The sequence below is a fragment of the Nothobranchius furzeri genome, chromosome 18 (genome assembly GCF_043380555.1).
Source record: "Nothobranchius furzeri strain GRZ-AD chromosome 18, NfurGRZ-RIMD1, whole genome shotgun sequence".
Lineage (NCBI taxonomy): Eukaryota > Metazoa > Chordata > Actinopteri > Cyprinodontiformes > Nothobranchiidae > Nothobranchius > Nothobranchius furzeri.
This window is the reverse complement of record NC_091758.1, coordinates 46,658,165-46,802,343: the sequence shown is the minus strand read 5'-3', so window position 1 is coordinate 46,802,343 and position 144,179 is coordinate 46,658,165. Positions and strand designations below refer to the sequence as shown.

Below are 144,179 nucleotides of genomic sequence, written 5' to 3'. Positions count from 1 at the left end.
ACATCTTTGACTGTTCATTCTGGGACACCGAGTTTGTTTAGGATAAATCCTTCCCATTAAATCAGCGTAGTTGGATTATGGGTTTAAGATTGTCAGATTGATCTACAGTTTTAATGGCGGGTAGTTTGGCTGTTTTTTTAAAAAAAACGGAGCAGAACTTTACTGGATTTTAAAAGCAGACTTATTGATAGATGATGTTTTGGATATGAACTATAATATGTGATTGACGATAGGAGGTTTCAAATTACTGGGGCATTTAGTTTATACATCATTGCTTTGTTGTTATCACAATTACAGCTGATCCTTTTGTGCTAGCCTTATTATGGTTAGGATTCAATGTTTTTGGGGCTCTTTGAACACGTGGATGTTTTGGATACAATATTTAATTTTAAAGTTAATTCTTACCTGGTTTTTATTAGTAAAGGTTATTGATTTTGGTTTTTCATCCTCTTAATACGGTTACAGGAGGTTTTTTATTAGTCTTTAAGTTCAGCTTTTTGCTTTGCTGACTGGGACTCTAATAAAAAAAAAAAAAAAAAAAAAAAAAAAAAAAAAAAAAAAACGTTAGAATACTGAATGTAATGATGAAAGGCTATTTCCAACAATAAAGGTTTTTAGTTCTAATTACTGGTTTTCATGGAGGGTCAGCAGTGACGTCATGAGTGTATTTAACAATAGTTTTTGGAAATGATTAAGGGAAGAAGTTGATGGCTAAAAGTATGCAATTTCTGGTTTTCATACAGCACCAGCAGAGTGTGATTTGATTTAACAACAGCTTGTTGGAATCAATAAGAAATGAAGTGGATGGCTAACACTGTTTAATTTCTGATTTTCATAAAGCCCCAATGGTGAAGGTATGAGTTGATTTAACAACAGCTTGTTGGTAATGAATGAGAAAAGAAGTTGATGGCTAATATTGTCCTATCTCTAATTGCAAATATAATACGAGAAATTGATTCTTAAGTGCACAAAGAAGGCCAGACATACATGGCTTCATAACTACATGGTGACATAACCAACTTGTGACTGATGCTCTCAGGAGCTGGCCATAAATCCCTTTTGGATGTTTTTCAAAATTTAGTCTGACACACGGCGAGAATGATCACCTCGTCGGGCCACCTTGGAGGAGGATCGTATAGTGTTTAAAAGGCCGAAACGATCTGTTGATCCCAAGGCACACTACTGATGATGTGTCAAGATTTGGAATAAATGAGATTGATCCAAATTTACACTTCCTTATACACTCATTTTAAAATCCAAACCTAAATTCTGCAATAACTTATTATGATTCATCTCCCTTCCTTTGCCTTTATAGAGAGAGTGATCTTTTGTGTTATTTAAGGTTGACATAAATTACAGGATTATGATGTTGGTCTGGGATTTCTTCAATTTTGCTGGATTATTTTTTTATTTTTTTAGTTCTAAAGATGTCTTCTTGGTTATTACAATTACAGGATTTTCTGGGTTTGCCTAACTAACGCCGCTCATAGAAGGAAATACAGACATGGTTTTAGGATGGAGTTGCAAATACTGTTTTAAACTATAGAGATCTGTTAATGCCACCTATTTATCTGATTTTTAGCCCCTGACCCTGACCTTTCGCTCTAACCCTAACCAAGGCCCTGGGCCGTTCAGGACAAGGTGATACATAATGTTTTAAACTATAGAGGTCTGTCAATGCCACCTATTTATCTTATTTTTAGCCTTGGACCCTGATCTTTCTAACCAAACCTAGAATCTAACCCCCACCCTACACCCCACCCTAACCTTAAGGTTGGTGGGTTTAAATCATTAGTCTTTAGCCGTATGCTACTAGTCTCCTACTCATTTTACACCTAGAATCTAACCCTCACCCTTCGCCCCACCCTAACCTTAAGGTTGGTGGGTTTAAATCATTAGTCCTTAGCTGTATGCTACTAGTCTCCTACTCATTGTACATCTAGAATCTAACCCTCACCCTTCACCCCACCCTAACCTTAAGGATGGTGGGTTTAAATCATTAGTTTTTAGCTGTATGCTACTAGTCTCCTACCCATTGTGACCTTGGAATTTAACCCTCACCCTTCACCCCACCCTAACCTTTAGGTTGGTGGTTTTAAATCATTAGTCTTTAGCTGTATGCTACTAGTCTCCTACCCATTGTGACCTTGGAATCTAACCCTCACCCTTCACCCCACCCTAACCTTAAGGTTGGTGGGTTTAAATCACTAGTTTTTAGCTAAGAAGTTTAAAACTAGGGAGGTTAGTTTGTGCCATCTACCCACTTTACTTTTTACCTATAAACTCTACATTCCAGCGTTGTCTGCCTGCTCATCTCTTTTCCTCTCCCATTCCTTCTCCTATACTTAGGAGTGGGAATTGGGGGAGACAGGTTAAGCCTAGACCGGCTCGGGTGTGGTTGAGCGTCAGACGACGACGCCGCATCTGTTACCTGTTCCTTTTCAAGTTCTTTTCTATCCCTGTTAAACCCCTAACTCTGAAGTGTAGTTCCAATCCTAACCAATCTTACTTTCTAGATGCTAACCATGAGGTGTAGCGCTAATCTTAATTTTACTCTAGACCCCTTGTGGCCAATTAGTACGGATTTAGGAAGAAGGTTTAAAACTAGGGAAGTTAGTTTGTGCCATCTACCCATTTTACTTTTCACCTATAAACTCTACACTCCGGCGTGATCTACCTGCTCATCTCTTTTTCCTCTCCCATTCCTTCTCCTATACTTAGAAGAGGGAATTGGGGGAGACAGGTTAAGCCTAGACCGGCTCGGGTGTGGTTGAGCGTCATACGACGACGCCACATCTGTTACCTGTTCTTCATCAAATTCTTCTCTATCTTTATTTCTTTCTTTTTTCTTCCTTTTGTCTGTATTATCTATTCTGTCTTTCTCGTTTTTTCTTTATTCTATCTTTTCAATCTTTTTCTATTCTGTTTTTCTATTCTACATTGAGACGAACCAACATTGGAGGGGAGTTTCTGAGTGACACGCGCCGGCCCGTGCATTGCCAGTGACTCTCTACTCCAAACTGTTTTGGTCAAGGTACTGATTCAGGGGGATGTCACTGAGATACATCTACTCCATCTACTCCACCTAACCCTAACCCTAACCCATCTACTCCACCTAACCCTAACCCTAACCCAAACCCTAACCCTAACCCTAACCCTAACCCTAACCCTAACTTAATCCTAACCCTAAACATAAACCCAAACCCTACCATCTAGGACAACAAACAAGCGCCTTATCATAACTCTGACCCTAAAGGATATTAACCCTACCCTATGCCTGAAGGGCACACAGGAACACCTGACTTGGCTCATTGACTTTTAAGGAGGATGAACCAACGCCAGTTAGGAACTCCTCAGGGGCATACGATAGCCCAAACATGGTGTCATGAAAAGATGAACAAAGCAGACCAACACTGGAACACGATCCTGTACGATACTACAACAGAAATGGAGAAATAGAATGGCCAATAAGACCGATTTGGGTTGCAACTCTTGAAACAAGTTGGTAGTCAATAAGGAGACAAGAGCTGCGGATGACGTGCGTCGGCCAGTGCATTGCCTTTGGCTCCCTAGTTCAACTGCTGAGTCGTCGGATGAGGCAGGGGGAGTCGACGAGATAAATAATTTACACCTACCAATTCAGGGGGAACTCACTGAGATTTATCTACTCCATCTACTCCACCTAACTCCAGTCACCCACCTCCCATTCGTTTCAATGGGGCACCTTCAATGGTGGATTTCTCCGGCTAGGAAGGTCGTAGAGACTGGGGGTTTTCACCGTTGGATCCGGCGTGGTCTAGGCAGTGCACAGGTTTTGTCCCCTTGTTTCTGTGACGATCGGTTGATGAGATAAAGAAGGACGAATGTCCCACACTCGACCTTCTATATCTCCGGAACCAAAGGTCATAGAGACTCGGGGTTTTCACCGTTGGATCCGGCGAGGTCTAGGCAGGGCACAGGTTTTGTCCTCTCGTTTCTGTGACGATCGGTTGATGAGATAAAGTAGGACCAAGTTTGCCAAACTTTGACCTCTTATATCTCCAGAAGGGAAGGTCGTAGAGACTCCAAACCACCTTCCGCCTGCCCTAATTCGACCCTTCTGAATCCGGCGGTGGTCTCCCCGAGATTCTACAACCTTCCGTTCCGGAGATACAGAAAATACACTGTAAAAACAACATTATCTCACCTCAGGTGGGGCGTAGAACAACGGGGTTTCCACCGTTGGAAAGCCAGGCATCGACTTTGGGGGGGTAGGTGCCATCAGTTTTTTCCTACGACCTTCCTATCAAGAGATAAAGTCACTTGAAATTTTGTATTTTTAATAAAATTACATTAAACTACATTTAAATGCAATTAAAGGGACAAAAACTGCCCTACAACGCTCAGTCTGTCTCTGACAGACCTCGGGAGCACACCCCCTTGTCCGGCTCCACGCAGAGGATCGTCACAAGGTAACGGACTCTTACACTTACACTATCACCTACCCTATCACTTACTCTTACCCTAACACATACACATACACTTTAACTTACGCTGACCCACTTATGCTGACCCTAACAATGGGTTGGGAAAAGCGGTCACTCAAAGTAGGTACCATTAGACTCCAAATGGTCTGAAACGTGCTCATTTGAGGTTTCTGTGGGAAGAAATTGGCTTCTGACACAGAAATTTTTCGGTCACCCGCCTAACATTCGTTTCAATGAGACTACTTCAACGGCGGATATCCCCGGAAGGGAAGGTCGTAGAGACTCGCAACCAAGCTCCGTCTGCCATAATTCGACACTTCTGAATCCAACGGTGGTCTCCGCGAGTTTCTACGACCTTCTGTTCCGGAGATACAGGCAACCGGAAGTCAAAAAGTGGGCGTATCTCCGGACCGGAAGGTCGTAGAGCCAAACGGATGGCACCAATCGAAAGCCAGACCCGTTGGTAGGGGGGGTAGAACTTGGTTTCAAGTCTCTAACACCTTCCTATCCGGAGTTATCGGCCTTCAAAGTTTCATTTTGGGGGTACCGACGGTCGTCAAAACCCCATATCCTAACCCTAACCCTAACCCTAACCCTAACCCTAACCCTAACCCTAACCCTAACCCTTACTAAACCTAAGGATAAAGGGCATACAAGATTCTTTTAAAACCTGGATAGGGAATAGAATTGAGTTTTAATTCCTCAAAACTGCCTATATATAGTTGTTTACTGGTTTTTTTTGCCATGTCATCCACCTGGAGTCTCAGCAGGGGGGAGGACTGCGGGCACCCTCTTAGCCTGGTCTGTTATGCAGATGTGAAGGTTCTGTGAATAGGTTGAGCAGACTTTGAGATGTATTTTATTCTTTGGTCATGTAAAGCCTTTGTGAAGTTAAGGAGTGTTTTTGGGAAATATTTTGTTATTTGGGTAGCCGGGACGTCTCCGCCTTACTTATGTCTCCCTATAAAGCTTGGAGCGCAGTCAGATGGTTAGCTGAGGGATAACGAACAGCTTGGGTGCTGCTCATAGGAGAAATCGCTGGACGCATCAGCAGATGACCGCAGCTTGTCGCTCAGAAGGATTTTTACTTGACGCCCTAATACGGTAAATATTGAGTAGCTTGCTAAAGACTGACGACGCATTATTCTGTCACCCTATCACAGGACATTTAGTTGTTTTTTTAAAAAAAACCACAGGTTAAACTGTTGGGAGCGTGAATATTGAGCTGACATCCGATCGCAGCAAAGCCAACTGGAGGCCATAACGTAGACTGGTTTACAGGTATGAAGCTATTTTTTGGCTTTCTTTGACGGTTTCTGATGTTTAGTTTATCCTGATGAAAGAGGAATGTTTAATTTCTGTCCTTCAGCGGGTATGGCACGCGTAATGCGCTTGGATTAGAACCGGGGTCTGCTGCGTGTTTCTGACATGGTTCTGGATGAATTTAAACATCTTTGACTGTTCATTCTGGGACACCGAGTTTGTTTAGGATAAATCCTTCCCATTAAATCAGCGTAGTTGGATTATGGGTTTAAGATTGTCAGATTGATCTACAGTTTTAATGGCGGGTAGTTTGGCTGTTTTTTTAAAAAAAACGGAGCAGAACTTTACTGGATTTTAAAAGCAGACTTATTGATAGATGATGTTTTGGATATGAACTATAATATGTGATTGACGATAGGAGGTTTCAAATTACTGGGGCATTTAGTTTATACATCATTGCTTTGTTGTTATCACAATTACAGCTGATCCTTTTGTGCTAGCCTTATTATGGTTAGGATTCAATGTTTTTGGGGCTCTTTGAACACGTGGATGTTTTGGATACAATATTTAATTTTAAAGTTAATTCTTACCTGGTTTTTATTAGTAAAGGTTATTGATTTTGGTTTTTCATCCTCTTAATACGGTTACAGGAGGTTTTTTATTAGTCTTTAAGTTCAGCTTTTTGCTTTGCTGACTGGGACTCTAATAAAAAAAAAAAAAAAAAAAAAAAAAAAAAAAAAAAAAAAAAAAAAAAAAAAAAAACGTTAGAATACTGAATGTAATGATGAAAGGCTATTTCCAACAATAAAGGTTTTTAGTTCTAATTACTGGTTTTCATGGAGGGTCAGCAGTGACGTCATGAGTGTATTTAACAATAGTTTTTGGAAATGATTAAGGGAAGAAGTTGATGGCTAAAAGTATGCAATTTCTGGTTTTCATACAGCACCAGCAGAGTGTGATTTGATTTAACAACAGCTTGTTGGAATCAATAAGAAATGAAGTGGATGGCTAACACTGTTTAATTTCTGATTTTCATAAAGCCCCAATGGTGAAGGTATGAGTTGATTTAACAACAGCTTGTTGGTAATGAATGAGAAAAGAAGTTGATGGCTAATATTGTCCTATCTCTAATTGCAAATATAATACGAGAAATTGATTCTTAAGTGCACAAAGAAGGCCAGACATACATGGCTTCATAACTACATGGTGACATAACCAACTTGTGACTGATGCTCTCAGGAGCTGGCCATAAATCCCTTTTGGATGTTTTTCAAAATTTAGTCTGACACACGGCGAGAATGATCACCTCGTCGGGCCACCTTGGAGGAGGATCGTATAGTGTTTAAAAGGCCGAAACGATCTGTTGATCCCAAGGCACACTACTGATGATGTGTCAAGATTTGGAATAAATGAGATTGATCCAAATTTACACTTCCTTATACACTCATTTTAAAATCCAAACCTAAATTCTGCAATAACTTATTATGATTCATCTCCCTTCCTTTGCCTTTATAGAGAGAGTGATCTTTTGTGTTATTTAAGGTTGACATAAATTACAGGATTATGATGTTGGTCTGGGATTTCTTCAATTTTGCTGGATTATTTTTTTATTTTTTTAGTTCTAAAGATGTCTTCTTGGTTATTACAATTACAGGATTTTCTGGGTTTGCCTAACTAACGCCGCTCATAGAAGGAAATACAGACATGGTTTTAGGATGGAGTTGCAAATACTGTTTTAAACTATAGAGATCTGTTAATGCCACCTATTTATCTGATTTTTAGCCCCTGACCCTGACCTTTCGCTCTAACCCTAACCAAGGCCCTGGGCCGTTCAGGACAAGGTGATACATAATGTTTTAAACTATAGAGGTCTGTCAATGCCACCTATTTATCTTATTTTTAGCCTTGGACCCTGATCTTTCGCTCTAACCCTAACCAAACCTAGAATCTAACCCCCACCCTACACCCCACCCTAACCTTAAGGTTGGTGGGTTTAAATCATTAGTCTTTAGCCGTATGCTACTAGTCTCCTACTCATTTTACACCTAGAATCTAACCCTCACCCTTCGCCCCACCCTAACCTTAAGGTTGGTGGGTTTAAATCATTAGTCCTTAGCTGTATGCTACTAGTCTCCTACTCATTGTACATCTAGAATCTAACCCTCACCCTTCACCCCACCCTAACCTTAAGGATGGTGGGTTTAAATCATTAGTTTTTAGCTGTATGCTACTAGTCTCCTACCCATTGTGACCTTGGAATTTAACCCTCACCCTTCACCCCACCCTAACCTTTAGGTTGGTGGTTTTAAATCATTAGTCTTTAGCTGTATGCTACTAGTCTCCTACCCATTGTGACCTTGGAATCTAACCCTCACCCTTCACCCCACCCTAACCTTAAGGTTGGTGGGTTTAAATCACTAGTTTTTAGCTAAGAAGTTTAAAACTAGGGAGGTTAGTTTGTGCCATCTACCCACTTTACTTTTTACCTATAAACTCTACATTCCAGCGTTGTCTGCCTGCTCATCTCTTTTCCTCTCCCATTCCTTCTCCTATACTTAGGAGTGGGAATTGGGGGAGACAGGTTAAGCCTAGACCGGCTCGGGTGTGGTTGAGCGTCAGACGACGACGCCGCATCTGTTACCTGTTCCTTTTCAAGTTCTTTTCTATCCCTGTTAAACCCCTAACTCTGAAGTGTAGTTCCAATCCTAACCAATCTTACTTTCTAGATGCTAACCATGAGGTGTAGCGCTAATCTTAATTTTACTCTAGACCCCTTGTGGCCAATTAGTACGGATTTAGGAAGAAGGTTTAAAACTAGGGAAGTTAGTTTGTGCCATCTACCCATTTTACTTTTCACCTATAAACTCTACACTCCGGCGTGATCTACCTGCTCATCTCTTTTTCCTCTCCCATTCCTTCTCCTATACTTAGAAGAGGGAATTGGGGGAGACAGGTTAAGCCTAGACCGGCTCGGGTGTGGTTGAGCGTCATACGACGACGCCACATCTGTTACCTGTTCTTCATCAAATTCTTCTCTATCTTTATTTCTTTCTTTTTTCTTCCTTTTGTCTGTATTATCTATTCTGTCTTTCTCGTTTTTTCTTTATTCTATCTTTTCAATCTTTTTCTATTCTGTTTTTCTATTCTACATTGAGACGAACCAACATTGGAGGGGAGTTTCTGAGTGACACGCGCCGGCCCGTGCATTGCCAGTGACTCTCTACTCCAAACTGTTTTGGTCAAGGTACTGATTCAGGGGGATGTCACTGAGATACATCTACTCCATCTACTCCACCTAACCCTAACCCTAACCCATCTACTCCACCTAACCCTAACCCTAACCCAAACCCTAACCCTAACCCTAACCCTAACCCTAACCCTAACTTAATCCTAACCCTAAACATAAACCCAAACCCTACCATCTAGGACAACAAACAAGCGCCTTATCATAACTCTGACCCTAAAGGATATTAACCCTACCCTATGCCTGAAGGGCACACAGGAACACCTGACTTGGCTCATTGACTTTTAAGGAGGATGAACCAACGCCAGTTAGGAACTCCTCAGGGGCATACGATAGCCCAAACATGGTGTCATGAAAAGATGAACAAAGCAGACCAACACTGGAACACGATCCTGTACGATACTACAACAGAAATGGAGAAATAGAATGGCCAATAAGACCGATTTGGGTTGCAACTCTTGAAACAAGTTGGTAGTCAATAAGGAGACAAGAGCTGCGGATGACGTGCGTCGGCCAGTGCATTGCCTTTGGCTCCCTAGTTCAACTGCTGAGTCGTCGGATGAGGCAGGGGGAGTCGACGAGATAAATAATTTACACCTACCAATTCAGGGGGAACTCACTGAGATTTATCTACTCCATCTACTCCACCTAACTCCAGTCACCCACCTCCCATTCGTTTCAATGGGGCACCTTCAATGGTGGATTTCTCCGGCTAGGAAGGTCGTAGAGACTGGGGGTTTTCACCGTTGGATCCGGCGTGGTCTAGGCAGTGCACAGGTTTTGTCCCCTTGTTTCTGTGACGATCGGTTGATGAGATAAAGAAGGACGAATGTCCCACACTCGACCTTCTATATCTCCGGAACCAAAGGTCATAGAGACTCGGGGTTTTCACCGTTGGATCCGGCGAGGTCTAGGCAGGGCACAGGTTTTGTCCTCTCGTTTCTGTGACGATCGGTTGATGAGATAAAGTAGGACCAAGTTTGCCAAACTTTGACCTCTTATATCTCCAGAAGGGAAGGTCGTAGAGACTCCAAACCACCTTCCGCCTGCCCTAATTCGACCCTTCTGAATCCGGCGGTGGTCTCCCCGAGATTCTACAACCTTCCGTTCCGGAGATACAGAAAATACACTGTAAAAACAACATTATCTCACCTCAGGTGGGGCGTAGAACAACGGGGTTTCCACCGTTGGAAAGCCAGGCATCGACTTTGGGGGGGTAGGTGCCATCAGTTTTTTCCTACGACCTTCCTATCAAGAGATAAAGTCACTTGAAATTTTGTATTTTTAATAAAATTACATTAAACTACATTTAAATGCAATTAAAGGGACAAAAACTGCCCTACAACGCTCAGTCTGTCTCTGACAGACCTCGGGAGCACACCCCCTTGTCCGGCTCCACGCAGAGGATCGTCACAAGGTAACGGACTCTTACACTTACACTATCACCTACCCTATCACTTACTCTTACCCTAACACATACACATACACTTTAACTTACGCTGACCCACTTATGCTGACCCTAACAATGGGTTGGGAAAAGCGGTCACTCAAAGTAGGTACCATTAGACTCCAAATGGTCTGAAACGTGCTCATTTGAGGTTTCTGTGGGAAGAAATTGGCTTCTGACACAGAAATTTTTCGGTCACCCGCCTAACATTCGTTTCAATGAGACTACTTCAACGGCGGATATCCCCGGAAGGGAAGGTCGTAGAGACTCGCAACCAAGCTCCGTCTGCCATAATTCGACACTTCTGAATCCAACGGTGGTCTCCGCGAGTTTCTACGACCTTCTGTTCCGGAGATACAGGCAACCGGAAGTCAAAAAGTGGGCGTATCTCCGGACCGGAAGGTCGTAGAGCCAAACGGATGGCACCAATCGAAAGCCAGACCCGTTGGTAGGGGGGGTAGAACTTGGTTTCAAGTCTCTAACACCTTCCTATCCGGAGTTATCGGCCTTCAAAGTTTCATTTTGGGGGTACCGACGGTCGTCAAAACCCCATATCCTAACCCTAACCCTAACCCTAACCCTAACCCTAACCCTAACCCTAACCCTAACCCATCTACTCCATCTACTCCACCTAACCCTAACCCTAACTTAATCCTAACCCTAAACATAAACCCAAACCCTACCATCTAGGACAACAAACAAGCGCCTTATCATAACTCTGACCCTAAAGGATATTAACCCTACCCTATGCCTGAAGGGCACACAGGAACACCTGACTTGGCTCATTGACTTTTAAGGAGGATGAACCAACGCCAGTTAGGAACTCCTCAGGGGCATACGATAGCCCAAACATGGTGTCATGAAAAGATGAACAAAGCAGACCAACACTGGAACACGATCCTGTACGATACTACAACAGAAATGGAGAAATAGAATGGCCAATAAGACCGATTTGGGTTGCAACTCTTGAAACAAGTTGGTAGTCAATAAGGAGACAAGAGCTGCGGATGACGTGCGTCGGCCAGTGCATTGCCTTTGGCTCCCTAGTTCAACTGCTGAGTCGTCGGATGAGGCAGGGGGAGTCGACGAGATAAATAATTTACACCTACCAATTCAGGGGGAACTCACTGAGATTTATCTACTCCATCTACTCCACCTAACTCCAGTCACCCACCTCCCATTCGTTTCAATGGGGCACCTTCAATGGTGGATTTCTCCGGCTAGGAAGGTCGTAGAGACTGGGGGTTTTCACCGTTGGATCCGGCGTGGTCTAGGCAGTGCACAGGTTTTGTTCCCTTGTTTCTGTGACGATCGGTTGATGAGATAAAGAAGGACGAATGTCCCACACTCGACCTTCTATATCTCCGGAACCAAAGGTCATAGAGACTCGGGGTTTTCACCGTTGGATCCGGCGAGGTCTAGGCAGGGCACAGGTTTTGTCCTCTTGTTTCTGTGACGATCGGTTGATGAGATAAAGTAGGACCAAGTTTGCCAAACTTTGACCTCTTATATCTCCAGAAGGGAAGGTCGTAGAGACTCCAAACCACCTTCCGCCTGCCCTAATTCGACCCTTCTGAATCCGGCGGTGGTCTCCCCGAGATTCTACAACCTTCCGTTCCGGAGATACAGAAAATACACTGTAAAAACAACATTATCTCACCTCAGGTGGGGCGTAGAACAACGGGGTTTCCACCGTTGGAAAGCCAGGCATCGACTTTGGGGGGGTAGGTGCCATCAGTTTTTTCCTACGACCTTCCTATCAAGAGATAAAGTCACTTGAAATTTTGTATTTTTAATAAAATTACATTAAACTACATTTAAATGCAATTAAAGGGACAAAAACTGCCCTACAACGCTCAGTCTGTCTCTGACAGACCTCGGGAGCACACCCCCTTGTCCGGCTCCACGCAGAGGATCGTCACAAGGTAACGGACTCTTACACTTACACTATCACCTACCCTATCACTTACTCTTACCCTAACACATACACATACACTTTAACTTACGCTGACCCACTTATGCTGACCCTAACAATGGGTTGGGAAAAGCGGTCACTCAAAGTAGGTACCATTAGACTCCAAATGGTCTGAAACGTGCTCATTTGAGGTTTCTGTGGGAAGAAATTGGCTTCTGACACAGAAATTTTTCGGTCACCCGCCTAACATTCGTTTCAATGAGACTACTTCAACGGCGGATATCCCCGGAAGGGAAGGTCGTAGAGACTCGCAACCAAGCTCCGTCTGCCATAATTCGACACTTCTGAATCCAACGGTGGTCTCCGCGAGTTTCTACGACCTTCTGTTCCGGAGATACAGGCAACCGGAAGTCAAAAAGTGGGCGTATCTCCGGACCGGAAGGTCGTAGAGCCAAACGGATGGCACCAATCGAAAGCCAGACCCGTTGGTAGGGGGGGTAGAACTTGGTTTCAAGTCTCTAACACCTTCCTATCCGGAGTTATCGGCCTTCAAAGTTTCATTTTGGGGGTACCGACGGTCGTCAAAACCCCATATCCTAACCCTAACCCTAACCCTAACCCTAACCCTAACCCATAACCCTAACCCTAACCCTAACCCTAACCCTAACCCTAACCCGAACTCGAACCCGAACCCCTAATCCTGAAGTTAGTTACAATCTTAACCAATCTTACTTTCTAGAAGCTAACCCTGAGTTGTAGCGCTAATCTTAATCTAGACCCCTTGTGGCCAATTAGTATTCATTTAGGAAGAATGTTTAACATTATGGAGGTTAGTTCGTGCCATCTACCCACTTTACTTTTCACCTATAAACTCTACATTCCAGCATTGTCTGTCTGCTCATCTCTTCTCCTCTCCCATTCCTTCTCCTATATTTAGGAGCGGGAATCGGGCGAGACAGGTTAAGCCTAGACCGGCTCGGGTGTAGAGGAGCGTCATACGACGACGCCACATCTGTTACCTGTTCTTCATCAAATTCTTTTCCATCCCTGTTTCTTTCTTCTTTTTCTTCCTTTTTTCTGTATTCTCTATTCTGTCTTTCTCGGTTTTTCTCTTTTCTATCTTTTCTATCCTTTTCTATTCTTTTTCTATTCTGTTTTTCTATTCCGCATTGATACGAACCAACAATGGAGGGGAGTTTCTGAGTGACATGCGTCGGCCCGTGCATTGCCAGTGACTCTCTACTCCAAACTGTTTCGGTCAAGGTACCGATTCAGGGGGATGTCACTGAGATACATCTACTCCATCTACTCCACCTAACCCTAACCCTAACCCTAACCCTAACCCTAACCCTTAGTTCGTGCCATCTACCCACTTTACTTTTCACCTATAAACTCTACATTCCAGCATTGTCTGCCTGCTCATCTCTTCTCCTCTCCCATTCCTTCTCCTATATTTAGGAGCGGGAATCGGGCGAGACAGGTTAAGCCTAGACCGGCTCGGGTGTGGAGGAGCGTCATACGACGACGCCACATCTGTTACCTGTTTTTCATCAAATTCTTTTCCATCCCTGTTTCTTTCGTCTTTTTCTTCCTTTTTTCTGTATTCTCTATTCTGTCTTTCTCGTTTGTTCTTTATTCTATCTTTTCAATCTTTTCCTATTCTGTTTTTCTATTCTACATTGAGACAAACCAACATTGGAGGGGAGTTTCTGAGTGACACGCGCCGGCCCGTGCATTGCCAGTGACTCTCTACTCCAAACTGTTTTGGTCAAGGTACTGATTCAGGGGGATGTCACTGAGATACATCTACTCCATCTACTCCACCTAACCCTAACCCTAACCCAAACCCTAACCCTAACCCTAACCCTAACCCTAACCCTAACTTAATCCTAACCCTAAACATAAACCCAAACCCTACCATCTAGGACAACAAACAAGCGCCTTATCATAACTCTGACCCTAAAGGATATTAACCCTACCCTATGCCTGAAGGGCACACAGGAACACCTGACTTGGCTCATTGACTTTTAAGGAGGATGAACCAACGCCAGTTAGGAACTCCTCAGGGGCATACGATAGCCCAAACATGGTGTCATGAAAAGATGAACAAAGCAGACCAACACTGGAACACGATCCTGTACGATACTACAACAGAAATGGAGAAATAGAATGGCCAATAAGACCGATTTGGGTTGCAACTCTTGAAACAAGTTGGTAGTCAATAAGGAGACAAGAGCTGCGGATGACGTGCGTCGGCCAGTGCATTGCCTTTGGCTCCCTAGTTCAACTGCTGAGTCGTCGGATGAGGCAGGGGGAGTCGACGAGATAAATAATTTACACCTACCAATTCAGGGGGAACTCACTGAGATTTATCTACTCCATCTACTCCACCTAACTCCAGTCACCCACCTCCCATTCGTTTCAATGGGGCACCTTCAATGGTGGATTTCTCCGGCTAGGAAGGTCGTAGAGACTGGGGGTTTTCACCGTTGGATCCGGCGTGGTCTAGGCAGTGCACAGGTTTTGTCCCCTTGTTTCTGTGACGATCGGTTGATGAGATAAAGAAGGACGAATGTCCCACACTCGACCTTCTATATCTCCGGAACCAAAGGTCATAGAGACTCGGGGTTTTCACCGTTGGATCCGGCGAGGTCTAGGCAGGGCACAGGTTTTGTCCTCTTGTTTCTGTGACGATCGGTTGATGAGATAAAGTAGGACCAAGTTTGCCAAACTTTGACCTCTTATATCTCCAGAAGGGAAGGTCGTAGAGACTCCAAACCACCTTCCGCCTGCCCTAATTCGACCCTTCTGAATCCGGCGGTGGTCTCCCCGAGATTCTACAACCTTCCGTTCCGGAGATACAGAAAATACACTGTAAAAACAACATTATCTCACCTCAGGTGGGGCGTAGAACAACGGGGTTTCCACCGTTGGAAAGCCAGGCATCGACTTTGGGGGGGTAGGTGCCATCAGTTTTTTCCTACGACCTTCCTATCAAGAGATAAAGTCACTTGAAATTTTGTATTTTTAATAAAATTACATTAAACTACATTTAAATGCAATTAAAGGGACAAAAACTGCCCTACAACGCTCAGTCTGTCTCTGACAGACCTCGGGAGCACACCCCCTTGTCCGGCTCCACGCAGAGGATCGTCACAAGGTAACGGACTCTTACACTTACACTATCACCTACCCTATCACTTACTCTTACCCTAACACATACACATACACTTTAACTTACGCTGACCCACTTATGCTGACCCTAACAATGGGTTGGGAAAAGCGGTCACTCAAAGTAGGTACCATTAGACTCCAAATGGTCTGAAACGTGCTCATTTGAGGTTTCTGTGGGAAGAAATTGGCTTCTGACACAGAAATTTTTCGGTCACCCGCCTAACATTCGTTTCAATGAGACTACTTCAACGGCGGATATCCCCGGAAGGGAAGGTCGTAGAGACTCGCAACCAAGCTCCGTCTGCCATAATTCGACACTTCTGAATCCAACGGTGGTCTCCGCGAGTTTCTACGACCTTCTGTTCCGGAGATACAGGCAACCGGAAGTCAAAAAGTGGGCGTATCTCCGGACCGGAAGGTCGTAGAGCCAAACGGATGGCACCAATCGAAAGCCAGACCCGTTGGTAGGGGGGGTAGAACTTGGTTTCAAGTCTCTAACACCTTCCTATCCGGAGTTATCGGCCTTCAAAGTTTCATTTTGGGGGTACCGACGGTCGTCAAAACCCCATATCCTAACCCTAACCCTAACCCTAACCCTAACCCTAACCCAAACCCTAACCCTAACCCTAACCCTAACCCTAACCCATCTACTCCACCTAACCCTAACCCAAACCCAAACCCTAACCCTAACCCTAACCCTAACCCTAACCCTAACTTAATCCTAACCCTAAACATAAACCCAAACCCTACCATCTAGGACAACAAACAAGCGCCTTATCATAACTCTGACCCTAAAGGATATTAACCCTACCCTATGCCTGAAGGGCACACAGGAACACCTGACTTGGCTCATTGACTTTTAAGGAGGATGAACCAACGCCAGTTAGGAACTCCTCAGGGGCATACGATAGCCCAAACATGGTGTCATGAAAAGATGAACAAAGCAGACCAACACTGGAACACGATCCTGTACGATACTACAACAGAAATGGAGAAATAGAATGGCCAATAAGACCGATTTGGGTTGCAACTCTTGAAACAAGTTGGTAGTCAATAAGGAGACAAGAGCTGCGGATGACGTGCGTCGGCCAGTGCATTGCCTTTGGCTCCCTAGTTCAACTGCTGAGTCGTCGGATGAGGCAGGGGGAGTCGACGAGATAAATAATTTACACCTACCAATTCAGGGGGAACTCACTGAGATTTATCTACTCCATCTACTCCACCTAACTCCAGTCACCCACCTCCCATTCGTTTCAATGGGGCACCTTCAATGGTGGATTTCTCCGGCTAGGAAGGTCGTAGAGACTGGGGGTTTTCACCGTTGGATCCGGCGTGGTCTAGGCAGTGCACAGGTTTTGTCCCCTTGTTTCTGTGACGATCGGTTGATGAGATAAAGAAGGACGAATGTCCCACACTCGACCTTCTATATCTCCGGAACCAAAGGTCATAGAGACTCGGGGTTTTCACCGTTGGATCCGGCGAGGTCTAGGCAGGGCACAGGTTTTGTCCTCTTGTTTCTGTGACGATCGGTTGATGAGATAAAGTAGGACCAAGTTTGCCAAACTTTGACCTCTTATATCTCCAGAAGGGAAGGTCGTAGAGACTCCAAACCACCTTCCGCCTGCCCTAATTCGACCCTTCTGAATCCGGCGGTGGTCTCCCCGAGATTCTACAACCTTCCGTTCCGGAGATACAGAAAATACACTGTAAAAACAACATTATCTCACCTCAGGTGGGGCGTAGAACAACGGGGTTTCCACCGTTGGAAAGCCAGGCATCGACTTTGGGGGGGTAGGTGCCATCAGTTTTTTCCTACGACCTTCCTATCAAGAGATAAAGTCACTTGAAATTTTGTATTTTTAATAAAATTACATTAAACTACATTTAAATGCAATTAAAGGGACAAAAACTGCCCTACAACGCTCAGTCTGTCTCTGACAGACCTCGGGAGCACACCCCCTTGTCCGGCTCCACGCAGAGGATCGTCACAAGGTAACGGACTCTTACACTTACACTATCACCTACCCTATCACTTACTCTTACCCTAACACATACACATACACTTTAACTTACGCTGACCCACTTATGCTGACCCTAACAATGGGTTGGGAAAAGCGGTCACTCAAAGTAGGTACCATTAGACTCCAAATGGTCTGAAACGTGCTCATTTGAGGTTTCTGTGGGAAGAAATTGGCTTCTGACACAGAAATTTTTCGGTCACCCGCCTAACATTCGTTTCAATGAGACTACTTCAACGGCGGATATCCCCGGAAGGGAAGGTCGTAGAGACTCGCAACCAAGCTCCGTCTGCCATAATTCGACACTTCTGAATCCAACGGTGGTCTCCGCGAGTTTCTACGACCTTCTGTTCCGGAGATACAGGCAACCGGAAGTCAAAAAGTGGGCGTATCTCCGGACCGGAAGGTCGTAGAGCCAAACGGATGGCACCAATCGAAAGCCAGACCCGTTGGTAGGGGGGGTAGAACTTGGTTTCAAGTCTCTAACACCTTCCTATCCGGAGTTATCGGCCTTCAAAGTTTCATTTTGGGGGTACCGACGGTCGTCAAAACCCCATACCCTAACCCTAACCCTAACCCTAACCCTAACCCTAACCCTAACCCTAACCCTAACCCGAACCCGAACCCCTAATCCTGAAGTTAGTTACAATCTTAACCAATCTTACTTTCTAGAAGCTAACCCTGAGTTGTAGCGCTAATCTTAATCTAGACCCCTTGTGGCCAATTAGTATTCATTTAGGAAGAATGTTTAACATTATGGAGGTTAGTTCGTGCCATCTACCCACTTTACTTTTCACCTATAAACTCTACATTCCAGCATTGTCTGTCTGCTCATCTCTTCTCCTCTCCCATTCCTTCTCCTATATTTAGGAGCGGGAATCGGGCGAGACAGGTTAAGCCTAGACCGGCTCGGGTGTAGAGGAGCGTCATACGACGACGCCACATCTGTTACCTGTTCTTCATCAAATTCTTTTCCATCCCTGTTTCTTTCTTCTTTTTCTTCCTTTTTTCTGTATTCTCTATTCTGTCTTTCTCGGTTTTTCTCTTTTCTATCTTTTCTATCCTTTTCTATTCTTTTTCTATTCTGTTTTTCTATTCCGCATTGATACGAACCAACAATGGAGGGGAGTTTCTGAGTGACATGCGTCGGCCCGTGCATTGCCAGTGACTCTCTACTCCAAACTGTTTCGGTCAAGGTACCGATTCAGGGGGATGTCACTGAGATACATCTACTCCATCTACTCCACCTAACCCTAACCCTAACCCTAACCCTAACCCTAACCCTTAGTTCGTGCCATCTACCCACTTTACTTTTCACCTATAAACTCTACATTCCAGCATTGTCTGCCTGCTCATCTCTTCTCCTCTCCCATTCCTTCTCCTATATTTAGGAGCGGGAATCGGGCGAGACAGGTTAAGCCTAGACCGGCTCGGGTGTGGAGGAGCGTCATACGACGACGCCACATCTGTTACCTGTTTTTCATCAAATTCTTTTCCATCCCTGTTTCTTTCGTCTTTTTCTTCCTTTTTTCTGTATTCTCTATTCTGTCTTTCTCATTTGTTCTTTATTCTATCTTTTCAATCTTTTCCTATTCTGTTTTTCTATTCTACATTGAGACAAACCAACATTGGAGGGGAGTTTCTGAGTGACACGCGCCGGCCCGTGCATTGCCAGTGACTCTCTACTCCAAACTGTTTTGGTCAAGGTACTGATTCAGGGGGATGTCACTGAGATACATCTACTCCATCTACTCCACCTAACCCTAACCCTAACCCAAACCCTAACCCTAACCCTAACCCTAACCCTAACCCTAACTTAATCCTAACCCTAAACATAAACCCAAACCCTACCATCTAGGACAACAAACAAGCGCCTTATCATAACTCTGACCCTAAAGGATATTAACCCTACCCTATGCCTGAAGGGCACACAGGAACACCTGACTTGGCTCATTGACTTTTAAGGAGGATGAACCAACGCCAGTTAGGAACTCCTCAGGGGCATACGATAGCCCAAACATGGTGTCATGAAAAGATGAACAAAGCAGACCAACACTGGAACACGATCCTGTACGATACTACAACAGAAATGGAGAAATAGAATGGCCAATAAGACCGATTTGGGTTGCAACTCTTGAAACAAGTTGGTAGTCAATAAGGAGACAAGAGCTGCGGATGACGTGCGTCGGCCAGTGCATTGCCTTTGGCTCCCTAGTTCAACTGCTGAGTCGTCGGATGAGGCAGGGGGAGTCGACGAGATAAATAATTTACACCTACCAATTCAGGGGGAACTCACTGAGATTTATCTACTCCATCTACTCCACCTAACTCCAGTCACCCACCTCCCATTCGTTTCAATGGGGCACCTTCAATGGTGGATTTCTCCGGCTAGGAAGGTCGTAGAGACTGGGGGTTTTCACCGTTGGATCCGGCGTGGTCTAGGCAGTGCACAGGTTTTGTCCCCTTGTTTCTGTGACGATCGGTTGATGAGATAAAGAAGGACGAATGTCCCACACTCGACCTTCTATATCTCCGGAACCAAAGGTCATAGAGACTCGGGGTTTTCACCGTTGGATCCGGCGAGGTCTAGGCAGGGCACAGGTTTTGTCCTCTTGTTTCTGTGACGATCGGTTGATGAGATAAAGTAGGACCAAGTTTGCCAAACTTTGACCTCTTATATCTCCAGAAGGGAAGGTCGTAGAGACTCCAAACCACCTTCCGCCTGCCCTAATTCGACCCTTCTGAATCCGGCGGTGGTCTCCCCGAGATTCTACAACCTTCCGTTCCGGAGATACAGAAAATACACTGTAAAAACAACATTATCTCACCTCAGGTGGGGCGTAGAACAACGGGGTTTCCACCGTTGGAAAGCCAGGCATCGACTTTGGGGGGGTAGGTGCCATCAGTTTTTTCCTACGACCTTCCTATCAAGAGATAAAGTCACTTGAAATTTTGTATTTTTAATAAAATTACATTAAACTACATTTAAATGCAATTAAAGGGACAAAAACTGCCCTACAACGCTCAGTCTGTCTCTGACAGACCTCGGGAGCACACCCCCTTGTCCGGCTCCACGCAGAGGATCGTCACAAGGTAACGGACTCTTACACTTACACTATCACCTACCCTATCACTTACTCTTACCCTAACACATACACATACACTTTAACTTACGCTGACCCACTTATGCTGACCCTAACAATGGGTTGGGAAAAGCGGTCACTCAAAGTAGGTACCATTAGACTCCAAATGGTCTGAAACGTGCTCATTTGAGGTTTCTGTGGGAAGAAATTGGCTTCTGACACAGAAATTTTTCGGTCACCCGCCTAACATTCGTTTCAATGAGACTACTTCAACGGCGGATATCCCCGGAAGGGAAGGTCGTAGAGACTCGCAACCAAGCTCCGTCTGCCATAATTCGACACTTCTGAATCCAACGGTGGTCTCCGCGAGTTTCTACGACCTTCTGTTCCGGAGATACAGGCAACCGGAAGTCAAAAAGTGGGCGTATCTCCGGACCGGAAGGTCGTAGAGCCAAACGGATGGCACCAATCGAAAGCCAGACCCGTTGGTAGGGGGGGTAGAACTTGGTTTCAAGTCTCTAACACCTTCCTATCCGGAGTTATCGGCCTTCAAAGTTTCATTTTGGGGGTACCGACGGTCGTCAAAACCCCATATCCTAACCCTAACCCTAACCCTAACCCTAACCCTAACCCTAACCCAAACCCTAACCCTAACCCTAACCCTAACCCCCCCCCCCACTGGGGTGTCTTCATCAGATTGACAATAAAGGAGCTGCATGGATTTGGAACTGTAGATGATTTCAAGCCTTAAACGAGGATTAAGCCTTATTTCTGTTGGTTCATATTAAAATTTACAAATGGGAATGGAGTTTGATGTTGAATACTTTAAATTCGTTATTACTTTACGGTTTCGTAGGCCTCAAAGATACCCACTTGGTATTATTATTGTCATTTAATGACACTTTGTTTATCCCAAGTCAGGTGGTAAAATACACGCTGCTTTTCCAGTTTTTACTAAACCTAAGGATAAAGGGCATACAAGATTCTTTTAAAACCTGGATAGGGAATAGAATTGAGTTTTAATTCCTCAAAACTGCCTATATATAGTTGTTTACTGGTTTTTTTTGCCATGTCATCCACCTGGAGTCTCAGCAGGGGGGAGGACTGCGGGCACCCTCTTAGCCTGGTCTGTTATGCAGATGTGAAGGTTCTGTGAATAGGTTGAGCAGACTTTGAGATGTATTTTATTCTTTGGTCATGTAAAGCCTTTGTGAAGTTAAGGAGTGTTTTTGGGAAATATTTTGTTATTTGGGTAGCCGGGACGTCTCCGCCTTACTTATGTCTCCCTATAAAGCTTGGAGCGCAGTCAGATGGTTAGCTGAGGGATAACGAACAGCTTGGGTGCTGCTCATAGGAGAAATCGCTGGACGCATCAGCAGATGACCGCAGCTTGTCGCTCAGAAGGATTTTTACTTGACGCCCTAATACGGTAAATATTGAGTAGCTTGCTAAAGACTGACGACGCATTATTCTGTCACCCTATCACAGGACATTTAGTTGTTTTTTTAAAAAAAACCACAGGTTAAACTGTTGGGAGCGTGAATATTGAGCTGACATCCGATCGCAGCAAAGCCAACTGGAGGCCATAACGTAGACTGGTTTACAGGTATGAAGCTATTTTTTGGCTTTCTTTGACGGTTTCTGATGTTTAGTTTATCCTGATGAAAGAGGAATGTTTAATTTCTGTCCTTCAGCGGGTATGGCACGCGTAATGCGCTTGGATTAGAACCGGGGTCTGCTGCGTGTTTCTGACATGGTTCTGGATGAATTTAAACATCTTTGACTGTTCATTCTGGGACACCGAGTTTGTTTAGGATAAATCCTTCCCATTAAATCAGCGTAGTTGGATTATGGGTTTAAGATTGTCAGATTGATCTACAGTTTTAATGGCGGGTAGTTTGGCTGTTTTTTTAAAAAAAACGGAGCAGAACTTTACTGGATTTTAAAAGCAGACTTATTGATAGATGATGTTTTGGATATGAACTATAATATGTGATTGACGATAGGAGGTTTCAAATTACTGGGGCATTTAGTTTATACATCATTGCTTTGTTGTTATCACAATTACAGCTGATCCTTTTGTGCTAGCCTTATTATGGTTAGGATTCAATGTTTTTGGGGCTCTTTGAACACGTGGATGTTTTGGATACAATATTTAATTTTAAAGTTAATTCTTACCTGGTTTTTATTAGTAAAGGTTATTGATTTTGGTTTTTCATCCTCTTAATACGGTTACAGGAGGTTTTTTATTAGTCTTTAAGTTCAGCTTTTTGCTTTGCTGACTGGGACTCTAATAAAAAAAAAAAAAAAAAAAAAAAAAAAAAAAAAAAAAAAACGTTAGAATACTGAATGTAATGATGAAAGGCTATTTCCAACAATAAAGGTTTTTAGTTCTAATTACTGGTTTTCATGGAGGGTCAGCAGTGACGTCATGAGTGTATTTAACAATAGTTTTTGGAAATGATTAAGGGAAGAAGTTGATGGCTAAAAGTATGCAATTTCTGGTTTTCATACAGCACCAGCAGAGTGTGATTTGATTTAACAACAGCTTGTTGGAATCAATAAGAAATGAAGTGGATGGCTAACACTGTTTAATTTCTGATTTTCATAAAGCCCCAATGGTGAAGGTATGAGTTGATTTAACAACAGCTTGTTGGTAATGAATGAGAAAAGAAGTTGATGGCTAATATTGTCCTATCTCTAATTGCAAATATAATACGAGAAATTGATTCTTAAGTGCACAAAGAAGGCCAGACATACATGGCTTCATAACTACATGGTGACATAACCAACTTGTGACTGATGCTCTCAGGAGCTGGCCATAAATCCCTTTTGGATGTTTTTCAAAATTTAGTCTGACACACGGCGAGAATGATCACCTCGTCGGGCCACCTTGGAGGAGGATCGTATAGTGTTTAAAAGGCCGAAACGATCTGTTGATCCCAAGGCACACTACTGATGATGTGTCAAGATTTGGAATAAATGAGATTGATCCAAATTTACACTTCCTTATACACTCATTTTAAAATCCAAACCTAAATTCTGCAATAACTTATTATGATTCATCTCCCTTCCTTTGCCTTTATAGAGAGAGTGATCTTTTGTGTTATTTAAGGTTGACATAAATTACAGGATTATGATGTTGGTCTGGGATTTCTTCAATTTTGCTGGATTATTTTTTTATTTTTTTAGTTCTAAAGATGTCTTCTTGGTTATTACAATTACAGGATTTTCTGGGTTTGCCTAACTAACGCCGCTCATAGAAGGAAATACAGACATGGTTTTAGGATGGAGTTGCAAATACTGTTTTAAACTATAGAGATCTGTTAATGCCACCTATTTATCTGATTTTTAGCCCCTGACCCTGACCTTTCGCTCTAACCCTAACCAAGGCCCTGGGCCGTTCAGGACAAGGTGATACATAATGTTTTAAACTATAGAGGTCTGTCAATGCCACCTATTTATCTTATTTTTAGCCTTGGACCCTGATCTTTCGCTCTAACCCTAACCAAACCTAGAATCTAACCCCCACCCTACACCCCACCCTAACCTTAAGGTTGGTGGGTTTAAATCATTAGTCTTTAGCCGTATGCTACTAGTCTCCTACTCATTTTACACCTAGAATCTAACCCTCACCCTTCGCCCCACCCTAACCTTAAGGTTGGTGGGTTTAAATCATTAGTCCTTAGCTGTATGCTACTAGTCTCCTACTCATTGTACATCTAGAATCTAACCCTCACCCTTCACCCCACCCTAACCTTAAGGATGGTGGGTTTAAATCATTAGTTTTTAGCTGTATGCTACTAGTCTCCTACCCATTGTGACCTTGGAATTTAACCCTCACCCTTCACCCCACCCTAACCTTTAGGTTGGTGGTTTTAAATCATTAGTCTTTAGCTGTATGCTACTAGTCTCCTACCCATTGTGACCTTGGAATCTAACCCTCACCCTTCACCCCACCCTAACCTTAAGGTTGGTGGGTTTAAATCACTAGTTTTTAGCTAAGAAGTTTAAAACTAGGGAGGTTAGTTTGTGCCATCTACCCACTTTACTTTTTACCTATAAACTCTACATTCCAGCGTTGTCTGCCTGCTCATCTCTTTTCCTCTCCCATTCCTTCTCCTATACTTAGGAGTGGGAATTGGGGGAGACAGGTTAAGCCTAGACCGGCTCGGGTGTGGTTGAGCGTCAGACGACGACGCCGCATCTGTTACCTGTTCCTTTTCAAGTTCTTTTCTATCCCTGTTAAACCCCTAACTCTGAAGTGTAGTTCCAATCCTAACCAATCTTACTTTCTAGATGCTAACCATGAGGTGTAGCGCTAATCTTAATTTTACTCTAGACCCCTTGTGGCCAATTAGTACGGATTTAGGAAGAAGGTTTAAAACTAGGGAAGTTAGTTTGTGCCATCTACCCATTTTACTTTTCACCTATAAACTCTACACTCCGGCGTGATCTACCTGCTCATCTCTTTTTCCTCTCCCATTCCTTCTCCTATACTTAGAAGAGGGAATTGGGGGAGACAGGTTAAGCCTAGACCGGCTCGGGTGTGGTTGAGCGTCATACGACGACGCCACATCTGTTACCTGTTCTTCATCAAATTCTTCTCTATCTTTATTTCTTTCTTTTTTCTTCCTTTTGTCTGTATTATCTATTCTGTCTTTCTCGTTTTTTCTTTATTCTATCTTTTCAATCTTTTTCTATTCTGTTTTTCTATTCTACATTGAGACGAACCAACATTGGAGGGGAGTTTCTGAGTGACACGCGCCGGCCCGTGCATTGCCAGTGACTCTCTACTCCAAACTGTTTTGGTCAAGGTACTGATTCAGGGGGATGTCACTGAGATACATCTACTCCATCTACTCCACCTAACCCTAACCCTAACCCATCTACTCCACCTAACCCTAACCCTAACCCAAACCCTAACCCTAACCCTAACCCTAACCCTAACCCTAACTTAATCCTAACCCTAAACATAAACCCAAACCCTACCATCTAGGACAACAAACAAGCGCCTTATCATAACTCTGACCCTAAAGGATATTAACCCTACCCTATGCCTGAAGGGCACACAGGAACACCTGACTTGGCTCATTGACTTTTAAGGAGGATGAACCAACGCCAGTTAGGAACTCCTCAGGGGCATACGATAGCCCAAACATGGTGTCATGAAAAGATGAACAAAGCAGACCAACACTGGAACACGATCCTGTACGATACTACAACAGAAATGGAGAAATAGAATGGCCAATAAGACCGATTTGGGTTGCAACTCTTGAAACAAGTTGGTAGTCAATAAGGAGACAAGAGCTGCGGATGACGTGCGTCGGCCAGTGCATTGCCTTTGGCTCCCTAGTTCAACTGCTGAGTCGTCGGATGAGGCAGGGGGAGTCGACGAGATAAATAATTTACACCTACCAATTCAGGGGGAACTCACTGAGATTTATCTACTCCATCTACTCCACCTAACTCCAGTCACCCACCTCCCATTCGTTTCAATGGGGCACCTTCAATGGTGGATTTCTCCGGCTAGGAAGGTCGTAGAGACTGGGGGTTTTCACCGTTGGATCCGGCGTGGTCTAGGCAGTGCACAGGTTTTGTCCCCTTGTTTCTGTGACGATCGGTTGATGAGATAAAGAAGGACGAATGTCCCACACTCGACCTTCTATATCTCCGGAACCAAAGGTCATAGAGACTCGGGGTTTTCACCGTTGGATCCGGCGAGGTCTAGGCAGGGCACAGGTTTTGTCCTCTCGTTTCTGTGACGATCGGTTGATGAGATAAAGTAGGACCAAGTTTGCCAAACTTTGACCTCTTATATCTCCAGAAGGGAAGGTCGTAGAGACTCCAAACCACCTTCCGCCTGCCCTAATTCGACCCTTCTGAATCCGGCGGTGGTCTCCCCGAGATTCTACAACCTTCCGTTCCGGAGATACAGAAAATACACTGTAAAAACAACATTATCTCACCTCAGGTGGGGCGTAGAACAACGGGGTTTCCACCGTTGGAAAGCCAGGCATCGACTTTGGGGGGGTAGGTGCCATCAGTTTTTTCCTACGACCTTCCTATCAAGAGATAAAGTCACTTGAAATTTTGTATTTTTAATAAAATTACATTAAACTACATTTAAATGCAATTAAAGGGACAAAAACTGCCCTACAACGCTCAGTCTGTCTCTGACAGACCTCGGGAGCACACCCCCTTGTCCGGCTCCACGCAGAGGATCGTCACAAGGTAACGGACTCTTACACTTACACTATCACCTACCCTATCACTTACTCTTACCCTAACACATACACATACACTTTAACTTACGCTGACCCACTTATGCTGACCCTAACAATGGGTTGGGAAAAGCGGTCACTCAAAGTAGGTACCATTAGACTCCAAATGGTCTGAAACGTGCTCATTTGAGGTTTCTGTGGGAAGAAATTGGCTTCTGACACAGAAATTTTTCGGTCACCCGCCTAACATTCGTTTCAATGAGACTACTTCAACGGCGGATATCCCCGGAAGGGAAGGTCGTAGAGACTCGCAACCAAGCTCCGTCTGCCATAATTCGACACTTCTGAATCCAACGGTGGTCTCCGCGAGTTTCTACGACCTTCTGTTCCGGAGATACAGGCAACCGGAAGTCAAAAAGTGGGCGTATCTCCGGACCGGAAGGTCGTAGAGCCAAACGGATGGCACCAATCGAAAGCCAGACCCGTTGGTAGGGGGGGTAGAACTTGGTTTCAAGTCTCTAACACCTTCCTATCCGGAGTTATCGGCCTTCAAAGTTTCATTTTGGGGGTACCGACGGTCGTCAAAACCCCATATCCTAACCCTAACCCTAACCCTAACCCTAACCCTAACCCTAACCCTAACCCTTAAATTACATTTAAATGCATTTAAAGGGACACAAACTGCCCTAGGACGCTCAGTCTGTCTCTGACAGACCTCGGGAGCACACCCCCTTGTCCGGCTCCACGCAGAGGACCGTCACAAGGTAACGGACTCTTACACTTACACTATAACCTACCCTATCACTTACTCTTACCCTAAGACATACAAATACACTTTCACTTATCACTTACTCTTACCCTAACACTCACACATACAATTGCACTATCACTTACCCTATCACTTACACTTACCCTAAGTATGGGTTGGGAAAAGTGGTCACTCAAAGTAGGTACCATTGGACTCCAAATGGTCTGAAACGTGCTCATGTGAGGTTTCTGGGGGAAGGATTTGGCCTTTGACACTTAGAAATTTTTCAGTCACCCGCCTCCCATTCGTTTCAATGGGGCGACTTCAACCAATCATATCTCCGGCTAGGAAGGTCGTAGAGACTTGTGGGTGGTACCGTTGGATTCGGCGTGGCCACAAATGGGGGGGTAGCCGCGGTCCCTAAGCTACGCCCACTTCCCCCTAGCGGTGAGAGACGTTTGATTGTTTTTACCCATGATGCATTGCGGGCAAAATTTGGGAAACTTTACCACAGCCTCCAGCCGGGCCCCCTGAAGCCCTGTGAAGTGGAATGGTGTCTCTAGCTGGTCCTCAAAAAGTTTGCCCAGCGAAAACAAAGTGGTACTTACCCCTTATACCTAACCCTAACCCTAACCCTAACCCTAACCCTACCCTAACCCTAACCCTAACCCTAACCCTAACCCTAACCCTAACCTAACCCTCACCCTTCACCCCGCCCTTACCTTAAGGATGGTGGGTTTAAGTCATTAGCCTGTAGCTGTATGCTACTAGTCTCCTACTCATTGTAAACCTAGAATCTAACCCTCACCCTTCACCCCGCCCTTACCTTAAGGATGGTGGGTTTAAATCATTAGCCTGTAGCTGTATGCTACTAGTCTCCTACTCATTGTACACCTAGAATCTAACCCTCACCCTTCACCCCACTCTTACCTTAAGGATGGTGGGTTTAAATCATTAGTCTTTGGCTGTATGCTACTAGTCTCCTACTCATTGTAAATCTAGAACCTAACCCTCACCCTTCACCCCGCCCTTACCTTAAGGATGGTGGGTTTAAATCATTGGTCTTTAGCTGTATGCTACTAGTCTCCTACTCATAGTAAACCTAGAATCTAACCTTCACTCTTCACCCCGCCCTTACCTTAAGGATGGTGGGTTTAAATCATTAGTCTTTAGCTGTATGCTACTAGTCTCCTACTCATTGTAAACCTAGAATCTAACCCTCACCCTTCACCCCACCCTTACCTTAAGGATGGTGGGTTTAAATCATTAGTCTTTAGCTGTATGCTACTAGTCTCCTACTCATTGTAAACCTAGAATCTAACCCTCACCCTTCACCCCGCCCTTACCTTAAGGATTTTTTCTGTATTCTCTATTCTGTTCTTATCTCTTGGCCTTTCCCCTTCCCTCTCTACTACACTTTGGACTTGAACTTGGGAGGACCATGGTCAGCCGATGCTGGCTCGGATGTGGGTGACATTACACCATGACACCAGATCGGGTACCTGTTCCGTACCGGTTTTTGTTCCAACCTAGTTTTTTTCTTTATTCTTCTTTATTTATTCTAATTTTTGCTACTTCTTAGTGTTCCTTTATTGGATCCTTTTATTTTTTCCCTACTCTACTGTTTTACTTTTTATTGATACGAACCAACGGTTGGGGAGGGGTTCCAGAGTGACATGCGACGGCCCGTGCATTGCCAGTGACTCCCTATTCAAACTGTTTTGGTTAATTTACCAATTCAGGGGGAACTCACTGAGATTTATCTACTCCATCTACTCCACCTAACCCTAACCCTAACCCTAACCCTAACCCTAACCCTTTTGAAATTTTAATAAAATTACATTAAATTACATTTAAATGCATTTAAAGGGACACAAACTGCCCTAGAACGCTCAGTCTGTCTCTGACAGACCTCGGGAGCACACCCCCTTGTCCGGCTCCACGCAGAGGATCGTCTAAAGGTAACGGACGCTTACACTTACACTATCACCTACCCTATCACTTACTCTTACCATAACACATACAGACCTAGGGGGCACATCCCCTTGTCCGTCTACACTCAGAGGATCACAGGGCAACGGACTCTTACACTTACACTATCACCTACCCTATCACTTACTCTTACCTTAACACTCACACATACAATTTCACTATCACTTACCCTCTCACTTACTTATCCTAAGTATGGGTTGGGAAAACTGGTCACTCAAAGTAGGTACCATTGGACTCCAAATGGTCTGAAACGTGCTCATGTGAGGTTTCTGGGGGAAGGATTTGGCCCCTGACACTTAGAAATTTTTCAGTCACCCGCCTCCCATTCGTTTCAATGGGACAACTTCAACGGCGGATATCTCCGGAACGGAAGGTCGTAGAGACTCGCAACCAAGCTCCGTCTGCCATAATTCGACCCTTCTGAATCCAACGGTGGTCTCCGCGAGTTTCTACGACCTTCCGTTCCGGAGATACAGGCAACCGGAAGTCAAAAAGTGGGCGTATCTCCGGACCGGAAGGTCGTAGAGCCAAACGGATGGCACCAATCGAAAGCCAGACCCGTTAGACGGGGGGGTAGGACTTGGTTTCAAGTCTCTAGCACCTTCCTATCCAAAGTTATTCGCGTTTGAAAAAGTGTCTGACGATCGTCAAAACCCCATATCCTAACCCTAACCCTAACCCTAACCCTAACCCTAACCCTAACCCTAACCCTAAACCCTAACCCTAACCCTAACCCTAACCACAATCATAACCCTAAAACTTAAATCATAACCCTAAAACTTAAATCCTAACCTTAAAACTTAGCCCTAACCCTAAAACTTAGTCCTAACCCTAAAACTTAGTCCTAACCCTAAAACTTAGCCCTAACCCTAAAACTTAGTCCTAACCCTAAAACTTAGCCCTAACCCTAAAACTTAGCCCTAACCCTAAAACTTAGCCCTAACCCTAAAACTTAGCCCTAACCCTAAAACTTAGCCCTAACCCTAGAACTTAGCCCTAACCCTAGAACTTAGCCCTAACCCTAGAACTTAATCCTAACCCTAAACATAAACCCAAACCCTACCATCTGGGACAACAAACAAGCGCCTTATCATAACTCTGACCCTAAAGGATATTAACCCTATCCTATGCCTGAAGGGCACACAGGAACACCTGACTTGGCTCATTGACTTTTAAGGAGGATGAACCAACGCCAGTTAGGAACTCCTCAGGGGCATACGATAGCCCAAACATGGTGTCATGAAAAGATGAACAAAGCAGACCAACACTGGAACACGATCCTGTACGATACTACAACAGAAATGGAGAAATAGAATGGCCAATAAGACCGATTTGGGTTGCAACTCTTGAAACAAGTTGGTAGTCAATAAGGAGACAAGAGCTGCGGATGACGTGCGTCGGCCAGTGCATTGCCTTTGGCTCCCTAGTTCAACTGCTGAGTCGTCGGATGAGGCAGGGGGAGTCGACGAGATAAATAATTTACACCTAACCTAGCCAGTGCCTTCGGAAGAACGGGCTCTCTTCAACTCCAGAATATTGACTTACCAAAGTACCCCAACCCTGACACTACAAGATCAAAAGACAAACGGGAGTTACAACCCTCAGAGGGACCCACTCTGGGTCACCTGGTGATAAGACGGTTCAAATTCCAACTCTTCCCCTTTCTTTCTTCCCTCCCCTGGTGGAGGGAGTAAAGGGGGACAGAGTGTACAGCCCGATCCGGCGGGAGAGAGTTCTAGTCCGAAAAAGACTCCTCTCTCTGACTCTGTCTCCCCTATTCTGACTTTGCTTCTCTGACACATTTTTCTCTCTCTCTCTCTCTCCCTCTCTTCTCTTTTCTATTTACTCTGAAATTCTTTACAATAGACCATAGCACAAACCGATGACCCGGAGCAAAAAAGTATTTAACATAGTGTTATTACAATGTTATTACAGGATTAGTAAAAACCAATAATTTGGCACCCTACTGGATGTGGAAGATGTCACTTTGGACTAATATAGCAATAATACAATACTAGTACTATGTTATTACAGACTAATAATGGGATGGCGATATACAACCCAAGTATCAGCCTGGACCAGGTCACAAATCCCTAACAAGATAAGTTGAACCTTTCGAATTTTAAACAAAGAAAGGGACGCTTTTAAACAGAGAACACTACCGACCAATCAGGACCTAGCAAACCCTCAGGGTGAAACAAAGACTGGACCAAACAAACCCAGGTGTGACCCTAGACCAGGACCCCAAAGATGACACTTTGTACTAATTTGGCAATAATGCAATACTATTACTATGTTATTACACACTAATAATGGGATGGCGATATACAACCCAAGAGTAAGCCTGGACCAGGCCACAAATCCCTAACAAGATAAGTTGAACAATTTTAAACAAAGAAAGCGACGTTTTTAAACAGAGAATACGATCGACCAATCAGGACGTAGCAAACCCTCAGGGTGAAATAAAGACTGGACCAAACAAACCCAGGTATGACCCTGAACCAGGGCCCCAAATTGTAACATAACAGCCATAATGGTTTTCGTTTTAGACAAGGTACGCTCTCGACCAATCAGGAAGGAGCAATTCCTAAGGGGAGGTGTAAACACCAGACCCTCTTGGTGGAAAGTGACCCAGGCATGACCTTGAGCCAGATCCCCAAATCCTAGCAAGATAGCTAGAACGGTTCTCGTTTTAGACACAGGACAGTCTTGACCAATCAGGAAGGAGCAATCCCTAAGTGGGAGTGACCTACCTCACCCTCATGGTGCAATGAGAGCTGGTTGCCTGAAATTGGACCGATAAGGGACCAATAACTCACATCAGTTGAGTTTTAATTTGCATTGAGTTTCTGGGGACCTTAACCTACAGAAAGCACCCTCTCACTCAAGGTGCCACAACATTGCAAACCCCCATGATGCAATGGGGCTCCGTAAAACAAGGAAGTAAACTTTTAAGCTCAAATTTCACTCTGAAGGAAGAAAGAAACCCCAACATAATATATACCGTTGGATTCGTCTAATTCTCAAGATTCATATAAACCAACAACGAACTTGATAGGACATACCAGTAAAAAGTTATAGGCGATAAAGTAAACTTACCCCGAAGCATTATGGGAATTTTTCATGTTTTGACTTTAATTAGCAATTATAAACCTGTTAATGATAATAAATACTTACATATTATATATTGTTGGACTTGTCTAAACCTAGGGATTTTATTTATATAATCAAAATTATGTAAAACAAAAAAAAATTTTTTCTACTATACTGACAAACAGGAGGATTAAATTGACACCGTGACTGAATCGACCATGACGATACATGACCCCCTGGTCAAATGCACGGCGAAAATTCAGCCTGAGTCCAGGACAATTAATGGTGAACATAAAACTTTACCTATTGATTGTAGTGGATGGATGGCTCAGACAAGACTTTGGGGTTTTGCGTTGTATGGAACACAAAGCTTGTCACGCTTGCCCTGGGGCTGTGCGTTGTATGGAGCACAGGGTCAAGTCCAGCTCTCCTGGGGTTTTGCGTTGTATGGAACACAGGAGTAGTTGCTGGGAGCGGCGAGATCTGGCTTCGGTCGGACTCTTGCTGGCCCCTCGCTGGTCTCGGAGTGGTGGGAGGCCCCCTGGAGGAGGTGGAATTGCGGTGGATCTCCACTGCTTTTCCCTCCCTTCTCTGGGGTGGTCCCCGTTGCTTCTGGGATTTTTGCGCTGGGGACAGCGGGGTCTGTCTGGTGTCGGCTAACTGCTAGCCCCTCGTTCCCTCGGAGCACGAGGAACCACAAAACCCCAGGGGAACCCGGAACTGCGGCATAACCTGCTGTGGTGTCTGGGCGCACCCAGGGTTGTTCCTTAAGCCTCTGAGGAGTGACCTGACTTGCGATGGCTTCTAACTTAAACCGTTTTCTGTCTGCCCTAGGTAGCTTGACTAGAGTCCTGATGCAGGAGAATCCACAGGTACGAGGGTGACCATATCTTCAGCCTTGCCTGGGCAGGTCGGGGTAACCTTACGGTGTCAACAACCGACCTGTTTACCGAAGGGTTCTGGGTGGGGTGTAAGTATGCGGCCCCCCTTGAGTTCCGCCTCTAGGAACAATGCACACAGGGTGTGGCAGTCCAGGGCATCAGGACCTGAAACGTTGCCCAGTCTTCTATGAGGGATAGCCTCTCCACTGCACAGCACATTCTGCACAACACACGTTGAATCTGATCCAACCCTCAAACATTGCTAACAGGGCTCTGAACGAGTATTTGATGGGCCTTTGGGGCTAACTGACCTCATTGACCCTGACATGAATACTTTGGGCACGGGGAGCCGTAACGACCTAGGAGCCTGGGAGGCAGCGGTTCACCGCGGCTGGCCCTGTTCCTGGGGGGGCTCCTCAATCCCCACTGCTGGATGCACGGTTAGCACCAATTGGGCTCCTTCAAATTGACACCACCCTTAAAACTACACATCCCCTAGCCCAACTTAGGGGCTAGGTCGTGGATGCAACGGGACCTAGGACGTCTTAATTCCTTCCGAACGCCTACTTTTAGTCTCCATCCGTACGGATGCAGTTCCTTTATCCTTATGGAGTACAATACTTAATGAAAACGACACTGAATTACCTATTCGTTTTTATAAATAGAAGTAATTAATGTTTGCTTTGAACCAATTTGGATGAGGATTGAAGTTTATATTCCAGAGTTTACTACCCTTTAAATATAACTTACTGAAGGTCTGCGGATAAAAATAGATAAAATGTAAAATGAATGAATGAATGGATGAATGGTTAATTAAAATAATATAGGCTCTTACAAATTTATATCTTCATTTTAAAAGAACTTTTATTTACGCAACAGTGAACTTTGAACTTAATTTAACAACAATGCCCTAAAGCAATCAAATAAATAAATAAATTATACAAATTAACAAATAAATAAATGAAAGGAGGTAGTAAATAAATACATAAGAAACGAATATTACCCTCAGCACTGACACAAAATCCATATTCGGACGTTTACCAAAAACCTGATTGGGCTAGATGACACACACCGGGTCTTGATCAAACCTGGATGGGCCTCCCTTGGGTGAAGGTGTATAGTGATAATGGCCGAAACACCTCATGATCCCAAGGTCCACTACTGATGATGTGTCAAATTCTCCAAATATACTTAACCCAAATTTACCCCACCCCTCATACTTACTCTAAACATAACCATAGACCAGAATAGCTCTAAGCCTAAAATTAACTCTAATCTTACCATAACTAACCCTACCCACTAACCCTAAACACAATCATAACCCTAAAACTTAAATCCTAACCTTAAAACTTAGCCCTAACCCTAAAACTTAGTCCTAACCCTAAAACTTAGTCCTAACCCTAAAACTTAGTCCTAACCCTAAAACTTAGTCCTAACCCTAAAACTTAGCCCTAACCCTAAAACTTAGCCCTAACCCTAAAACTTAGCCCTAACCCTAAAACTTAGCCCTAACCCTAAAACTTAGCCCTAACCCTAAAACTTAGCCCTAACCCTAAAACTTAGCCCTAACCCTAAAACTTAGCCCTAACCCTAGAACTTAGCCCTAACCCTAGAACTTAGCCCTAACCCTAGAACTTAATCCTAACCCTAAACATAAACCCAAACCCTACCATCTGGGACAACAAACAAGCGCCTTATCATAACTCTGACCCTAAAGGATATTAACCCTATCCTATGCCTGAAGGGCACACAGGAACACCTGACTTGGCTCATTGACTTTTAAGGAGGATGAACCAACGCCAGTTAGGAACTCCTCAGGGGCATACGATAGCCCAAACATGGTGTCATGAAAAGATGAACAAAGCAGACCAACACTGGAACACGATCCTGTACGATACTACAACAGAAATGGAGAAATAGAATGGCCAATAAGACCGATTTGGGTTGCAACTCTTGAAACAAGTTGGTAGTCAATAAGGAGACAAGAGCTGCGGATGACGTGCGTCGGCCAGTGCATTGCCTTTGGCTCCCTAGTTCAACTGCTGAGTCGTCGGATGAGGCAGGGGGAGTCGACGAGATAAATAATTTACACCTAACCCTAATATAGAAAATTGCTGTTTCCACTGGGTCATTCCACTTTAGATCAACAGTATACTACCCCACAGTGATAAAATGTCAATATGAAATCATTCTGATGGTGCTTTCCAAAATAAAGGCCTTTCTAATCTGCCCATATACGACCAAACTTTCAGTGATTCAAAATGCTCTAAAATGGAAACTTTCTGTTTCCACTGGGTCATTCCACATTAGATCAACAGTATACGACCCCACAGTGATACCATGTAAATATGACATCATTCTGATGGTGCTTTCCAAAATAAAGGCCTTTTTAAATTGCCCATTTACGAAAAAACTTTCAGTGATTTCAAAAAGCTCTAAAATGGAAAATTGCTGTTTCCACTGGGTCATTCCACTTTAGATCTACAGTATGAAACCCCTCAGTGATACCATATCCATATCAAGTCATTCTGATGGTGCTTTCCAAAATAAAGCCCTTTTTAAATTGTCCATATACGACCAAACTTTCAGTGATTTCAAAATGCTCTAAAATGGAAAATTTCTGTTTCCACTGGGTCATTCCATTTTAGATCAACAGTATACAACCCCACAGTTATTCCATATCAATATATAGTCATTCTGATGGTGCTTTGCAAAATAAAGGCCTTTTTAAATGATCCACAATTGACCTACCTTTAACAATTTCAAATGTCGTATATTGGCAATTTAAAAAGGCCTTTATTTTTGAAAGCACCATCAGAATGACTTGACATTGATGTGGTATCACAACAGGGTTGTATACTGTTGATCTAAAGTGGAATGACCCAGTGGAAACAGCAATTTCCAATTTTAGAGCATTTAGCATTTTTTAATTTAATTTCTAAATTTTTTTCAATTGCCCATGTACGACAAAACTTTCAGTGATTTCAAAATGGTCTAAAATGGAAAATTGCTGTTTCCACTGGGTCATTCCACTTTAGATCAACAGTATACAACCCCACAGTCATACCATGTCAATATGAAATTATTCTGATGGTGCTTTCTAAAATAAAGGCATTTTTAAATAACCCATATACGACTGAACTTTCAGTGATTTCAAAATGCTCTAAAATAGAAAATTGCTGTTTCCACTGGGTCATTCCACTTTACATCAACAGTATACAACCCCACAGTGATACCATATCAATATATAGTCATTCTGATGGTGATTTGCAAAATAAAGGCCTTTTTAAATGGTCCACAATTGACCTACCTTTAACGATTTCACATGTCGTATATTGGCAATTTAAAAAGGCCTTTATTTTTGAAAGCACCATCAGAATGACTTGAAATTGATGTGGTATCACTGCAGGGTTGTATACTGTTGATCTAAAGTGGAATGACCCAGTGGAAACAGCAATTTCCAATTTTAGAGCATTTTGAATTTTTATATTTAATTATTAAATTTTTTTGAATTGCCCATGTAAGACCAAACTTTCAGTGATTTCAAAATGCTCTAATATAGAAAATTGCTGTTTCCACTGGGTCATTCCACTTTAGATCAACAGTATACAACCCCTCAGTGATACCATATCCATATCAAGTCATTCTGATGGTGCTTTCCAAAATAAAGAACTTTTTAAATTGCCCATATACGACCAAACTTTCAGTGATTTCAAATTGCTCTAAAATGGAAACTTGCTGTTTCCACTGGGTCATTCCACTTTAGATCAACAGTATACAACCCCTCAATGATACCATATCCATATCAAGTCATTCTGATGTTGCTTTCCAAAATAAAGAACTTTTTAAATTGCCCATATACGACCAAACTTTCAGTGATTCAAAATGCTCTAAAATGGAAACTTGCTGTTTCCACTGGGTCATTCCACATTTGATCAACAGTATACAACCCCACAGTGATACCATGTCAATATGAAATCATTCTGATGGAGTTTTCCAAAATAAAGGCCTTTTTAAATTGCCCATTTACGACAAAACTTTCAGTGATTTCAAAAAGCTCTAAAATGGAAAATTGCTGTTTCCACTGGGTCATTCCACTTTAGATCTACAGTATGAAACCCCTCAGTGATACCATATCCATATCAAGTCATTCTGATGGTGCTTTCCAAAATAAAGCCCTTTTTAAATTGCCCATATACGACCAAACTTTCAGTGATTTCAAAATGCTCTAAAATGGAAAATTTCTGTTTCCACTGGGTCATTCTGTTTTAGATCAACAGTATACAACCCCACAGTGATCCCATATCAATATATAGTCATTCTGATGGTGCTTTGCAAAATAAAGGCCTTTTTAAATGATCCACAATTGACCTACCTTTAACAATTTCAAATGTCGTATATTGGCAATTTAAAAAGGCCTTTATTTTTGAAAGCACCATCAGAATGACTTGACATTGATGTGGTATCACAACAGGGTTGTATACTGTTGATCTAAAGTGGAATGACCCAGTGGAAACAGCAATTTCCAATTTTAGAGCATTTAGCATTTTTTAATTTAATTTCTAAATTTTTTTCAATTGCCCATGTACGACAAAACTTTCAGTGATTTCAAAATGGTCTAAAATGGAAAATTGCTGTTTCCACTGGGTCATTCCACTTTAGATCAACAGTATACAACCCCACAGTCATACCATGTCAATATAAAATTATTCTGATGGTGCTTTCCAAAATAAAGGCCTTTTTAAATAATCCATATACGACTGAACTTTCAGTGATTTCAAAATGCTCTAAAATAGAAAATTGCTGTTTCCACTGGGTCATTCCACTTTACATCAACAGTATACAACCCCACAGTGATACCATATCAATATATAGTCATTCTGATGGTGATTTGCAAAATAAAGGCCTTTTTAAATGGTCCACAATTGACCTACCTTTAACGATTTCACATGTCGTATATTGGCAATTTAAAAAGGCCTTTATTTTTGAAAGCACCATCAGAATGACTTGAAATTGATGTGGTATCACTGCAGGGTTGTATACTGTTGATCTAAAGTGGAATGACCCAGTGGAAACAGCAATTTCCAATTTTAGAGCATTTTGAATTTTTTTATTTAATTATTAAATTTTTTTGAATTGCCCATGTAAGACCAAAATTTCAGTGATTTCAAAATGCTCTAATATAGAAAATTGCTGTTTCCACTGGGTCATTCCACTTTAGATCAACAGTATACAACCCCTCAAGGATACCATATCCATATCAAGTCATTCTGATGGTGCTTTCCAAAATAAAGAACTTTTTAAATTGCCCATATACGACCAAACTTTCAGTGATTTCAAATTGCTCTAAAATGGAAACTTGCTGTTTCCACTGGGTCATTCCACTTTAGATCAACAGTATACAACCCCTCAGTGATACCATATCCATATCAAGTCATTCTGATGGTGCTTTCCAAAATAAAGAACTTTTTAAATTGCCCATATACGACCAAACTTTCAGTGATTCAAAATACTCTAAAATGGAAACTTGCTGTTTCCACTGGGTCATTCCACATTAGATTAACAGTATACAACCCCACAGTGATACCATGTCAATATGAAATCATTCTGATGGTGCTTTCCAAAATAAAGGCCTTTTTAAATTGCCCATTTACGACAAAACTTTCAGTGATTTCAAAAAGCTCTAAAATGGAAAATTGCTGTTTCCACTGGGTCATTCCACTTTAGATCTACAGTATGCCACCCCTCAGTGATACCCTATCCATATCAAGTCATTCTGATGGTGCTTTTCAAAATAAAGCCCTTTTTAAATTGCCCATATACGACCAAACTTTCAGTGATTTCATAATGCTCTAAAATGGAAAATTGCTGTTTCCTACTGGGTCAATCCGCTTTAGATCAACAGCATACAACCCCACAGTGATCCCATATCAATATATAGTCATTCTGATGGTGCTTTGCAAAATAAAGACCTTTTTAAATGGACCACAATTGACCTACCTTTAACAATTTCAAATGTTGTATATTGGCAATTTAAAAAAGCCTTTATTTTTGAAAGCACCATCAGAATGACTTGAAATTGATGTGGTATCACTGCAGGGTTGTATACTGTTGATCTAAAGTGGAATGACCCAGTGGAAACATCAATTTTAGAGCATTTTGAATTTTTTAATTTAATTTTTAAATTTTTTTGAATTGCCCATGTACGACCAAACTTTCAGTGATTTCAAAATGCTCTAATATAGAAAATTGCTGTTTCCACTGGGTCATTCCACTTTAGATCAACAGTATACAACCCCACAGTGATACCATGTCAATATGAAATCCTTCTGATGGTGCTTTCCAAAATAAAGGACTTTTTAAATTGCCCATGTACGACCAAACTTTCAGTGATTTCAAAATGTTCTAAAATGGAAAATTGCTGTTTCCAATGGGTCATTCCGCTTTAGATCAACAGTATACAACCGCACAGTGATACCATATCAATATATAGTCATTCTGATGGTGCTTTGCAAAACAAAGGCCTTTTTAAATGGTCCACAATTGACCAACCTTTAACGATTTCAAATGTCGTATACTGGCAATTTAAAAATGCCTTTATTTTTGAAAGCACCATCAGAATGACTTGAAATTGATGTGGTATCACTGCAGGGTTGTATACTGTTGATCTAAAGTGGAATGACCCAGTGGAAGCAGCAATTTCCAATTATAGAGCATTTTGAATTTTTTTATTTAATTTTTAAATTTTTTTGAATTGCCCATGTACGACCAAACTTTCAGTGATTTCAAAATGCTCTAATATAGAAAATTGCTGTTTCCACTGGGTCAATCCACTTAAGATCAACAGTATACAACCCCACAGTGATACCATGTCAATATGAAATCATTCTGATGGTGCTTTCCAAAAAAAAAAACCTTTTTAAATTGCCCATATATGACCAAACTTTCAGTGATATCAAAATGCTCTAAAATGGAAAATTTCTGTTTCCACTGGGTCATTCCACTTTAGATCAACAGTATAAAACCCCTCAGTGATACCATATCCATATCAAGTCATTCTGATGGTGCTTTCCAAAATAAAGAACTTTTTAAATTGCCCATATATGACCAAACTTTCAGTGATTTCAAAATGCTCTAAAATGGAATCTTGCTGTTTCCACTGGGTCATTCCACTTTAGATCAACAGTATACAACACCACAGTGATACCCTGTCAATATGAAATCATTCTGATGGTGCTTTCCAAAATAAAGGCCTTTTTAAATTGCCCATTTACAAAACAACTTTCAGTTATTTCAAAAAGCTCTAAAATGGAAAATTGCTGTTTCCACTGGGTCATTCCGCTTTAGATCAACAGTATACAACCCCACAGTGATCCCAAATCAATATATAGTCATTCTGATGGTGCTTTTCAAAATAAAGGCCTTTTTAAATGGTCCACAATTGACCTACGTTTAACAATTTCAAATGTCGTATATTGGCAATTTAAAAAGGCCTTTATTTTTGAAAGCACCATCAGAATGACTTGAAATTGATGTAGTACACTGCAGGGTTGTATACTGTTGATCTAAAGTGGAATGACCCAGAGGAAACAGCAATTTCAAATTTTAGAGCATTTTGAATTTTTTATTTAATTTTTAAATTTTTTTAAATGCCCATGTACGACCAAACTTTCAGTGATTTCAAAATGCTCTAATATAGAAAATTGCTGTTTCCACTGGGTCATTCCACTTTAGATCAACAGTATACAACCCCACAGTGATACCATGTCAATATGAAATCATTCTGATGGTGCTTTCCAAAATAAAGGCCTTTTTAAATTGCCCATATACGACCAAACTTTCAGTGATTTCAAAATGCTCTAAAATGGAAAATTGCTGTTTCCACTGGGTCATTCCACTTTAGATCAACAGTATACAACCCCACAGTGATACCATGTCAATATGAAATCATTCTGATGGTGCTTTCCAAAATAAAGGCCTTTTTAAATTGCCCATATACGACCAAACTTTCAGTGATTTCAAAATGCTCTAAAATGGAAAATTGCTGTTTCTACTGGGACATTCCGCTTTAGATCAACAGTACACAACCCCACAGTGATCCCATATCAATATATAATCATTCTGATGGTGCTTTGCAAAATAAAGGCCTTTTTAAAAGGTCCACAATTGACCAACTTTTAACGATTTCAAATGTCGTATATTGGCAATTTAAAAAGGCCTTTATTTTTGAAAGCACCATCAGAATGACCTGAAATTGATGTGGTATCACTGCAGGGTTGTATACTGTTGATCTAAAGTGGAATGACCCAGTGGAAACAGCAATTTCCAATTTTAGAGCATTTTGAATTTTTTTATTTAATTTTTAATTTTTTTTAAATTGCCCATGTACGACCAAACTTTCAGTGGTTTCAAAATGCTCTAATATAGAAAATTGCTGTTTCCACTGGGTCATTCCACTTTAGATCAACAGTATACAACCCCACAGTGACAACATGTCAATATGAAATCATTCTGATGGTGCTTTCCAAAATAAAGGCCTTTTTAAATTGCCCATATACGATCAAACTTTCAGTGATTTCAAAATGCTCTAAAATGGAAAATTGCTGTTTCCACTGGGTCATTCCACTTTAGATCAACAGTATACAACCCCTCAGTGATACCATATCCATATCAAGTCATTCTGATGGTGCTTTCCAAAATAAAGAACTTTTTAAATTGCCCATATACGACCAAACTTTCAGTGATTTCAAATTGCTCTAAAATGGAAACTTGCTGTTTCCACTGGGTCATTCCACTTTAGATCAACAGTATACAACCCCTCAGTGATACCATATCCATATCAAGTCAATCTGATGATGCTTTCCAAAATAAAGAACTTTTTAAATTTCCCATATACTACCAAACTTTCAGTGATTCAAAATGCTCTAAAATGGAAACTTGCTGTTTCCACTGGGTCATTCCACATTAGATCAACAGTATACAACCCCACAGTTATACCATGTCAATATGAAATCATTCTGATGGTGCTTTCCAAAATAAAGGCCTTTTTAAATTGCCCATTTACGACAAAACTATCAGTGATTTCAAAAAGCTCTAAAATGGAAAATTGCTGTTTCCACTGGGTCATTCCACTTTAGATCTACAGTATGCAACCCCTCAGTGATACCCTATCCATATCAAGTCATTCTGATGGTGCTTTTCAAAATAAAGGCCTTTTTAAATGATCCACGATTGACCTACCTTTAACAATTTCAAATGTTGTATATTGGCAATTTAAAAAGGCCTTTATTTTTGAAAGCACCATCAGAATGACTTTACATTGATGTGGTATCACTGCAGGGTTGTATACTGTTGATCGAAAGTGGAATGACCCAGTGGAAACAGCAATTTCCAATTTTAGAGCATTTAGAATTTTTTTATTTAATTTTTAAATTTTTTTCAATTGCCCATTTAAGACCAAACTTTCAGTGATTTCAAAATGGTCTAAAATGGAAAATTGCTGTTTCCACTGGGTCATTCCACTTTAGATCAACAGTATACAACCCCACAGTCATACCATGTCAATATGAAATTATTCTGATGGTGCTTTCCAAAATAAAGGCCTTTTTAAATTGCCCATAAACGACCGAACTTTCAGTGATTTCAAAATGCTCTAAAATAGAAAATTGCTGTTTCCACTGGGTCATTCCACTTTAGATCAACAGTATTCAACCCCACAGTGATACCATATCAATATATAGTCATTCTGATGGTGATTTGCAAAATAAAGGTCTTTTTAAATGGTCCACAATTGACCTACCTTTAACAATTTCAAATGTCGTATATTGGCAATGTGAAAAGGCCTTTATTTTTGAAAGCACCATCAGAATGACTTGAAATTGATGTGGTATCAATGCAGGGTTGTATACTGTTGATCTAAAGTGGAATGACCCAGTGGAAACAGCAATTTCCAATTTTACAGCATTTTGAATTTTTTTATTTAATTTTTAAATTTTTTTGAATTGCCCATGTACGACCAAACTTTCAGTGATTTCAAAATGCACTAATATAGAAAATTGCTGTTTCCACTGGGTCATTCCACTTTAGATCAACAGTATACAACCCCACAGTGATACCATGTCAATATGAAATCATTCTGATGGTGCTTTCCAAAATAAAGGCCTTTCTAAATTGCCCATATACGACCAAACTTTCAGTGATTTCAAAATGCTCTAAAATGGAAAATTGCTGTTTCCACTGGGTCATTCCACTTTAGATCAACAGTATACAACCCCTCAGTGATACCTTATCCATATCAAGTCATTCTGATGGTGCTTTCCAAAATAAAGAACTTTTTAAATTGCCCATATACAACCAAACTTTCAATGATTTCAAAATGCTCTAAAATGGAAACCTGCTGTTTCCACTGGGTTATTCCACATTAGATCAACAGTATACAACCCCACAGTGATACCATGTCAATATGAAATCATTCTGATGGTGCTTTCCAAAATAAAGGCTTTTTTAAATTGCCCATTTACGACAAAACTTTCAGTGATTTCAAAAAGCTCTAAAATGGAAAATTGCTGTTTCCACTGTGTCATTCCACTTTAGATCTACAGTATAAAACCCCTCAGTGATACCCTATCTATATCAAGTCATTCTGATGGTGCTTTCCAAAATAAAGAACTTTTTAAATTGCCCATATACGACCAAACTTTCAGTGATTTCAAAATGCTCTAAAATGGAAACTTGCTGTTTCCACTGGGTCATTCCACTTTAGATCAACAGTATACAACCCCACAGTGATACCATGTCAATATGAAATCTTTCTGATGGTGCTTTCCAAAATAAAGGCCTTTTTAAATTGCCCATATACGACCAAACTTTCAGTGATTTCAAAATGCTTTAAAATGGAACATTGCTGTTTCCAATGGGTCATTTCACCTTAGATCAACAGTATACAAACCCACAGTGATACCATATCAATATCAAGTCATTCTGATGGTGCTTTCAAAAATAAAGGCCTTTTTAAATTGCCCATTTTCGACCAAACTTTCAGTGATTTCAAAAAGCTCTAAAATGGAAATTTGCTGTTTGCACTGGGTCATTCCACTTTAGATCAACAGTATGCAACCCCTCAGTGATACCATGTCCATATCAAGTCATTCTGATGGTGCTTTCCAAAATAAAGGCCTTTTTAAATTGCCCATATTCGACCAAACTTTCAGTGATTTCAAAATGCTCAAAAACGGAAAATTGCTGTTTCCACTGGGTCATTCCACTTTAGATCAACAGTATGCAACCCCTCAGTTATACCCTATCCATATCAAGTCAATCTGATGGTGCTTTCCAAAATAAAAGCCTTTTTAAATTGTCCACAATTGACCTACCTTTAACGATTTCAAATGTCGTATATTGGCAATTTAAAAAGGCCTTTATTTTAGAAAGCACCATCAGAATGACTTGAAATTGATGCGGTATCACTGCAGGGTTGTATACTGTTGATCTAAAGTGGAATGACCCAGTGGAAACAGTAATTTCCAATTTTAGAGCATTTCAAATTTTTTTATTTAATTTTTACAATTTTTTGAATTGCCCATGTACAACCAACATTTCAGTCATTTCAAAATGCTCTAAAATGGAACATTGCTGTCTCCAATGGGTCATTTAACTTTAGATCAACAGTATACAACCCCACAGTGAAACCATGTCAATATATAGTCATTCTGATGGTGCTTTCCAAAATAAATGCCTTTTTAAATTGCCCATATACGACCAAACTTTCAGTGGTTTCAAAATGCTCTAAAATGGAACATTGCTGTTTCCAATATGTCATTTCACTATAGATCAACAGTATACAACCCCACAGTGATACCATATCAATATGAAATCGTTCTGATGGTGCTTTCCAAAATAAAGGCCTTTTTAAATTGCCCATTTTTGACCAAACTTTCAGTGATTTCAAAAAGCTCTAAAATGGAAAATTGCTGTTTCCACTGGGTCATTCCACTTTAGATCAACAGTATGCAACCCCTCAGTTATACCCTATCCATATCAAGTCAATCTGATGGTGCTTTCCATAATAAAAGCCTTTTTAAATTGCCCATATACGACATTTGAAATTGCTAAAGGTAGGTCAATTGTGGACCATTTAAAAAGGCCTTCATTTGGGAAAGCACCATCAGAATGACTTGATATTGATAAGGTATCACGGTGGGGTTGTATATGGTTGATCTAAAGTGGAAGGACCCAGTGGAAACAGCAATTTTCCATTTTAGAGGATTTTGAAATTTTTAATTTAATTTTTAGATTCTTTTGAATTGCCCATATACAACCAAACTTTCAGTGATTTCAAAATGCTCTAAAATGGAAAATTGCTGTTTCCACTGGGTCATTCCACTTTAGATCAACAGTATACAACCCCTCAGTGATACCATATCCATATCAAGTCATTCTGATGGTGCTTTCCAAAATAAAGAACTTTTTAAATTGCCCATATACAACCAAACTTTCAGTGATTTCAAAATGCTCTAAAATGGAAACCTGCTGTTTCCACTGGGTTATTCCACATTAGATCAACAGTATACAACCCCACAGTGATACCATGTCAATATGAAATCATTCTGATGGTGCTTTCCAAAATAAAGGCCTTTTTAAATTGCCCATTTACGACAAAACTTTCAGTGATTTCAAAAAGCTCTAAAATGGAAAATTGCTGTTTCCACTGTGTCGTTCCACTTTAGATCTACAGTATAAAACCCCTCAGTGATACCCTATCTATATCAAGTCATTCTGATGGTGCTTTTCAAAATAAAGCCCTTTTTAAATTGACCATATACGACCAAACTTTCAGTGATTTCAAAATGCTCTAAAATGGAAAATTGCTGTTTCCACTGGGTCATTCCGCTTTAGATCAACAGTATCCAACCCCACAGTGATCCCATATCAATATATAGTCATTCTGATAGTGCTTTGCAAAATAAAGGCCTTTTTAAATGGTCCACAATTGACCTACCTTTAACAATTTCAAATGTCGTATATTGGCAATTTAAAAAGGCCTTTATTTTTGAAAGCACCATCAGAATGACTTGAAATTGATGTGGTATCAATGCAGGGTTGTATACTGTTGATCTGAAGTGGAATGACCCAGTGGAAACAGCAATTTCCAATTTTAGAGCATTTTGAATTTTTTTATTTAATTTTTAAATTTTTTTGAATTGCCCATGTACGACCAAACTTTCAGTGATTTCAAAATGCACTAATATAGAAAATTGCTGTTTCCATTGGGTCATTCCACTTTAGATCAACAGTATACAACCCCACAGTGATACCATGTCAATATGAAATCATTCTGATGGTGCTTTCCAAAATAAAGGCCTTTCTAAATTGCCCATATACGACCAAACTTTCAGTGATTTCAAAATGCTCTAAAATGGAAAATTGCTGTTTCCACTGGGTCATTCCACTTTAGATCAACAGTATACAACCCCTCAGTGATACCATATCCATATCAAGTCATTCTGATGGTGCTTTCCAAAATAAAGAACTTTTTAAATTGCCCATATACGACCAAACTTTCAGTGATTTCAAAATGCTCTAAAATGGAAACTTGCTGTTTCCACTGGGTCATTCCACTTTAGATCAACAGTATACAACCCCACAGTGATACCATGTCAATATGAAATCTTTCTGATGGTGCTTTCCAAAATAAAGGCCTTTTTAAATTGCCCATATACGACCAAACTTTCAGTGATTTCAAAATGCTCTAAAATGGAAACTTGCTGTTTCCACTGGGTCATTCCACTTTAGATCAACAGTATGTAACCCCTCAGTTATACCATATCCATATCAAGTCATTCTGATGGTGCTTTCCAAAATAAAGAACTTTTTAAATTGCCCATATACAACCAAACTTTCAGTGATTTCAAAATGCTCTAAAATGGAAACCTGCTGTTTCCACTGGGTTATTCCACATTAGATCAACAGTATACAACCCCACAGTGATACCATGTCAATATGAAATCATTCTGATGGTGCTTTCCAAAATAAAGGCCTTTTTAAATTGCCCATTTACGACAAAACTTTCAGTGATTTCAAAAAGCTCTAAAATGGAAAATTGCTGTTTCCACTGTGTCGTTCCACTTTAGATCTACAGTATAAAACCCCTCAGTGATACCCTATCTATATCAAGTCATTCTGATGGTGCTTTTCAAAATAAAGCCCTTTTTAAATTGACCATATACGACCAAACTTTCAGTGATTTCAAAATGCTCTAAAATGGAAAATTGCTGTTTCCACTGGGTCATTCCGCTTTAGATCAACAGTATCCAACCCCACAGTGATCCCATATCAATATATAGTCATTCTGATAGTGCTTTGCAAAATAAAGGCCTTTTTAAATGGTCCACAATTGACCTACCTTTAACAATTTCAAATGTCGTATATTGGCAATTTAAAAAGGCCTTTATTTTTGAAAGCACCATCAGAATGACTTGAAATTGATGTGGTATCAATGCAGGGTTGTATACTGTTGATCTAAAGTGGAATGACCCAGTGGAAACAGCAATTTCCAATTTTAGAGCATTTTGATTTTTTTTATTTAATTTTTAAATTTTTTTGAATTGCCCATGTACGACCAAACTTTCAGTGATTTCAAAATGCACTAATATAGAAAATTGCTGTTTCCATTGGGTCATTCCACTTTAGATCAACAGTATACAACCCCACAGTGATACCATGTCAATATGAAATCATTCTGATGGTGCTTTCCAAAATAAAGGCCTTTCTAAATTGCCCATATACGACCAAACTTTCAGTGATTTCAAAATGCTCTAAAATGGAAAATTGCTGTTTCCACTGGGTCATTCCACTTTAGATCAACAGTATACAACCCCTCAGTGATACCATATCCATATCAAGTCATTCTGATGGTGCTTTCCAAAATAAAGAACTTTTTAAATTGCCCATATACGACCAAACTTTCAGTGATTTCAAAATGCTCTAAAATTGAAACTTGCTGTTTCCACTGGGTCATTCCACTTTAGATCAACAGTATACAACCCCACAGTGATACCATGTCAATATGAAATCTTTCTGATGGTGCTTTCCAAAATAAAGGCCTTTTTAAATTGCCCATATACGACCAAACTTTCAGTGATTTCAAAATGCTCTAAAATGGAAACTTGCCGTTTCCACTGGGTCATTCCACTTTAGATCAACAGTATGTAACCCCTCAGTTATACCCTATCCATATCAAGTCAATCTGATGGTGCTTTCCATAATAAAAGCCTTTTTAAATTGCCCATATACGACATTTGAAATTGCTAAAGGTAGGTCAATTGTGGACCATTTAAAAAGGCCTTCATTTGGGAAAGCACCATCAGAATGACTTGATATTGATAAGGTATCACGGTGGGGTTGTATATGGTTGATCTAAAGTGGAAGGACCCAGTGGAAACAGCAATTTTCCATTTTAGAGCATTTTGAAATTTTTAATTTAATTTTTAGATTCTTTTGAATTGCCCATATACAACCAAACTTTCAGTGATTTCAAAATGCTCTAAAATGAAAACTTGCTGTTTCCACTGGGTCATTCCACTTTAGATCAACAGTATCCAACCCCAAATTGATACTATATCAATATCAAGTCATTCTGATGGTGCTTTCCAAAATAAAGGCCTTTTTAAATTGCCCATATTCAGCCAAACTTTCAGTGATTTCAAAATGCTCAAAAACGGAAAATTGCTGTTTCCACTGGGTCATTCCACTTTAGATCAACAGTATCCAACCCCACAGTGATACTATATCAATATCAAGTCATTCTGATGGTGCTTTCCAAAATAAAGGCCTTTTTAAATTGCCCATATTCAGCCAAACTTTCAGTGATTTCAAAATGCTCAAAAACGGAAAATTGCTGTTTCCACTGGGTCATTCCACTTTAGATCAACAGTATACAACCCCTCAGTGATACCATGTCAATATGAAATCATTCTGATGGTGCTTTCAAAAATAAAGGCCTTTTTAATTTGCCCATATACAACCAAACTTTCAGTGATTTCAAAATGCTCTAAAATGGAACATTGCTGTTTCCAATGGGTCATTTCACTTTAGATCAACAGTATAACACCCCTCAGTGATACCATATCCATATCAAGTCATTCTTATGGTGCTTTCCGAAATAAAGGCCTTTTTAAATTGCCCATATACGACCGAAATTTCAGTGATTTCAAAATGCTCTAAAATGGAAACTTGCTGTTTCCACTGGGTCATTCCACTTTAGATCAACAGTATAAAACCCGACTGTGATAACATGTCAATATGAAATCATTCTGATGGTGCTTTCCAAAATGAAGGCCTTTTTAAATTGCCCATTCACAACCAAACTTTCAGTGATTTCAAGAAGCTCTAAAATGGAAAATTGCTGTTTCCACTTGGTCATTCCACTTTAGATCAAAAGTATACAACCTCACAGTGATACCATGTCAATATATAGTCATTATGATGGTGGTTTTCAAAATAAAGGTATTTTTAAATTGCCCATATACGACCGAACTTTCAGTGATTTGAAAATGCTCTAAAATGGAAACTTGCTGTTTCCACTGGGTCATTCCACTTTAGATCAACAGTGTACAACCCCACTGTGATAACATGTCAATATGAAATCATTCTGATGGTGCTTTCCAAAATGAAGGCCTTTTTAAATTGCCCATTTACGACCAAACTTTCAGTGATTTCAAAAAGCTCTAAAATGGAACATTGCTGTTTCCACTGGGTCATTCCACTTTAGATCAACAGTATTCAACCCCACAGTGATACCATATCAATATATAGTCATTCTGATGGTGCTTTGCAAAATAAAGGCCTTTTTAAATGGTCCACAATTGACCTACCTTTAACGATTTCAAATGTAGTATATTGGCAATTTAAAAGGCCTTTATTTTTGAAAGCACCATCAGAATGACTTGAAATTGATGTGGTATCACTGCAGGGTTGTATACTGTTAATCTAAAGTGGAATGACCCAGTGGAAACAGCAATTTCCAATTTTTGAGCATTTCGAATTTTTTTATTTAGTTTTTAAATTTTTTGAATTGCCCATGTATGACCAAACTTTCAGTGATTTCAAAATGCTCTAAAATGGAACATTGCTGTTTACAATGGGTCATTTCACTTTAGATCAACAGTATACAACCCCACAGTGATACCATATCAATATCAAGTCATTCTGATGGTGCTTTCCAATTTAAAGGCCTTTTTAAATTGCCCATATACGACCAAACTTTCAGTGATTTCAACATGCTCTAAAATGGATATTTGCACTTTCCACAGGGTAATTCCACTTTAGATCAACAGTATACAACCCCACAGTGATACCCTATCAATTTCAAGTCATTCTGATGTTGCTTTCCAAAATAAAGGCCTTTTTAAATTGCCCATATACGACCAAACTTTCAGTGATTTCAAAATGCTTTTAAATGGCACCCAGAATTATGTTGCACGAAGCACAATTTCACATCATTCTGGGTCCATTTGTGTGAAAACAAGGTCCAGTCAGGCTGAAACGTTACAGGAAGGTAGAATCTATTGAGTTGTAAGTGATCTGAACGTTTCATGATGATAGCACATTCCTTAGGGGGGTCAAATCATGTCCCAAAAGTCACCAGGCCTGGTGTCAAAGACACGTGTCAAGTTACACCTTTGGAGGCTTATAATCTTTTCTCTTAATGGCCTAGAGAGTCCAGGTTTTTTTTAAATACTCTGCTTCATAGCCCCTATCACCAGCAAAAGGAAAGGATTCATTAGCACTTATGGTCTTTAAATGGCACCCAGAATAATGTTGCACAAAGCACAATTTCACATCATTCTCGGTCCATTTGTGTGAAAACAAGGTCCAATCAGGCTGAAACGTTACAGGAAGGTAGAATCTATTGAGTTGTAAGTGATCTGAACGTTTCATGATGATAGCACATTCCTAAGGGGGTCAAAACATGGTGTCACTTTAAAGAAGTAGTCCAGTTACACCTTTGTTGGCTTATAACTTTTCAGGAGTGTTTAGTGCACATATGCGCTGACAGCGAGCTCCACTGAGCAGTGTCCAGCTCAGATGTTCAGATGGGAATCTTTTCTTGAGCGATTTAGCTACATCTGCGATGTGCGTAGAATAAAATGTCAGTTCATCTGCATTCGTCGGGGTATTTCTTTCTCTGTCAAAATAAACGGCCAAATACGGGAACTATCCGGTCAACACAAGCCCTGCTTTTAACTGTTCTGTTTTCTTGTGAAAATAGATCAAATTAAACTTGATTAACACCAGAGCCAGGCGCACCGCGCCATTATCTCCGTCACTGTAAATGAGGGAAAAACAAATTGATCAGATCCTTTTCTGACCTTCCCCACCTACAAAGTTTAATTACAACAATCAAACGTGACAGAGCCTGGATTTGTTTTCTAAACAGTATAAACATGTTTTAAAAAGAAACATATGACAAAAGTGGCACCTGCTCAGTAAAACCACCAACAGGGTGAAAAATATCAAAATATTGTAGGCAGAGACGGGCTACAACTTCTGGATCCACTTTATATAAATCGTTTTATTGATTATATTTTTATGAAAGATAACTTTGACGTACAAGAGCGACCGGTACTGGCTGCTGTCACCTGTTGTAAGCAGCTCTCTGCTGTCTGAGGGTAGGCCCCGCCCACAACGCCGCGGCTGCTGTGGCTCCCAGTGTTTTCTTTACTGTGGGAAATGGGTAATAATGGCTCTTTGATGGGAACAGGTTGCCGACCCCTGGTTTAAGTGTTTCAATTTTTTTTTATGAATTCGATTAAAAATAAAGGCGCCCGGCCCGTGTCCGAGGTAATTACACAGTCATTGGCCCGAAGCCCGGCCCGAGGGCCGTCGGGCCGGGCTTCGGGCCGACCCGAGGGCCTAGGGCTTCAGTGCAGGGCTCTACTAGAGACACTATCACCACCTCTAACCTTAACCCTATACTATGCTGGACCCGGTAAACACATAAGAAAGACGATCCGTTAAATTGCAGATAAAACAAAACGGTCTCTAACTTGAAACATAGCCAGGACTACAAAACATTACGATCTCCCTTTCACTCTCCCATTCCCTCTCATATACTCGGGAGGAGGTGTTGGGGGAGCCAGGTTAAGCCTAATCCGGCTCAGTTGTGGTTAAACATAATAACACGGTGCCACCTCTGCTACCTGGTCTCTACACTCCCTTTTTGCTCTCTCTCGTTCTCCTTGGATTAAATTTTTTTTTCAATTCAAGTTTATTTATATAGCGCCAAATTACGACAAGAGTCGTCTCAAGGCACTTCACATAATAAACATTCCAATTCAGGACAGTTCATTAGGCCAATCAGAAATAATTTTTCCTATATAAGGAACCCAGCAAATTGGATCTGCTCTCCTCCTCTTTTACTCTCAATTGAAATAAAACCAACAAATGGAAAGGAGTTCTTGAGTGACATGCGGCAGCCCGTGCACTGCCAGTGACTCCCTAATTAAACTGTTTCAGTCATTGGATTGACTCAGTGGGATTTCATTGAGTTATATCTACTGAACCTAACCCTTCCTGGAAAAGAAACCTATTAATGAGTAACCCCAAATACAATTAGTTATCCCATATTCACCGCAAATGTTGGATTATAGATTTGTCAGATTTGTCAAAAATAATTTTCAGACTCTTGTTCACAGTACACAAATGCTCACAGATTATGAAGTGTCTGCGGCCTACAGGAGAAACAAAAATCTCTGAGACTACTTGATTCAAGCTAAGCTCAAATTTACTACTGTAGCCAAATTCAGAGGCCTCGGGGATTTTGTAAAACACAAACAGCCACAATGTTTCTTCTGACACCATCTACCTGTCATTATGTAAAGGGAATACTCGCACCTCAAACTGCGTCTATCGGATATCATGTACAACCTGTTGCAGAGTGTATGTTGGGGAAACTAAAAATACACTCCTGGTCAGATTCACTCAGCACAGATACAACATCCTGAGAAAGGAGAAGACCAGCACACATTTGGTTCAACACTTTATTACACATGGGTGGAAGTCTGTTCATGCCAGGGTGCTTGAGTCAAACCCTGACTGGACCACACAGTAACGGAGGAGAACTGAGAAGCTGTGGGTTGCTAAGTTGGACACTGTGCATCCCAGAGGCTTAAATGAGAGCCTCTATATACTATAACAACAACAAAACATGAAAATATCCGTAAATGACCAATGTGGATCACAACCCTTGAAACAGTGTGGTAGTCAAAGAGGACAAAGGAGCTGCTGATGGTGTGTGTGATCAAGATAATCAATCCACACCTAACCCTTTCTCAAACAATAACTACCTCTGGACAAAGTACATTGAATGATTCAATGTTTTAAAAAAAGATTAAATCAATGTTTCTTCCAAGGGAGGAATCTTATGGTGACAACCCACTCATAAACCACAAACTTCCAACAAAGAGAGTTATATGGATGGCAAACCAGGGATGAATCAGAAAACTCTACTACAAACAGAAACGGCAAGCAGTGGGAAACAAAATCATGAAATTCAACTCCACAATCTGCAAAACAGAGTAACATAGAGACAATTCTCACAGAAAGCTGCGCCTATACAAAAACAAAGTATTTGAACAGCTTAACGCCCTTGAGGAGTCTAATCAGTTACAAGTAGCACCTCGATTCATGTTTCAGTCTACTTTCTATAAACTTCTTTGATGTCTTTGAAGTATTCAGTCCAATCGGGCACAGCTGGGATAGCACAAAGGGATCTTCAGTGAAGGAGCTTGAGTAGGATCTCATTGCTGCACCCATGGTAACCAGTATACACTGTGGAGGCTGCCGTCTTCTTTCCAAGTATGAGGGTCACATTGTGGTGCTGATGCAGCTCCCATGTAAACAGCAGTAGGTGTATGACCGAGAGAACAAATCAGCAGAAAAGACCACATAAAACACAGGACCACCAGCTGCATCTCACAGGGGTCATGACATGCCTTTTTGTATTTTCATGATGACTTAATGCGTGTTATTTGGGATTTTTTCTTTGGAGGCCGAGATAGTTTTGATACCCCTATAACTTTTAGTTTGATTGTGGCCTCAGATATTCCAGCCATGTTTCGTGCCTGGCAGCGATATTCTCCCGCATCCTTGAACGATAAGCCATTCAAACTGATTATTGACCAACGAACTCCAACTCGAGGAGATTCTTGCAGAACTGAAACAAAGGTGGACAGTTTTAGTCATGGGCACCCAAAATCACGTTTTTAATTTACTCTAAATAGCCAATTTTTGGTAAATGGTTCTGCAGTGATAAGCTACGACTTAAAATAAACTGCAAAAAATAATGTTGAATCAAGATGAGCGACTCAGACCCATAGACACCAATACAAAATGCTCGCTAGTTTGTGTAGGGCTACATCCCATAATGCATTGTAATGTTATGTCATGGTCTTTTTTTCTGCAGCAGAATATGACATTGCATATGTTAAAAAAGGCATGGGACTGAACTGTAATGATTCCAATATTCACAGACTATGACAAGTCAGTGTTTAGGACAGATGTGTAACAACTTGAAGCATAGTTTCCAGTATACAATTTGGGTCCTGATGTATAAAGAGAAAAAAATCCTTGTGAATTTCAAGCGAGCCACCAGGAACCCCATGATCCCCAGTAGTACCAACACTACTCTGCTTAGATAAGACCAAGGTGTAATGTTTCCTCAGCTTCAAATATTCTAAAGTGTACATTATCCCCTCCTTTATTGTTCCTCAACCCTGGTCCTCAGGGCCCACTGTCCTACATGTTTTCCATGTTTCCCTTTCAAACATCAGTGTTCCCCTGCTGCCACACACCTAAGTAAATGAGTGATTAACTGGCATCTGCAGCAATTGATGTCCTCCTGAGGAGGCAATGCAGATATGTAAATCAAGTGCGCTTAACCAGAGACAGAAAACATGTAGGACAGTGGGTCGACCAGGGATGGAGAACACTGCCCTGCTTGACTATGACAGCTTCTTTCAACACCTAAATACAGAGGCCAGCAGCTCAAGGAGTAAAAGCCAAACCATCCTCTTCCAATCACCAGCTCATTTAATGGCACCACAAGGCATTACCTGACTGACTAAAGGAGATGTCTGAAACATCTCCCGTAGAAGCATTCTATCCTGCTTCTGGTTTACTCCGTTACACAGCCACTGAACTCCTCTGGCTTTGTTGGAATCTGCCAGCGTTCAACCCTCTGGTCTCTATTTACATTTATCTGGATACCTCTTCCTCCACGCTGATGCTATGTTCACCGAGGATCCCGCAGAACCTTTTTCTTCGACACATCCAAAACCATAAAATACTTCTGGTCCTCTACCCGCAATAACTACTGTAAATCTCACTGGACCATCGATCCTAGAGTGTTAGCCTGCCCGGCTAGGTCGGCTAGTGCAGCTGTCAAACCTGATAACTCCACCGTCAACTTTGGACTTCTCAACATCTGCTCACTTACACACAAGGGGGATCTCATCAAAGATTGTATCACTGACTCTAAGTTTGACTTTTTAATTCTGAATGAAACATGGCAGCAGCCAAACGATTCATCTAAACTACATGATGCTGCTCCTCCCGGCTATGTTTATAATAATAATAATGCATTGAACTTATATAGCACTTTTCTAGACACCCAAAGACGCTTTCACACACGCTCACATTCACACACTGCTAGTGATGGTAAGCTACTTGTAGCCACAGCCTCCCTGGGGAGGTCTGACAGAGGCGAGGCTGCCATTTGGCGCCGTCGGCCCCTCTGACCACCACTAACACAGGCAAGTTGGGTGAAGTGTCTTGCCCAAGAACACAACAGCAGGATAGCCCTGGCGGGAGCTGGAATCGAACCCATGACCCTCCGATCATGAGGCAACCCGCTCTACCACCTGAGCTATTGCTGCCCCATGGCAACAGCCGAGGCGGAGGTCTAGCAACAATTCATCGCGAGAAGTGGCGAATTCTGCCTGACCCCCCCCCCCCCCCCCCCCCCCCAAGCTAAACAGTGACTTTATAAATGAGTTATCCTCATTATTCACCCAGATCTCTACTTTATCACAGAATGTTATTCTCTTGGGGGACTTCAATATACAGCTGATGAACCCCCTCTAACAGACCATTTTCTCTTGTCATTTAATGTCCCCCTCTGCCTATCTGCATTTCATACACCACGTCTCATTTCTTTTCTGAACCTTAAATCTATTGACATCATAGGCGTCATTTTAACCAGGGACGCCAGGGACATGTCCCCGGCAAAATTCGTGATTGGCAGCTGTGTCCCCCCCACTTTCAAAAAAGCCTGCTGATGAGGATTTTTGTTTTACCAGCTCAGATCTTATACCAGGGGTCGGCAACCTGTTCCCATCAAAGAGCCATTATTACCCATTTCCCACGGTAAAGAAAACACCGCAGTAGCCGCAGCGTTGTGGGCGGGGCCTACCCTCAGACAGCAGAGCGCTGCTCACAACCAGGTGACAGCAGCCGAGGGAATCGCACCCGTGGGGGATTTTTGCTCACCTCCACACCAGTCTGGTTTCTTTACGTCGCACTCACTCTGTTTGCCTCATCTCCTTCTTCACCTCCCAGCCGATGTCAGGTTTCCAGGAGAGCAGGAGAGGGAGGGACGGAAGAGCTCGACTGAATTCATAATTTTACATCTTGACATTAGCTGTACAAAGTCTGAGTTTGATAAAGTGAAGAACAACAATTTGCAGAGGTTTATAACTGGCGCGGCGCCAGGTTTTCATTTTTGGGTGGGCCACGGTAATTTTGGACGGACCTTAATAAGCAGTGACTTAAGTGAAGCAGGCAGGTCGCGCTAGAAAATTTAGTTTAAAAAGACGTCATAAATGTTTTCCCCTGTCATTTTTATTTCTAAAATATGAAGTAAAAACTCACAATTTAATTTTCATTCATTTGTCATTAATATTTAGTCTACAACCGTGCATTAAGTGGACCATCTTCCAGTAAACGCAAAGCATCCAGCCCATCTCTCCAAATGCGTAAAATGTGCATCAGCCGCTAGTTAGGCGCGCCGCGCGCACCATCAGCTGATCAGGCCAGACAAGAGCAGAGCAACTAGAGAAAGAATAGAGGATGATCGTGTCTGGATGTGGATGGAGATTACATTTTACAGCAGCCTGATCATCATTTAAATACGTAAACCATCACCTGTCTTCTAGTCCACGCTATCAGCATTATTTTAATTGGTGTGTGTGTGTGTGTGTGTGTGTGTGTGTGTGTGTGTGTGTGTGTGTGTGTGTGTGTGTGTGTGTGTGTGTGTGTTTTCCACTTCAAACACTGGTCTAACCAACCAGACCAGCGTGTCCAGTAACACATTAATGTTACAATTAAACTTGATTAACCCCAGAGCCGTGCGCACTGCACTGTACTGACTGTAAATGAGGGGAAATGATTTAATCGGATCCTTTTCTCTTCAACATGGTTTAATATAAAGTTTCATTCAGTACAAACTTTAGTTACACCAATCTAACGAGACAGAGCCTGGATTTGTATTCTGAACAGTTTAAACATGTTTAAAACGGAGACATGCGTGACGCGTCTAAAATTCGCACCTGCTCCGCTATTACGGAAATTAAACTAACAAGATGAATAACATGAAATTATTTTAGGCACAGACAACATCCCCCACACTTTTGAAAAGCTTGCAACGCGCCTGATCGCTCATGTACATCTTAATTATCTTTCATTAGACGATAATCAATAAAACGATTTATATAAAATGGATCCAGAAGTTGTAGCCCGTCTCTGCCTTCAATTTTTGGTATTTTTCACCCTGTTGATGGTTTTACTGAGCAGGTACCACTTTTGTCATACGTTTCTTTTTAAAACATGTTTAGACTGTTCAGAATACAAATCCAGGCTCTGTCACGTTTGATTGTTCTAATTAAACTTTGTAGGTGGGGAAGGTCAGAAAGCAGCTCAGAAGCGCCGATATGATTACGCACAAGCGTGACGCGTCAACCCGGTCTCACAGTAAGACCGGGTTGGACCTGTTCAGGTTTACGCAGACAATCTTTACATTTAGAATTGGCATACAGATGTAAAATTAATGCAGTAAAATATAAAGCTTTTTATTTAAATATCCATTCATTATTTCACAAGCACAGAGAGCCGCATCAGATGGATGGAAGAGCCGCATGCGGTTCCAGAGCCGCCGACCCCTGTGCTAGCCTACTTTATTGTCCCCAGCAATTTTTAAACCCCACTCAAGTGTATGGTTATTGTCCCCAGCAATTCTGACAACAAACTGACGCCCTTGATTGACATGGATACTTTCTGCACCAATTCTGATGACATAAAAATCCCAGATTACCTCTCCAGTCCTGATGAACTTGTTTTCTATTACAACAGTGCTCTGAATGACATCTTTAACTCTGTTGCTCCTCTTAAAACCTGGTTGAATTCCTTCTCAACAAGTCCACCCTGGTACACTGCTGAAATGCGTTCACTAAAATCCAAAGGTCACAAACTTGAATTTGTCTACAAAGAACTGGCCTGAGTGGATACAAAGAGATGTATCTGACCCATTTACGGAACTACAAAACTTCAATAGCCTCTGCCAAATCTCTGGAGGGATGTTTTTGTTTTTGTATAGCCGGTTGGTGTGTTGAGGAAAACTCCTGTTTGTTTAAATTTTGTTTAAGTTTTAGACATTTATATGTACATGTATAACTGTTTTTTTGTACAGACATTCACACATAAATTCTTATGTTTATATTTTTTCTGACATTTTTTGTAAAATCTGCAACCTTAACCCTCTGGAGGCAGGCGTTGCAGATTTGCAAAGTTATAACCTACCTACCTGGTTACTCCACATACGTAATTCATGAGCATGTTTAACTCAGTAGTACCCCTGAAGGACTTAGTTGTTTGTCCTTTCATCAAAACTTATTTTGAGCCTGAGAGGGTTAATATCAGAAACAAATTTCTTAATCCCTGCTGCATTTTAAGCAATAGAACATGACTGACCTGAACCCTACAGCACATTTTAATTTATTTTATTTTGAATGTAAGTGCATCAAAAAAATCAAACAGAAAATGTTAATCACATGTTTCTTAAAAAGTTTCATAATAGAATAAAAAAACAACTTACAACTCTCCAAAACCTGAGGTAGTCGTTCAGAGTTCTGCAGGATTTCTTGTTGACAACAATCTGTACAGAAAGATTACTTAACTGCATGATTTACTTTAGGATGAGTACCTGACAGTGACTTACTATCATAAGCTGAAGTTTTAATCCAGGTAAGGGTTGGTGTTGGGTACCCACTAGCATCACAGCGGAGGATCACATTGCTGCCCAGAGGAGAGATGACCCTGGTGGCTGTAGGCTGAACCGAAGGCCTCATACATCGAGGAAATTCAGCCTGCATCAGCAGCATCCCTGACTGACCCATAGATCTACTGCACATTATCAGCTGATCCATCAGAACAACTGGACTCCCCAGGGACATGGACAGTGATGCCACCATAGAGATCTGGCAGTCACACAACCAGGGATTGTCATGAAGACCTGTGAAGGACACAAAGGAAATGTATTCAGTCAGGGGTTGATCAAGCTCACAAACCAACAATTTTAATATAGTATTCACATTTTGGCCATTCCCACCTCCATGTGATGTGTACATACAGAAACAATGCACAGTTCCCGTAAACAAACTGTGAACAAGTTAAAGTAGTAGTAGATTTGTTTAATCAATACATTTGCAGTGGTGTCTAGTACGAATGAATGCCTTGTAAATCATTATACCAGAATACCATTCCTCAGACCTAAAATTTGCCCACATCACAGGTGATGTTTCAGATGGCAGGTTTTAAAGTCTTATTTCTGATATGTGTACATCTTGCCCCAGACTGAATAAAAGCAATGCGACTATACCATGGACTTACAATTTGGATATTTTTTCTCCACAAATAATTTAAGCCTTAAGGATCTACTGCTGTGTGGTAACGTTGGTAATGATAATGGTTAGCCTAAACTAGCCGAGATGTCCATTGCTGATTCCTGGACACTAAAACAACAGCCTTTCAAATCGTGAGTTAATATAGATGATTCACAGAATGCATATTCAAAGTGTGATGTAGATCTGTAAGGATTTTCAAATCCTAGATTTTCAGTCTTTTTTTTTACCATAAGAAGTTAATGCAGGAGAAAGATTTAGAAAACAATTTTCATGTTCAGCCTGCATGAAAAATACAGTGACTGATTATAATCAAACATTGAAAAATGTTTTTCTGTCAACTCCACCTTTAATAAACAAGACACGCACATTTTTTAATCATTTTATTTCTCTTTCTTTTGTTCTTGTGAAGTACCTCGTGATTTTTATGTTGAGAGGTGCTATATAAAAAAATTGTGTCTTCTTTTTAAGTCAAAGTATAATTTTATTCATCTATTTTTGTAAAGAGCATAATTTAACAAAACAAAAACACAACTTTATTTTTTATGCTTTCAAAGGTTTTTACAGTTGCAAGCCCTTCAACACCAAACGCATGTCAGTGGATATCCTTCCCTATCAATCCACTTTTTTTCTTTACTATCATCATCATCGTCATGTTTTATAAAGTGCCTTCCTCTGAGTCAACCGAGTTCAGAGTTTCCAATCACAGAAGGAAATGGCAGGCTTAAAGCATTGAAGCAGGTCCTCCCCCAACAGGAAAGGAAAAGCTTCGATGTCAGACACCAATACTGGATGCTCACGGACATGTCACCCACTGAGATGCTAAGGAACACCACATTCGACAAGGTCATTTGGCCTGGAGAGTAAGGACAGATGTCCACAGTGCAGGGCGTGAGCTTTAAGACACGACCCCATCCAGCCGCAGCCAAGTGGACATGCTCCCAAAGAGAATGGGACATGATGGTGTCAAGCGCCCCCTCCAGGGTCACCAGAATGTGAGGTTTCTCATTAGGACCCTCACGGACGATATCGCAGAGAAACCTTAGTGGAAGGCTGACCGGTGAGCTAGGATCACCAGATCTGGTGGCAGGTGGTTTGGATGCTAGAGGACCAGCGCTAATGAAAGCGACCACACCAGACCTCGCCGAGGCCACAGTTGTCACCGGACGCGCCATTGTGGCAGATTTTGCCTCTGCAGGACTTGCTGCTGCAACTAAGTCACGTGCTGGTTCACGAGGTGGAGGAGGGTGTGAACCCTTCTCTGCCAAAGAGATGGACAGAACCGTCTCACATGTTCTTTCCTCTAAAAAAACACGATGTCTGTCACGACCAAGTCGTGGTGACTTAGGGCTCTCCTCACCAGCCGGTGGGGGGCTCCTAGCTTTGGCAAAACTCTGAGACCTGTTAGTAGGAAAGCCTTGTGGCTTGGAATTGTTATAGGACTTCTGGGCCTGTGATTTAGCACCAGGTCTGAAGTGTTGAGCTGAGCGGTTATTACCTTTTCGAGTTCCTGATGTAGTCCCTTCGAGACGCAGCGTGGAGGGAGCTGCCCCCCACCGCCAGGACCGAAGAGGTGTCAGTACTCTTACTTGCTTCTTTGAACCGCCTGAAGCTATTCCCCGCCATTTTCCTGAGATTTTCTATGGAGGTGACTTCAAGGTCTACCGCACCCATATAGGGGCTGTACTGAGCATGGAAATTATCAAGGAAAAGCTCTTTAAAACCTTTTTCTTCTTCCATCCCCTTCTTAAATTCTGTACCAAAGTACGCATCAAAAAGTCAGAGGTAGAAAGCTTGTGGGTCTTCAGAACGACCTTGTTTGACAGACAAAGCTAACTTTAAACCAGCTTCTTTAGCACTGTAAGTATATTCTCTGTGATTTGCAGCCTCCAGCAGGGTGTAATCATTCACAATCGCATCCTGCTGGTGGTCAATGAATGAAACCACGCCATCGGAGGTCAATCTTATGAGGAAGATCTTGTCCTGGAAAGTTACACCAGGAAATCTTTGAAAATGATGGTGAAGATCACCGAGGTACGCTGGGTATCAATTCCCTGGGTGAGGATCGAATTTCTTGATGCTTTGTGACATCCTATAGATGTCAGCCGGGGTTACAGGTGGGTATGGTTGAGCCGGCTGGGAAGATGGCACAAACAACGCAGTCAGCACCGGCAGGTGCAGCAGGTGGGGGCAGTGGGGCTGGAGGCACAGGTGGATGTGGTTGAGTCGGCTGGGGAGCTGGCACAACCACATGAGCAGCACCGGCAGCTGGAGACACAGGTGGATGTGCAGCAGCAGCAGGTGCAGCAGGAAGAAGTGATGTAGTCACTCTCCTCTCTCTAGTGAAAGCAGAAATCTGCTTTCTCAATTTAGCCATTTCTGTATCCCAGGCTTGTGCCTGTTACTTAGCTATAAGGAGAACAACCCTTAGCTCATTTACCTCAGTCTTTAAATCAGCAACTTGCACTTCTGCTCTGTTTTTCTTATCCAACAATGCTGCATTCTCCTCATTTGATTTAGTCAGCTCTTTCCAGCAAGACTCCTCATCAGAAGTGGAACCGCTGGCTCCACCCCTTTGTATCTGCTCAGAAAGTGTGCTCATAGCGTCTTGTGTACTCACAAGGTCATTTTCAATAATAAAAGTCAAAAATACGGCTAAAAACGGCTAGAAAAAATGCCGGAGCTTGTTCTGTAGGAAATAGCGAGTAGAGACGCAGGCAAACGCTGCGTCGGACGGTTGGTAGCACCGCGGATTGTAATTCCGCGGCATTATCAAGCCTTTGCTAATTTTAGCAAGCCACTTAGCTTGCTACGATAGCAAGGCCTTGAGCCCTGGGTCCAGGTGTTTTAGGTTTTAAATTCACTCCAAAAATCAACCTCTTCGGAGGGATCATCAACGTGGATGTTAAAGTCACCAACAATCACCAGTCTGGACAGCTTCACAGTGGAGGATAGAAAGTCACTAAACTCCTGAAGGAAAGAACTGTTTGGACCAGGTGGACAATAGACCACAGCACAGTAGAACGGGTTCTTACGCCCGACTTTAATCAGCTGCAGTTCAAAGGAAGCAAAGTGACCAGGGGTTGTAGAGCTACATGGAAGATGGTCTCTGTAAACAACAGCTAGGCCTCCACCACGACCAGAACCCCGGGGCTGGCTAAGAAAAGAATAACCACTCGGGGAGAGTTCAATCAGAGCAGAATAATCAGATGTTTGCTGCCAAACTTCAGTCAGAAACATAAAATCCAGGTTTTTAGACAGAATTAGATCATTGAGCAGGAAGGTCTTATTGTTAACAGAGCGGGAATTTAATAGAGCCATGCTGAGTGAGGTGGAGGAATCAGAAACTACAGATACAGCTGGAGTTAGTGGACGTAAATTAGCAGGGTTAGATCCACGGTGTTTATAAAAACCACTTATAATGGGGAATAATAAATAATGTGATTAACAGAGATAATACAAATGCAAGACTCCCAAACTACTTTGTAAAGGACAATAAAGACATTTATGAAGTTAAAGAAATTTCTAATGAATTCAATGATTTTTTTTTATAAATGTAGGAAGAGTCTGGTGGAAAGCAAACCAATAATTCACGATAGAATGAATACAATACCTAGAAATGTCAATAGTATTCTCCTTGACAAAGTAGATCAACAAGAAATAAGAAACTTTGTAAAAAACTGGGGAAGCAAAAGATCAACTGATTGTGATGATCTGGACATGGTGACTGTAAAAGCTATAATTGAATCTGTTATTGAACCATTCACTTACATCTGTAATCTGTCACTATCTACAGGAGTCTTCCCTGATTTAATGAAAATTGCCAAGGTGGTTCCATTATTTAAGAGCGGTGATGAACAGAGTTTCACTAATTACAGGCCAGTGTCACTGCTTCCACAGTTTTCCAAAATATTAGAAAAAGTGTTTGCATTAAGGTTGGACAAATTCATTGACAAAAATTCAATTTTAAATCATGAACAGTATGGATTTAGGACCAAACATTCAACAGCAATGGCAGTTATGGATATAGTAGATAAAATTTCATCAGCAATTGACAAAAAAAAAAAACATTTCATTAGTGTTTTTATTGACTTAAAAAAGGCATTTGATGTCATTGATCATTCAAGGTTACTTCTTAAATTACACCGGTACGGAATAAGAGGGGTGGCACATTAATGGGTTAATAGTTATTTACGCAATAGAGAACAGTTTGTTCAAATAAATAATGCTAAATCTGAATTAAAAGATATTTATTATGGTGTGCCACAAGGGTCAGTCCTCGGACCTAAACTGTTCATATTGTTTATTAATGACCTGGTAAATGTATCTAATTTACTTGGCACAGTTTTATTTGCGGATGATACTACATTGTTTTATTCAGGATTAAATATACATGAAGTAACTCGTGATAAACAGTGAATTGATTAAAGTTAAAAAATGGTTTGATATAAATAGACTGTCACTGAACCTGAACAAAACAAGCTTTATACTGTTTAGTAACAGAAGAAGCTGTGATGTATCTTTAATGATAGATGGAATGGAAATTCAAAGAGTAAAAGAAACCAAATTTCTTGGAGTCCTGTTCGATGAGAGTCTCACGTGGAAATCACATGTAGGTTATATAAAGGGGAAAATCGCCAAAGCCATAGGGGTATTATATAGAGTCAAGTTTCTACTAAATTTGTCGGGGTTGTTAACATTATATCACTCACTGATTGAACCATATTTATTTTATTGTTTAGAAATTGGGGAGCCACTTGCAAAACTTTTACACAACCATTGTTCATTTTGCAAAAAAGAGCATTGAGAATCATTAATAATAGTAACTATAGAGATCACACTAATCAATTATTTATTAGATACAAAATACTGAAATTTCCTGACTTGGTAGAGTGGAAAATATTGCAAATAATGTACAGAGCGAATACGAGTAATTTACCAACTAATATTCAGGAAATGTTTCATAAGAGAGTAAGTGGGTACATGTTAAAAGGAACTGATGTCTTTGAGAAACCTAGATTCAGAACCAAAGTGAGGGAATGTAACATTTCTGTAAAGGGTGTAAGATTGTGGAATGCCATTAACAAGGAATTTAAAGAATCAACTACACTTGCTATATTTAAAAAATGTATAAAATCTAATGTATTTAGTAGTTATGAAAAGGAGAATTATAATGTCAAAGATTAGACATGAAAATATTAAAAAGTGACTGAGGTTATACTGTGTTTGTTTGGCGGACAGTGTTGGGCAAGTTACGTCAAAACTGTAATGCATTATTTATTACTTGTTACCCTCATTTTAAAGTAATTCATTACATTACAATATTACTGATTTTAAAATGTAAGGCATTGCACTACTTTTGCATTACTCTAAGTTACTTTCACCAATACAACTTCAATGTGAATCTGGTCATGTGACACTCAGTGAGCTCATGACATATATGTGGAAGGTGATGTGGTGTCTGAGCTAGGATTGCTGTTAAAAACAGTCAGATATCATAACAGTGCTTTAAAATGATTGTTAATAAATAAAAGCAACAACAATCTGTACTCTCTCAACACGCTGCCATCTTATATTAACTGAGCAGGGAGTGAGGTGGTGGGGGCCCAAAGCCTATATTGCCTTGGTCCCCAAATTCCTTGATACGGCCCTGGATGTGGGACTGACTTCTGGGGTGATCTGATTCTATTACATGTATAAATATTAAATGCGTATATATTATTGCTTTTCACTGGTAAAAATGTGTATTGGGGATAAATCTACCTACTTTTTTCTTTTCAAGCACTTTGTTTTGTTTTCTTGATTTTATTTGAATAATTTCCTGCCCTTTCTCTCTGTCTCTAACCTTCCTGCATGCTGCATGTTTTCTCCATCTTCCAGAAAAAACTGTTTCCTAGACTTCCTACTTTCTAACGATCAGCCAGAGGGATCTTCACATGCGCGGCGCTCCAGCAGTAATGAGTTAAAATCACCGGGGCACAGATTATGAACTCAGCTGAGGCAAAGCACGTCAGAAAGCACAAAACACCAGAGAATTTGCGCTGATATGAACGATCGCAAGTGAATTATTTTGTTTTAGTGGAGCGATTTTGTGAATGTTTCAGCGGCCGCGTGCAGGACGCAGCTGGAGTATTTGAGCCGTTGACTGTTGTAAACGCGCAATAAAATTTTCGCGGCGGATAAGATGCGGCTGGCTTGACCGCGGCTCACAAATGACGGCTCACTTGACCGCGGTCCGTTACCGCGTACCGCGGCGTACTGTCTGCCCGCAAAGCTGAGTCCATAAATGACGTAATATATGCAGATACTGGATCTTTCTTCGGGTTTCCCGCAATTTGAATTTTTAAGGAACACATCTTGATTCTGGGTTTAAAAATGCATTGTAATTACCGCGTTACTGACAATTGTACCGAGTAAATATTACCATTTTCTTTCCCTGTAATGCCTTACATTACCACATTACAGCAAAAAGTTATGCATTACAGTAATTAATTACTTTTGTACCGCATTACTCCCAACACTGTTGGCGGATAATTTTATTTCGTAAAAAGGGGCAGGAATCATAAGATTTTTTCTTCCATCTGCTCCTTTTCATTCAAATGTTTTTATGTTAATGTATGTTGTATTTGTTTGTGTTTATTTATACATTGTGAATGAAATAAAAAATTAAAAAAAAGTTATGGAGGGAACAGGAGGAGAAACCACTGAGGAATGAGGATAAACCGACCTTAAAAACTTGGACGGATGAACCGCGTCGCAACGCGGCCTGGCGGGAATGCAGAAGTGGCACTCAGGTCACCAAACAAAGGACAAGAAGCTAGAATATCGCGCAGATGTTTACCAGATAAACCACGCTTTAAGAGAAGTCTTATTCTCACCTGGATTCCTGCTCGTTTACCTCTTTTCCTCCGACGTTTTCCCGGGGCCGGACAAACACCGCCAGAAGTGCGCAGCTCTGGATTATCGATTGCTTGCGGGCCGGTGCGCCGCTCAGGTAAACAAACAGGATGGTAAATCCTCGGTGCATCTTGGGCGATCGTGAACGAGCGGAAGGACAAAAGAGTCTGGCGATCATAGGAGATGGTAGCAGGGACACTACTGAAGAAGATCGCAGACAGGAGCAAGGTGGAAAAGAGGAGGTTAGTGGAGAAAAGTTTGAAAAAGTGGCCGGTGACCGTGGCTAAGCCAAGCACAGGCGCCATCTTGCCGACCGGACGTGAAGAGCACCCCAAAACCTGAAAAGCAAAACCTGAAAACCGTTACACATTGTCAGCTTGATTGCACGGTTCTATGTGTAAATAAAGTTGATGTAAATCTGTTCCTGTAAATTTCAGCACCGTTTGAAACTGTAAAAATAAAAAAATAACTTCTTATGGTAAAAGAAATAAAACTTTATCCATTATTTTATGGTAGCATTCTGACAACCTCAGCTGCCGGCATTTTACCGTAAAATCTGTGGGCCTTTAACAGTGTGATGTCTCATCCATTTATATTTTGATTTTATCAGGGCTTTAACTAATTTTTAACTGCACTGTTTTATTTTGTCTCGTTTTCACTTGTCACACGTCTTGATTGAAACTGCTTTACAAATAAAGGTATTATTATTATTATTACTATGACTACATTTTAAAAAATACACACCCAAGATTTTTCTTTGTACAACTCCTTCCTGTAGTTCTGGAAGAGGGAACCAAAGATCCAAGAGTTCAGCTGGTAAAATGGTCAGCCTGAGAAGAGGACAGAAACTATAAGCGAGTAGAAGTATTAGCCTTCAATAGTACAATTAGCATCATGAGACACCTGTTGCTGGAGAGGTCAAGGTAAGTAATGTTAGGTAGAAAAAGAGCAGCATGGGCTGGAAGGCTGGACAGGCGGTTGTTGTAGAGGCCTAGAGTCTGGAGGTTGGGCATGTCTCTGAGTCCCTCCCAGGGAAATGTGGTGAGCAAGTTTCCATCAAGACGTAGTTCTCGCAGAGCCTTCAAGTTTACAAAGCTGCTGGGGTGGACAGATGTTATAGCGTTGTAGGTCAACCATAAAAACCGTAGCTCTGACAGGTTGTAGAAAGCTGCTCGGGACACCCTGGAGATCAAAGTCTTCTCTAGACGAAGTTTAACTGTGTCAGCTGGAACATTAATAGGAATTGCCAACATCCCAGCATCACGGCACTGAACCGACCTGCAAGAAAGAAAGAAAGAAAGAAAGAAAGAAAGAAAGAAAGAAAGAAAGAAAGAAAGAAAGAAAGAAAGAAAGAAAGAAAGAAAGAAAGAAAGAAAGAAAGAAAGAAAGAAAGAAAGAAAGAAAGAAAGAAAGAAAGAAAGAAAGAAAGAAAGAAAGAAAGAAAGAAAGAAAGAAAGAGAAAGAAAGAAAGAAAGAAAGAAAGAAAGAACCTTTTATATAATGCCTCTCAAGATAAAAATCACAAGGAGCTTCACATGAACAGAAATTTAAACAGTATTTAACGCAGTATTTTGGTTTCTTTGTTATTATTTTCAATTTATGTACATTTTATAACCTTAATTTTTTTATTTGAAGAAATAACATTATGTCTCCGCTCGTATTTGCCTTTGGTCATATGACTCCACCCGGCGCACAGCTACAACAGGTACCACCAACACCACCACCCCCAAACCACCTCCACTGAGCCAGCCAACCACCTCCCACCTCCAAATTTCACACCATACATCAGCCTATCCCCCTACACTAACCCCCCTCAGCACCACACTCTCCCTCACTCCCCCTTCTCAGTTACATCGGTCCAGGTGAGGAGAGAACTGAGGCAGCTTAAGAGCAGAAAAGCAGCAGGTCTTGATGGGACCAGCCCCAGACTGCTCAAAGACTGTGCTGACCATCTTTGTGAAGTGGTCACCCACATGTTCAACCTGAGCCAGGCCCTATCCCATACAAGACATCCTGTGTGGCTCTGTGGCAAGGTGGAGAAATGAGGGCCCGGGCGGGATTCGATCCCCATACTCCTGGGTGAGAGTCATACGCTCTAACTCAGGGGTGTCAAACTATAAACTCACAAGGGGCCGAAATGAAACTCTGGGACGGAGTCGAGGGCCAAACTTTATATTTTTTGAAAAAGTGACGGCAAATTTGCACATTTTCTTTATCAACATTTATGCAATTTTGAACCTTTAAATTTGGAAACAAACTTATTTCTGCATTAACACTGAATGTGGAATAACCAAATGACACACGAGCAAGTCCGTTTTAAATAAAAGGCATCAGTGGTATTCATTACTTGTCGTATAATCAGCATTTTTAAATCTATTCAGGATTTATGTTTTCTTGATTATTCATTTTTCTTATTTTTTATTCTCCTTTTTTCTCCTGTAATACGTGTCATCGCTGCTGTGACGTCTAGCTTTCCCCACTGAGGAACAATAAAGGGATTTTCTATTCTATCCATCTATCTGCAGCCTTTCCACTTCCTGTTTACTGTAGGTTAAATCTTTTCTCACGGGCCAACAACAAAATAAAAATATCATTTTATCTTAAATGAAAATGCAACATCTCACCTGTTAACTTTCATGTTTTGGAGCAGAAAACGAGCATAAAACCAACATATTTAAAGCTCAGTTTGCTCCACTGGTTTACTGTGATGCTCACCTGTTCCAGCCAGATACCTGCATCATGGGGTTGATCTGAGCTGAGGAGGAGACTCCTGTTGTTTTGTTCATCTTCATCATAATAATGACAACATTAGATGACAACAGGTGCTCACATAGGTTTGTGCTGATGAACATGTCTGAGCAGCTTGACCATGTTGTTGTGTGTCGGGGAGGAAACAGCCACAGAGCGTGCTGGTTTGAGCGTGTCGCTGTTCGTTGGAGTTATATCAGCTCTGTCTGGACGTTAGTTGGAAAACTTTCTCTTTCGGTCGTGAACACATTACTGAGCGGCTAGAAACTCCGTTTCTGGGCTTCAACGTCAGAAAACAGCTGAGTGAACTCGGCGCTGAGAGGAGTGTAGTTTGTCCGAGACAGCGGGGCTGCAGAGACCGGCACCAGGCGCTGAAAAAACACAAAGGAGGGGGCTTCGTCGGCTCCGCGCTGACGCCGCAAAGCATCATGGGAGCTGAAGTCTCTGCGGTAAAATCGGCCAGCAGGCCAGTTTTAATATGTTTTTGATATTTATCTCGCGGGCCACATAAAAATGCTCCGCGGGCCGCATCTGGCCCGCGGGCCTTGACTCTGACATATGTGCTCTAACCAGTCAGCCAAAGGGACATCCCCTTGGCCAAGTAGCCAGGGCGCATGATTAATCGGGACACTGTGACAGGACACTCACACTGCCACATCTCCCCCCCTCTTTCCACAAGCACGTCCTCGTGCTCCCGCGCAGGGTGCCACAAACTTCACATCCATGGAGCTACTTGACAGTACTACATGGATCCTGCCGACAACGCCAAATGTGGCAAGGTGGAGAAACGAGGGCCCGGGCGGGATTCGATCCCCAGACTCCTGGGTGAGAGTCATACGCTCTAACCAGTCATTCAAAGGGACATCCCCTTGGCCAAGTAGCCAGGGCGCATGATCAGTCGGGACACTGTGACAGGACCCTCACACAGCCACAGTTCCAGTTCCCAAAATATCACATCCCAGGGAATCAGACCAGTACAGGCCTGTCCTTGACCTCCCATCTGATTAGAACTATGGAGAGACTCATGATAACCCATCTACGTTCAGTGGTGACCCCGGAAATAGACCAACTGCAATTTGCATATAAACAAACATGGGGGTGGAGGACGCACTCATCTGCCTGTAGCACCAGAATCTCACTCACTCGAGATGCAAAAGAGAACGGTGATAATCATGGTCTTCCACTTCTCAAGTGCCTTCAACTCCATCCAGCCATGTCAACTGCAGTAGAAGATGAGAGGTGCAGGAGAGGATGACCATCTGACTGCATGGACCATCAACTACCTCACCAACAGACCACAGTATGTGAGGCTGCACAACTGTATATCTGAGGTGGTTGTGCGCAGTACTAGAGCTCCACAGGGTACAATGCTCTCACCCTTTCTCTTCATCTTCTATACCTTGGACTTAACCTACAACACCAGCAGATGTCACCTCCAGAATTTCTCTGATGACTCGGCCATTGTCTCTGGCTCTGTGGGATTCTGCAGCACCTCTTCAACCTCAGCCTGGCCCAGGAGAAGGTTCCAGTCCTGTGGAAGACATTCTGCCTTGTTCCAGTTCCAAAGAAGACTTGCCCATAAGTCAATGACGACTACAGACCGGTTGCCCTGACATCCCACATCATGAAGGTCCTGGAGAGACTCCTGTTGGTCCACCTGAATAAGCAAACTAGAACATATCAGGACCCGCTGCAGTTTGCTTATCACTGTAGCGTGAGGAAAGATGGAGTTGAAGATGCCACCATCCAGCTGCTTCAACCAGCCCACTGTCATCTAGACAAAGCAGGCCGCACTGTGAGGTTCATGTTCTTTAATTTCTCCAGTGCATTTAACACAATCCAGCCTGATGTACTTTGCCAGAAACTCCAGAAGACACAGGTGGGGACCTCAACTATCGCCTGGATTAAAGACTACCTGACAAACAGACCACAGTTTGCGAGGCTGAAGAACTGCACATCAAACCAGGCGATCAGTAACACTGGAGCACCACAGGGGACTGTACTCTCACCATTCCTTTTCACCCTGTACACCTCAGACGTCCAGTACAAATCAGAGACCTGTCATCTACAGAAATACTCAGATGACTCTGCAGTTGACGGGTGTATCAGAGATGGACAGGAAGCTGAGTACAGAGAGCTGGTGGAGCGCTTTGTGGCATTGTTACTGTGTCCATTGTTATGTTATTTCAAGTACTGGTTGGAATCCTCTTTGAGAAAAGAAAAAAAAGTAATAAATTAAGATGTCAAGAAAATCATCAGTGCTTTTCTGGTTGGTTTATGCAAGTCCCTGACAGTTTGATTTAAATTTCTATTTTTGACAGTTATAAGCTACTGATTATTTTACTCTTCCATTTTGATTACATTTTTTGCTCAAAAGCTTTCACTTTGTAGCCTGCACACTAGGGGTTGTATCAACTAGTTGACTAGTTGACTTCACTGCTCTGTAGTGACTTTTTATGCATTTCATAGACTAGTTGCTGTCACGTGATAATGACCGACAATATGCAGTCCTCGGAAAAGACATCAGGCGACGAGCCCCTGCGAGTCGGGAGATGACGCACTGTGCCAGAGCATCAGTATCTGATGCCCGTGGTAAAACGGACATTTAACCAAATTGTGACCTTTACCTTCTTGCAATTTAACCTTCCCCTCACCCCCATCCTAACCTTAACCAGCTTGCGCATGCAGAGCTCTGATCGTTGATGCGCTCCAGACATCTGCGTCCTGAGCACGGCCACAGTAACATTATGAAATCAGGTGTCACCACCTCAAAAACAAATTTAACACACGATCGTTCATGTCGGCTCATTTCCTTTTATGTTTTCTGTCTTTTATTTGTGCCTGATGCGTTTCGCTGCTGTGGAGCGGAACGCATCACCTGTTTTGTCCTCCGGTGACGCACCTCACTGGTGTGGCCGGCGCGCAGCGCACACTCTGCTGTTTTTGCAGTCGGTAGATCTTTTAGAACTGCAGTTCAAAGGTAATTCATAAGGTGAATATATATGAACCCAGGTAGCAGTTTTTCTTTAGGATTGAGAGGAGATGCAGGAAGATAATAAACAGACAGGACAGAAAAATAGTCAAATAAAAACAAGTTAGTTTTTGTACCTGCTGGTTGCAACAAACAGACACCATTGAAGGTAATCAGAAGTGAGGAACAGAAAATGGTATTATTCTTTCAATGTTTAGAGCAGCAGGAACTCTGATAGGCTGCAGGTGCATCGGTAAGTTTGCGGCCGCTGCGCAGGGGGAGGGGGGAGATGGCTGAAGCAGGGAACAGTTAGAGGCAGAAACTAACTTTTTTAAAAGAGATATGTTTAACTTAGAAAATGTGGGTGCAATTTTAGCCGCTTCATGTATATGACGTCATCAACGACTAGTCGAAGTCGACTTGATTTTCATTACTTGACGGTCGACTTTAAAAAAAAAAAGTCATGCAGCCCCTACTGCACACTGGTGTTGGATGGTTTTAGAAACAAAACTGTAGTTGACAGACAAAGAGCCTAATTCTTTTACAACCCAGACTTCACAAATTATCTCAGATACTTAAGAAAGGTTTTGCTAAAAATTCTAGCTCCATTCCAACATTCCACACATCACACTAATCCACTTCATATCCATCATTCCATTCATATCTATAATTAGTAGTTTAGGAAAATAAATACATTTATTTTTAGAAACCATACACTTATTGACCAACATAATAACAACCTTTCATCTACAGAAATAAATCCACTTTCTATTTGGCCTTCCAGAACCAGAAGGTTCTGCTCAGCGCTCAGAAGACAAAACATCCAGACAAACATTCTCACCCAAGCTCCTACACTCTCTGCATAACTGCCAGACTTCAACATTCTTCACTCTGAACAAGTGAAGACTCCACGATGTTATAGTTATAAGTTAAATAATCATGTGATGAATGAACAACATGTTTAAATGTAATTTTTGAATCATCTGTACTTGTATCAATGAATTTAAATGAATAATGTTCTTACAATGATCCATTTACATCACAAATAACTATGTGTTTGATTTATCAAGTTAATCATTGTTTACATTTATACACATTACAATAAGATACATACAGTATTAAGGTTAAAAACATCTTGTATCTGAAGGAGGGTGTGGCTTTCTGAGGATGTTGGTAAATACTCAGAAACATGTCAAATGCTGATTTGCCAAACTTGGCCAGAAATCATAACAAAGTAGTTCAATAAAACAATAATTGCTTCCTGATTAATTCAGCTCGTCGCTGACCTTTGAACTGGCCAAATCAGGAAAGAAGCCTTTTTGAAACCATCTTCTACTTTGACTTCCTGTCAAAGCCTCTCTGCAACGCTGATACCAGACAACTGGCTCCTCTAAGAGCCAAGCAAACATCAACCTTAGATGCAAATAAGCGTTCCAGCTTCCTGCCTTCACCTGGAGGGATCTCAGACTGGACGGGTCCTATCGGAACTATCTACGGGTTCCTGATATCAGAGTTCACTCCGCCGGCAGTGACCATCGACCCTCCGGATCGAACAAAAACCTCCACATCAAGGGTGCATAGACTTGGCACAACAGATTGCGTCTGATGTTTTTAATAAACAACTCTCTAGTTTATAACAAACAACAAATTATTTTACACCCAGATTTCACAATTTCTCTCAGATACAAAGAACGGTTGCTACAACATCTAGCTTCCAGCACACCACAACTCATTATTCATATCTTGTCATGTCTAAATTATTAGTTTACGAAAAAGGATTAAATTCATTTTATAAACTATATCCTGACTCTGGATTAATACAGTGTGTTTATGGTCCCTGAAGAAGCAAAGAACCCTAGAATCTTCTGGTTAAACATTGAAAGATCAGATCGATATTTCATAATTATATGGAATTATTACATCTTATTTGTCATTTTTAATAAATATGTAGCAATTCATCAACACTACACAGCACATGTTTATTGAATTACCCCTCAGCCCAAGCCTCCCTGGATGACAGCTCTGCTTCTTTTAACACTTTAAAACATACAGCTGCAGGCAAGGCCAGATTAACCATATGGGCAACTGGGCAATTGCCCAGGGCCCACAAACTCTAAAGGGCCCAGGGCAGCAAGGGCACGAGCAAATTACTGTATCTGTAATCTCCCGCTTTATATTAAACTAGTGTGACCGTACGTCCTGTTTTCCCCGGGCATGTCCGCTTTTCACTCTGTCCTGGATGTCCGGGTTCTTGTATTGATGAAAATGTCCGGCTTTTCATCCAGGAGCAGGGATGGGGGAGCTGTATATCCTACACATCCAGGGGCACCGGAAAAAAGTTTTCTACCCATATTATCATTCATGGACTCTTTTCAGCAGAGAGCGGCAGAGCGATGATCGGTGCGCAGCGCTCCAGGCTGCTGCTTCCAGCGCACGGTCCATTCTCAAAGTGGCGCAACCAAAAAACTATAATGAACGCACGATCGTTCATGTCCGCACATGTTCTCTACTTTCTGTCTTATTTGTGCCTGAAGCACTCTGCCGCTGCGGAGCTCATCACCTGTGCTGCGGTGATTTCACCTCACTGACGCAGCATCGAAACGCGCTCTCCGCTTTGCGGTCAGGAGATCTTTGATCTGCTCAGAAGTAACCGATGAGGTGAAAAAGTAAGAATCCAGGCAGCAGTTTTTTTGAAGAGTTTAGAGGAGATGCAGGAAGATGAGAGACAGACAGGACAGGAAATAGTTAAATAAAAACAAGAAAACAAAGTAAAATGTAGGTAGATTTATCACCACTACACGTTTTTACCTGTATGAAACAATAAGTTATACACATGTCATATTTATACATCTGATACAATTCAGATCATCTTCAAAACTCAGTCACACACCCAGGGCCGTTTCAAGACATTTTGGGGCCAAGGCAAAATGACCCCCACACCCACACCCACACACACACACACACACACACACCACCACCCCACCCCCATAACTGGGCTCCCCAGAAGCCTCTGTGTAATTCATGCCCTCTCCAGTAGTGTTAGTTATACAGTGTTTCTAAAATCCCCTCAGACATGACTGACATGTTCTAATATTATCAGATGAAAAACTAAATTATCAGACATGCTGTCTCATCTGCTTCTTTTCTAAACTTGCGAAAAGTAACAAAACCATCTGAAAGCCACTATTTGTGGATTCTCTGGAAGTTTCCATAGAGTGTGTGGCAACTTATTTTTTCATTGATCCTATCGTCTAATCTCACAGCTGAAACAAGCATCCTTAATAATCTGTGCACAGGAAGCGTACCGATGGTGTAGTAAAACAAAAGGTATAATAATTTATTATTAATAAAACCTTGTTGCAGCACTAAAGCAGAAAAATGAGATTTTGCAGTAAATATGCTAAGTATTTATTGTTTTAGAGCCCTTTTATTGGCAGAATCGGATATAAATTTAGTTCTTACAAAAAATGGGTCCCAGCGTTGTGTGGCGTTGCCATAGTGTGACGTCATAGGCACAGATCCCCTGTCCTCTTGTTTGGAAATGGAAATATGATCACCCTACATTAAACAAACTGTCCACCCGGGCTTTTGCGCTGCACAGAGACGCTTCGCTGCCTATGACTGAACGTCAGTTGAGAGTCAGTCTCTTGTAGACTGACCAAAGAAGAGAGGGCCTCAAGTTAAGACCCTCTCCTCATTGGTCAGTCTGCATGAGGTGGGTCAAAGGTTACCCTGAGCGGGTTACGTGAAGTCAGGCATTCAAGTATTGAGTATATTTACTGCATATTACAGTAAAATATTCTGTATGTGACCATATTATGGTGATCCTTGGGTCGTGATGATGGGGCCCTTTAATATTGTTGCCCAGGGTACAACGAAGTCTTAATCTGGCCCTGGCTGCAGGTCAGATGATTTGATTACAAAGTCAATTACTGACTTGTGACCTGGGCTGACCTAGTACCACATATACCAATGGTTCTCCTTATGTTTGAACATGGTGTTCATTATTGTCAAAGTTTGATTTGCACAGTGGCCCAATAACAGAACAGTGCTTTGGTTCTGATCAGATGATTCTTCCAATCATGCCCCTCTAGGTCATGTCTCACTACCAAAGTTAGCATTCAAATCCCTCAGGAAGACTACGGTTGGACATTTATCTAGTCCTCACCCAACAGCTTCCAAAAAGGATGGACACAGTGAGCTGCTATTTCACGTGTAAGCACAAACAGTAATAAACCGTCGCTTCATCTGAAAGCACAGAGAAGCTAACTTGTCTTCCCCTTGGGTAAAACCCATTTTAAAGAATTATAAATTAGAGGTGGCGAGCGCATGAAGAGGTGGAGAGGAATGAGTGACACATTTTTCGTTGTTAAAAAGGTTCTGAAATACAAAAAAAAAAAACAATAGTAAATGCACCATCTCAGACCAGATAAATGACAGGATAGAACAACGCTACACCCTCTGTTGTCCTGACGGGCTATTGCTTTGCAACACTCCTCAGGAGACGAAGTATGAGGGCAAATTGTCTCCGTATGTGTGTGCGTGTCTCTTCTTTGTGGAGTTGATGGAGAAGCATAAATTAGGCTTTAGGATCGTCACCACCAACAACACAAACGGAGATGAATAGCGGGAGGGGCATGAGTCTTCATCAGCAACTCTAATTGCTCCATCAGCATGTTTTGTTTTGGATCATACCTTTTAAGCCACCCACTTCCAACCCACGTTTCAAAACTCAAGAAACTTCTTGGAAGAGGTGAAACATTTTTAAGGAAAACAAGGAAAGTCCAGTTTTTTTAACTAAACCTTAAGATTACCATGGCCTGGACAACCACGAATCTACACAAACGTACTCATAAAGGGTCTTTTCAACCACATTTTTTCTTGTCCTTCCTCTGAGAAAAATTTGTCTTGAGAGACCCTGCCAGGGGTTAAAATGCTCCCAGAAAACATAGTTCCTAGGATCTTTAGGACATTCAAACTCATTCCACCACAGCAAGACAGTGGTCTAAGGAGGAGCCTAATTAAATGGAACATTAATTCTAATTACACTAACTACACGATTGCTCAAGATTAGAAAGCACAAATCTAGTAACATATTTACACAACTTCAACATTTTAGCTGTAAAACTCCTGTAATAAAAACTTAATAACATTAAACATGCTAATTGTTTGATTTTAAAATCTTATTTGTGAAACTGTGAATGAAGAAAGTCAGAAAGTAGAAACAGACCAGCTGCAAAATAAAAACAGAAATGAAAGCAAACATGTACTCTACCTAAACTCATCCATTTCACTTCTGCAGACACAAAAAACAGGACAAGATTGAGTAATGACTGGAGGCTGCAGACAAAGAAAGAATACCAGCAGGAACATCTTGCCTGAAAAAAAAAAAAAAAAACTTCCACACACCTTTTGTTTCTCAATTCCTGCACCGTCTATAGCTGTGTTGGAGAATGAAACACAAGCCCAGATTAGCTGGGATTACACCCTTTACAGATGGGATTTACCACAGGATTGACTAATCACGGCATCAGGGATTGTGGTAGTGGTGTGCGCGTGCGCGCACACACACACACACACACAGCCTGAAGCGCAGAATACGGAATGCAGAATATAGTGTTGTAGTTCTCGAGAGCAGTGTTGGTCTTGACACCACAGTTTTTATGTTCTTGGCCTCTTCTTGGTCTTGGGAGCATTTTTACTCGATCTCGTCTTGGTCTGGGCGGTCTCTGGGTCCCCCACGGCGCCGCACTGCCGGAGCACGGCCGCAGTATTGGAATTGCTCTGATTGACTACAATGGGACCGATTTTGCTCCGGCGTTCGTGTCGGAGCGGAGCGCAGCGGAGGTAGTGGAATTTGGGGGTAAGGGTGATAAGTCATGATAGTTCGTTGGTTCATACGGGCTCTGTTCTGCAAGTGTGAAAAAGTCTCTGTTAAGTGTGGGAAGGAACCATTTCAAAGGGTGGATTAATTAGATTAAGTGATAAATCTATGTTAGCCTGATCAACTAACTAGTAATCATTTCCTAGTTACCACCGCCCACTTTGGTGACAAAGGCGCAAATTAATTCTGATAGGACCCAAATAATAGTCAGTAAGATTGGCCACTCTGAACTTCCGCCTTAGTATCCAAAACCACTGGATAACAGGATTTAAAGGGAAGTGTGTTAATACAGGAGAACAAGTACGGCAATTCCATTCCAACCTTTAAAATAGGAAGCAAGTTTCAATTGAGGAAGTCCAAACCAGGGTCTAGTACAATATTACTCACCACGGCCTCAACCTCCCTGAGTAAGCAGCGTAACTCGAGGATCTAACGGAACCTCTTAAAGGGCACGCTCGCATCACCATATGCGCCGATTTACAGTGGGTGGGTGCACTGCCAGCTGCAGCGCCAAACTGACACACCCCCTGAGTATTTAGTTAGTGTAGAAGTGTTGCCAGTCCCCACATGCCAAAGACAGTGGCAAGAAACGGGGTCAAAAAGGTGGGCCACAGAGATAAGTGTGGACCCACACTGAAACATACTGAATTGGCTTGTGCGAGTAAAATCAGCCAGAAGACAGGAGCTGGGCTGCAGGTCAAAAACTGTGGTCAGGAACGAGGGTCACAGAAGGGTCACAGGGACAAGAGGACAGAACTGGGCAAAAGGTCAGGAGGCAGTCTGGCTCCACCCCTGGATCCACCTCTGGCGGGAAAAGAAGGACTGGAATAGAGTGAAGACAGCCCTATTGGATCGAGAAGCCCTCTCAGGAATGCTGAAGGAGACCGACAATTTGCTACAAACATCATGATTTATGACCTATGCCCTCATGTAGAAGTGCTGCATGTAGTGATAATGATACCAAATGTCTTGTGTTGAGCTAAAAAGTGTGTGTCTGGTAAATGACCCCATGACCTCTCTGTCATCAGGTAATGATATGTGCCTTTTACCTTGTCTAAAGCTGACCCAGGAAGGGTATAAAAGAGCAGCTCTGAGAGAGCTGGGGAGATTCGACAGGAGCTGGGGCAGACGACAGAGAGAGACAGAGCAGATTTGGAGAGGTCATCCTCCGTCCTCTGGACGGGGGATGACAGGTCATTTTTTGGAGAGAAGCAGAGGAAGAGAAGTTTGGGGTGATTCACAGAAGACCGAGTTGGTGTAAATCAACTTCTTATTTCTTAATCAATCATTAGAAATAATTCCTCCTTGGGGGAAGCAGTTAATTTTATATTTACTCATTTTTGTATTTTTTAATCTTGTAATAAACTTTTTGAAAAAGATTCTACATTCCTGATTCTTAAAGAGGTCCTCTTTGAAGGGGCCAGTGGGAGCCCTGACCATTATTGCACAGAGGTAAGCATATTAATTATAGGTTCCTGAATTATCAGGATTTACTTTACGGTTTGTGACAGATTAATATAAAGAAACCTTAAGATAAGAGGAGCTTGCCTCCTCCCTCACCCGCGAGTAATGAGTTGTCTTAAGGATGATAAAACCAGAACATTAGTGGTTAATTTTGGCTCTGATTCGCAAGTTGAAAAAGTCTATATCAGCGCTGGAGGGTTGGATTAATTAAATAAATTGATAAATCTATGTTAGCCTGATCAACTAACAAGAATCATTTTATAGTTACCAACCACCCACATAGGCTGATAGGGGCGCAATTAATTCCAAATAACCCAAACAATTGCCGGAAGGGCTGGCCTTCCGCCGGGCTTCGTCCCTAGTATTTTAACCAAAAAATAACGGGATTACTTAAAAAGATGTGGGCTACTACAAAGGGACAAGTCTTGCATATCATTTCACCTTTAAAATAGAAGATATGATTCTTACTTAGGAAGTCCATAACCAGGGTCTAGTACAATAAAACTCACCGACATCCCCACCGAACCCTGATAGATGCACAGTCTCATGAGTTCTAACGGAACTGGGTTTTAACGGAACCGACAAATGGGACGTGCACGCGACAGAAGCCCTCGGGGGGAGACAGACAACGGGAGGAAAACCAGCAGCTGTGTGAACTTGTTTGGGAAAGATGTCTGCAAACTCGGCTATAATTACAATTGGTTTTATGCACCACAAGGCATTTACTTTACAAGGCAAACAAAAACACTTGGCAGAGTGCAAATTCTGCAATGCTCTGCTCACCGAAACAGCTGGGACGACGTCAGCTTTTTACAGTCACCTCGAAAGGAAGCACAAAGACAGGTAAGCTAACAGTTACCATACAGCGTTTAATATCATTGAAACATATAAAAAGACTTGGTAAATTTCAACTATCCCATATAGACAATAAGCGAAAAATAAGCTTAACTTTTTCTTTCCATGGTTGTTTTTGGCATATAGACATGAATACGTAGACACCCCATTGGGTGCTGGAGAATGTAACTGTGTCGCTGCCATATTTGGTGGGTCTCCACACTCTCCAAACTCAACTAAGCAGTGGCGGCTGGTGAAAAATATTTTTGGTGGGGCTGTGCTATTTTTATTTTTAAACAAACTTGTGCTTTCTGAGCTTTGTGCACAACTTCACTATTTCCTGAATTAAGCACAGCTCTTTTATTTCCTGTCTTACATCATTGGACAAACTGATTAATCCAGGTGTGTCTGACTATTGGCACGCTGCCTTGCGGACCAAGGTTGAAAAATACTGCATTAAATTGCACATAAAATAACACGACCATAAATGGTAAATAGGCAATGCAAGAGGCAAGTAACAAAAACATTTTGTTTAATTTCAACATTTGAGTGAACACGAAAAAATTATGAGCAGGTCACTGTTACAGTAATGGTAGTAAACACTACTTAGACAAAATGCCAGAAATTTACACTGTTAGGACTTATGGAAAGTGGAAACACTTTCATAGGAAATAATGTCATCAGTATCCTCTTACAAATGTCATATTTCCCACGTTTTGGGACAATAACACATTTCTGGTTCTCAATCAGATGTTTTTACTTCAAATGTAAAAATATCTCATTGAGAATCAGAAATGTTTTACTGTCCCAAAAGCTGGGAAATTTGTTTGCTGCAGCAGAAGTGTAACAAGTAAAATGGAATCAGATTGATGTATGTACAAATTTACTTGAAATACACATTTACATGATTAAATATGTATAATAGGTACACTCTAAGAAAAAATGTATGTAAAAAAGCAGTAGAATACTGGCAGCTACAGACGCCAGCATTTTACCGTTATTTTACAATAACTATACTGTAAATTACTTTTACAGTAACTTACTGTTAAAGTGAATACATTACAGGTACTGTAAAAAAACAGTAAAATGCTGGCGTCTGTAGCTGCCAGTATTCTACTGTTTTTTTACAGGGTTAGGGTTAGAGGAAGGTGGAATACGTGGGGAGAGCAGAATAGAGAGAGTGGTGAAGAAGGTCATACAAAAAAAACATACTGGATTTCACGCTGTAATGATGTCTGTCAACTAGTGCTGCGTTAGTTAGAGTCACTGTTGCAGAATTACCGACTGACACAAAAACAACCCGAATTTTCTCCGAGCCTGACAGTAATAGCCATGTGGACGGTTTCGTCGGCCAGGGCTTCGAGATATGTTCCAATTCGCCGCTGATTCTAATCTTACATCCCGTTCCACATTTTGTGAACTTGACAAATTAGCCCCAAGGCAGTGCAGACCTAAGTGAGACACGTCTCTCAAACTTTGCATTTAGGCAGGGAATTGAGCTGCAGTATTTCTGCGGTCAGGTCTCTTTACGAGTCCGAGAGCTCCACATGCGGTCAGCCCCATCCGAGAGCTCCACAAGCGGTCAGCCCGCGCAGCAGCTAGTAGACACTGCATCGGTCAGACATGCACCGGGCTGACCTCCGGGGAGAAACGGGTGGAAGAACGGAACACAAAAGTGTCCCTCCAAGAGCTCCGTCATATTTCAACCCATTTTTATGTTAAATGCACTGGGTTTTACCCTTTTACCCATCTAAATATGCCCTATTAATTATTTTACCGTATTTTACATCTAAATTTCATGGTTAAACAGTACATGCTACATGTTAAAATAATAGTTAGCTAGCTACTTCGATAAACTCAGCTAGTTTAAAGGTGGCAGTGACCTAAAATACATAAATATAATTTAACTTACCGAAAAAAATGAAGTGGAGACTCCTTGGACGCTCTATTAATGCAATTAATGCCACAGCAAGTCATTTTGCCCAACAGTTGCACCAATAATATCCAAAACAGAATACACACACACAGAGAGACTCAAACTCCCGAAACAGTTTCCAGGCCAGACCGAAGCTCTACTGAGGCCTTTCTACGAAGCTAGCTCTGTGGTCACGTGGGTCCGAGGCGGCGGTCACGTGGGTCTGATGCTCATTAATTATACAGAATTTTAGGCTTTTAATACACTTAAACAGAAGAGTGAGAAAAAAATTCACCCCCCTCAGAGTTGTCATGAGTGTAAACTAGATCATTTAAACCAAAAACATGTTCTGGTACCAGGCTGTAAACATGTTTATTTCTGCTGTCAAATTGGTATTTTTAACATGGGAGTCAATGAGGATTTGCTCGCTTCTGACACCAGCCCCTAGTGGATGAGGATGGAACTGCAATTTTTGGTACTTCCGGGTTGAGACCATTTTCTGAGCCGCATTGTGGGGGCTTGATCCTACGAGGAGGGTATCACTGCAGACCCAGAGATTGCAGATTCAGGCTTGTACTGTTTTTGAGACAGCGCTGCCCACTGTTTGCTAGCATTCTAAGATGGAGTGCGATCGGACAGCAAGTCTAGAACGTGGAGAAAAGTATTTGTTTAATTAGTAAGAACGAAGAAAACCAAAAACATAATGGACCATCCAAAGGACCAATAATAATGCAGCTGGGTTTTAAATAAAGTTTTACTTTAATAAAATGTATAAAATTCATCATTGCAAAGTTCCACAGCATTCTGCATTGAATTAATGAGCCTTATGTGTTTTGGTCCATCAAGGTGTTACGAGGTGGTTGATCTTACCCCTTCTTTCCACCGGATTCGTCAGCAGCACGTCATAGCTGCTGATAGGAACCGCTGTGGTCAACAGAACCTTTTCCGCCGGAGCCGTCGGCGCGAGTCGGCCGCGTCTCAGGAGCAGCATGTCGCGGCCCTTAAGCGCCGGTTCTATTTTCTACGCGCGACGCCTCTGAAACGGGTCAAGTTCGACATTTTTGGGGAAGGAAAGACAGGAAATCGAACGCGGAAATAGAGCGAAGCTCCCGAGATGTTCAGAATAAAGAAACGTACTGCCTTCCGGTTGCTTTACTTTTAAAAAAAAGTTACTATCTGTGCAGCCCCGTGAGAAGTTATCACCTAGCTAGCGGTCTCCTTTGTTTTTCAGGTCCGTATTGGCGATTATAAAACGGACAGAACATAAAACACAAACCATGTTGTAGTTTTCTCCTGCTTGTTGTTGAGTTTACTGACGAAGTCACTCGTGTGCCTTCGTGCTCGGTCGGTGACAGCTGCTCCCCTGCTGCTTTGCGTCTCGTGGGAAGAGCCAAGCAGCAGCTTACGCGAGCAAGACGTTCTGCTGCAGTAACGTGCTGCTGACGGCTGCGGTGGAAAGAAGAGGTTAGGGTGTCCAGAACCAGGAAATTTGGAAAAAGTTTTTTTTTTTGTTTCTACAAACAACTTCTATTAAATAAATATGATAAAAACTTTTATTACTACTCAGAAGTTTTCAAATTTGTATTCTGAGAACGAATTCACTGAAGCTTTAACAACGAATAAATTATTTTTAATAAGCTTCACCAACAATTACACATTTTTATATGTAACTGTTAAACAGCTTGAATCTGCAGCAGGCGTGAATCTGCGGTGTCCAAGTCTGCAGCCTTGAATCTACAGTTGCCGTTACGCGTTGGTCCTTCAGAGGTCTCAAAACACTACAAGCCCGAATCTGCAGTCGGCCTGGATCTGCGGTCTCCGGGTCTGCAGCTATTGTACCGTTGGGGCATGAAGTTCTCCCCACCAGCAGGTGGCGGTCACCTGTCGGTAACCACCAGCTCTCAGGGCGGATTCTCACAGAGGTGGGCTGATCTCCGGTCAGTTTCCTGGGAATCCCGGAGAAAAAGTCCAAAATGTCCTCGGTACCGCCGCTCGCAGACGGACCCTCAGTAGAAGATCCTCCTTCAGAGAATCAGAGGAGACGGATCTCCGTCCAGCCGACCCATGGGGTTCAACGCACTGTCCGGGTAACGTGTTCCGGAACCATACCGCAGCTTCTGCATGCTCAGACGGGCTCGAGAGACTGGGTCGGAACCGTAACAGAAAATAGCCAGTCGACAGGCACGCGACGGTGACACGTTAACAGCAACGTGTCTGTTCAGAAACTTGGTGATTTCATATTTCTGTTGGAACAACAAACTCTTCCTAGAGCTTAACTAGTGACTTGCCCAGTCACGTGATTACTATAAGAGACGGCCGAGTAAAGGTGGACAGGTGTGCTTTAGGTACTGGTGATTTGCTCACATGGGGCTTCTGAAAACCAGGAACGTTATCCCATCATGATTGGGCGCTTCCGTTTAGTGTCCCAGCAAAACAAATTCGGATATAGCCCAACTAAAATGGAACGCAGCCACAACAGTTCTTATGACAGATTAGCTGTAAAAGGTGGAGCCTGTGCAGAGACATCAGGTGAGCTAAAGAACTGTCATCTGCACGCTTGACTCACCTTTTTTGTGTTTCACTGCAGGGGTGCCCAGGTCCTTAACCAGCAGGTTCTAGTTATTTCCTACTCCTACACACCTGAGTCGGTGAACCGGCAGTTCAGCTCTGGAGAACCCTGTTAATCATTTGCTGATTTTTATCAGGTGTGTTGCAGCAGAGAACGGAAGTTACGGTGTAGCTATGGTTCTGTGAGTTTCTGGATGACTGCCAGTCACAGGGGTCACTCGGAACTTCTCGGGCGAGAAGATCCCGGGAGACCCGAACGTAGCTATCGGCGCGTAATTTATAGACTCGCGACCAGGTGCGCTACGTGTCACGTACGTGACTTTGTTTACATTAGTACTCGACCTGCGCAGAGCGCGAGGAGATACATCCACTCTGTTTACTGCCACTGGCAGTCAGGAGGGAACGAAACAGAACCATATCTACACATACATGTGCTGTAAACACCAACCTTTAGCGCTGGAATAATAATTTATGATGATCCAAATTCACAATATGAACGTGGAGAAATTAGCCTTCTTTGAACTATCATCCACAAAAAGTTTCAGAAATTACCAGTCTAATGCTTTCTGCTCTTAATGTTTTTAGAATTTTATTTATTATAGGGTGCTTTTGATTCGGTTTTTATTCTGTGTATGTAGTTATTTACATTAACTGTACCTTTTATAAATTTAATTTAGTCTTTTGTGTTATTTTCACTACTGAGGATGTATACATGTGTGTGTGTGTGTGTGTGTGTGTATATATATATATATATATATATATATATATATATATATATATATTAGGGCTGCACAATATATCGAAAAATTATCGTCATCGCGATAACAGGACGTGCGATAGGCCCATCGCAAAACACGGCAAAAACATTGATAAATGTTTGGTTCAGACATTTCCATCCGTGTCATACATCAGCTTTTTGTAAATCAGCTCTGTTTTTTATGCAGAAGTATTATTTGACCAATCAAATGTAGTCCTTCTGATATGCGGCCAATCAGATGGGTCCGTTCACGTAATACGCCCGCCCCCTACGTAGACCCTTATGAACGCAATACCCGAACTGAGTTAGCGGCGCCATTCCCTTGTTCGTCATGCTGGCTCAGAGCAGCGAACGCACTTTGTGCTGATGTTTCTGGATTCAGCGCTGCTTTCAAACATGAACGTGAGTCCGCTCAGTGTCGTTAATCATTTTTACCGGGCTGACTCCGACACGTGCCGGTGAACCAACCCACCTTCATGTTGCTAGTGTTAGCCCCAGGCTCCGGTTAGCTTCCAGCTAAAAGGCTACAGCACTCTCCTCCCAGTCCCACCCTGCTAAAGAGGGCCTGGAAAAGTTCCCCCACACATCAGTGATGTTTCATTTATGAGCTTTTATAACCTTGTTAATCAGGATAGTTGATTTGCTGCTGCACATAAACTGTCAGTCAGAAGCTCTGCTAGCCGCTTATCTTAGTTCGGGGTTCGGCAACCCGTGGCTCTGGAGCCGCATGCGACTCTTCCATCCATCTGATGCGGCTCTCTGCGCTTGTAAAATAATGAATGGATATTTAAATAAAATGCTTTATATTTTACTGCATTAATTTTACATCTGTAAGCTAATTCTAAATGTAAAGATTGCCTGCGTAAACCTGAACAGGTCCAACCCGGTCTTACTGTTAGACCGAGTTGACGGGTCACGCTTGTGCGTAATCATATAGGTGCTTTCAAGGCTGACGAGGAGGTGAGATTCTGGGATTCGCCTCAGACGGCTCCTGGATGCGTCGCCACATTGGAGACAGGAACAAGCGCTATTCAGCCAAAGTTTCATAATCAGGGAGAATTTTCTAAGTGACAAGTCTCGCTTCAGTTGGAGGAATCTTCCCGCATGGGCTCTGGTTCTGCGACGTGCTCCAAGCCACTCTCCACTTCTTCAGCTCGCTGTGTGAGCTGCGCTGAGCGGTGTCCAGCTCAGATGTTCAGAAGGGAATCTTTTCTTGAGTGATTTAGCTACATCTGCGATGTGCGTAGAATAAAGTGTCAGTTCGTCTGCATGCGTCGGGGTAATTCTTTCTATTCTTTCTCCGTCAAAATAAACGGCCAAATACGGGAACTGTCCGGTCAACACAAGCCCTGCTTTTAACTGTTCTGTTTTCTTGTGAAAATAGATCAAATTAAACTTGATTAACACCAGAGCCAGGCGCACTGCGCCGTTATCTCCGTCGCTGTAAATGAGGGACAAACAAACTGATCGGATCCTTTTCTGACCTTCCCCACCTACAAAGTTTAATTACAACAATCAAACGTGACAGAGCCTGGATTTGTATTCTGAACAGTCTAAACATGTTTTAAAAAGAAACGTATGACAAAAGTGGCACCTGCTCAGTAAAACCACCAACAGGGTGAAAAATATCTAAATATTGTCGGCAGAGACGGGCTACAACTTCTGGATCCACTTTATATAAATCGTTTTATTGATTATCGTCTTATGAAAGATAACTTTGACGTACACAAGCGACCGGTACCGGCTGCTGTCACCTGTTGTGATTGGTTAAAGCAGCTCTCTGCTGTCTGAGGGTAGGCCCCGCCCACAACGCCGCGGCTGCTGTGGCTCCTAGTGTTTTCTTTACTGTGGGAAACGGGTAATAATGGCTCTTTGATGGGAACAGGTTGCCGACCCCTGTCTTAGTTCAATTTGTTAGCTTGTTATCAGAATCATAGTTGCAGTTTCATCATCTGAGCTGCTTTTTAAGATCTAGGTAAACTTATTCAATTTGGGGTTAAAAACAAACGTTTTCACATATTTTCCATGTAGTTTTTTGCCAGTTCCTCTTCTGAAAGGTAGACAATTGTTTTTCTCTTTCCCTCAGAAAATCTTAATATTCTCCTAGTTTGGCCCAGCACAGTTCACTTCCCAGTTACAGCAACAGCCTTATATCAGAACCACATAAGTGGAGAAAATGCTCAGTAGCAATGAGAGAATTTGCTGTTGCATTTAAGTGATGTTAACTATTATTTAACATTTAAACTATTTATTCCAAAAACCCTGGTAAGGGATGTTTTTCTGTATTTGGAGCATCAGAAAAAGTTTTATGGTGGAGGTGATGTTTTAAAGTCACTGAGAAACTGCATGCATGCAGTTTGTTGTTTTGCTGCTAATACAGTAGCAGGTGCAGCTGCTAATACAGTAGCAGGTGCAGCTGCTAATACAGTAGCAGGTGCGGCTGCTAATACAGTAGCAGGTGCAGCTGCTAATACAGTAGCAGGTGCAGCTGCTAATACAGTAGCAGGTGCAGCTTCTAATACAGTAGCGGGTGCGGCTGCTAATACAGTAGCAGGTGCAGCTGCTAATACAGTAGCAGGTGCAGCTGCTAATACAGTAGCAGGTGCAGCTGCTAATACAGTAGCAGGTGCGGCTGCTAATACAGTAGCAGGTGCAGCTGCTAATACAGTAGCAGGTGCAGCTGCTAATACAGTAGCAGGTCCAGCTGCTAATACAGTAGCAGGTCCAGCTGCTAATACAGTAGCAGGTCCAGCTGCTAATACAGTAGCAGGTGCAGCTGCTAATACAGTAGCAGGTGCTAATACAGTAGCAGGTGCAGCTGCTAATACAGTAGCAGGTGCTAATACAGTAGCAGGTGCAGCTGCTAATACAGTAGCAGGTGCAGCTGCTAATACAGTAGCAGGTGCTAATACAGTAGCAGGTGCAGCTGCTAATACAGTAGCAGGTGCTAATACAGTAGCAGGTGCAGCTGCTAATACAGTAGCAGGTGCAGCTGCTAATACAGTAGCGGGTGCAGCTGCTAATACAGTAGCAGGTGCAGCTGCTAATACAGTAGCAGGTCCGGCTGCTAATACAGTAGCGGGTGCAGCTGCTAATACAGTAGCAGGTCCAGCTGCTAATACAGTAGCAGGTGCGGCTGCTAATACAGTAGCGGGTGCGGCTGCTAATACAGTAGCAGGTGCAGCTGCTAATACAGTAGCAGGTCCAGCTGCTAATACAGTAGCAGGTCCAGCTGCTAATACAGTAGCAGGTGCAGCTGCTAATACAGTAGCAGGTGCAGCTGCTAATACGGTAGCAGGTGCAGCTGCTAATACGGTAGCAGGTGCGGCTGCTAATACGGTAGCAGGTGCGGCTGCTAATACGGTAGCAGGTGCAGCTGCATGTTTTTGCAATAAAAATGTTATGTTGTAATGGAATTCATGCATTAGTTCTTGTTTGCTTTGAACCCAGAGCAGACGTCACACGCCAGACGACATCAACACTGCATACTTTAGTATTTGTTCATTTATCGTGAGTAATATCAATATCGCAATATTAAGCACTGTTATCGAATATCGCAGGTTTTCCTAATATCGTGCAGCCCTAATATATATATATATATATATATATATATATATATATATATATATATATATATAAATTTTTTGACTGAAATAAGACTGAAATTAAAAGAACTTGACTGACTAAATTGTGATTAGAATTTAAAAGAGTTTTAGTCGAAAGACTAAAAAAAAAGAACTTTTTTTTGTGTCAAAATGAACACTGGTAACCTGGCAGCAGCCAGATCTCTGTGTAGCCCTGGCCCGTGTCGAGTACACATTTTGATCTGGGATCTTCTGCAGCAGAAACCGTCTGAAAGAGGGACGGCTATCTGGTAGAATGTTTTGAGCTGATTGGAGGACGCAAGGTAGTGCACGGCTGCCACTGGCCACCATATTTTGTTTTTAGCCAATCACAGTAACAACTCAAATGACGTATAGCATGTGCACCTGGAAAACAACTCGCTCAACCTAGCCACTTCTATGGCCCAATCCCAGTACTCGCACTTGCACCCTTCGATTGCATGTTCCCAGCCAAGGGTGCGAGTACATAGGGTGTCCCGATTCTCAAGTGCGGAAGTTGACCACGCCCCCATTGCACGCTTAATCTGCACTTCACCCAAGTCCGCAGCAATGTGGACCTCGGGCAAGGGTATTACCCACAATTCATTGCTGCAGAAGAAAGGCTCAAGTTACTTTTCTGAAAATATGTATTTTGTAATGAAACTAGTTAATTCTAGGATGATTAGCTGATGCTCTAAAACTTTTAGACAAAGCAGCAATAAATATAAATTTATTTCAAATAACTGTTTGGCTGTTTGTTTAAAAGTTGTTAATAAAGGTTTTTGAAAAAAGTATCACAGCAACCAGCATCCAGGCACGCATTGCGATCGATGACGCAATGCTCCCTGTTTCAATTCTGCAATTATTTGCACACTTGTGTACTACGCACTCGAAGCCTACTGCACATTTTCTCCAAGTGCACTTTGCTGACGACGCGCAGTGAGAGTATTGAGATTGGGCCTAAGCGAGCATCAACCGGCGCGGCCTTGTTTGTTTTGCTTAGCCGGGCACTTGATACTATCGTCAAAACTAACTCCCACCCTACAGCACAGTGCTGACACACGATCAGACTATTTTGGGCCAGAGGTCGGATGGTTTGAACTGGAGCGGTACAAGATGGATTCTCTTGAGTTTGGAAAACTCCAAAACTTGTGAGAATTAATTTTGCAGCACAAGTTTAGAACACTGGTGTTGACAGCATGGACCAGGAGCCTCAGGTTCAAATTTTATTTTAAAGCTGTGCTGATGTTGATCTTCTCCACAGGTTGATGCCAACTGGACTCGAGCACCACTACCCAGTGATAGCAGGCTGCAGCAGGTTGCTGATGGAGCCATCAGAACACCTGAGCTGGATGACTGTGAGAGGATGGGAACTCTGTTTGGGATGACCAACAAGTGTCTGCGTGGTTTAGGCTTCAGCCAGATGTACTTTGGAGACAGAACAGTGGAGCCTGTTGTGATCATCATCTTCTGGCTGCTGCTCTGGTTCTTGGGTTTCCAGGCTCTGGGACTTGTGGGAACCCTGTGCATCATTATCATCTACATCCAAAAGTGATGTTCAAAGTGAAACTTGAATTCTTCTGTGCTGATGCTGTTGGAGGGTTACGGATACTCTGAGTGGTTTGGTTTCCTCAGATAAAATCTTTGCAACACTCAGGTTTTCAAAGGATGTATCTCAGTAGGGCTGTATTTCAGACTCAGCTTCAGACTGGTGCCTTTGGTTTGGGGTTAAAATTCCATAATTGATGAAAATAATCCAGATTTGAACCCTGACCAGATTTTACTTGTTCATCTGCTGAAGCAAGAGTTCTAATAAATATATTATGTCTTTAATGTGTCCAACCCAGTAATAGTGTGCAATTTCTTTCTATTAAACAATTTAATGACTCCGGGATGATGCTGCCTAGATATAATTACCAAATCTAAAACCTCCTAATCTTAATCCATCCCTGTTTGTTTTGAAGCTAGCTTTCTTTTGAGATTCCCGGTGTAACCGCCCCTAAATCGGTTTAATGAATGTGGCTAGCCTGAAAGCCCCTCCCACTCACCATGGTAACGCATGCTGAGAACGAGAACAAACCTGCTCCGTGGTAGGCTAGCAGCTAGGCTAACTGACGCTTTGTAAATATGATTGGACGAGGCAAGTGACGTCACCTTTTTCTTGTGGGTGGCTGGCAGCGACAAGGTGGTGAATTAGCATCACTGCTGGCCCACAGCGGTAGCTGCAGCTTTGTTTTCATTTGCAGCCAGGAGCGTTTGATTCCACTGATGCTGCTCCCGATGTCAGCATTATTAATAATTATATATCAGCTTTAGTCTGGGATGCACCCATGTCATTAACATGCTGTCCTCTTTATGTTAAAGAGCCTTAAACTAGCTTACAGCTGCTAACAGTATACATGTAAACTACAGATTTACTCTGGTCACACGAGGCAAACATGCTAACACCTGATCTAAATGACATGCATGATGTTTTTTCCTCAGTAATATGAGAGCTAACCAGTTTACAATGTTAACTTTAGGGCCATGTGACATCCAGACTCCAGAGCAGAACATGAAAACAACACAAATGAAGTTGAATAAAATAAGCGGAAAAATGAGCTGAAGCAGACTTCCAGCGTTGCCATGGAAACATGTAAACTCCATGTTATAACTTCATAGCTCCAGCTACACAGCTTTAATCAAACAGCTCATGGTCTGCCTTTTAGTTCTGATAACTCTGTAGTCCCCGTAGGCATGGATGAATAATTATTGCTCCATCTGGATGAAGAACGAGGCTCTGTCCTTTCCATCCATTCTCATTTATCTGGCATTGGGGCTGCCTACGGACAAGTGTGAGCCTCGATTGCCAATCTTCACTTGGATTATAGGGGATTGAATCCACATGAGAATTGTTTGTGGCGCCAGCGAAACCGGGAGGGGAGTGCTAGGTCAAGCAGGGATCTATCAGGAGATCCCCGATGTTCTAAACTCGCTTTCTGGAATACCCCCCTGATTTTCTGTGAAGCCAACAGGTTCTTGCTGCAGTTTCACTGGAAAATGATGATTTTGTCAGAAATATTAAAGCTAGCCTGGGAGGCCATCGCAAATATATACAAAGCCATTTCATTTTGCTTCTGCACCTGACCATCTACATTTCTAGGCTACAATAAAGCCACGTCAGTTGTTGATGACCCGGAGGTCTTCTGACCAGTTTAATAGACAGACCCAAGTTTTCCATTTAACATCGTCATATCTCCAAAATCCCGGTTTTGCTTCCTCATGAATTATTCCTCTCACAGTAACATTGCTGTTTTTGGGTTAGGGTTAACTTCATCACGTTGCTGTAGTTTATTCATCATTTTCAGGGCCGCAGCTGGGTTTAAAAAACATCACTTGACTGAACTGCTGTTAGTCTTTGGTAAGAATAGCGATGACATTTTTGGCATCACAATGTTTTGTCTCGTCTTGCTGAACAGAGCAGTAAGTGTTGTGTTACGTAACCGTATTAAAGGGCATGTTGAATCTTCCCTTTTCAGAGAATCTGAAGTCATTTAAGCACATGGATATGGAGCTCAAACGAAGCTGAAATATGTGTTCAATTTAGTCGAATATAAACATGTTGGAGACGTAAGTCAGCAATCAAACTAGTCCCTGTAGGTCCACGTTGAACCCATTAAGTCATGAAGAATAACAACCGAGGAACTGACCTAGAATCAAACAAGTCTACTACCCCTTACCAAAATCTAGTACATGCAAGTTGAAGACGTATACTTTTTTTATACTTCGTAAAATATACTTTAAGTATACTACTTTCAGATAAGGGATGCCACTGATCAGCCTAGAAATATAAGGGTGTGTAACAGAGACCTCCGCTGAAATACTGCGTGTCTGAGTGATAATGTGTGGTGTAATGTGAAATTTGATATGAAAATGTGCTTTGGATGGATGGCTCCAGTAATTCAAGACAAAATGAACAGTTCTCCACTGGGATTTGGCTCTCATTGCTCACTGAAGAGAAATTCAAGAGACTTGATTCATTTGTTAACATCACATCACTACTGTTTTCAACACTACTAGCCTTATTTTATGTGCAATATCTGTTCAGTGCTTTGTATCAAACTGCTATACAAATAAAGTTATTAAATTACAACAGGAAGAAATGCTTTCTGATATCAATTTTTATTTGCTACCCTAAACACCTTTTTACAAACAGTCTTGTTTACAAACACTCCTGTTCAACAACACATGTATGTCCTGTAAACAGATGTTAGGTAGAACAAAGACAATAAAACACAGCAGAGATGGTTTTACACATTTCTGAAACAAAGTTTACATGTTTATAAAAAACAGCAAAGCCTTTCACACCTGTTGGGGAAAAAAAACTGCAAGAAGAGAGCTGGTCTCAGATCAGTGAAGTGTTGCTAAGCTGCACCAATCCAGTACACTGACTGGGACTGGAATCAAATGTGGCTGAGAAGTTTCTCTCTTGCATGCATGTACACCTTAAATGATGGGCAGTGGATGTGGGAGGAGTCAAATGGTCACCTGCAGCCCTCATGTTGTCTTCAGTGCCCGGTGCCCCCCTCAGACAGGATGCGGCTTGGTTCTGTGAATTTAGCTGTGGCAATGTAGAACAGGGTGGGTCCTGGTACCAGAGCCAGCAGCGGCAGCGACAGCTCCAACTTATCCAGCAAGGAAATAGAGATGATGCCATATGCATGAAGGAGCCAATGGCTGAGCAGAACCACCAGACGCTTCTTCTTTGCTACCAGAGTCCTAAAGGACTGGGGGAAGGAGAAATTAGTTGGTTATTTTTAATTAACTTTTAGATAAATAATAAACACGAATGGTTTAAACTAAACTAAACATATTCTTACAGTTTTGCAGGTGTCAAGTTTTCAATCTAAACTTTTATTTAACCTGGAAAGGTCTGAATGCCATTGACAACCTCTTTCTAGAATGTCCAGCCAGAAACGGTTCCTGGTTTGAAAGGACAAAAGAACTTCCACAATAACTGGATCAATCAGCTATCACATAACACTAATACAGTGGGATGTGAAAGTTTGGGCAGCCTTTTATTCTTCATGATTTTCCTGTATAAATCGTTGGTTGTTACAAAAAACATTTTCAGTTAAATACATCATATAGAAGACACACTGATATTTGAGAAGTGAAACAAAGTTTATAGGATTTACAGAAAGTGTGCAATTATTGTTTAAACAAAATTAGGCAGGTGCATAAATTTGGGCCCTGTTGTCATTTTATTGATTCCAAAATCTTTAGAACAAATTTTTGGAACTCAAAATTGGTTTGGTAAGCTCAGTGACCCTTGATCTCCATACACAGGTGAATCCTGTGTCATCATGTAGATCATGTAATTATGAAAGTATTGGGTTAGGGTTAGTATTTAAGGGGGCCGATTGTAAGTTTCCTTCCTCTTTGACTATTCTCTGAAGAGTACCAACATGTGGTTCTCAAAACAACTCTCACATGTTCTGAAAACAAAGACTGTTCACCATCATGGTTTAGCGGAGGGACACAGAAAGCTGTCTCAGAGATTTCAGCTGTCCGTTTCCACAGCTAGGTACATATGGAAGAAATGGAAGACCACAGATACAGTTCAAGTTACCCTTTAACTTCTTCACCAAGAAAAAAGCTATAAAAACATTCGATCCATCCATCCATCCATCCATTCATCCATCCATTTTTTTCCACTTATCTGGAGTCAGATCGCAGGGGCAACAGCTTAAGTCGAGAGGCCATACTCCCGGAGTATGGGGTACCAGGCCATACTCCATGCACACACAGTCATGTGCTGATGAACTACAGTGTGGCCACAGCTGCCATGGGACACATTGACAGAGGCGAGGCTGTCGAGCACAGGCACCAGCAGTCCCCCTCTGACCACCACCAGCAGGCAAGGTTGCATTAGGTCTTGCCCAAAGACACAACAGTAGAATTTCCTGCCAGGAGTCAGGATGGATCCTACAACTCCCTTTTCCTTGAGTTACTGCTGCCTCATGTTATTAAGGTGCTATTAGTGCAGAATAATTTAGTCCAGGTTTGAAAGGTCTAACTATTGTAAATTTATAATTAGAGCAGAGTAAAGATACTTGGGGAGTAGAAATATTTGTTAGAATTGCCCTTTCTGACTATGAAACTAAAAAGGGAACCAACTTCAGATTCATCTGTTAAATCTTTAAAGCTTTTAGTAATAATTTAATAATTTATTCTTGATTGAAAGAAAGAAAGAAAGAAAGAAAAGAAAGAAAGAAGGAAAGAAAGAAAGAAGGAAAGAAAGAAAAAGAAAGAAAAAAGAATGAACAAAAGAAATAATGAAAAAGAAAAGAAAGAATGAATGAAAAAGAACGAATGAAAAAGAAAAAAGAAAGAAAGAGAAAGAAAAAAATAAAAGAAAGAAAGAAAGAAGGAAAAAGAAAAAAGGAAAGAATGAATGAAAAAAGAATGAAAGAAAGGAAAAAAGAAAAGAAAAGGAAGGAAGAAAAAAGTTGACTGAAATAATGAAAAAGAATGAAAAAAGAAAAAAATGAAAGAAAAGAAAGAAGGAAAGAAAGAGAAAGAAAAGAATGAAAAAAGAAGAAAAGGAAAGAAAGAATGAAAAAGAAAAAATGAAAGAAATAAAGAAAGAATGAAAAAAGAAAAGAAAGGAAGAAAAAAGAAAGACAGAAAGAATGAAAAAGAATGAAAGAAAGGAAGAAAAAGAAAGAAAGGAAGAATGAAAAAAAAGAAAGAAGGAAAAAAGAAAGAATGAATTAAAGAAGAAAGAAGGAAAAAGAAAGAAGGAAAAAAGAAAGAAAGAGAAAGACAAAGAAAGAAAGAAAAAGGAAATAAAGAAAGAATGAAAAGAAAAGAAAGAAAGAAAAAAGGAAATAAAGAAAGAATGAAAAAGAAAAAGAAAGGAAGAAAAAAGACAAAAAGAATGAAAAAGAAAGAGAAAGAAAAAAGAAGGAAAAGAAGGAAAAAAGAAGAAAAGAAGGAAAGAAAAAGAATGAAGAAAAGGAAGAAGGAAGGAAAGAAAAAGAATGAAAAAAGAAAGAAAGAAGGAAAGAAAAAGAAAGAAGAAAAGAAAGAAGGAAAGAAAAAGAAGGAAAAAAGGAAAGAAAGAAAGAAAAGAATGAAAAAGAAAGAAAGAAAGAAAGAAAGAAAGAAAGAAAGAAAGAAAGAAAGAAAGGTCATCACATCAAGAACCTCTGAGTTGACCCATACACAGGGATGATACACATAACTAACAGTTGTCTTTGCTCCAGAATGAAGTATTCATGTGTACAAACCAGGGGCCTCATTTATCAAGCTAGCTTATGCACAAAACCGGTCGGAAAACTGCGTAAGCAACTTTCCATGCAAACTTAGGCAATTATGAAAGAAAACTTAGCGGAAAAATGTGCGCAACTTTAAGTTGACTAAGGACCTGGCTTACACACATGTTGGACATGGAGAGCACCTGCAGTGCTGCTGCTGAGAAGATACAATTATGAGATCCAGCAGCATTATCACTTGTACTGCTTCGTTTTCACACAGAACAAGACCCCCACACTCACGCTCGCACACACACACAGCCTGAAGCGCAGAATACAGAATGCAGAATATCAGCAGGGGGACAGATTGAGACAGAATGTCATGCATCTGTGACAGTGTGTGTCCTGTCACTGTGACCAGATTGATCATGCACCCTGGCTACATGGACAAGGGAAATCGTCATTCGGGTGACTGGTTAGCGTGCATGACTTTCACCCAGGAGTCTGGGGATCGAATCCCGATCGGATCATTTTTTATATCCTCCACAGATCTCTCTGAAGAACACAACATTGACGGCTTCAGCAACGCTGTGCCACTCTGTGGATTTTCTCTTATTTGTTTTGCAAAAGCACATCCTTTCATTTCTCCACCTCACCCACAGGTACCTCAACTTCTGCTTCCGTGGAATAGCGCTTCCTTGATCTGTGGTCATGATCAAAATGCTGCAACAAGCCAGCTTATGTATATGCATGAGGTCCACAAGGCACATTGCATTGACTATTTATGGCAGAAAGTGGGCGTGGTGAGGGTGGGATGTGACTAAAAAGCAGCTGAGAACCTTTCTAGATAGTTTCTGATTTATGAAGCGGAGATTACGTGCAGCTGTGCGTACTCCATGTTTGATAGATCACAAACCTACTTGGCGTAAGTACATTTTTTTGCTGAGCTTAAGTAGTTTTAGTAAGGATTCTACGCAATGTTTGATAAATGAGACCCCAGATGTTTTAACTCGTCGCAGCCGCAGTTCTGCTGTGTGAGCAGACCGCAGAGTGGGAGGTTGTGATGAGCGAGTGCGTTTTTGCCTATTGGGAGGAGAAACGTGTTTCCACAACGGAACCGACCAGATTACTGACGTAACACCGGTGCACGAAGGTGTGGGATTCAATTAGCAACAGAAGACGGAGGAGGAGAGGACAAACAGAGAGACCGGACTGATAGTAATGTTTTTGAGCTATACTGTGAAAAAAATGTGGGTATTTAACCTCCTCATTAGGATGCGACGCTTATGGTTATGCTAGCAAGCAGCTCAGCCAGACAGGTGAAATGAACCAATGTGAAGGGGAGGGGTGTTACTGACACAGTAAATACATTATTTGTTAAATATTAAATCTATAGTCAAAATAGACAACACACGAGTGCATGAGGGACTCTAGCACATTTAACGTATGTATTAAAAAGAGAAAAGAAATAAGAAAAGAAAAAAAGGGGCCTGCTCTTCTGAGCCCTTCATCAGCCTGGGCCCTTAGAATCATCCTAATCATGCCAGAAACACCTGAGCTTGTTTCTAGTACAGGTATAAATCAGAAACTGCGTGGACCTGTGCATAAGCAGAGTTTAATAGGTTGGAAATGTAGTTAGCATAATAAGTTTTGTTTGCTGAACTTAAAAAAAGAGTTTTATTAAAAAAGGAAGAGTACTATTTTGCCTCTTCATAAAGGGAACGATAATTAACTCGATTGTAAAGATATTTGAAAAATTAGTATTAATTCTGATATCTGATTATCTTGATACCAATACCTTACTGTCACAATGCCAATCAGGATTCAGAAAGAACTTTTCCACAACTTCTGCATTGTTAAAGCTTATAAATGACATTTACTCTGGTTTTGATAACGGTCTAATTACTAGTGCAATTTTTATAGACTTAACCAAAGCTTTTGATTTGGTTGATCATTTGCTCTTAGATGAACTTTATTCTTTTGGCTTCTCAAGGTCTTCTTAACTTTGGTTTATTTTCTTCACCACCGTTCCCAACACGTTTTATTGAATGGTTGTGAGTCGAACTCACGAGGCATTGTTAGGGGAATTCCTCAAGGCCCTAACTTGGGCCTTCATTATTTTCAATTTTTATAAATGATCTCACTCTCTGTTGTGCCTCTTGTTCGATTCATTTGTTTGCTGATTACACAATTTTATACTGTTCTAAGGCTAACAAATTGGAAATTCAGGAGACCCTTCAGCTTTTTTTTAACAAGGTACAGCATTGGCTCGCTCAGAATAAACTTCTCAACAAATCTAAATATATGCAATGCTCTCCCAGAGACACATTTCTAATCATGTTGTAAATGATGACCTGACTTTACTTTTTTTGGACTCTTCAAAGGTGCTCTCTTCTGATAAACTTAAATACTTGGGGGTTTAGTTAAAACCGGATTTATCCTTTAAAATCTATATTCAAAAAATGCTTCATAAAGTTACAGGTTGCTTAAAACCCTATATCAATCCATCAGTTGTTTTGACCTTTCAGTAAGGAAGCGTATTGTGACTCAAATTCTGTTTGCGATTTTGGATTATGCTGATATAATTTACCAGACCTCTACAGTTACATGTCTTCAATCCGTTTTTTGCGTATGATGTGGTCCTCCTAGCTTCATCCAGCTCTGACCTTCAGCTCTTGCTGGGTAGGTTTGCGGCCGAGTGTGAAGCGGCTGGGATGAGGATCAGCACCTCCAAATCTGAGACCATGGTTCTCGACCGGAAAAGGGTGGCTTGCCAACTCCGGGTCGGGAGAGAGGTCCTACCTCCAGTGGTGGAGTTTAAGTATCTCGGGGTCTTGTTCACGAGTGAGGGTAGGAGGGATCGGGAGATCGGCAGGCGGATTGGTTCGGCGTCTGCAGTGATGCGGACGCTGAGCCGATCTGTCGTGGTGAAGAGGGAGCTGAGCCAGAAAGCCAGGCTCTCGATTTACGCAGATAGAAGCGGCCGAAATGAGTTTCCTCCGTAGGGTGGTCGGGCTCAGCCTTAGAGATAGAGTGAGGAGCTCGGACATTCGGGAGGGACTCGGAGTAGAACCGCTGCTCCTCCAGATCGAAAGGAGTCAGTTAAGTTGGTTTGGGCATCTGGTCAGGATGCCTCCTGGACGCCTCCCTGGGGAGGTGTTTCGGGCATGTCCTGCCGGCAGGAGGCCCCCGGGTCGACCCAGGACACGTTGGAGAGGTTACATCTCCAATCTGGTCAGGGAACACCTTGGGGTCCTGCCGGAGGAGCTGATGGAGAAGGCCAGGGACAGGACGGTCTGGAGCTCCTTAGTGGGGATGCTGCCCCTGCGACCCAGACCTGGATAAGCGGAGGAAGACGAAGACGATGTTTTGTTCTACGTTGCCCTTTTAGAACACACCACTGTCAAATGTATGATCGTTTTGCATGGCTTTCTTTAAATGCCAGGCGACAATTTCACAGGTTTTTATTTATTTTTAAATGTATTTGCTTTGATTTTCCATCTTACCTGAAAATGTTGTTATTACCCTTCAACTCTGTATGATCCCAGGATCAATGATCAGCTTTCTTTTGTTATTCATCCTTTTAAAAAGAAGTAGGGAAACGTGCCTTTTATGTTTATGTTCCTTGGGACTGGACCAAGTTACCTGCTCATATAAGATCTGTTTCCTCTTTTCACCTTTTTAAAACTCTCTCGATGAGTATGTGAAACCAATCTGTAATTGTTTTGAAGCTGCTGTCTGACTTTATTTTTGTTGTACCAAAGCAGGATTTGTTGTTATTATTATTACTTTTTTGTCCAGTTTTTCTTTAGTTATCAATTCATTAATTTTCTCTGTTGTCATTTGTTAATTATTTTTTGATTGAGTTTGTTTCATTCTATAGTGTACTGCCTCTGTCTTCTTGTATTTCATTTCTCTACAGTAGGAGGACCCACTTGTAAACGAGATGTTTCATCTCAAGAGGTTTTATCCTAAAATATAATTTAATAAATAAATTAGACACAAAGTTTTAGAAAAGAGGTCCCTGGTAGGTTAGTGAAAGTGAGACAGCTCACAGAAGTGAGTGTTGTTCGGAGCTTTCTAAAACAAACAGGCAGCCTTTGGAGTGGAGCTCAAATGAAAGATGTGGGACCATAATTATGAGTGATCATTTAAAGCTGAGCTTGTGTGTGTGTGTGTGTGTGTGTGTGTGTGTGTGTGTGTGTGTGTGTGTGTGTGTGTGTGTGAACTTTAAAGGAACATAAATCTGTTCATAATCAGCAAAGAAATAGAAAGAAATGTCACATTTCCTGCTCCGACTCTGAAGCTGCTGTTAAATCTAAAAACAGGAATAACACATTCATCAAGATTTATGGTCAAAATATTAAAAACTTTTAAATCTACTGGTTCTGTGCAAAAACAGGTATCAGTTCAGTTTTGTGGGCCAGATTTAAGAATAATTTTGCCATTAATGAGAGCTCCAGCTGATCCAGTCCAACACCAGCAGAGAGGAGTGTGTGTTTACCTGAATCTCAGAGGCAGACATGTAGACAGCCAGTGTGACCAGCGACAAAACCAGAATAATGTAGGGAAAGGCGTAGTCTGCAACTCACCCACATGAACATACATTAGGACCAGAGCAGGGGTGTGTAGTTGTTGTACAATAGTGAAACAGTGACTCACACAGCAGCCCGCCCCCAATGGCCTGCAGCACAGTGACAATAGGAAAGAAGTAAAGGGCAGCGTAGATGCTTCTGAACCGATCTGACTTCACAAGGCCACGAGCAATCTTCTTCACCAGCAGAGGGCGCAGCAGCATCATCAACACCAGGCAGAAGGCATAGTAGATCAACACAATAGTGTATCTGGCAAACAACAAAACACAATGACTGTACAAAACATTTACTTGTTTTCAGCTCTCAAGTTTTAGCATCTGCTCAATGGGTTTGCATGTAGTTTTAGTTTCTGCCACTAGATGGCTATCTGAGTTCATTGATGATGTATGTTCAGAGCATAACGTGAATCAGAGACAAATCGGCACAACACGAAGATTGTTTAATTAACCATGTTAACCGTGCGTCCAATGGAAGGTAGTAATACTATTTGTGCTTCATTCTTTATTATAATGACTCATTTGGGACATCTTTATTCTTAGATGCCTTACAGCTGTAAATATTCATCTATTTATAGTGAACTTCATTACCTCCCACCTTAGTGCAGAGCTACTCTTCCTGAGGGCTCTTAGATTTTCAGTACAAACATTTTGCATTAAACACTTAGTTTTTCTGCATTAATAACTAAATTATTTGCTCCAATCCATTGTGTGACTGAGGCGAACTCCTTTTGTTAAATATAATTTGTTAAATAATTATTGTGGTGTCACCTACATATATAGCCATGGTTGCATGTCTTAAAATCAGTGGTAAATCATTAATAAAAACTGAAACCCAAGGGGGCCCAAACAGCTGCCCTGGGGAACTCCACAATCTACCTGACCCCCCTCTAAATACAGTGGGTATGGAATGTATTCAGACCCCCTGTCAATTTTTCAGTTTTTCATACACACACACACACACACACACACACACACACACACACACACACACACACACACACACACACACACACACACACACACACACACACACACACACACACACACACACACACACACTCACCTAAAGGGTTAATAGAAACACCTGTTCAACTTCTCCTTAATGGAATTCAACCAAACACATGGCAGTTGCTTCAATGCAGGGTTACGGTTAGGGGTTAGCACCACGCTAAAGGTCAAAGGTGACAGATCATCAGGTGAGATCAGTGGACTCAGTGGTCTCCCTTAAAAGCAGCTGAAAACTCACTTGTTCAGGCTGGCTTTGCGTGACCTTCGCCATCACCCTTTCCTTATTCTGCTCTTTCTACTTATTCCGCCTTTCCGTGCAATCCACTGATTTCCCTCTTGCCTGTTCATTTTCTCTCTCCATTTTCTTCAATTTTTTTCTGTAATTTTAAACACATTTTTTATAATTTTGTAAAATCTTTTTATACTTTTTGTGCGATGGGCCTCATGATTTTTATCGTGAGAGGTGCTAAATAAAAAACAGTTTTCTTTCCTTCTTTCGAATGAATAGAAAGCCTACCTGAGGCATAAAGTGTCAGACAACTGAGCTCTTAGGATCATTGGGGCACTCAAACCCCTCTACCACGGTAAGGTGGCAGCCCAGGGAGGGGTAAAAAAAAAAAAGTGGAACATGCAAAAATTTTACCTAAAACATTTGTAAGAGGGACATAATGAATAAGACGCAATATAAGCACCATCATCAAGAAAAAAGGCTAGTGAAGAAGAAGAGGTTACACCAAAGCCAGCCTGAACAGGTGAGTTTGTGTCTGGTCGGAATTAAAAAGCATCCAAAAACAATAAAGTTTTAAGTATCAGGCGTGACATTAAAGGAGACGCTTTGATGCTCCACCTGAGAGTAAATCTGTAAGGCTTGTCACCAGCATTCAGACATCAATTCTTTTTGCTTCACAGCCAGATGGGACACGGGGGGGGGGGGAGCTGAGAGAGAAGAGACCACTGAGTCCACTCATCTCAGGTTCAGGGGGAGAGGGTTCTAGAGTCTGGGGGCCACAGCAGTAAATGATCTGTCACCTTTGGTCTTTAGCCTGTAGCGCTGCACAACTTGTACAATTAGGTAACAGGTAAAGTAAAAGGAACTGTTGGTATGTTCAGGACCGTCAGAGGTAGGGAAACAACGTCTTGGCCTTGAGGAGGTTGTACAAGTGTGTGGGTTTTAGTGTGTACTTACAGAGGGTAGACTGCCTCCTGCGTGCAGTGTAGTGTGTTGATGTAGTCGGGACTTGGGTTGTACAGCATGGTGTACCAGTCAGACAGCATCTGAACCTGACAAGAACGAATGCTTAACTTCCCCACTGGGTCTGTAAGCAGCAGAGTGACCACAGCCGACACGCTGCACTCCAACATGGCAGTGAGATGCTGCAGCAGAGCACTAGAAATATACACACACATAAAAGCTACAATTGTAAGACTACTGGCTGAGTACTGATGACTTAGGCAACAAAGAAGAAGGAAATGCCATCAAAGAAACCAACTGCACCAGGATCGGCAACAGCAGCCCGGGTACCGCCACATGGCACCAAGAGGCATGAGAAGCACCCAGGCAGCCACAGCCAACTACCACTCCCGGAGCAGTTGGCTCCCACAGAGGAAAGTTAAAGAGCAAGTCACCTCCAAATCAACTTTTTTTTCAGATAAACTACATAAATGTGTGTCTAATCGTGCTGCAGACACGTGTAGTCATTAGTTTTGCACTTTAGTGCATTTAAGTTAAAATTTTAATTTTCTGCCTAAAACTGTCAAGTGTTGTGCCGTTGTCAGGTAAAAACTCTGCACTGCATTTGAATTTAAATCTGCCATTGCTATTGACTAAGAGGTACCTTAGAACGTTAGCTGGTACCATATGATGTCACAATGTTGTTGTGAACCTGTGTGTGTGTGTGTGTGTGTGTGTATTTGTTAGCGGCTCTGCCCTCTCGGTCTGCTAGGCAACAGCATTTGTTGGATTTTTCAAACAGGAAGTGGGAGTGGAGTTAGACTCTGGTAGGGGGTGACTTGCTCTTTAAATTATAAGATCAAATTAAGAATAAACACCGGATATATAAAAGTCTAAGTAAGACACACTGATAAAAGATGACCAAGTAAGAACATGCAAATCAATTAAATATAAAACAATTATTTAATACAAACAAGTAAAACTGGTTAACACTAATATTGAAGAAAATAGATGTAATTGAAGCAAAAGACTAAGTAATAAAACACTGATAAAATATACTGATGATTGTTAAACCGGCTAAAATAAATAAAAGTCCGCTACAAGAGGTGATTCTTGTGCCTGGCCTTAAAAACAAATGTTTTCTGCAGCCCTGAACTTCTTTGCCGGACCGTTCCAGAGGCGAGGACCATAAAATTGGAAAGATACCTCGCCTTGAGTGTGTCTTGGGTTTTGATATGAGGAGGAGAAGGCTGCCAGAGGAGCGCAGAGGCTATCAATAAAACTGGCTGTGAAGCAAGTTTGCTGTCACAGCCCCATAAAGTAGCCAAACTTTTGTTTTTGTTGTTTTTGAGTGCTAGGGTAGTTATTGTCCAATTATTGTTATTGAGGTGAACTGATCCATATATTCCATAGTTATAAAGAGCCAAATCACGACAAGAGTTGTCTATAGGCCCTTCACAAACTAATTATTCCAATACAGTTAAGTTAATCAGTCCAATCAGTAAAAAGTTTCCTATCTACCTTATTCTTACAACCCATCGCGCTTTGGGCGAAAGATGCGAGCGACCTCCTTTGTTTACATTCCCTTTGCACAAATCCTTGTTTTTTTGGAATTTTTGAGTCAGAAAATATGTAGGAGCACCAGCTATCTCACCATTAACAGGACACAGTTACAATCCCTCTGCCTGCTGCACTAGAGGGGTGGCAAGATGAGCTTAAAATCTGGCCAAAGATAACGTATGGTAGAATCTTAAGCTATTTTCTGAACTCTGTGGCCTCCGATGGTGAAGCAATGAACAATCTTAACGGCTCTGATGCATACCAGTATCTACATAGTAATAAGGTTGGTCGTGTTTTGCTGAAAGAGGTTGGACACAATCTTAAGCACTTAAAAGCAGCTGTAGAGCTGAGTCAGAGCCTTAAAATCCCTAATCACCAGCCTGGGTTTTAGTTTCGGATTCAGGTGGAATACATACCGCAGGATGTTCATCTAGTGCAGGTCAAGGCAGATCTTGCAGCCATCCTTTGGAAGGTTAATTTTAAAATAGGTTTAATGATCATTTTAAATACATTTGATACTGTATAATTGTAAATATTAAGCTGTATTTAAATAATTTGTGTGCTTGTTGACAGCATAAATCCATTAAATTATTTTTACGGTCTAAAGTGAGTCATATATTTTTAAAGTATTTTTATTTTAGTTTGAGAATGCAGTCAGATGGCGACAGCCCGGGGTTTCATGCACTGATGTACAGCAAAAGTGTAATGCAGGCACAAGAAAAAATACAACGCTGAAAAAGTTGAAGCACATACGATTTAAACATCATAAACTGCACTCTTTCACGAAGGCTCATCAACATCAGACATCAATATCAAAAGTGTCATCGGCAGAGAAAGTGCCTGTGCCAAAACGTTTCAGTGATCACAAACACTTGCAAACATATTTGTTTTTCTGTGATGGCCCCACTATATCAGCTGCAGACTAAGCAGAAGACGACAACAATCTTTTATATGGCGCCTCTCAAGATAAAAATCACTAGGTGCTTCACAAACACAAAAACAAAAATTTTAAGTATAAAAAAAATCTTAAATTATTAAAATATGTTTAAAAGGAGAAAACAAAACAAATGTAAGAAAAGGGAGAGAAAAAATTTATAGGAAAAAGGGAAATCAATGGATCCCGGGAAAGGCGTAATAAGGACAAAATAAGGAGAGGGTGGTGATGACGGTCCCACCAAACCTGAACAGGTGAGTTTCAAGGAGACCACCGAGTCCACTGATCTCGGGCTCAGGGGGAGAGAGGTCCAGAGTCTGGAGGCCACAGCAGCAGATGATTAGTCACCTTTGACCTTTAGCCTGGTGCTGCACAACCACTAGGCTTTGATCACTGGACCTCAGGGACCTGCTGGAGGTGTAGGGACTAAGAAGATCACCAATGTAAGATGGTGCTTGTCCATGTAAGGCCCTATAGACCAGAACCAGAATCTACAAATGAACCCTGAAGTTGACTGTCAGTTTTCTCTCAATAAAAATGGAAGGAACATACAAATAAAAATGGTGGTGGTTTTTTTCAAGTTAAGGTTTTTCAGCCACATCCTTCTGGGTTCCTCATCTCTGGGGAGTTGGTGAAAACTGTACCGACACTCGCAGCCACACTCTCACTGTCTGTACTGTTCTGAACATGGCTCTTGTAGTCACAAATTAGATTTTCTCTGGCTGTTTGTGCAACCGTGAACAGCGCCACATCTTCCTGAACAAGCGAGAGTACATATTTTGGTGCTAAAAAGTTTTTAAAATCTTCTTCAAATGTTCAAATAAACAGCTACTAGCAAGAAAAGCTCACCATGTAAACCAATGGGTATGCGCCACTTTCAGTATCTCATCAAATGTTGCTTGCATCAGCGTTTCTCCACTAGGCTACTGAAAAAGGTAAATAAGGAACTCAGCAGATTGCTGTAGCCAGTGACTTTACAGCAAACCTCATGCAATATATCATGTTGATTTGAGGCCATATCACTCAGCACGACTCTCAAGAGGTTTCTTCAGTTCTTAAATTAAGGTTGGGTTAAAAAGAGGTTTAGAAGCTGTTGTCAGACACCAACACCCTGATTGCACTGAAAGTCATTTTGTTTAGTTTTTTTTCTTGAAAAAATGATGCAATGTTATGGATGCCTTTTTTCCACACCATGTAGCCCTCATCATAACTAGGGCCTGACCGATATGCTTTTTTGGGACCGATACCGATATAAAACTTTTAACAAAGGCCGATAGCCGATATAATGGCCGATAAATCTCCCTCACAAAAAAAGAAATAAATACAAATGTTCTTAAGATTAAACCCTTCATTCTCTGCCTTTTTGATGCTAACTTATTTCTCTATTACACACCAAAGAACGGTCGCAATAACTCACTGGGGTTTCCACGTAATGCAAATAAGATTTATTTTGCAATCTCAAAAACAACAGAACACACAAACTACTACTGAAGATGAGCAGATGCTGCAGATGACATCAACGGATGGATCTTTAGTGAAGTAGGCCCACACCTTACTACGACACTCTTTTTCCATCTGTAATAAAATAATCAGCATAAAAGTACAGTTATATATCTGTTGATGCCAAGACAAAGTAAAATGCATTAAATGTGGCATTTTTATACTTAAAAGTTTAAAAATTATCATGTAAATAAATGATATCAGACATTGTGGCTCAAAACCAATGGCTCTGTTTTTGTTTGGTTCCCCAGCTGTTCAGGGTTTCTCATTTAGTATTCAAGTCTTTTTTTTCCTTCCACTGAATTTTCTACTCCGTTTGTTGTCAGGTTTTTTTCTAGTTATTCTTCTTTCCCTTTTAGGATTCTTTCTTCTTTAAAAATATTTTCATTTATAGTTCCTCCCATGTTCCCCTGCTGTCCTCTGCTCCCACCCACAGCTCCTCCTCATAACTAGTCCTCTGTCATCTCTCACTCCTCAGTGCTTACGCTTCAGTTTCAGTCATACTCTGCTGGTTTCAGCGTCCTAGCTACCTGTTTATTTCTGTCACCTGATTTTTGGCATTAAAATACTTTTGTTTTATACTTTTGTTTTGGTCCTTTCCAAAGCCAACAGTATTAGGAAAATAAAAATAAGATACGTTAAATGACTAGTATGTGGCAATGTATAAGCCTTATGTAAAATATAAGACTGAAGAATACAATAGATTTATTCTGTCGTAGAGAGGAATGTTTATTTTCTCATTTTACTGCCCCCCCTCCTCTCCCAGCTAGGGAGAGGAGGGGGGGCTCCCTGCACAGCGTTTCATTGCTTTGTTGCCAACCCCCCCTTGCCCGTCCTCAGCTGCGACAACGGTCGTGTGCCGCTGAAGCGCCGCGAAACGGGGACCGCCTTCATTCGTCGCCCGCGCCGTGCAGCGATCGTTTCGGCGTCTGCACTATTTTTTTCACAAGCCGCGGGTGAACCGAACCGCGTGAGTTTCAAAAGACTGCTGAAGACGAGCGGAGGAAATTGTCTGAGAATATTCCAGAATGTCTACCAGAAAAAGGCCAATGTTACTTACTGCCCTGCATGACTAAAGGGGAAGCAGCGTGAGCTCTGCATAGAGCGTAATGCTGCGGCAGTTTTATTTTATTTTTTCAGGTTAACTTTTCAGTACGAGGCCACAAGGCACACAATAAACTTAGGAAGCATGTTGAGGGGAAACATACTTTTGTCATTGCTTATTTTACCGTTCAACTTACCACTGACACAACAAATATGCTGCTTAAAACTGAAGACTTACCTCCTACTTCCTCATCACCGTTGTCGCTGCTTCACTGAATTGCTTCTGCTGCTCCACTGCATGTGTGCTGTGCTGGTGGCTCCACTCCTTGGGGGGTGGAGCGACACAACAAGAGTTCATAAAGCTGGCGCCATCTGCTGGATAGGTAGCGCAATATCGGCCATATCAGCCGTCTTTTTGGCCGATAGTGTTAATGACCCCTATATCGGTCGGGCCCTAACTACACTGAGAAATGTACAGCCAATCCACGTGATCCCTAACCGGGTGATCATATTAGTGAAATGCAGCAATAACCTGATTGGAGCAAGCCTCCTGGCAGTCTGATGGTAGCTGCAGACCTCAGTGGAATAGATTTCAGAGGAGCTTCTCAGACTGATGACTTCAGATGGTAGAGCAGACAGATAAGCTCTGACTGGCTGGAACTTTGAATGATACAGGTAAAATAATAAAAAGACACAGTTCAGTAAAAAATTACTATTTAACCCTCCTACTGTCCTAATGGGTGACCCTGCGAGGAAAGTTGACCATTAATAATAATAATAATAATACATTTTATTTCAACAGCGCCTTTCTGAACACTCAAGGACACTTTACAGAGATAAAATACACAACAATAAAAGATAAAACAGCATAAAACAAACAGACAGAATGGAGCAAAGAGAGTAATTATTGGAATGCTAGATGGAACAGGTGAGTTTTGAGTCTGGTTTGAAAGAGAGTGAGGGAATCAATGTTACGGAGGTCAAGAGGGAGAGAGTTCCAGAGCTGGGGAGCAGAGCGGCTGAAGGCCCTGCTCCCCAGAGTGACCAGACGGAAAGGTGGGACAGAGGTGGATGGAGGAGGAGGACCTGAGGGAACGGGTGGAGGTTGAAGGATGAAGGAGGTCTGAGAGGTACAGGGGAGCTAGGTTATGGATGGCTTTGAATGCATATAGCAGAATTTTGAATTGGATTCTGGAAGTGACCGGGAGCCAGTGGAGCTGCTGAAGAACAGGGGTGATGTGGTGGAAGGAGGGAGTTCTGGAAATGATGCGGGCTGCCGAGTTCTGGAGAAGTTGGAGTTTATGGAGGGATTTGTGAGGAAGACCGAAGAGAAGAGTGTGCAGTAGTCAATATGGTAAGTGATGAGGCTGTGGACAAGGATGGCTACCGAGTGAGTAGTGAGGGAGGGGCGTAGGCGGTTAATGTTACGTAGATGGAAGTAGGCAGACCGGGTAATATTGTTTATGTGGGACTGGAAGGATAGTGAGGAGTCGAGGATGACACCCAGACTCTTGACCTGCGTAACATTAAGCAGGATGGATGGTTTATCCCTTGAGGTCCACGTGGCAGGGGTGAGGTGGTGCTCACTCCTCACCCCTGCCACGTGGACCTCAAGGGATAAACCATCAACCAGTGTTTCCCTTACATAGGCATAGCCGTAGTGGCACGCCACGGCTGAAATACCAGCGCCACGCCCACAAGATTCCAAGTTTTATTGATTTTTTAAAAAATTTTATTTTATTTTTTTGCGCCGTTTCCTGAAGAAGCAGCGGGAACTACTCTGTTGTTGCTTGTGATCACAGCCGGCAGACAGCAAGGAGGAAGAGGCAGGGCAGGGTGGTTACAGCTAGGGATGAGCCGGATACTAGTTTCAGACTACGGATAAAGCATTTTTGACGAATACGAGCATGAAACGAGTAAAACGAGTCAATATCTGTAATCGTGCTGAAGGAAAATCCTCATTGGGTAACTGACTGTCTTCACGCTCTGTGATTGGCCAGTCACATAGAGCGCCCGCCCCTCCCTACACACAAAACTGCAGCCGGGAGCGCAGTCCGTCCGGCCCATCCACGCACACACACACACACACACACACACACACACACACACACACACACACACACACACACACACACACACACACAGACAGTAACGGATCTCTGTGCTTGCTTCACTGTTGCTCACGTTTCTTCGGTGCTCCCTACGTTTTCTTCAGCTCGCCTTTTTTCGGTTGAATATTTAAAGTTACTTTTTTCGTATCGTACGTGGTGCATTTGACAAGACAGAGCTGAAAACGGCTCGTGCATGCGTCGGTCACTGCCTCCGCTCCGGTCAGGTTTTTTTTATTTTAACTCCCTCTCTAACACACACCTTAATCAACATTGTTTTGTTTACCTGTGTGTGGGGAAAATGCCAACAACGTTAGGAAAAAATCTGTTTAATCAAATGAAAATAAAATGGTTCTAGTATTTCATATTTCCTAGTTCCTACTGCATGAGTTCAGATGCATTAATTCATGCACTTAAACATTAACGTTCTGGTTTTACTGAACAACTTGTTCTGTAATAGTTCCTTTACTATTGCGATGAAAAATATTGAATCTCAATTCTGATGCTGCTCTGTAAATAGTTTTCAAATAAACAATACACACAGCAACTTCTGATCAATCCTTATCAATTTCAGATTTAAAATAATGTACTGATGTAAACCACACCCACTAATTTCTAAATAATAAATAAGAGGTGCATTCATCTGTGTATCTCCTTTGATCCGCATTAGTGATGTTTTCAGCACCAGAACAATGAAGCAAAGAAACAGATTCCTGAGTTTGTTAGTAATTTTATTTATTAGGTGTATCTGACCTGTTCTATTTTTCTCTGAAATGAGATCAAATCAGTGCTTCTTTGGGTTGTCTCCTCTCTGCACTAGAAACATGTACTTTATTATAATGTTCACTCTAATGCATCTTGATGTTCTTAACAAATAAATTAAATCAAAGATATTGGTCAGTGATGCCAAATATGTAAATTTGGGTTTCAGTCATTTTTATACTGGCTTAAAAATACTTCATTAAGTCTACTAAGCAGGGGTGTAGAAGGTGTTTAACAGGGCCAGCCCAGTAATGATCTTGGACCAAAAAAAAGGGGGCAGAAAGTCAACTAAAGGGGGCAGAAGGAGATGTTTTTCCAGACGCCAAAAAAAATTAAATGCCAACCCCTACTGCAAAGTGTGTCACTGAGAGTTTAAAACAAAAATTATTTTTGTGTGAATATTGGTGTATTCACCTTTAATACTAGTTATTAAAATGCAGCAGTTGCTGGATTGGTACAGTTCAAAGTGGAGTGCATCCCCCCACCACCACAGCTGGAAAAATTCCTAGGGGAAACATTGCCATCAACCCTGCTCAATGGTGAACTTTCTTCGCGGGGTCACCCATTAGGACAGTGGGAGGGTTAAAAAGGTCCTTCACTCGTATTTTTAATAAATAGGAATGAATGCCTTGCAAATTGTACATGGGGAAAAAAGCTCTGGTGCACCTGTTTCAGCACAGAAAATTCCGTAGACACGAATACGTACACGCCCCGTTGGGCACTCGGAGTACAGACGCTTCTCTTTTTGCTACCTTATCTTTTTTTCCCAAGGCTCTTTGTCCTGTCTGCCCACAGGGCGCTTCTCAGCATTTCTTCTGAAAAACCCTATTTTTAACCATGGATTTAATAAATTGGTCATTCAACGCGATTGATAAGATTTTTTCAACAATGAGAACAGAGCAGGGGGCTCCCACATGTCCACAGGGGACACACCCGGCGGGATATATGCTGGATTCCTGGAGGGAATGGAAGATCATATGCCTCTCCCAGCTGTCCATTGAGGATGTCGAAGACGTGTGGATGTTTGGCCTGATGATCACTGGATTTCTTCTGATTGGAGTGGGAGGATATCTGGTTTTCTGGAAATTTGGGAAGACGGGAGCGATTGGAGGGCGACCCGCACCCACGGAAAGCACCGTCCGTGTGGAGACCTCACAGACTGGGACGTTACTCGAGGTGAATCGTAAGCTGGACGATGTTCTAGCTGCGATACCAGTATTAGTGCACAAAATGGATGTCATCTCAGAGAGAGTCACGGTATGGACAAGTTTAAAAACCCAAATTGGCTTCACTAAAGGACTGGAATGATCAGTAAAGACTGAAGGCAGAGAGGAAAATTATTTCAGCCTGACCCAAACAAATTCTTGTTATCTGAATCTGACGCCATAACAGCCTTGAAAGGCTAGCAACAAACCCCCACGAAGGAATGCAGACAGATGCTGTGAAAACCTGACACCCCCCCCCGGATTGGTGGACTTCAGCCTGGCGAGGTCAGCAACCTGCAGGAGTTGATGTGCTCTGCGCTTCTCCCAAGATCTCCCTCCCACCTGTGGCTGCGGTGGCTGAGCGCCATAGATGGCTGTTCTCGCTGGGGGAAACAGGATCCCAGTCCCAGTACCCCCCCCCCCCCCCCCCCATTGGAGTCTCGTGTTTTGTTGTGTTGTCTGAAGTCTGTTGCATGTCTGTGAGGTGTTTTTTGCAGAGCAAAGCTGCCCTCCTGGTGAGAGGATAGCTTTGAAGTGCCATTTTTTCCCTCCTTCTGAATCAATTCCTCATGTAACCCTCTTATCTCTATTAAGGTAGCGCGACTCAGGGTTGTGAATGACCACAGTCACCAATTCTTGTCATGTGTCTTGCCCATGTATGTCTGATCTCTGAATTGTGTGTACTGAAACTCTAATTTCCCTCTGGGATTAATAAAGTATCTTTGATTTGATTTGAGAATGCAACAGCGTCACCGTCATATTGGATGAGTCTCCTCACTCTCCAAAGTCAATGGAGAGTGGGTACCTATGCCCATTTTTGTGCAGTCTACGGTTGCAACAACCGGCATACTATTGATAACTGATCATGTGGGCTTATTGACTTTTCTAGCCTACCTGATGGGATTCTATATTTTAATTTATTTTGTTTAATTATATTTATTCTTTAATTATCATGCCATACCATGTCGGATTTTGTGAAAAAAAAAATTGATAAAGTGTGTTTTTCTGTTGGGTAAGCACCTTCCACAGTAGAAATGAATGTACTGGGGGTTAATGGAGATCCATCCACGATGGCTGCCAGCAACTGCCGCAGCTCCAATATGCAGTGCCAGTCCACGGGGCGTCTATGTACACATGTCTGAGAGAATTCCACCAGAGGAGGAAGTAGTCTTATTTCCTGATATTAGGACATCTCTTTTCTGATTGGGTAACAGCAACACAGCTCTACCACCAATTCTGTTCCCTCTGCAATGTTGATGTTTTATCTCCACAAATTACACAAGTCTGGAGGTGTTCTAATGTGTGGTTGAGTTGTTAATACTAACAGCTTCTACTAGCCGGGACGTTCTCTGCTGTTTACTGGACCAACAACAGCCTTCCTTGTCGTGAGTCCATGACTGTGAAGTGACAATGTGACAGATCTGTCAATGTTTTCTAATCCTAGAGTTTCACCGTCAGAAGCTAACGCAGGAAATAGGTGTAGGAGACTATTTTCATGTTCAGCCTGAATGAAAAACACAAAAAAACGGTTTCTCTTCGAAGTTCCTTTTTTTACTATTTTGCGTGTGGCGTAGGCTCACCTTTTCTTCCCAGAGTACCACTCGATGAAGAACCAGTGCAGAACCAGTGGCAGCATGGCCATGAAACCCAGGTATAGCCAATCGTAAAGCTCAGGAGACTCTGTACAGCGTTCACAAACCTTCTGAATATTGGCACGCTCTCCTCGAGGACAAACCTGCAACCAGAAATTACTTTTCTTTATTTACGACCTGTTTGTTTGCCTGTTTCCATAGTTCCATATAACACAAGAAAGTCAAACCTTCTAATGCTGCATATGACTGGAAAATAACAAATTAGGTATTTTTACTCCAGCAAATTTAAAAGATGCATTTTCCCATTGGACATGTGAGAAATGAGATGCTGTAAAGAATGAAGACGATCTCTAGACTGGGGGTGTGCTGATTCACCATTTAACTGATGCATCGTGATACGACACGTGCCGAATCAAAATTGATTTGTAAACTTTCATAAAAGACTACAAAAAAAAAACAGCTGCAAAGCGTAGGACAAAAAGAGAGAAAGAAAACGATATTTTATTTTGAGCCTCTCCAGGTAAAAAATCATGAGGCGCTTCACAAACAAGCAAAAAAATGATTAAAGTATAAAAAAGAATGATTAAAAATATGTTTGTAATGGGGAAAAAAGTAAAAATTGGTTATTAAAAAAATGTAAGGAAAGGGAGAGAAAAAACGAATAGGAAAAAGGGAAATCAGTGGATCCCGGGGAAGGCAGAATAAGGTAGTGAAGGTCATACAAATACCAGCCTGAACAGGTGAGTTTTCAGCTTCTGTTTAAAGGAGACCACTGGGTCCACTGATCTCAGGCTCAGGGGGAGAGAGGTCCAGAGTCTGGGGGCCACAACCAGTAGGCTTTGATCACTGGACCTCAGGGACCTGCTGGGGGTGCAGGGACTAAGAAGATCACCAATGTAAGATGGTGCTTGTCCATGTAAGGCCCTCTAGACCAGAACCAGGATCTAGAGATGAACCCTGAAGTTGACTGGCAGCCAGTGAAGCTGGAGGAGAAGCGGGGTGATGTGGGTGTGTTTGGAGGACTTGGTCAGAAGCCGAGCACAGGCGTTCTGAACCACCTGTAGACGGTTCAGGGAGGTTCTGCTCAGACACGTGAAAAGAGAGTTACAGTAGTCTAAGCGAGAGGAGATGAAGGTGTGGAGAACTGTCTCAAGTTCAGAGCGGGACAGAATGGGACTCAGCTTAGCAACGTTCCTGAGATGGAAGAAGGAAGAGCGAACAAGAGAACTGACATGAGAATCCAGGGTGAGAGCTGGGTCAAAGGTCACACCAAGATTCCTGACAGAAGGTTTGGTGTGGGAAGCAGGCTGACCAAGAGAGTCTCTGACTTTGGGAACCAGCTTGTCTGGGGCACAGATGAGGATCTCAGTCTTATCTTGGACGGAGGAACAATCAGAATATTAAAGCTGCAAGCAGCGTCGTTCGGCCCTCGCAGCTCCACACCGCTCCTGCCTGGCCGGCAGCCCGGGGCACCAGGGCACGTCCGCAGAACACAAACGTCGACCACCCCAACACCAGAAACTGCTAACGGCCACCTTGTCCGCAACTCACCCTGACTCAGCATCCCCTTTGAGCCCACCATTATATTTTATGTCTCACCACTAGGGAATCCTCTATCTTTACCACACTGGTGGTGTGATGACAGTGACCAACTTTAATGCTATTCTGACCATGTTTTTTAAAGTTATCGAAGGATAACGTTATCTAGGTGGCGCTGTGACCAACTACAGAAAAGTCCCATTGAGGTCAGCTTTGGTGACATTATATAACATTCACCAACCGTTTGTGCCTCATTGGCTAAAGGGCATGATTGTTCATTGCCATATTCAGTTTCGGGCAAATCGGAGGCCGTTTGTGGAAGTTACAGTCAAATGTAAGGTCATGGCGTCACGCCAGCATTCACCATGGCATCAAAGCCCCTCCCTTTCTGGAAAGCTATCAGATCTGAATGGTCTTTAAAACATCATGAAGACACTGTATGACCTGAGTGTCATTTTCACTAAATTAGAGGGGACAAATATGGGCATTTCACCATAAAACAATAGACTTCCTGTTGTCAGGGAGCGGGGCTTAGGTGATGTCAGCTGTCCACATTGTCGTTGTCTTGAGATGTGGTCAGTGATCACACAGACAAAGTTTGAATTAGATCTGATCATGCACATGGGAGTTATTAAGTCAAGTAATGTCATGGCGAAAGGTCAAAGTTTGAGGCTTAGCCACGCCCACACCTTTATACTTATTTAAAATCCGACGGTTGAATTTTTTCCCCTTTGACTTAAAAGTACATAGCATAAGTTTGAAGGTGATCGGTGTAAAGGGCAACGGGCCATCAATGTCCAAACAACGTGTGCGAAAACCACTAAATCGAGTACTTGGACCAAAATGGCCGACCTCCTGTGCGAAATTGCGCTTGGCTCCAAGATACTTTTTTTTAGGTCCAGAGACCCTACATGAGTGTACCAATTTTCGTAATCCTCAGTCAAACCTTGTCTTGGGGCTGACAGTTTTAATGGTCCTAGGGGGCGCTATTTCAGAATATAGGCCACGCCCACAAATCTCAGATGCCCATTTCTATTGGGGGTCAGACTAGGATCACTCACCAGACATTTTGTGGCGATGTCACGATAATTGAAGAAATGAGAGGCAAACGTATTGCCATGGCGTGATGGAGAATTTCGCCATGCTCCCAAAGCCCCGCCTTTTTTCAAAACCTGCCAGTACTGTAGACCAAGTGACCTCAACTTGTCAGCTGCTATTTACCAGAGATTCCAGGTGATTGGGTAAAAGGAGTCCAATAGGGAGCTGTGAAAAAAAAGAGTGGCGTGGCGAAAGGTCAAAGTTTGAGGCTTAGCCACGCCCACACCTTTATACTTATTTAAAATCCGACGGTTGAATTTTTTCCTCTATGTCTTAAGAGTATATAGCAGAAGCTTGAAGGCGATTGGTGAAAAGGGCGACGGAGCATCACTCTCCAAACAACGTGTGTGAAAACCACTAAATCGCGCACTTGGACCAAAATGGCCGACTTCCTGTGCGACTTTGCACTTGGCTCCAAGAGACTTTTTTGTAGGTCCTGAGACACCACATTAGTGTACCAAATTTTGTAATCCTCAGTCAAAGCATGGCTTGGGGCTGACAGTTTTAATGGTCCTAGGGGGCGCTAATACAGAAAATAGGCCACGCCCACAAACTTAAGCTGACCTTTTCTATTGGGGGTCAGACTAGGATCACTCACAACAATGGTCGAGGTGATATCACGATAAATGAAGAAATGAGAGGCAAACGTATTTCCATGGCGTGATGGCAAATTTCGCCATGCTCCCAAAGCCCCGCCTTTTTTCAAAACCTTCCAGTACTGGAGACCAAGTGACCTCAACTTGCCTGCTGCTATTTACCAGAGATTCCTGGTGATTGGGTAAAAGGAGTCCAATAGGGAGCTGTGAAAATAAGAGTGGCGTGGCGAAAGGTCAAAGTTTGAGGCTTAGCCACGCCCACACCTTTATACTTATTTGAAATCCGACGGTTGAATTTTTTCCTCTATGTCTTAAGAGTATATAGCAGAAGTTTGAAGGCGATTGGTGAAAAGGGCGACGGAGCATCACTCTCCAAACAACGTGTGCGAAAACCACTAAATCGAGTACTCGGACCAAAATGGCCGACTTCCTGTGCGACTTTGCACTTGGCTCCAAGAGACTTTTTTGTAGATCCTGAGACACCACATTAGTGTGCCAAATTTCGTAATCCTCAGTCAAAGCATGGCTTGGGGCTGACAGTTTTAGTGGTCCTTGGGGGCGCTATATAAAAAAATAGGCCACGCCCACAAACGTCAGCTGTCTATTTCTATCGGGGGTCCAACTACGATCACTCACAACAAATTTCGAGGTGATATAACGATAAATGGAGAAATGAGAGGCAAACGTATTTCCATGGCGTGATGGCGAATTTCACCATGCTACCAAAGCCCCGCCTTTTTTCAAAACCTGCCAGTACTGGAGACCAAGTGACCTCAACTAGTCTGCTGCTATTTGCCAGAGATTCCTGGTGATTGAGTAAAAGGAGTCCAATATGGAGCTGTGAAAAAAAGAGTGGCGTGGCGACAGTTCAAAGTTTGAGGCTTAGCCACGCCCACACCTTTACACTTATTTAAAATCCGACGGTTGAATTTTTTCCTCTATGTCTTAAGAGCTTATAGCAGAAGCTTTAAGGCGATTGGTGAAAAGGGCGACGGAGCATCACTCTCCAAACAACGTGTGTGAAAACCACTAAATCGCGCACTTGGACCAAAATGGCCGACTTCCTGTGCGACTTTGCACTTGGCTCCAAGAGACTTTTTTGTAAGTCCTGAGACACCACATTAGTGTACCAAATTTTGTAATCCTCAGTCAAAGCATGGCTTGGGGCTGACAGTTTTAATGGTCCTAGGGGGCGCTGTTTCAGAAAATAGGCCACGCCCACCGGATGTTCTCATCAGATTTTTTGGGGGGCCGGACTAGGATCACTCACAAGAAGTTTCGTGGCGATATCTTTAGAATTGACCAAATGAGAAGCAAACGTAAGGCCACGGCGGTACGCCTGACTTCGCCGCGCCGCCGCAGCCCCGCCCTCTGCCGAAAACTCCCATAAAGTGACGCCAAGCAACCCCCACTTGTCTTGAGTTACCATCTACAGTTTTGTGGTGATTAAGTGAAATGGGACACTTTGGGACCTTTCACAGTAAAACTTGACCTTTTTGGCCCTGAGGGGGTGGGGCTTGTGTGATGTCATAATCCGACCATTCAAATTACTTTGTGGGTGGATGATGAATGACCACAGAACGTTTGGTAACTATATTCCATTCAGTTATGAAGTAATAGCAATTGAAATTTTTTTTGCGAGTAGTCAAACTTTGAGGCCTGGCCCCGCCCCTTCAGCATATACGAAAACTCAGAATCCTCGTCTCATTTTGTTCGCCCATCCCTTCTGAGCAATTTTACACAATTTTTGAGATGCTCGTGCGAAAAATGATCGAGCAATCCAATCAGAAACAGACCCTAAAAACGGCAAAAATGGCTTAAAATCGCCATTTCAACCCAAAATGGCCGACTTCCTGTTTGATATTGACCATGGTTGCAAGAGACTTTTCTGTGCGGACTGTTGAGTACTACAAGTGTACCAAATTTCATAACTGTACGATAAACTAAGCTTTATGGAGAGGGGTATTTTTTACCTTGTAGGGGGCGCTGTTCAGCCATTTTCTTTGCGATTTTTTTGGGACCTTTAAAATATCAAATTTTTCACCAGGCTTGACAAGTGTGCAAAATATTGTGAGTTTTGGGGTATGTTAAGGTCCCCAAAAAGCCGTTCAAAGGGGCACGAGAATAATAAAAAAGAAAGAATAAACAGAGCAAAAACAAGAGGCCTTCGCAGCGCTTTCGCTGCTCGGGCCTAAAAATAAAAACAACAATGGTGGCAGCTTGTTTCTCAGCTTTAGCCATTATCAGAGTGTGTGATTTACTTGCCACGATTAAATGAAAGTTGTTTGGAACAGCAACACCACCAATATGCAACAGCACCATACATATTTTTTTATCCCGGGTTAAATGAAAAGAAGAAGCTGGTGGTTGTTCCTTCTAACCAGCCAACAATCGAGGAAATATTAATATAACTTGCCTGCAACTCCAGCCTCCTTCATAAAACCTGGGTGTTACTTTGCTGCAAAGCTGAGGCAGCATCAGGGAACCTTTGATCAGGTTCCCTGGTCAGTCTGTGGTGGTAATGTGGTGCGATCATTAGGGCTGGGGGTAAAAAATTATTTTTAAAACGATTATTCTGACCATTATTTTATCGAATAGTCGACTATTCTAATGACTATTTAGACAATTCATCTAATGATTATTTTTCTATTGCATAGTTAATAAAAACCAAAAAATCTAATAAATTCCTCAAAAAAGTGATAAATTGTTACTGTAAGAGAATAAACACTGCAGGCCTTCCATTTTGTATAACACTGCTTTTATTGTGTTGGTCGGTTATGTTCTGGTGACGTGTAGAACGTGGGAGTGCAGGCTGCTGCCTGAGAGGTGGTTGGAGACGGAGTGTCTCCATGCTGCTTTGTTTTGGTCACTTATGTGCATGAGGCGAGTGGTGTTACGACTCTTCCTGGGGAGTTTGGCTCGTGTGCAAAAAGGAAGGGACAATAACGGGATTTAAAAGTTAAAATGATGATCAGGTTTATTTACAACTACAGAAAAACCTAAATCTTTCCAACCACAGGTTGGAAATAATAAAACTAATTCTGCTTGTGGGGAATTAAAACAAAAGTACAAATAACCTGGGATGTCCCACTGGGCAAAGATTACAGGGTTCTGGACCAAAATAAGAATCTCCTAAGGTCCAAACTCTAAACTGGGCGGTTAAACCAAACTCAGGTGATATTTTAAACTAAACCGAAAACCCACAACACTCTAAATGTAATAAAAGGGAGATCTGCACCAAAAAAACAATGAACTCTAAACCAAAACGTAACAGCTTATCCAAAAGCAAGAAGCTGTTAACGAAGATGCTAACAGTAGCTTTACCAACGTTAGGTTTAAGTTACCAAGTTTAAATAAACCAAAAACACCCAGCAGCAAACAGGCCAGCACGGAGGAGAGACTGCTACCACCAAAACTGCTCTCCTGATGTCTGAAAGAAGCTCCCTTATTAAGGGAGAAACGCTCCCGGTGATTTTCTACATCTGCGGTAGAGACGGAGCAGCGCATCTGACCCCGGAAGTTGTTGTCCGTTGCCGGGAGACAAAGGCGGTCAAAACAGGAAAGGAATCTAGTAGCGGACAGACGTTGTTCCGGTTCTTCGGTATTTGGCGGAGATGTGAGGGAAGGCGGAGAAGAGGGCGAACTAGAGGAAAAACGTTGGTTACGTATTGTAACCCCAGATTCTATGAGTCTAGTCGCAGCCCTTAAGCTAGCTGCTATTGGAAGGATGATCTCCGCATCAGCCAATCATGAAGAGCTTAAATGTACGCCCACCAATAGTGGGGCCCCTCGTGGTATATAACTGCAGTGACCCCACTGCTCACCTCCAATGGCTCTTATTCCCATCATAACCAGTGGGGCCAGTGGCTTAAAGGCTGCGACTAGACTCATAGAATCTGGGGTTACAATACGTAACCAACGTTCTATTTCGTCTAGTCTTAGCCCTTAAGCTAGCTGTTATTGGAATAAAGCGCAGCTGGATGGGTTTACGCCCCACTGGTTAACACAACCAATGGACACACCCAATCAAATCTCCTCTAGTGGGGGACGTTCAGCCTCAGACCAGGCTTAAAGACTGAGGCAGGCACGATAAGAGAGGGGCCCCCACTAAAAAACATCATCCACAAGAGGATGAAATCCATCTCAGCAAGGCCAATGAGGTGCCATAAGCACTCATTTAGCCTGCTGGGGTCCAAGCACTGAACGAGTGATGGATCCTGAAGACACATCTCGTAAATAATAACGAGTAAAGGAACAGGGTGAAGCCCATGAAGCAGCCTGACAAATGTCTTCCATTGACACACCACTGAGGAGCGCCATCGAAGAGGAAATCCCTCTGGCTGAGTGAGCCCTGAGTGCCTCAGGGGGATCCCGCCCTGATGATGTGTAAGCGAGGGAAATGGCGTCACACAGCCAGCGTGAAAGGCGCTGGGCCGACAGCGCCTGACCAAGGGAAGACTCCCTGTAGTACACAAACAGGTTTTGTGAGCGACGAATCCCTGAAGTGCGTGACACATATCGTGCAAGCGTGCGCACCGGGCAGAGAAGGTGAGAAGCCGCCTCCTCCTCAGAATTATGGGGAGGAAGAAAAAGTCCAGCCAATGAAATTGACCTGGATTTGAAGGCAGCATTAATGTTTTGGGGCACAAAGGCTGGGTTGGGGCATAAAACAGCAGACCCGCCATCCTCCCGGATCCTGAGGCACGCGGGAGCCACTGAGAGGGCGGTCAGGTCACTCACTCTCTTAACTGATGCTAGCGCCAGCAGCAATGCAGTTTTAAGCGACAGGAACTTGAGTGAGACCTGGTCCAAGGGTTCAAATGGAGCTTCAGATAAGCCACGCAGAACCACCGTTAGATCCCATTGGGGAAAAAGCGGGCGGGACACAGATCTGTTCCTCCTGACACCTTTTAGAAAATGTTTTGTGAGGGGATGATTGAAAACAGATCTATCTCCAAAACCCTGATGACATGATGAGATAGCTGCAGCATATGTCTTAACAGTGCTGAATGTGAGGCCCCTGTCCATCAGTATCTGCAGAAACGATAGGACATCAGCCAGCTGGCAGGAGAGCGCTTGAACATTCTGTTCTGCGCACCAGTTCTGGAAAGCTGCCCATTTAGCAGCGTAAGACACAAAGGTAGAGGGCGCCCGCGCACTCTGAATCGTGGCGACCACATCATGCGGCAGCCCAGAAGCCTCTAAGCGTGACCGCTCAGCGGCCAGACCCACAACCGTTGGCCTATTTCCGGAGGATGTTTGATTATCCCATCCGCCTGGAGAAGGGCGTCCGCCCTCCACGGGAGCCTCCACGGGGAGCCGGACACTAGCGCTTGCAGGTCCGGAAACCATGACGCGGACACGCGCCTGGGAGCCACCAGAATCACAGAGAGCTGTTCCGACCGAATTCGGTCCAGGAGACGGGGAATCAGAGGGACTGGTGGAAACGCATAAAGGAGTGTTCGAGGCCAGGGCTGGTGTGAGAAGGCGTCCGCCCCGAGCGGGGGTCCGTCCCGGGGACTCAGAGAAAACCACAGGCGACACTGAGCGTTTTCGCGAGCCGCGAACATATCCACAGACGGTTCCCCGAACCTGATCCAGATCTGTGATATCAGTGCCGGATGTAGACGCCAGTCGGAGTCGCGGGGTCCCCCTCTCGACAGGTTGTCTGCCGCTACATTCAGTACCCCCGGAATGTAGATGGCTCTGATGGACAGCAGGTGGACATGTGTCCAACACAGTAAATCTGTGGCGACACGCAACAGTGGGAGGGATCGAACTCCCCCTTGGCGATTTATGTAGGCTGCCGCTACCCGGTTGTCAGTGTGAACTTCGACATGACGGCCCTCGAGAAGGGCAGCGAAGTGTCTGATCACATTCCTCACTGTCATAAGCTCCAACACATTTATGTGCTCGTGCGTGTGGGAGGGCCAGCGATCTGCCACCGTATGGGACAAGCACGTGCCCCCCCACCCCGACAGTGACGCATCCGTAAACACAGATACGTGTGACGCAGGATGTCCGATGGGAACCCCACGTGAGAGGATGCAGGGGTTCCCCCAGTGAGCGAGGTCCCCGCCCACTGAAGGGGGAATCCTCAACATACGTCTCTTCTGACGTATCGGGTGTACCCGGAGGCGGACAAACCAGCGTTGCAAGCGCCTCGTGCGCAGCAAACCTAGCGGCACCACCGAATGGGCTGCGGACATCATGCCCAGGAGTTTCATGACTAACCGGGCTCTCACGATCTTGCGGGGTTGAACACGGGAGATCACCGTGGAGAGATCTGCCGCTCTTGCAGGCGACAAACGTGCTCTCATTAGGGAGGCGTCCAACTCCACCCCGAGATACACAATCGACTGGGATGGAAGGATGGAGCTCTTTTCCCAGTTTATAGAAAACCCTAGGGTTGACAGACGCTCTGTCAACCTCCTGGTTTGCTGTGACGCTTCGTCCTTGGACCGAGCGCACAGGAGAAGATCGTCCAGGTAAAATAAGACCCTCATTCCCTCCGTGCGCAGTGGCTGCAGCGCGGTCTCCAGACATTTGGAGAAGGTGCGCGGGGCTAGCGAGTAGCCGAAAGGGAGGCGATTGAACTGATATTGAACTCCCTTGAACGAAAAACGCAGAAACTTCCGGTGGTTTGGAACTACTGGTATGTGGAAGTATGCGTCTTTCAGGTCGATTGACGTGAACCAATCCCCGGGGCGCACATATTCCAGGACTTGTCTCATCGTTAACATGCGGAAATGCATTACTGCTATGGAGCAGTTGAACAGGGACAGGTCGAGAATCGGCCTCATTCCTCCCGACTTCTTCGGTACTATGAAGTAGCGGGAGTAGAAACCCGAGAGTTCTTGTCCGCGAGGGACTCGGGAAATAGCGTCTTTGGACAGAAGTTCCCGCAGCTCCAGCTCTAGAGCCTGAGACTGTACTTGCGATGTGAACGTCGTCTCCACGATCCCGTTGAAGGGAGGTGGAGTGGCCTGAAAATGAAGTGTGTGACCGCAATGAATGGTGTCCGAAATCCATTTGCTCATGATGCAAAGGCGGCGCCACTCGTGCGCGCGTTCCGACAGTGGACGCGTGTGCGCGGTCACGTGAACAACGTCTGAGGGTTGTGCATGCGCCCTTACCGCCGTCGCCCGTACCAGAGAACTGGGGGCGACCCATGGAGGGCTGCGCTCGGAAGGGCGAGTGCGAAACAGCTGGAACAGGCTGGTCCACACCGCAGAGCGTGGAGTCCGAGAGTGAAGGACGAGTGGGAGCCGGGCCTGTGCACGGGGGCGACAGAGTGCTAGTGGATGGAGCCGCGCACTGTGCCGCCGCGCGTGGTCGAGACAGCGACATGACATCCCGCCCCACCCAACGGCGTGGGGAGAGCGGGACGAGTGGGGCCTGACCATATGCTGGGGCCGGAGCGCAAATGGAGCGCACCCTTACGGCTGGCCGTGTATTATGACTACCTGCAGGAACATGTGTGCGTGCAGCAGTGCTTGGTGTGGGGAACATGTGTGAAAACTCGGCAGAGGATTCTGCGGAGGACTGTAGGATTGTGCTCGTTGAGTGACATTTTTTGGGTTTTATTTCAAAACCAACAACATCAGAACAATCAGTAACACACACATTCCCCCCAAAGAGTCACTTCCGTGGCTGCTTTCGGCGAGGCTCCTGCACCTGGGACTGCCAAGACGGCGTCTGCTGGCCCCGCCGGAACCGTTGTCCGCCATCTCGCTGGTCCCGCTGATGTGGAGCCGAAGCGGGAGGCCGGCTCCGTGGAGCGGGCGGTGCAGCTGGACGTCTGAAGCTTCCGCGCCGTTCGTCCCATCCTCTGGCTGAACGGCCGGAGTGCGAGGCTGACCGAGGGTGGACCAGGTCTCGCACCGTAGCCGATAGTTCGGCCGTCTTCTGAGCCCTCTCAATGACGCCCCTAAGATGGGGACCAAACAGAACATCGGTGGTGATGGGGTTATCCAGCATCTCCCTTTGCAGATGTTCCGGAATGGAGGGCAGGGCCTTCAGCCAGATAGCTCGCTGGATGAGGGTCTGCCAGGCAGCAATGCGAGCAGAACCGGTGAGCACAGCAGCACACAGATTGAGGATAGCATCAGCAGTCTTAGTTATGACGGCTTTCAACTCCTCGGGAGCTTCCAGCTCCTCCATCATCTTGGAGACGCCGAAGGCAAGAAGGGCGATGTTATTCCCTGCAGCGCCGGTCTGAAAGGCACACTGATGTGCGCGGTCGGTGAGCCGCGTCAGCAGCTGGTCATGTTTTGAAGCAGGAACAGCTCGCGGGCCAGCGAGGTGGTTCTTGGCGCCGAACAGCGAGGCCAAATCCGGCTCTAGCGGAGGAACGGACGGCCAGCCTTGGTCGGAAAACCCCTCGACCTTGGTGATGGGCGCATACGTGGAGACTGGCGCCTTGAGCTTGGCAGGCTCGGAGAAGGCGGCAGACCAGCAGCTCATAGCAGCCGGGAAGCGCGGCCAGACAGGGTCTGGACAACGTGTCTGAGTTGCCCCGAAAATTCCCGCCAAATCATCCGCTTCAGGCAGGGCCGGTTCTGGCACAGCTAGCCCCTTGCGGACTGCTGCCGCAGAAATGATGGTGGGCAGCTCCTGGAGCAGTGCTCTCACTGCTGGCAGGGAGGAGCGAGAAGCCACTGGGGCAGAAAGACCCGCTGAGCGAAGCTCGTCGACCTCCGTTATGTCTAGGAGGGATGCCGCCTCATCGTAGTTTTCGCTGTCGGTGACGTCATCCAGCCGGTTGAAGCCAGCCGGCTCCTGACCGGCGTCGAAGAAAACCAAAGCCTTGTCCAGCGGGTAGGAGTCAGCCACCGGAAATTCTTCGTCGGCGGCGGGAGTGAAGTACTCGACCCGGCGAATCTTCTCCGCCACGGGCAGAGCGGCACAGAACGGGCACGAGGCCTGCGGGGTCAAGGCCAGGCCAGCGTGGTGAGCCCCGAGACAGACCTCACACTTAGCGTGCAGGTCGCCGCTGGAAATGGAGCCCGTCTGGCAGGTCGGGCAGGGTCTGGCGTCGCTGGACATGGCTGGTAAGTCGTCTTCGGATAATTTTGCTCTTTTGGGATAATATTTGCTCTTTAATAAAGCTCTCAAGCTTGGCATGAAGAGAAAAAGGAGGTGAGCAGTGGGGTCACTGCGGTTATATACCACGAGGGGGCCCACTATTGGTGGGCGTACATTTAAGCTCTTCATGATTGGCTGATGTGGAGATCATCCTTCCAATAGCAGCTAGCTTAAGGGCTAAGACTAGATGAAATAGAACAGGCAGATTCCTCCTCTATTTACAAACTCCTAGGGATGCAACAAGTGGGCATGGTGCGTCGACTACCGGATCTGATGTCGACGAATTTTTAGAATCGAGCCGTCGACGTCATCGAGGCTTCGCTACAGCCCTAACACACACGCACACACACACACGCACACGCACACACACACACACACACACACACACACACAGTTGAGAGCTAGAGGTGTATCAAACTAGTTCATGCATTTATTACATCAAGACTGGATTACTGTAATCCATTACTCTCAGGAAGTCCACAGAATGTAGTTAAAAGTCTTCAGCTTGTCCAAAATGCTGCAGCTAGAGTTCTGATGAGAATTACAAAGAGAGATCATATCTCTCCTGTCTTAGCTTCCCTACATTGGCTACCTGTTAAATTCAGAATAGATTTTAAGATCCTTCTTCTCACATATAAAGCTCTTAATAATCAAGCTCCATCATACATCAGTGACCTGATTGTTCCATACGTTCCTAACCGAGCACTTTGCTCTCAGACTGCAGATTTACTGGTGGTTCCCAGAATATCTAAAATTAGGATGGGAGGCAGATCTTTTAGTTATCAGGCTCCTCTCCTGTGGAACCAGCTCCCAGCTTTAGTCCGTGAGGCAGACACCTTGTCTACTTTTAAGAATAGGCTTAAAACATTTTTATTTGATAGGGCCTATGGTTTAACTGTATTATTTCCTGCTATTTCAGCTGTTAACTTTATTTTATCTCTAAGTGTTTTTCTCCCCAGAAGAAGCTACAACGATGTTCTGCTGAGCTGTGGTGGCCTCATGGAGGGGGCCATCGACTAGCACACTGCTGCTAACCACTTAAACATTCTCCCTCTCCTGATAATAACGTTTTGCTTTCCTTGACGTTTGATGTGCTACTACTAGTTTACCCGTCTAATTATAGATCCACTAGGATAAATACAATAAAGTTTATCTCTCACCAAATAGAATATTTACTAAGACATCACAATATAACTGTAGACACATTACTAGTCTTTGTGTGTGTGTGTGTGTGTGTGTGTGTGTGTGTGTGTGTGTGTGTGTGTGTGTGTGTGTGTGTGTGTGTGTGTGTGTGTTTGCGTGTGCGCGCGTGCGTGTGTGTCTGCTCTGTCTTCTCCATCCCCAGTGAGTCGTGGAGGATGGCTGCTTATACTGAGCCGGGATTCTCTGGAGGTTTCTTCCTGTTAAAAGGGAGTTTTCCTCTCCACTGTCGCTTTATGCTTGCTTAGTATGAGGATTGCTGTATAGTCACTGGAACTAGTCAGTGGCTTGATGCAATTTGCTGGGTTCCTTATATAGGAAACGTTATTTCTGATTGGCTTAATGAACTGTGAATTGGAATGTTTATTATGTGAAGTGCCTTGAGACGACTCGTCGTGATTTGGCGCTTTATAAATAAACTTGAATTGAATTGAATGTCCCACAGGAACTTTTTAACTACATATTTATAATTAATGTAAAATTATTTAAACTTCATCTAAAGGTGGGCCATATTGTTTATTTCTTGTCTAGAGAAAAAATATTCTATCATGTTAAACTAAATTAATGATGATGTAATTGCATCTACTGAAGGTCACATGGGTCATGCATCGTGGAGTTGTTAGTTATCAGGGGCAAACATGGCTGGAGTCTAACTGTATTGACTCATATCAACAATTATACTGTAATGACTCAGAGTCTCTGGTTGCTCTTTTATAAGTATTATTTTCGGGCTACTGTCGCCGTAACCCACGCCTTACAATCTCTTAACTTTTTCTACAGAATCGCTCGTAACGAGTATTTACTAGCATAGCAAACCAGAGCAGAAAAAACAGGAACTGAAACAACATTTCTCACCTGTTGAGCTCACCTTCAAGATAACATGTTTACCCTATAGTTTACTACTCAAACCCTTACAATATGTTTGCGGTCATTTGGCCACTTCGGCTATCCGTAGACGTTTCCTCATTATGGGCTCGACACACGGGAGAAGACATCGCCTCTCCTCCATTCATTTTCAATGAGACATGCGTGACAAAGCGATAATCGCGGGTCTCCCTCCTTCTAAGCAAAACGTAAAAAGCGTGTGTGTGTGAAATTTTGCGCTCGTGCACGTGTCGTGCACAGGCGACCCAGAGACACGATCCCAGAAAGTTGAAATATTTTCTACTTTTCATCGCTGTCGCTCGGACGAGGACCAATCAACGGAGGTTTCATTCACTGACCAATGAGCGGGCAGGATGCTCCGTACACCTCCGAGCAAACATGAAGGAGAAGTTGATTATTATTATGTTTTATAGTAAAATCAGAAGTAAGATTTCACATAACTCTAGCAGCACCTTGTGAAACATCATATCTACCGCTTTATTAACTCTGAACCGCTTCAATAACCTTAATTCCCTCCAACCTGACACAGCCAAGCAAAACAACGGAAGTTTCAATTTCGCCATGGAACAGAACACGTAGACGGCTTCGCCGCTGGCCGCTGCCGCGGATCGCCTCCCGTGTGTCAGGTAATAAAAGCGACAGCGACGAATTTTGCTGATGGTGGTTGTTTGTCGCCTCCCGTGTATCGAGCCCCTTACACAGGGGAGGGAGGGGTTTTGCTCATCTCTTCGCACAAGCAGGATGGAAAGCAGAACTCTGTTGAAGTTGAACGTCCCAAATAATTAAAAACCAGAATGCCAAATGCAAAGTTTAGAGCAGCACATTAACCCAGATGCTCTCAGATTGAGCAAACTTGTGAGAATACATGTAATAACAGACAGAGCAACATGTTGCTAGTATAGCAGCTAATCGCTAGCACAGCAGTTTGACCAGTTACTAGGGCTGTCGCGGTTGAGGAATTCCCCCTGCGGTGATTCAGGGTGGCTTAATGTTGCGGCGTGCGATATTATTGCAGCACTTTTTTTTTATTGCAGTACTATCTAAACACAATGTTTACACATTTAAAAAAGGTTAAAAATTGCCGTGCCTTCTTTTATAACACTTTACTGAATGCAGATCAAAGGGCAGTAACAACACAGATCGCAGTAACGTTTGTTTCTCCGACAGTCGGAGTCCGACTGAACTTAAAAACAACAACATTCAGGAGAAGGTTAAACTTTTAAATGCAAATTTGGCTGCAGCATCTAACAAATAAGAAACAAGTCCCCATTTTGTTTAGTTGTTTAAAATCAAGCATAAAAAATGACATGTACCGGGCGCGGGGCACTATCATTTCACTTTCACACACACGAATGACGGTGCTTTATAGCTCGGTCACGTCCTTGTTACCCACAAGGAAAACCAGCATGATAACCATATACGGTTTGAGAGAGGATCTGAGAGGGGTGGCAACATTTGCAGCAACACTGAAAACCCTCTCGGATGGTGCGCTCGTTGCACTAACGCACACGTACTTGTGTGCGACTGGCGAGCAAAGGGAATCTCTCCCGGTTGTTGCTCCACCATGTCAGGGGGGTTTTCTTTAGGGTGGATGCGTTCCTCCTGCAGGTAGCTAGGGATGCACCGATGGATCGGCATTTGATCGTAATCGGCCGATAGCGCCCCTATCGGTTTTGATCGGAATTTTCAAAATAGATCAAAGCAAACCGATCAGGTAGGGTTGTCACGGTAAGCAGTGTAGCGCTAAACCCCGGTAAAAAAAAAAAAAAAAAAAAAAAAAAAGTTGACAATAATAACCGTCTTGTTTTTAAAAAACTATATTATCTTGGTGGGTTTACCGTGGCTGCGGTGTAGGCGCGGTGACCCTTACCAGCCACCGTATCATCTGCAGAAGTTGCCGGCGGCACATACACGCTTTGTTTACAACAAAACTTTCTTGAAGCTAAAGCTGAAATAATGGTCAAAGGAGGAGACGGCAGCGCTCAGGAGGACATTTATTATCCCTCAAAGAAGACAAAGTCGGAAGTACGGGCATCTTTTAGATATTTGAAGAATGCCGAGGGAGTTTATAGAAGACGGGCGGCTATCCTGTTTGCAGCACGTGCAGAAAAAGTGTCTGTGAAAGGCAGCAACGCTTCATATCTCATGACACATCTGCGTGACCATCACCCACAACTCTACAGTCAACGCAAGGCAAGCTAACGTTAGCGTTTTAGCTAAAATGCGTGATCCGAGGATTTGGGTTGAGGGAGAATGCAACGAGTGGCTATATAAAGCAGCCGCAGCGCCGCTACCTGCACATAAACCGTGTCGCAGACACCGCCATGTTGAAATGACGCTATGCATTACGGGGCTCCCAGGGGCAGATAAGAGTTGGTCTCTCTCCGAGAATAATTATGAATTTAACAATGATTACTGCCTGATGACATTTTCCCAAATCTGCAAATCTCACTGGTAAGGACACAAACCGAGGACAATATTTTCCTGAAATACGGATTGCTCAAGTAAGGGTAAAAAAAAAAAAGTATCTGATTAGAAGGCTACTTGAGTACTGAGTATCATCTGATCTAATATTTTTAAATGATGACATCAAACAGACATAAAATACAAAGTTATGGGCAAATATTGGTATTTTAAAGACTAAAGGGGAAAAATGTAAACAAATAAACAACATAATTACAAAATAACACATTTTAGGCAAAATTTAGACACAAACTGAGGACAATATTTCCTGACATACAGGGTTTATTTAATTGTGTGAAAATGTAGCACGTTTAAAAAAAATACCGCGATAATACTGAAGACCGTGGTAATTTTGGTCACAATAACCGTGAGGTTAAATTTTCACACCGTGACAACCTTAATACAGACCATTTTAGATTAGGTTACATTTCCTTTATTCCCAGATTATGTAGTTTGTAGCACTCATTATAATGTTGTAGAAAATTTCTGGCCAATCCACGTGATCGGTATTGGTGATCAGCATTCTTTGATATCGGTATCGGTGACCGGCAGCAAAAAACCTGATCGGTGCATCCCTACAGGTAGCGAGTGAGCTCCAGCTCGGCTCAAACTCTCTTCGGGACGGTTGCAGAAGCAGTGCTTGTCCGGGACTTCAGCAGGTCTCCAAGCGTTTATTATTATTGTTTTGCCGCTGGTGGCAGCTCCGTCTCGGCCAAGGACTCTGGCTGCGCAGCAGCTGACGTACTGAAAACCAAAGTGCTCCCAAAGGAGCGAAGTAACGTTTCGTTTTGATACCAGTGCAGCCATCCTTCTCAACATGCATCATTGAGTTGAATCAAGTTCAGTAATCGCGGTGGCCCATGATGCAGCGCGGTGGGTTTCTTCATATTGCGATATTTCATTTTTGCAGTTACCGTGACAGCCCTACCAGTTATATCGATATAAAGATATAAAGTCATCTTATATCTTGTTTAAAAATTATACAGATATTTTTAAAATATCGATATATCGCCCAGCCCTACCCTGTTGTCATCCTTTCTCGTAAAGTGTAACCTAACGTTTGAGCGTTTGTAATTGTGCCACTTATTCACCATGTTTCCTGTTGAGTAAATGCGCAAGACATGTTACGTAATTTGCGTAAGCTACAAAACATGCGTGGGGACATAATTCATGCCGACTGAAACTGATAAGAGAATCATTTGCAAAAATTATCAGGAATTGAAACAATGGGAACCGGCTCTCAACAAGAACTGGTTTTCAATTCCCATCTCTAGTTAAGAAGCTTGAAAAAATGTTAAGCTAATTTATTTATCAAATTATCCAATGTAGCATTAAATCCAACCTTTTCCACCTGATTCCAATAATTTGAAAATCACATCACTGGTCCTAATTTCCGATCACAATAAATCAAAAATTGTATTTGCAATGGAAAAAAAGGGGACACTTAATTTAACGTAGTCCTACCAGAAACCTAAAAATCCAAACCCAGATATATGGGGAATGGTACTCACACCACACTCTCCCTCCACCGATCCATTCACCATGATCCGTCCGCAGTACAAACCAGGACACGTAGAACTCATGGCCACAGCTAGAAACATACACAAATATCAATAAACAAATGTGTGAAATAAAACAACTGCATTCAACAAACAGTTAAAAATCAGTAACAACAGCGAGCTGCACTGAGCTTGACTGATTTAGCACATCTGCATGTGTCAGAGTAATTCTTTCTCCGTCAAAATAAACGGTCAAAGACGGGAAATATCCGGTCAATGTGAGCCCTGTCGTTTAACTGTGTTGCCTTCTTGTGATGACGGTTTCAAAGAGAAACAATTACACTTGTTTAACACCAGAGCCACGCGCTCTGTGCCGTTCTCTGTCACAGTAAATGAGGGGAAAAATGTGAACCTTGCCATTGAATTGAAGCAATATTACAAATCTAGTTAATTTTATATTTTTGTACTCTTTTGGTTTTTATTTTTCTGGTAAAATTCTTGGAATGTTTATTTTTACTGTTTTAGGCATTATGTGCATTTTGATTTTATTGTTTTAGTTTTTATGTCTTATGACATCCATTTTTTTGTATGGTCTTATTGTTGTCTCTAATTGTAATGTATATGATCTATGATTTCATCATGTGCTGCACTTTGGGCAGCCTTGACTGGTGGCATTAAGGTGCTTTACAAATAAATAAATGAAATGAAAAAAAAATGTTATCGGATCCTTTTCTACTTTTTCAACATAGTTTAAAGCAGGCGTGGGGAACCCTGGTCCTCGAGGGCCGGTATCCTGCACATCTTTGCTCCAACACTTCTGATTCGTGGTTGAATCATCTGTTCAGCAGCTCATCAGGCTCTGCAGAAGCCTGTTAATCACTTGCTGATTTAAATCAGGTGTGTTGAAGCAGGGTTGAAACTAAAATATGCTGGATAGCGGTCCTCGATGGACCAGGGTTCCCCACCCCTGGTTTAATGTTTCTTATTCAGTACAAAGTTTAATTACAACAATCAAGACATAGGGGCCACTGTGGCTGGTGAAGAACATTTTATTTCCACCCCTGGGCTATTAGGCAAAACTACTTAAAGGCCCCATGTGTGAAATCAATTGAAATCATGATGAAAAAATGCGACTCTTTAGCGCCACACAGGTCAGAGAAAGTATTGCAGCTATGGTGGCCCACAGCGCAACAGGCTAAAGACCGAAAGTGACAGATCATTTGCTGCTGTGGCCCCCAGAGAGACAGATGTAATGTAATGTTATTAAAAACATCCTTGGTCACTCTTTTGCAGCACGCTTATTCATCATTTTTGAAAGTTGTGTAAAAAAGATGTGATCTCATTCAGTTTAACATCTTGTATTTGAGGTAGTTTAGTCCTCATTATGGACAATAAATTCCGTGGATTTGGAAATATTTGCTCTTGACTGCCTAAAACAGAATATTTCAGGGGAACATAATTTCCCACAACACCCGTTTCCCGGGGCTCGTGGAGCGCTCGATGTAAACAAACTAGTTGCCGCTACCAGCTTATTTGGATATGGAGCGTTCACAGGCTGCTCATAAGCCATGGCTGGTGAAGGAGTGTTGGTGAGCCGGGGACACGCGGTGGACATCAAGTAAACAATGCGGACTTATCCACCAGCTAATCGTGGCTCACGGCTGGCGTGGTGGAGATGGATGCCACAAGCTGCTAGTTAGACACGGCTAGAGACGGGGAGAAGCTGTGTATGCAGCGCGTAAACTCTCACGGATTACCAGCAAAAGGAGACCCAAGTCTAAAGGTAACATTTGAGAAGAAGCCCTCTGTGTCGGAGCCTCTCTGTAAGGCGTGGAGAACTACATCGCTGTTAGTAAAGTGTTGTGGAGATAAAGTAAACAACGCTGATTTAGCCACTGGCTAGTGGACAAGCGCTGGAGTGTGTTGGGAGAGACGGCAGGCTGCAGGAAGAGAGACTTGAGTAGAAGGACTTTGGAACAGACACGTTGGAACCAGATCAGGAGTTCTGGAACTGACATGTTGGGACCGGGTCGGGAGTTCTGGAACTAGGAAAAGATGATTGAACAACTTGAGGTGAGTTTGGGAGTCAGAGACACTAATCAGAGGCTGGCGTCCAGCTAATAGCGGGCGAAGATCTGAACATATACTGCTCCCTTGAGTTGGACATGATGACGACCTGACAAATTTTATGTGTCTTTTAATTGAATTGTTTATTATGCAAACTAACAAGTACAGCAACGGTGTAGCTATTCTTTTCTATTTCTTAGTTGAATTAGCAGACTCCATGCTTCCAGGGCGCACTGCTGCCCTCTGCTGGTTCTTTCCGGTTACAGTCATAGCCCAAACGTGTAATGTAGAGCTTGCATGTCCTGAAACAGCTACGGCAGTGGTTCCCAAACTTATTTAGCCGCGCACCCCCTTCTATGTCCCGACCATGTCGACACAACCCCCCCCCCCCCCCCCCCCAGCGGAACCACGGCTCACATGTGCACCCGTGAGCCGTGGTTCCGCTGGAACACGTCTGACCTCCGACAGATGCACTCTGAACTTCAGATCTTCAACGCGCTGTTAATAGCCTGAATGGGAATCATTTCTTGTTATTTAGTTACATCCACAATGTTCTGTGTGTGAGGTTTACAACGTCAGAACACCTGCATGAGACAGGTGTTAATTACAATCTGCCAGAATGACTCGCCACCTTCAGATTCCTCCAACACCGTTAAAAATGATCAAATACGGAACATGCGTGTGCAGGCCAGAGTGCTGAAGCTCGGCGCATTGTTATTATGAAGCTAGGGCACATGTGGAGGACACGCGCGCGCAAAAATATACTTGTTTTCAATTACATTTATTGTGCCCACTTACTTTTTCTTTGGCCCACCCACAAATGAGTTTCTACGCTAATGGTGACATATGACAGACTTCTCTGAGCTCCGCAGCATTACACTTTTCACCTTGCGCACCCCCTAGCGGCAGCTCGCGCGCACCACACTTTGGGAATCCCTGAGCTACGGTATTTTAAGATGGTGGATGACCATGGAGCATCAACCACAGTTTAAGTATTTAAAATTTTATAATTTCAAGTTGAGAGGAATATTTAGAATTGATGATAGTGAGAAACACTAATTAAAAAGGACAAGTTTGTGCACTGGAAACGCAGGATTTATAGTAAACAGGTAAAAATATTACACACTGGGGCTTTAAGGGTATTTTATAAGTTTTAAACTGTAATTTGGATAATACTGAGATTTCTTTGATTTTACAAATACATTTTGCTAAGCAGGATCTCTGAGAAGCAGCAATAAATATCTGCAAGGGTTCGAAACCCTTAAGAACGTATTTGTGTAATGTGGGGGGGGGGGGGGGGATGCTGGTGCCTATCTTCAGCGGTCAATGGGCAATCAGGCGGGGTACACCCTGGGAAGAGTGCCAGTCCATCGCAGGGCAGCACAGAGACACACGGGACAAACAATCAATGCACACACACACACACACACACACACACACACACACACACACACACACACACACACACACACACACACACCTAAGGACAATTTAGACAGACCAATCAACCTAACAGTCATGTTTTTGGACTGTGGGAGGAAGCCGGAGTACCCGGAGAGACAGGGGCGTGTCCAGGGAGTGGCCTGGGGTAGCACATGCCACCCTTAGAATCTGATTGGCCACCCCAGATGCCACCCCACTAAGTTCCAGTTTAAATTGACTTTACATTGTCGACAAAAGGCTTGGGTTGTAAACTCTAAAATAGTGTGTGGTTGCATGCACCTTTCACCTTGTTTTCTAGCCCAGGCATGTAGTATTAATATTATTTAATATTTTTTCATATTCACATACATAGTATTTAGAGTCCCACTCAACTCCAGTTGGTGGCAGTAATGCAACAAGAAGTGACTTGCTAACCACCACAAAAGTAGAAGATGAATAGGAAAAAAAAATGGTGATTGTGCAATGTGAAACTCAAAAATTCACTAGAAGGTAAATAAATAAACGATTTGTGTAAATAAATAAATAAGTATAACCATTGGTGCCACCCATGACTAAACACGTGTCTCACATGGGCCACCCCATTTAAAGTCCTGGACACGACTCTGCGGAGAGAACCCACGCGTGCACAGGGAGAACATGCAAACTCCATGCAGAAAGATCCCAGGCTGGGAAGCGAACCCAGGACTGTGAAATCAATGTATGCAACATAATCGTGAAAACTGTAAAACCATGATTATTCTCAGACTCTAATTGTGCACCAAACTTTTTAATCGTTGCAACCCTACTTGTTATTAAGCAACTTATAATTATGGCAACATTATAAGTGTACGTTCTCTGGCAAAAGCCCTGTTGACCGTTAGTCTTCACCAATTGGAAGCAAATGTCACGATAATAAACACAAACCTAACAAAGAATCGGGAAAGCCTGTGAATGTGTAACAAGAATTGGGACTAGAAAGTTTTACTATTATGGGACAAAGGTGCAGTGGGCGAATATAACGAAATTACCTTCAGCTACATTGACACTAAACTATGATTCTGGTTTATTTTTCTGCTTCTGAAGGAACACAGTGGTTTGTTTAAGCCCCCCTTCCCTGCAGCACATTTGACTTCAGACATATTGTTTTGTTAAATTAGACTGAGCCAAACTTACACACTAAAATAAGTAACCATCACTAGCCGGACAGCTAACTAGCCGTTTGCTAAAACTAGTTGTCCAGACAGCAGGACTCTGAGCGCCCCTGCTGTTGAACACGTTCAGATAGTTTCTTAAAAACAAAGGAAAAATAAAATTCGGACTAAAACTCACATGAACTCATCCTGAAAACTCAATTAAGAACGACGTCTTCCTCCTTCTTCCGATATCGTTTTTCTACTTCTTTAGTAAACCGCGACCGGTCGGCTTGGAGGAGCATTAGCGCCCCCCACAGGACCGGAGTTCTTCTTCTTCTTCTTGTTGGTGTTTATTGGCGTTTGGGGGACAACGGATTGTACTCTTACCGCCACCACCTGATATGGAGTTTAAGGCGGTTTTAGAATAGAATAGACTTTATTAATCCCACTGTGGGGAAATGCACTTGCTACAGCAGCACAGACACTTAGAGAAAATGAAGAAGAAAAGTAAATGAAAAAATATAGTGGTCACATGCTATGAAGGCCAAATAATGATTTTTGAGTGACAATGGGTTAATCAATCAATCAGATTCAGATTTCAGATGCCAGATTTCACATTTATTGGCCAAGTAGAATTACATTTACAAGGAATTTGTCTTCGGTAGATGTTCGCTCTATAAAACAGACAACAACCACAATAAATGAGAATAAAAATACCTAAAAACACATAAGAACATGTATACCCACACACATGTTCATTTACACACACACATATAAACCTAAATACATACCCACACACACACACACACACACACAGGCACACACACACACACACACACACACACACACACACACACACACACACACACACATATATACATAAATACATACCCACACACACACACACACACACACACACACACAGGCACACACACACACACACACACACACACACACACACACACACACACACACACACACACACACACACACATATCCATAAGCATACTGAATAAGTATTAAAAACTATAATAAAAGGACGGTAAAATAATCTACAGATTCAGGAGAGAAATGGCTGAAGGAAAGAAACTGTTCTTGTGTCTGGTAGTTTTTGTGTACAGCGATCTATCGCGTCTGCCAGATGGGAGGAGATGGAAGAGAGTAGATGCAGGATGTGTGGCATCTTGGACAATATTCACTGCTTTTTCCTGGTCCTGCTGATGTACAGTTCCTGGACAGAGGGCAGTTGGGCACCAATGATTTTTTCTGCTGTTTTAATAACACGCTGTAGTCTGCATTTGTCCATTTTTGTGGCTGACCCAAACCAGACAGTGATGGATGAGCAAAGTATGGATTCGACTGCAGCAGTGTAGAAGATGATCAGCAGCTGTTGTGGTAGGCCGTACTTCCTTAGTTGCTGTAAGAAATACATCCTCTGCTGAGCCTTTTTGACGATGGAGTTGATGTTTGTTTCCCACTTCAGATCCCTGGAAATGATAGTTCCCAAGAACTTGAATGAGTCCACCATTGACACTGGGCTGTTGGATATTGTGAGGGGGGGCAGCACTGTGGGAAGCTTCCTAAAATCCACGACCATCTCCACAGTCTTAAGGGTGTTAAGTTCAAGATTGTGCTGACTACACCAGACCACCAGCCTCTCAACTTCTCGCTGATAAGCAGACTCATCACCATCCCGGATGAGCCCAATGACAGTGGTGTCATCTGCAAATTTCAGGATTTTTACAGCTGAGTCATTAGAGGTGCAGTCACTGGTGTACAATGAAAAGAGCAGTGGAGAAAGGACACACCCCTGTGGTGTACCAGTGCTGATCAACCTTGTGCCAGATGTAACATTGTTCAACCGCACATGCTGGCTCCTATTTGTCAGGAAGCTGGAAATCCACTGACACATAGCAGGGGAAACAGTGAGCTGAGAAAGCTTTGAGGTGAAGATTTCTGGTATAACGGTGTTAAAAGCAGATCTAAAATCCACAAACAATATCCTTGCGTAGGTCCTTGGTTGATCAAGATGTTCCAGGATGAAGTGCAGCCCCATGTTAATTGCATCACCCACTGTTTGCCCTATAGGCAAACTGCAGGGGATCCAGCTGGTGGCCTGTGGTGCTTTTAAGATGGGACAGCACCAAGCGCTCAAAGGACTTCATGACTACTGACCATAACGGAGGCATTTGGAGGCAGTCATTCATGCCTTCATTACCTCCCGCCTGGACTATGCAAACGCCCTCCTCGTTGGTGTTCCGGACTCTGCCCTGAATCGGCTGCAGGTTGTTCAGAACACTGCTGCCCGGTTCTTGACGGGTACACACCGACGTAGCCACATTACCCCTGTCCTGGAACATCTTCACTGGCTCCCTGTCATTTTCAGAGTGCAGTTTAAGTTACTGACTTTTGTTTTTAAAGCACTCAATGACCTGGCACCTCCCTACCTCTCTGCCCTTCTCACTCCATATGTGCCCACTCGCACGTTGAGGTCGGCTGACCTTTTGCTGCTGTACACGCCGCGGATGAGACTAAAGTTGCTGGGGGATCGAGCATTTGTGCATGCTGCCCCAAAGCTTTGGAACTCTTTGCCCATTGGAGTTCGGCAGGCTCCATCTCTGGCGGTTTTTAAATCTCATTTAAAGATCCACTTTTGCACTTTGGCTTTTAGACAGTGACTCGTTTTAGTGTTTTATTGTATCATTGTTTTAATTGTGTTCTTAGGATTCATCATGTTTTACCTGCCTTTGATTGAGATTTTTGTCCTTTGTTTTAGCTCCTTGTAATGGTTGTGTTTTGTTTTAGCCTGTGCAGCACTTTGGGCAGCTCCCATGCTGCATTTTAAACGTGCTATATAAATAAACTATGCTATGCTATGCTATGCTACTGATGGCAAAGCCACGGGTCTGTAGTCATTCAATTCGGTAGGGGAGGATTTCTTAGGTACTGGGATGATAGTGGAGCTATTGAAGCATGATGGAAACTCACACAGCTCCAGCGATCTGTTGAATATCGTTGTGAAGACAGGTGCTAGTTGGACAGCACATGTCCGTGCAATCAATCAATCAATCAATCAATCAATCAATCAATCAATCAATCAATCAAAGCTTTATTTATAAAGCGCCTTCTGCAACCCTGTCAGGAAGCCCAAGGCACTGAACATGGTACAGTAGAAGAACAAATATAGCGAATAAATAAAAAATAAAAGCAATTCAAAAATAAAAGCAATTCAAATTACAAAATACAAATTACAAAAAAAGGTGAAACATTCCAGTACAGGGCAGATGGGTAAAACAAGGGATAGAGTCAACCAATGAAAACTGTGAAAGAAATTCAACGTAAAAGAGGGCCGAATCGAACATATTCAGGAAACGCCAAGCGGAGAAGGTGGGTTTTTAGGTGATTCTTAAAGGCTGGCAGAGATGGGGACAGCCTAACTGAGGGTGGCAACTGGTTCCAGAGTGATGGTGCTAGGACTGAGAAAGCCCGGTCCCCACGGGTACGACACCTAGAACGAGGAACAGCGAGCAGGCCTTGGTCAGAGGAGCGCGTGATGGGGAATGTTTGTTCATGAGAGTGGCCAGATAGGGGGGAGCACCACCCTGGAAGAAATTGTAAACAAAGATGAGGCGTTTGAATTGTGCACGACAGCAACCCGGAAGCCAGTGCAGGGAGGCCAGAACCGAACTGATGTGGTCCAGTTTCCTGGTCCCAGTCAGGAACCTTGCTGCGCTGTTCTGCACAACCTGTAGGCGACGCAGTGATGACTGACACAACCCTGAATACAGAGAGTTGCAGTAATCAATCCTAGAAATAACAAAGGCATGCAGTACCCGCTCCAGGTGGGCTCTTGACAGCATAGGCTTGATATTTGCAAGGCGTCACAGGTGAAAGAAACTGGACCGGATCACTGAGTTGATGTGAGCCTCAAATTTAAGTCCAGCATCAAGTTTCACCCCCAAACTGGTAACAACTGGTTTTGAGTAGGGAGAAAGAGGGCCAAGATCAACATAACGACCCACATTCCTGCTGTTGGGGTGAAAAACAATGAGCTCTGTCTTTCCCTCATTCAGATGCAGATAGTTGGCCATTAGCCAAGACTTCACCTCGTTAATACAGGACACAAAGGACTGGATAGAGAGACCTTTCTCCTGACACAATGGAGAGTAAATCTGGCAATCGTCAGCATACAGATGGAATGATAGGCCATGTTTACGAAAGATTGACCCCAGAGGTAGCAGATAAATGGCAAACAAAAGCGGACCAAGGATCGATCCCTGGGGGACCCCCCAGCGGAGCCCCTCCCAAGAAGAAAAAACATCACCCAGTTTAACACATAATGTCCTGTTGTGGAGATATGATCTAAACCAATCCAGAGCAGACCCTTTGATCCCAACCCATTGTTCCAAGCGATAGAGTAGAATCGCGTGGTTGACGACTGTGTCAAAGGCTGCCGTCAGATCTAACAACAGAAGCACCACAGATGTTCCCTGATCTAGTGATAGATAGATGTCATTTAGGACCCTCAGTAGAGCAGACTCTGTGCTATGGCCAGACCTGAACCCTGATTGGAAAACCTCAAACAGATCAGAGTCAGCTAGATGTGAGACCAGCTGCTGATAAACGACTTTCTCAAGCAGTTTAGATGTAAAGGGCAGGGTAGAGATAGGCCTGTAATTTTCTATCACAGAGACATCAGCACCAGGTTTCTTCAGGGTCGGCCGAATAACTGCTGCTTTCAAAGCAGCTGGGACCACACCTGTGCTGAGGCTCCCATTGATAATCTGACCAAGTGAAGGGCCAAGGCACGGAAAGGCAGCCTTCCAGAGGCGAGGCGGCAGAACGTCAAGTGGAGAGCCAGATGGCTTCTGCCTCGCAACAAGCTTACTCAGGTCAGAGTATGAAACAGTATTGAGGGAGCTCAGGGTGGGTGGTGACGGATGAACTGGAACAGGGTCAACAGAGTTACCAGAAATAGCTGCTCTAATGCCTGATACTTTATCAACAAAGAGTTTCCAGCAGCTGTAGGAGACATGGTGCTAGGCTCCTGATACACCAGAACTGAGTTTAGTGTTTTGTAGAGGATCTTAGGATTATTGGAGTTTGTTTCAATGATGTCTGCAAAATAGGCCATTCTGGCAGCCTTCACAGCATCCTGAGAAGCAACCAGAGAAGCTCTGAACAACTCACGCGAGACCTGTAGGCCATCCTTTTTCCACTTTCTCTCAGAGGATCTACACGCCCGCCTACAAGCCCGTGTGACATCAGAGAGCCAAGGCTCCCTCCTAGGCCGAGACTTACAAAGCTTGAGAGGGGCAACCATGTCCAGGACCTGATTACAAAGTAAATCAAAGTGTTGTGAATAGTGTTCAGTGTTAGATGGATCAGGGTTAAAGGTCTCTAACCTTACAGACATACAGTCCACAAACATTGAAATAGTTTCTGCATCCAGGGCTCTGAACCTAGTAGCTGGAGCTTCACACACAGGGACAGGACATGGCAACGTAACATCACAGAGTATAGGAGAGTGGTCAGAGAACACAGGAGGCAAAGTCACAAGGTTCATGATGGGGAGACCAAAAGAGAGAACCAGATCCAGGGTGTGACCCCTGGCATGAGTTGGGGATGATACCCATTGAGTTAGATTGAATGAATCTAGCAAATTAAAAAAAACCTTTAGCAAGCACAATGTCAGGACAGCAGATATGGATGTTAAAGTCACCAAAAAATAGGACATAATCATATTTTAGGATGCAGTCTGCCACAAGATCACAGAAATCATTAAGGAAGTTAGAGTCAGTCTTTGGAGGGCGATAAATCAGCACGATGAGCAGGCGGGGGGAGATGCACATTGTTTAACCCAATAAGCACAGTTCAAAGGAAGAAAATGACATGGTGGGTGTAAGCTGTTTACAAGGAAAGCTGGATTTAAAAACAACAACCAGTCCTCCACCTCTGCCCCGTGATCTGGGGATATTAAAACATGAGCAGCCAGGTGGTACCAGCTCCAGCAGGGCGCTTGAGTCACCAAACGGGATCCATGACTCAAAGATGCACAGAAAACCCAAGTCATGCTGAATAAAAAATTCACGAAGTATAAAAGTTTTGTTCAGCACAGATCTGGCATTGACTAGACCAAAACGGGTCTGCGGCGGGGCTGCAGCACCGGGATCGCGCATGGGCACAGTCCCCTCTAACTCTGTGCCCGTAACCGAGCGCAGATTCTCCCAGCAAACCCCAGTCTGGCGTGATCTTCGAGCCGATCGGCCGTGGCGCGGTGCCAGTTCTCCCTCAGAGCCGGCCAAGTTCCCTGGGCAGGCCACCGGGTAATCCAG

At 42.8% G+C, this 144,179-nt stretch overlaps 3 protein-coding genes across 6 annotated transcripts; 1 reads left to right on the top strand and 2 right to left on the bottom strand.

The window, feature by feature from the left end:
• Nucleotides 1-53,573: 53,573 nt before the first annotated feature.
• lrit3b (leucine-rich repeat, immunoglobulin-like and transmembrane domains 3b) lies at nucleotides 53,574-86,198 on the bottom strand. 4 transcript variants are annotated; one of them, XM_070547164.1, is made up of 6 exons: nucleotides 85,779-86,198; nucleotides 68,300-68,674; nucleotides 68,141-68,226; nucleotides 59,818-60,111; nucleotides 59,695-59,754; nucleotides 53,574-54,762 (listed from the first exon to the last, which is right to left on the bottom strand). In XM_070547164.1, exons 2-6 carry the CDS (start codon nucleotides 68,647-68,649, stop codon nucleotides 54,554-54,556), a joined length of 999 nt encoding a protein of 332 aa, XP_070403265.1. In that variant the 5' UTR covers nucleotides 68,650-68,674; nucleotides 85,779-86,198; the 3' UTR covers nucleotides 53,574-54,553. The 4 variants fall into 4 exon arrangements, with proteins under 4 accessions (XP_070403265.1, XP_070403268.1, XP_070403266.1 ...); XM_070547167.1 differs by having other exon boundaries at nucleotides 53,574-54,426; XM_070547165.1 differs by having other exon boundaries at nucleotides 59,869-60,111.
• fam241a (family with sequence similarity 241 member A) lies at nucleotides 85,075-91,981 on the top strand. The gene is made up of 2 exons (XM_015941726.3): nucleotides 85,075-85,299; nucleotides 91,404-91,981. The coding sequence occupies exons 1-2, from the start codon at nucleotides 85,186-85,188 to the stop codon at nucleotides 91,692-91,694; spliced, it is 405 nt and encodes a 134-aa protein (XP_015797212.1). The 5' UTR covers nucleotides 85,075-85,185; the 3' UTR covers nucleotides 91,695-91,981.
• A 2,300-nt stretch (nucleotides 91,982-94,281) lies between these two features.
• On the bottom strand, nucleotides 94,282-138,181 carry jkamp (jnk1/mapk8 associated membrane protein). Its single transcript, XM_070547169.1, has 7 exons — nucleotides 138,041-138,181; nucleotides 133,235-133,314; nucleotides 114,844-114,998; nucleotides 104,166-104,366; nucleotides 102,040-102,221; nucleotides 101,882-101,958; nucleotides 94,282-94,905 (listed from the first exon to the last, which is right to left on the bottom strand). The coding sequence occupies exons 1-7, from the start codon at nucleotides 138,048-138,050 to the stop codon at nucleotides 94,687-94,689; spliced, it is 924 nt and encodes a 307-aa protein (XP_070403270.1). The 5' UTR covers nucleotides 138,051-138,181; the 3' UTR covers nucleotides 94,282-94,686.
• Between the last annotated feature and the right edge of the window lie 5,998 nt (nucleotides 138,182-144,179).

Coding starts and splice junctions, on each gene's coding strand:
- lrit3b (XM_070547164.1), bottom strand. CDS start 68,649: ATGTTGGCAATTCCTATTAATGTTCCAGCTGACACAGTTAAACTTCGT. Junction 68,227..68,299: donor CTTGACCTCTCCAGCAACAG/GTGTCTCATGAT, acceptor TCCTCTTCTCAG/GCTGACCATTTTACCAGCTG. Junction 60,112..68,140: donor TGTACAAAGAAAAATCTTGG/GTGTGTATTTTT, acceptor TGTCCTTCACAG/GTCTTCATGACAATCCCTGG.
- fam241a (XM_015941726.3), top strand. CDS start 85,186: ATGTCCTCGGTACCGCCGCTCGCAGACGGACCCTCAGTAGAAGATCCT. Junction 85,300..91,403: donor GGGTTCAACGCACTGTCCGG/GTAACGTGTTCC, acceptor TCTTCTCCACAG/GTTGATGCCAACTGGACTCG.
- jkamp (XM_070547169.1), bottom strand. Junction 102,222..104,165: donor CAGGAGGCAGTCTACCCTCT/GTAAGTACACAC, acceptor GTTGTTTGCCAG/ATACACTATTGTGTTGATCT. Junction 101,959..102,039: donor CATTGGGGGCGGGCTGCTGT/GTGAGTCACTGT, acceptor GGTGAGTTGCAG/ACTACGCCTTTCCCTACATT.